The sequence below is a fragment of the Empidonax traillii genome, unplaced genomic scaffold, assembly GCF_003031625.1.
Source record: "Empidonax traillii isolate 1590-97213 ecotype Southwest subspecies unplaced genomic scaffold, ASM303162v1 scaffold153:size895095, whole genome shotgun sequence".
Lineage (NCBI taxonomy): Eukaryota > Metazoa > Chordata > Aves > Passeriformes > Tyrannidae > Empidonax > Empidonax traillii.
The window spans coordinates 44707-171345 of record NW_020955346.1 but is presented as its reverse complement, the minus strand read 5'-3'; the positions used below and the strand labels follow the sequence as shown (position 1 = coordinate 171345).

Below are 126639 nucleotides of genomic sequence, written 5' to 3'. Positions count from 1 at the left end.
GTCTTGGGTTCTTGGAATATTACAGATCTGCCGAAGGGGCTTGTGACTGCAAAACTTACTGGTAGACAAATGGATTCATATACCTGAATATAACTAGGCTACTTTTAGACTGTAAATTTACACAGCATTAAAGGTCACACGTTGTTCAAGAAGTGTTTGGACAATACTCTCAGGCACATGGTGTGACTCTTGGGGATGGTTCTGTGCAGAGCTAAGAGTTGGACTCAATGATCCTTGTGGGTCCCTTCCAACTCAGCATATTCTGTGATGTTTCACTGTGTCCTAAAAGATATCCAATATATTAAAAAAGACACTGTACAACTGAATTTTGTCACAGGACAGGAAGGCCATGAGTATTGTAAATAAGTTATAAGCCAGGTTCTGGGGTCATGATTCTCCAGACTGTCATGAGATAAATGGGGGAATTACTTATGCAAAGCACATAGCTGGAAATTATGTTTTAACTGTATAGCCAACTCAAGGCTTTCCAAGTGCAAGGAGATATTTAAAATTATACCAATAATGGCCAGTCTTCGCGAACAAAGAACCGGGGAAGGTCTTTACACCTTCCAGCCTGCGCATTGGATTTTTTAGGTGAGACACAGTGTGCGCGGAACTGAGCCCACCCTTTAATCCTGAGGTTCATCTGCTGGGGCCAAGCAAGCTTGGACGGTGGCAGCGAGGTCCTCAGGACGTAGATGGATTGCCTTATGGGCTAACGAGCTCCATCTGCCTGGGGAGGGGCCCCGACCAGGAATCGAACCCGGGCCTCGGCGGTGACAGCACCGCGCCCTTAACCACTAGACCACCAGGGGCTCCCAAAATTATACCAATATTAATAAACTGATTCACAGTCTCCAGATATGCCCCTTCTAGCCAGGAAGATAGTATATCCAGCAACAATATTTCTGTCTTTCCAAAGCTGAGGACAAGATATCCCTAATGCAGCCAAAAAGCAGCAACATTTAGACATTACTCCATGGCTTAGACTGAACTTGCAGTGTCCTTATGAAATACAAGATGAGTATTGTTAAGATACTCGAACTTATATTTTATAATGTTGTCCCCAGTTGGCTATACTTTAAAGAAGACAGACAGAAAAGCTGACCCATATGTCAGAGTCCTCAGTGAGGAGACCAAGCAGCCATTACCCAAAGTGTATTCCAGTATTCTGAAAGGGTGGGAACCACCAGACAGCAGCTTCAATTAAAGTAGCAATATCCCTGGCTGCTGAAGCAACTGTGCATGATCAGATATACCACTAGCTGCCAAGCAGTCCAACACAAACAAACTAGCTTGGAGACTTTTATCCTACATTAGCAGGAAACAATATACAGCTTCTCGTTAATGATACTGACTCCAAAGAAAGACAAAATGATGTAACAGCATCTGAATCAATATCCCTTGAGGTGGAAGAATTGCTGCATTTCTCCAAAACAGGAGATTTATTAGATGGGCTGCAGCTGGCAAACACTCCCCAGAAAGCAAGCAAGCACTTCACTCTGGAGGATTGAGTGAAATGTCCATGCATTTTAAAACAGCTGGTGGTTTGCCATAACTAAATAATGTGTTAATGGTGACTGTACCTTTGCACTTGCCTTAACAGTGATGAAGAGGAGAGAATTACAAATGGTTGTTCTCAGGGTATAAGAATGTGAGAGGTGGCCCCACCAGGAGCTGACCTGAACGCAAGCACATAGCAACAGCCCATGGAAACCCCAAGCTCCTAGTCAAAAGAAAAGGGAGAACTTGCTAAAAGCCAACTGACATTTTCCAAAATGAACATTAACAAAGTATTCATAGTACTTTGTAGATGGAAGCTATAGAAAGTGATATACCACATAATGCTACAGCTGCTTTTGTGTCCCAGCTTCAGTCATGTCCTCTGCTTCAATCCCCCAGATACCTGTGAAATCCAACAAATGATCAAATTCCAAGATGCTCATCAGCCATTTCCTCTGCAGGCTGTAATCCAAATGTTCCACATCCCCTTTAAACATCAGTGACTTCCCAGAAAGTGAGAGGCTACAGGGTATGGTATAGCATTCACAAGTAAAAAATTTCCCTTATTAATAGGTCACAGTTATTGATGAGCCATTTTCCTGGCTAAATGAATAAGCTACATCCCTTTCTCAGTAGAGTCAAGCATTGAAAGAAATTGCTCAGAGAAGCTGCAAAATACCCGTAGTTGAAGGTTTTCAAGACCCAACAGGACAAAGGCCAAATATCCAGGTCTGAACTAAGTGCTGACCCAGGTTTGAGCAAGAATTTGGAATAGGTGACTTGCTGAGGTCCCTTCCAATCTGAATTATTCAGTTCTGTGACTTGCACTGACATGTTCATTTCTAAAATAAAATGGATCTGTTATGCTATATAAGACCATGCTGAAAGACCTTGACAACAGCATTAAGAGCAAGGACAATATTTGCCATGTCATGAGTGAAGTGACATTTCAGGGAAGATCTCAGAATCAATGGCCTCCATACCATGGGCTAAAGCATCCTGGGCAGTCCCACAAATGCTCTCAAATAACATGGAGACAAAGATTGCAGGAAATCCACAGGACACTAGCTGCCACGTGGAGAATCTAAATTATGCTGAATTCCCCTAAGGACCACACTCTGTCACTAATACCAGCATCCTGGGATGTGAAGATCTGATCAGAGGATCTCACAGTTGTTTAAATGGTGAAACCGTCAGTTTTTAACAAAAGGAAACAAACCCCACAGCAATAACAACAACAAAAGCCAAACAGTGCTTGCCTTGAAGGCCAGCAAACTCTAAAAACTGTGAGTTCACTTACCTCCCCCATCCTCTGTGAAACTGCAAAATCACTAGTGGGGACAATGGGGACTGCTATGATGTTGTGAAGTAAAAGACAAGTCAAATGCAAATCCAAAAATATGCAGGTAAACTGCAGTGTTATTCATATAATACCAATAAAACTGTTTTTTATTTCAACAAGCTTACAGACTCAATGAGAAAATTTGAAAAGTCAATGGAAACAACAACAAAAAATGTTTCATCAAGATTCCTTGTCAAAAATTTAAGAAAAAACTCTGGACTTTGCTCAGTTTTTTAAACAGATTTTTCTTGAATTTTTTTGGCTTATAGACATAATTCTAATTTCAAAATATTTTACAATAAGCATGAAAAGCAGAAACATTTTTAAACAAATGCATTTTTTGTTAAAAAGCTATATGGAACAAGTGAAAATGCTGAGAAAAAATATTTTGACAAAGTACATTTTCCTGAGCACTTCCTTGGTGAGAATTTTTTGTGTCTGGAAGTTATTTCTGATATACATACTGTAGGAGAGGGAAGAATGAAGCTCTGGTGTGTATAGCACTGTCAGACGTATTGGAATAACCTCAAAGACCTCTGAATGAAAATCCCAGTCAGACTGTCTCTGCAGGAAACAGTCTATTCAAGTCTGGATCCCTTTCAGAGAATTTGCTAGCTATATATATATTAGCATTTATCCATAAGCGTTAAACAAGTCTTACAGGTATGTTACCAGCTCTCTGTTAATGACCGGTACGAGGCTTTTTCCAGGGTCACTGGCTCCTTGTTTGAATTTCATGAGTGCAGACCCAGTCAATCTCTGGGGCACAATAATGTTTCATCTCTTGCAAAAGATACAGATTTATCACTCAGCTCTCCAAGGGAGTTGCAGCACGCTTGGGTTGTGATGGCTACTTTCTGACATCTAGAATTTAATGTGTGATAAGTTACTGTTTGGATGTATTTTGCTTTTCTTACCTAAGTTAATCTTTGATTTATCACCTGAAGGCTGGTTTGTTTTCCAGCTTCATTTGGAAATATGTGGAGTTCAAAAATATTAAAGAATTCCTAAGTCTGGGTTCATCCCCCTAGGAATGCGCACTTCTAAAAGAACAAAAGCAAACAGGAGACTGGAAATCCATCCTGTCCTGCATGTAGGATTAGTGGCCAGGAACCCCTCAGCTCCAACTCTCATTCTCAAGTACCTTTGTGGTCTTGGATGAGTCACATCAGTACAAAAGAGTACTTGTAGACACTCAGGAGAGTAAGTGGGTAGAGACCCTTCTGACTCCTGATTACTGTGAGCAGCAATAGGATTGTTTTCCGTGGTCTTTAGGGTGAGCAGGTAGTGTCTTTGCTCCATTCTCACCTTCCCTTCAGTCTCCCTCAATATGCAAAGCTCAGATGACAGTGAATGACAACAGATTTCTTCAGTGCATCCTTCTCTGTGTCCTCAGCCACAGCCAAGAGCTGTAATTAAAGAAAATTCTTTGGCAATGTCCAAAAGTTCACACTGTCTATAGATCTTGTTCAGGTATCTATGCAGAAGAAAATCTGTCATTTTCCGTGATTTGAAATAAATTCTTTGAGTTATTGAATTATTGAGATGTCAGTGTCTGACTGGTATCAGTTATGACACTGCTGCTATAAACTAAAGAAAAGTCAGAATTTTAAGCCATGACCATTCCTCCACCCCTGCTCTGCATTTGTTGCTTAAGAGTAGGAGAACTGCTACAGTGCATCACACTGCTGAACACCTAACCTGGCAAAGGCCAGCAAAGGATACTTCGTGGCATCATAAGAAATGAAACCCCTGCAGTTCCAGGCAGTGTTTGAGGAACATCTTTATCTGCAGGTTTCATAGAACCATGGAATGGTTTGGGCGTGAAAGGACTTTTAAAGGTCATCTAGTCCAACTCCCCTGCTATGGTCAACAGCATCTTCAACTAGACAAGGCTGCACAGGGCCCTGTTCAACCTGACATTGAATGTCCATCTGGTCAGTCATTGTGGAGCAGCCATCAACACACTAACCCTGTTTTTAACCTACATACATATTCAGTTGCCATGATATCCTTGTGTCAGCACACTGCACAATTGTGGGAAGAGATGTATTTGGTTTAAGTCTTGTTCTGTCTGGATAGTTCATTGAAGGCCTCTTGGGTTTTGATATTTTTTTGAGATTTTTTTTTTTCACTACCCGCTAAAACCACTCAACAGGAAACTTTGTGTCTCTAAGAAAGGAAGGTGAGCACACAGAACACACTTTATTGAACATATCAGAGTTAATTTGCAGGCTTTTACTTTACAGCTCCTCTTACATTAACAAAATCATCCAAAGGAGCAGAATCAAACAGGAAGAACCATACAGCAGCCAGGCAGCACTGGATTGTATTTACCACAATGTGAGCAAAGCACACTTGCTGTGAAGCCTCAGAGAAGTTGAGTTGCATGTGGTCACCTTTGGGCCAAACCTGGCCTCTGTGGCACTTGCTGATGTATCTCATTCATCTTTTGTCTTCGGAAATTCTATTAATCCTTGAAGCACAGAAGGTACAAAAGGCTTTCAGTACAGATTGGTGAGTGTATTTCCTTAAGAAGGCTCTTGTCATCCTGCGGAAGTAAATGAATCACTGGCTACTCTGGCTGCTGCATAACTATTTATTGTTTTTTTGAAGTCACATAAAACCTTGCTTACTTTAAATGACCAGGATATAATTCAGATTCACCTATGTATGCATTAATTTGCACATTGGTCTTTTTGGAAAAAATGTCAACTGAATAAATATAGATTAGACGATTCCTTGAATCACAAATGACTTTTTTGGTTTTGTTTTTGTGTTAAATTCCACTCACCTTTTCTTGGCATGTTTTTCAAGTATAGAATGAAATCATTTGCTAACAGGGGAAAAGAGCACTAGGACTACAGAAAAAGCACATACCTTTTCCAAAGTCATTAAGAGCAACTTTTGGCACTTTCTATAAACGTGATATAAAGCTTTATGAACCTAATCCTTAATCTCTAGGTTCTCTAACTGATTTATATGTTTACTTATGGGATTGGATATTTTCTTCTTCTGAAGAGCACAGTCAAGTCTCTTAAAATTCTTACGCTGGAGACTTTTTTTACATCAACGGAATAGTGTGAATTTCAAGAAAGTACTACAAGTTCCTTAGTACTTCAACATCCCTGGAGCATTGGTTGCATATGTATTTTTTGGAAAAGCCCAATTTTAGTTTCTTTAACAGAAACTCATGTGTCCTACATCTTGTCATGGACTTTCCCAAAGTCTCTCCGAGGGCCTGATCCCCAGCAATCCAGCTGTGAGGTACTAGGTGCCTGCAGTGCCCATGGATATCTGTAAGTCACCACTGAGAAGTGCTGAATACCTGCAACTCCATCTGAAGTTGATGGAAATAGCAGGTGTTCCCAGCATTTCTCCAGAGGATGGTAAAGGGAGATGGGGAGTGCCCTGACACTGAAAAAACCTGCAAGCAGAGGGAGGCCCTGAATACAAGAAAATTTGCTGTGGTCTCCCTGCATATCATACTTCACAACTCCTACTCCTGTTGAAGGACCTGAGAGCCCTTGTGCTCTGGGAGGCTGCACACCTGAATCACCTGCTGTGCTACCCTCAGGACTGGCATTTAAAGGAAGGGAGGATAAAAAGGCAGAGAGGTGCCTACCAGGCGTCACCTCAGCAAGCAGGAACACCATCTGCACTTCATCCCTGCACACTGTGCATCTGCAGCTGTTGAGATCCTTCTGAAGGGTTGCACAGCACCCTGGGGTATGGGCCATTCCTCCCAGCTTTGTGTCGTTAGTGAACTTATTGCTGAGGAACCATCTGCCCCTTCATCCAAGCCATTGGTGAATAAGTTGAATACTGGGCTCAGTGGTAAACCTTGGAGGACACCACTGGTGGCAAGCCTCCAACTAGACCCTGTGCCACTGATTAGGACCCTCTGGGATCTGCTGTTCAGGCCAGTTCTCAATCCACCTCACTATCCACTCATCCAGTACACATTTTCCAGGTTTGTCTATAAGGATGCTGTGAGAGACAATGCTGAAAGCCTTGCTGAATTCGAGGTAGACAACATCCACTGCTGTCCCCTCATCCATCCAGGTAGTTGTTTCATTGTGGAAAGCAATCACAGAGGAAAAGCACGATTTACCTATAGTGAATCCATGCTGACTACTCCTGATCACCTTAAGGGGCAGCTTTACAACAGCACGAACAAAGTATATTTGGCTTATAGAAAGGCTTCTTATAAAGATGCAGTAAGAATCAGGCAGTAGTTGTGTGCCAGGATGTTCCTGGGTGGTAAGGTGTAACATAGATGATATACAATTGCATGAACAGCCTCTCTAGCTTATTCGCTGCTCCTATCCTACAAAAATGAAAAAGGCACATCTGTGCATTGTGCCCTTCCACATGTATGCCATAGACAGTTCTGCAATAGTGTTAAATTGGAAATGTAAATATATGGAGAGTGGGTGCAAGTAACCAACATAAAAGGAGCCATATATCCCAAAATTTACATAGGATCTTAACTGTAATGAAATGCTCAGAAGGTGCAACTGGGATAGCTGCTGGAGAGATTATTTGTTTTCATTAAAGAGTGGAAACATGTAGAGGTTAAGTCCAGAGAGATGCAGCTGAGGGTAGGGAGTGATTGGAAGGAGTGGCTATAGTTTTTATTGATAATATAAATGCTATTGTTTCCCTTCCCTCACAACAGAAAGAATGCCTCATCTGCAGGAATAATTCACTCCTTTTGATGAGCTAAATGACTCAGACTTCTTGCTCATGGTTCATTCCTCTGCAAATACAATTAATGACTCAGAATAGTTTGTTCCCTTACAAATACAATTATTGCCTTGTAAAACAGAGCATCTCCTCCCATTATCCCTTTAGTGACAGAGTAAGAATCACTATAAGTACAGAAAACTCATCTTAGTCCAGCTGAGTTCAGTTGGAGAACAACTGGCTTAGATCTGTTCCTACTATTAAGGGAGGAATGCCTTTATTTGTATTACACATGATGATTAGTTCCAATTATCTCTCAAAGCTTTAAATAAACAGGGACTTTTGTTTCTGATTAAAGAAATAATGAGTTCTGAAGTTTTTTTTTTAATGTGAATAGAATTTAGGGAATTTAGGGAAATTCTTGATATGAACCAAACTCCAAGAAGACATGTATGCAGTTTCTCCAAGATCTACTTAATCTTTCTCAAGTGGTGTAAAAGGACACAACATTTGTTGGCATCAGTGGAGCAAGGCCAGTTTCCACCAAGTGAGTTTCTGGCTCTGTTTTTCCTGCCTTCCTGTAGGAGTTGGGTTTGCAAATGGGCTGTTGCCTTGACTGTGCTTCTCAAAAAGGATGCAGCAATGCACCCACATGAATTTTGTTTCCACCCTGTGAAGTATTTTGCCTTCCTGAAGAAAAGTCTCCATGCTGAAGCTTCACTGTTTTGTTATACTGAAGAGTTGTTTTTGCACCTTTCATATTTTTTACCATTAGATGGTTTTCCCTGCAGTAAACCTGAGACATGCGTACACAGGCATTCAAAGCCAAGCTTCAGCCACATAAGGAATCAACAGCAGCCTTTTATGGACTTCCAAGATCTTTGTATGAGCAGAAACAGTTGGAGATTTCCTCTCCTGCTGACAGCCTACAACAGAAAGGAGGTATTCGGGGAAGTTTTGAAAGATTCTGGCACAGCAAAGGAGTAGCAAGCAGCACTATGCCTGCAATCTGGATGGATTTAATGGTAAGACTCAGGTTGCAGTGTTGACTGCCAGAGACACTTTACAGCACAAGGAACCAAAGAGGTATGATAGGTATTTCCCCAAAGATTAGCTACCCTTGTGTCTATTGTAAGAGAGGGAAGGAAACTTCAGGCTCTCTGACAAAACCTGAAGTAGATTACTGTAGCGAACCTCAGAAACCTTGACTTGCCTGAAAGACCAAGAATTTCCATGTGCAAGAGAATAATACATTAGGGGAATTTACCACTATGACTTCAGATTTCCTCAGAAATTCTTCAGGAAAAGGGAGCCTCAGTAGATAACTAAAAAGAGATAGTAAATCTCATATGAAATATTCAATGGGGAAAAAGGTGGAAGGAAGCTAGCACGTTAGCACATGGCCAAGACCTAGAAGAGAGAGACAAAACCCAGCCCCTCAGTTTGTCTGGGCTGAGGTGGTCCAGGTCAACATACCATTCTCCAGACGAAATTATCTTTGCTGTGTTCCGGAGGTTCCCCAGAACTGTAAAGGAGTTTAGAAAGGAGAAACTCTTCAGAGTCTTATCCCCTGAGCTATATCTTACAGCTGCTCTACAGGAGGTTGCAACTTGCCTAGCAGAGCCCGTGAATTAAATACACAAGCACTGCCCTGTGGATAGGGCCTGGTTCAACCTGCTGTCATTGCAGCATGAGGCGTATGAGGTATGTGTAAGAACAGCCAAACTCTAAGTCTTAGTCTCAAGGATGTTCAAATGTCTCACTGGAAATCAGAGGAACTCATCTCCTAAAGTCACTTTGAAAACTGGAGTTCACCTTTTTCCTCATGTGGACACTTTCCAAATGTTTATTCACATCTTTTTCTGAATCACATTTGGTATAAATAATTTGCACTCCAACTAGTGCTGTAGTTCTTGTCAAAGATTACAGACCTTACCACCATCTTTACCCTCTCTTGATGAAAGCCAACAGCAGTCCATTAGTTCTTCCTGTTTATATGATGGAATGAACGAGTGCACTTTGTACAGCAGCATAGATATGCCTCTGTGGCTACGCACCAAAAACTGACATACTACTCACATGAGCTGGAGCCTAGAAATCTAAGCTCATCTAATAGGTATTCTAGGCAGGAGCACATGTCCTTTCTTCTCATTTGTCCGTGAAGCACAGTGGTTTGGCATTCAAAATGTGGATATTGAAAGACAAATGAAAAGCCACAGTTTAGCATTAGCTTTCTTTTACCTTCCCAGGAGTAGATATTTGCTGCAGAGTTGACACCACTGTTCTGAGTAGTGACAGGGAAGGACAGCATAAGATACCCCTTCTCTTCACGCCCTAATCTGTAGACAGAGTTTGGCAGTCCTACTGCCCACAGGTTGGAAGAAAGCCTGTGCTACTTGGGTGGAAGGACCCACACAGTTTTTGTACGCTGGATGACTGAGGAATGTCTCAGTGCAGGAGCCAAGACATCTTTTCCCCCATGCCTCCCTCCTTCACTGAGAAGGAAGCATGAGACTGCAGTAGGGGTGAGAGGCTGAAGTGAGGACAGAAAGATGGGGAGGGGGAGAGAAGAAGGGAAGTGGCCTGGCAGAAGGAGTAGGATGAAAACCAGACAGAAATCAGAGAAAAGAAGGATTTCCATGTCTCCCTCTGACACAGCAGAACTGCTCATGAGAAAGGCAAGTTTTCAATAAGGAAAACACTTTATTCTCACTGTTAACTTAAACATTTGCAGAGCCCTGAGATCAGAGAAACACTTTGGGTGTCATCACATGTGCAGACAGCCATGACATTAAAGGCAGGAATAAACACAGCAATGTTACTCCAGTATTATTTTAGCCATGGACAAACAGAGGGCTGGGGGTTATAGACGGGATCAAGAGGTGGCTCATGAGACCATCTTGACCTTAAGAGTGGTTTCACACCCTGCAAAAGCTTGGGCGCATATGTGGGAAAGCAGCTCTTACAGACCTCACCACTATACCTCCACCAGATGTAAGGGCCTGTGGGCAGCATCTGGTGCTGCACAACTCCAAAACTGACTGCACACCAATGTTATATGAGAATCCACATCACACACTGCACACAGTAAGTGAAAGCAGAGTGCTGCAGGGAACACGCCACATCAAAAACTAGGCTGTTGAAAGTGTAATCTTCCTTCAGGAAGTTTATTCCTTAGAGGGCTTTGTGCTATTCCCATATAAAAATATTTGCTGCTGGTGGAGCCATGGGCCTGCTCCAGCTGCTCCTGGGTGCAGCGTGCAGGGTCAGGGTGCCAGAGCACCCTGCAGGTGGGCAGGGGCAAGGCTTTGCTTCTCCTGCGCCAGTGATCACAAGCACCTGCACACCTGCATGTGCAGATACCCACTGACACTGTGCCACCATTCCCACTACCCTGGTAGTCCTTTTCTTGCATTGGTTTTTCCTTAACACCTAGATGGATACTTCTCCATGGTGGGCCATCCCTGCAAAGTGGTACATGAACCTGTGTTTTGTGGCCATGGGTGGGCACAGAAGAGGGGTGTAACTGGGGGACTGATGGGACAAGCCCTTTGCTCTGTGTCCCAACAAACAAAAGGTGCTTGTCTGAGGAAAGGGAAAGTCAGCCCCTCCGCTCAGCTGGGGACCAACTCCAGGTGGCTCAGAAATGCAAACAACATATACATTTGCTTCTGTCTTTCTCATTTCTGTTTTTACTAACCTCCCTCTCTCTCTCTCTCTCTCTCTCTCTCTCTCTCTCTCACACACACACACACACACACACACACACAAATGCTATTTTTAACCTCCAAAATAAGTTAGTAGGGGTTTTTTTCCTATTGGCTAAAAACTGTGGTGAAATGACTTCATATATTGACTAGAGCTTGGCTCCAAACATGTTGAAATATTTGTGTGAGGCTTGTGTATTGGGACTCAGCAGAGTGCCAAACAGATTGATACAAGTGATACGCTGGTTGCCGCGATTCTGAAAATGTTGGGAACTTTTGACTGGCCCAAGCATGCCTCAGTGCACAAAGCATCTCTTATACCCAGCCCCGAGCAGCCCAGCCTCATACTAGTGAAGGCTGTGAGTTTATTTAGCTCATTACATTCTGCAGATTCACAGACAGTTTCCAGCAGACATGCAATCCCCTTCAGAAATGGCACATGCGTGGATGGCTGTGCAGAGTGTATGAACTTGCTTTGCTTCATCACTTTTAACATACTTCTTAGAAACCCTTGGCTCCCGGGCTTAAAAAAGACACATTTCAGTTGCCTGCAGCTTTTCAGCTTTTAAATAGCTCCTCTTTGCCTCACTGGCCATGGTCATCCATGAGGAAATGTAATTTGTACTTAGACAGAAAAGAGTTTCTTTGTTTGTCCTCCAGTTTCAGTTGACAGGGACATACCTACTGCACTACTGGCAGAGACTACTGAGGGTGTTGTATTAGCCTGAGATGTTTGGTCCTGACAGAGACAGCTTTGGGCTGTGAGAGGTGTCCAGCAGGCACAGCCAAGAATGTCTAATCTGTGGGACTTGAGGTTGCCCTGTGTGGCCAGACCTTTTGTCCCCAGTAGCCATGAGGTGACATGGGCCACCCTATGACAGCGTGATTCTTTGAAGACTGTGACATGTACAAGGCAGGGGAAGGTCAGGAAGCAGCTTTGGGAAGGTGGCTGCCTCCAGAGCCATTCCTTCTGTGTGTTGATGGAAAGGATTGGTTTTGGACAAATATGCCTTGACATCAGGTCTGTGTCCATCCCCTTGGCCAAGCCACCCAGGCTGTTGGCCTCAGGGCAGTCCACGGGTCTGTGCTTGCAATGGCATGGAGGCTGCTGGCCTCTAGACTGGTCTCCTTGTACTGCCGGGAGTGTGGGGCCAAGGCTGGGAGTAACCATGAATAATCCTTTTGTCCCCTTTTCCCCCTCCCCTTCCTCACACCAGCACATATATATCCTCAGGTGGCCAAGGACAAGGGTATAAATTTGCTTCTCCTTAGTCAAAACTTCCACTAATTTGATCATGGTTTTGCCAAGGAAGAAGTAAATATGGAGCAGAGGCTTTGGGGATTTGAGCTATAAAAGTGAGAGCTGGAGAAACCAAACTGAAGCAAATTTTTAAAGTAAGCGGTCAGATCCAGGCATCCTGGTTCTCTTCTAAATGTAATTCTGGCCAAGCCTCTACCCTTGGCCTCAACATCCACTCCTGTGCAGAGCACAGATTATCAATTGCCAGTGGGGCACCACAGGGCTGGGGTGCTTACAATATCCTGAGTTTTCTGAGGGTCAAGTCAGCTCCAGGTCAGGCCAAGCCACAAGGACTGAGAGCCAGCTTTCTGTACATCGGTGCTGTGCACAGCTCTTGGTACCTCTGCAACACACTTATCAAGCATACTCATGTTAAGGCAAGTAGGAGATTCCACACTTTTGAATACAAACTAGGTCACTCCATACAATTTCCCCATTTGTGCAGGTGTATTTTGTCTTGCTGCCAGCATACGGATATGCCAGCATCTGAAGGATGTCAAGAGGATGGATCCAGGCTGTTCTTGGTGGTGCCAAGCAATAGGACAAGAGGCAATGGGCAGAAACTGATGCCCAGGAAGTTCTACCTGAAGATGAGAAAGAACTTCTTTACTGTATGGATGACCATGCACAGGATCAGGTTGCCCAGAGAGGTTGTGGAGTCTCCCTCACTGGAGATACTCAAGAATCATCTGGACACAACGGGAGGTTGGACCTACTGTGGTTCCTTCCAACCTGACCCATTTTGTGATTCTTCGGTGCTGTCAGTCAGAGGGGGAGTTTCCCCCTGGGACCCTGCTCACAGGACCATCCCTCTGCCGGTACCTGCCATTGCCCGCTGGGCAGCTCAGCAGCTTGGGCTGGCACAGAATGGCTGTGAAACCACATGCCAGGGTTTAAACCACATGCTGCTCTGATGGTCTCTCCGTAGGCAGTTCAAAGAGTTAGGGTTTCTTGTATGAGAAGTAGATGATTTCTTTATAGCCAAATACAGGATGTGAACTACCCATTGGGTTTTGCATTCACATCCAGTAAGGCATTTTCAGGGGAGGCATCAGTGTTTCTCAGTGTAAATTCACATATTTGGTACACAGCAAGAGCAACCTAAGGGTCTTTTCAAATGCCCAATACAATTGTCTCTGCAGAAAAACTGGCTCTGTTTGGAGAAGCACAGATGATACCCTGAAGTATAATATGAAGGTGCTTCTTTATTACTTGTCAGTCATGATATGGATATTAAGAAAACAAGATGTGAAAATATCCTGACTCTGAATCATCATAGGAGATTGTTGCCTCTCAGCTATGTCAGCTTTTGATGCATGGAGTGACAGTCACCTAAGTTCACCTGCATGGTACCTGTATTGCTGAGGTGATTGAGTGTCCAGGTTATGTAGCCTGTGACTGGACCTTTGGGGAGACCTCTGCAAGGACAGGTCACTGCAAACAGAATATAGTTTCTTATGTTTTGTGAAAAAGGTTGCAAGAACACATCCTCTTTATGCTTGTCAGAAGTATCCACGGAGAATGACAGGAGAGACATGAAGGGCAGAATTTCAGCAGAATTTAGTTTTAGGTGAGAGCTGAGAAATAAGCTTTGGGAAGGATGCTTTGAGATTTAAATGCCTAGCAGAGTTAAGACAAAAAATTCATATTCAAGTGCTTTTGTGGATCCAATATGCAGAGCTTTGAAGGTGTAAATGCAGCACACTTGACAACTAGGCAATTAGTTTTGGTGCTGACAACCAGTTATATACAATAAAAAGGTCTATCATATTCTATGGATGATAGAGGTTTTATGTATCATTTATGTATCTTTGGGATAAGGTTTTAGCAAATGGAATCAGAAACCATGAGCATGAGGAAAACCAATGGCTATCTACTATGTCCTTTTCACAATACCATTCTGTCAAGTATAAATTGGTCAGACGTTTCAATTTACTGACTATCATTTCTCAGCTGTAAACATTCTAAATGGCTTCAAACACTCAAACCTTGCCATGGCATCTACAATAATAAAAAGTTAAAGTATTTTGCAAGCTGGCAGCATTTGGATTGTTCAACAGCTAAAAGATGCACAGCAGAAATTAAAATTTGATGAAATAACCTTTGAAGGACAACATACTCATTCTTTTGTTATTTATTGTTAACTCAGAGCTCCAGGTTAATTTAATTTGCTTCCAGCATATGAATCAACAGTTTGACTTTGCTAGATGCACAGTTCTGTTCCTCTGAATCCTAAAAAGCATATTGTTTACACAACATAATCAGCAAATGAAAATGATCTTGTTCATGGAGGATCTGGTTCCCACAAAATATCCACACCCTTCCTTGTTCATGAATTATGGATGTCTGGGGTCTTTGCTGTACTAGAAACTTGGCTGGGCTATGTAAAACTATTTTCTGGAGAGTGTGTTTTATTTTGAATGAAGCAAGCAGGCAAGAGGCCAGCAGGATTAAAATGGATTCTTTATTTAAAACAAGTCACAAAATACAGCAGCTCCCACCATTTTGTTAGTGTTCCTTATTTTTGTTCAGATTCCTTTTCCAGGCTTTAACTGGTGCTCTCAAGTACAGTCTGCATCTCTCCAGGCGCACCAGAGGGTAGCTGCTGCCCAAGGCCAGTCACCACTGGAGAGCCAGTGGACACGAGAACAAAGAGACTGTTAATGGAGCCCCAGCTTCTGAGTCACTGGATCCATTATCCCAACCCTAGCATGAGGAAGGGACATCCATCTTTCTGCTCCCTCAGCTTATGGGGAATAATTCTTCCAGGTATAATTCAGAAATACCGTGAAGCTTTAGTTCTCTGAAATCATAACAAAGAGCTCTCAGATTCCCTGATGAAAAAGGGAATGCTCTGTATCTATCTAATATTATGTTACATCCAAAACTCCTTGAATTTATTTGGACAGTATTAACAGAAGTTTACTGAATATAGGCAAAATACTGAATGGACCACATCCACAAAAGTTGGGATAATGTGAGCTACTCTGTCAGTGCCAGGAACTGTCCTGCTTGACCAAGCACAATGCAGTCACCGTCTCCACTCCCAGCAAAATCTACCTAAGTGGTCTCCTTTAAGTCACTACAAGATTTTTCTCCTGTTTGACTTTGATACAAAACAGAGGAAACAGCGAAACCTGAAACAAGACATATGAACTTCCTTTGCTGAAGAAGAGGTAATACCCTGGCAGCAACAAACAAACAAACAAAAAACATCTCCTGCAGTGAAAGATATTTGAGCATTGTACTAAATACTTCTTAGTGCTATGAAATTAAAAGCTGCCAAATCATTTAGCAATGACCTCTGAAAAGAGAAATGAAGTCTGTCTCTCAGACTCCCACCCGAATTACTGTTTAAATGTCAGTTGTCTGCCTGCTGTCAGACCTGGAGAGCACTGGATCCTGCCCTATGCATGTGTCAGCAGACCTGAAGTGTTGCTGAACTGAACCAACAGCCACCATAAATGCCCATGTAGGTACCTGCTCTTACCTGCTGCCCCCATGTCCTCACTGTACCAGACCCCTCCCAAGACTACTGCCCTGACAGATCATCCTCTTGCTGTTGGTCCTTCAGAGCGCCAAGAAATGTCCTCTCCCAGTCCGAAACATCTTCTTTTCCTCATGACACCCTCATAACAAAAGTGGCCCTTCTACCTCTTTAATCACTACTCCTTTCTTATTTTGTCTTGTCATGTTCTCTGCTTTTTAGTTTGCTCAGATAAAGGACTTCGAATTTCACATGTTGTCAGCACTGCAGGTACTAACTCTCACAGAGCACCAAGAGCCATGGGAACCACGTTCGCTGTCCCCTGCCATGCCAGGCCCCAACCCAAAACTCTCTTCCCTGTGCCACATCTCACTGCTGGGGCTGGGATGGGCAACCGCGAGCCCTTCAAGGCTGAGACAAATGATACTGAAAATGAGAGGGTGAAAAGGGTAAAAAAAGTACAAGAGCTCTGCTGGCTGTAATTGGCAGCTGTGTAGTTAGGAGGACTTAGCTCCAGAAAGCAAGCATTCCTCTGTGCACTTTCTAAGATTTGTTTTGAAAAGATGCCAGGCAGAGCTCTGCAGAGCTAAGTGCAAGAAGCAAGCACGATGGTGACATCTTTAAACCTGGCCAGATACCAGTGGGCTTTTGCAAGGCCAGAACGATAAGGCTGGTAGAAGATTATTTTCTTTGTTGTGAAATCATGACCTCCTTTTTTCTTATAGCTGTGTAGATATTTATCCAAGAACATATGTTAAGGAAATACCTATGTCATTGAGACAAGAGCAACTGCCATAATTTATTTGAGAAGGCTGACATTCCAGCATTAAGTAAAAAAAAATATTCTTGACACTTGCCATTTTTAAATCACCTCTGGGCAGGATATCCAGTTAGACATTGCCACAGTCTAATTAACCTGATAAGAGGAGGGACAACAGTTAACGTTGAAAAATACATAATTCTCTCCCCTTCCCTTGCCTGAAAATAAAAAGTAATTAGAGTAGGATTATACATTTTTTATCATGTCTATTAATAATCAGCCCAAGGGCATGAAGAGGAGACCTTTTGACAAAGAAGAAATTCATAAGAAATAGTTTAGGGAGATCTGCTTAGAGTAGATTAGAATTGTCTTTGAAAAAGTTTTCCCCTCCTCATAAGATGCTTGAAGTTGCAGTATCATCTGAGGGGAAAATATGGCAAAGGCTGCCCAAAAAGCATCAGAAGAAAATTAATAAAAGAGGAAAGACTGAGACAAGAGGGTGTGCCAAAGATTAGGGTCTTAAGGTTCAGAATTTCTCTTTGTCCTAGCAGCAAAATGTTCAGAGCTACAATAAAATATGTGTATTCTATTTCTACTTTCTGATACTACTGAATTGGATGTACTTTTTTGGCTTATAAGGGAACCAACACTGAGTGATCCACTGTATTGCAAAAAAAGCTGAATTTTGGTGTCCAAAAGGTCACATCTCTGACTTCTGCTATTCCTGATTCAAGGGACAATGAAAACTGCTTTTGTTTGCAGGACAGAAAGGCCATCTTGAAGCTTGTGGAAGTTAATTGTGCTTCAAATCAGAGGGAAGAAGGGAAGGACTCTTTCTGAAAATGAGTAAATGCAAAAAATACAAATGTACTAAAAATCATCACTAGAGTGAGAACAGGGACTCAGGTGTTCCATGCTTCAAACAAGTAAGAAATGGAGGCAGGGAGGGAGAACAAGATCAGGGAGATACTTCTCTTGGTGACAAAGTCCATCCTAGAGGTATATAAATATCCTGAGGGACATGGACGAGAGGAAAAAGATCTACCCAAGAAGATAAGCAATAGGACATGCTGATGAGTTTTTGTATTTTTCCAGTGTAGTGCCCCTTCTGCATATCCTGTTTCCTTCTGGTCAGTTAAGTATCTAAAAAACCAAACAAAACAAAGCAAAATTCACTAGTGCCTTTTGTACTTCAAAGTGGAAAGAGAGGAAACAGAGAAAGACAGTGCTGTTCCAAGGGCACACATTAAATCAAATTATGTAGGAAAATGGAGGCTTATAAGATTATATTAAAGAAATAAATTCTCTGTGTATGACAAAGCTTCCTAACCTAATGTTTTTCCTCAAACCTTCTCCCATGTACATTAAAGCCATCAGAAGCAGTTTTGCAGTCACATCATTTAAGTTACTGCTTCCTCCCCAAGCATGGTGTAATCAGGAGAGTGAAGTGCTCCTGCCCATAATAACCTAGAAGGAATTGTGGCATTATGTAAAAGAATGGCTCTCAAATGGTCTATGGAAAACATGTTTGAAGGACTATACCTGACAGTAAACACAAGTCTGCTCTTTTAGGGGGCAGAGAATAAGAAGGGATAAGCCATGCTGGAAAGATGAGAATAGAGAGCTCAAGGAACCTGGCAGAAATCCCTGGGGAACTGCACAGTGACTTACGACACAGTTCGTCCCTCTCTCTCCTCTGGAGAAAACCATACACACAGCAGGGACTGTATGCCCACTTTAGAGTACACTCTTAGCAGTAGAGACTGGGGCAAATGGGTTGTGTAGGCAGCCTGAACTTGAGCAGTGTGAAATTCTCTGTCTTTTTCTGTGTCTGTGGATTTTAACAAATATTACCATTCAAGCTGTGCCATATCTGTTTTAGCAAGGCGGTCAGGAAAGAGTTCCTCTTTCTATCTGCTCTCCAAGATACTGTGTGAAACAAACCATTCCTTTCTCCATCTGTCTGCATGGTTCCTCATTATTAATTGTATTTCTCAAGGTTCAGGAGCGTCTTCATTAACTTTGGGAAGTCTTGTTTTCAAACTCCAAATGTGGTTTCTTCCCTGATCCTTCATACATCCCCCCCTTTAAAATGAAAGGCTTCCATTCATAGTTACCCTTTCTTTCCTTCTCTTTTGCCAGTTTCCAGTCCAATATGCTCATTGTCCTTCTATTCCATGACTTCAGACCCTAGACATTTTAACCAACAGTGGAGAATGTTGTCAAATGCTTTCTGAAAAACGGAGTCTATAATATCCTTTCCCCTTCCTTACCAGGGCAGTAATTTCCTCAAGGAATTCCAACGAATTAGTTAGGCATGATCTCCTTTCCCTGAATTGATGTTAGCTGTCTTTAATCAGCTTTGCTTTTCCAAGTGTTCCCTATTTGATTCCTTAAAGGAGTTTCTGAGTCTTTCCCCTTCAGTGAAGTCAAACTGACAAGTCTGATTTTTCCCAGTGTTTGGGGAAGCTGTCTTCTTTTTTCCCTTCAGAAAAAATAATGAGGAAGAAGTTGCAAGTCATTTCAATAGCCTCCAACCTATAGACACTTATTCGCCTGGATTTTTAAACACAGTTTCTGCCATCAAGAAAAGGGATGCACACTAAGATAAGGATGAGTGTAAAGAAACAGAACATTACAGTGACAACTTTGTGTAATTGGTATATTTCAAAGCTGGAAACAAAAAAATAACAAGTATCTCTGATGAAGCCTAAGATTTGCATGGATTAAATTCATGTCCAGTTCCTCCTGCAGGCAAGCAACACTGGGACCCACACAAGTCTACAATGCTTCCCCATGGACTTCACTGGGGAACATCAGTTGGGATGTGGCATGGTTTGAGTTAAAGTGTTTGGTGTGTTTATGTATTTATGAGGCTTTGCAGGCTGCCACCCAAGCTAGTCCTTCACTTCAAGCACGAGTAAACGGGGAAGGGGAATGTGGGAGATTAGCCCATCTGCTGGCCTTAGCATTGCCAGTGTGTGTGTACTGCTGTACACACGTAGGAAAAACGTGACCTGGCCTCATGATGGAGGAAGACTCTCTTCACACAACTGCTGAGTGCAACTGCTTCTGTGTCGATGTCGCTTATTTGCCATGCGGTGCCATAGCCTATCTCTTGCTCTTGGTGGGCATTTGTTGGACATATCCAGTAACCTCTGAGTGCACTTGGGACAAGCCGTGAGGGGCAGGCAGACCACAGTGAGGTGGGAGGCTACAGCCCCTCGTTGGGGCCTTGTCTGCCCAGCCTTGCCTGCAGTGCTTCGGGTCAGAGCAGTCTGGGAGCCTGGCAGAGGGCGCTTACCATACCCTACCACTCTCAGGTCTGGGTTTTGCTTTTTTTGTGGGTGATTTCACCGTAATCTTTCCATAAATCACCTCTTTCTTCAGATGCAAGCTTTATTCCCACTGCCCCTTAAAAAAAGAAAGGAGATAGGTTGTTTACTCCTGTTACTCCTACACTAAAACTATTCAGAACCCCATCTCTCTGCTGTTCTGATTTTCCTTCTTCCTGTTTCCAGATTTCATGACCCAGCTTCTGTGAATTTTATTTAATTTCTGTGTTTCTTTAATGCAGCACTGAGCAGAACTGATGGTCTGAATAAGGCAGCAGACACTCATACCTTATGATGCAGCTCCTAGGGCTAGCACAGGATCTGGCATAACAAAAATGGTGAGGGTATTGATGTCCAGCATTCAACACCAACACTGAAAACTTGCTCTCACAGTCAGAGAAGAGGAAAAGCAGGGGAGTGGGAACCTCAGCTGCCAGCCCATGGGTTACACATGGTAACCTTCCCAGCCCTGTCTGGAGTGCTGAACACAGAAGGATGAGCAGGAGGAAGGGGGCAGCAGAAAATGAGTTTCATAGCATTATTTGAAAGGCCAAATCATATTAATCTTATTATTAATTCCTGCAGTGCTAATAAAGGATAGCCTTGCAAGACTGGTGATAGGACAGAATAAGGGCATTAAAAAAAAAAAAATATTTACAAACTAGTTGGAAAGTATATCATGCATGGTCCTGGTTTCAGGCAGCAGGTAACCTCGTTTTATAACCAGCAGCTTTTTACTGCAGTGTCTGCACTGTGCTCCAAGGACACAACAGAGGAGCAGACAAAGCAGACACACTTCATCTCTGACATTTCAGCCCCATGACAACCCAAACAAGCAGCAGTAACTCCATTACTAAATCTCAGCCCAACTCAGAGAGTGCTTCCAGATCATCAGCAAAAACAATAAAACACCGTTTTAAAAAGCCTAGGAATCATGGTGTTTTGTTGGGCCATTAAAGACACATTCTACTACCACAATTTTGTCATTTACCCATGTTTCTAAGCCCTACAGCAGCTTCTTCCTATTTTCAGGTTTGACATTTTTTGATAGATTGACCTGACATCACTGCACTGGAAAATGTATTCTTGCTACATATCTGGCATCTTATTAAGCTCCACGTAAAAACACTGTGACTCAGCTGATTTAAAACAGTTTGAGTTCGCCTTGAAAATAGGCCTTCAGTACCTCCTTTTCCAATTTCTTTTGGAAGCCCCATTTTTTTGGCTGGCTTTCCTATACTGACTGCTAGGCTGGCCCTCAGTAGGCCACCCCACCCCACCCCATCCACCCCTAAACCTTAGCAGGGTTCCACATGAATGCAGATGTGAGGACAGGGACCTGGTTTGTCTTTTCCATTCCCCCTGTGCCATTTGTCCTGACTCAGCATCTTGGTTAGAGCAACATGATTACTGCTACCATTGTCACTCATCCAGCTGGTGAGGTTCCTCCAGGGGTTATTTGCCTGTGGTAGCTTCAAAGAGCATTAGCATCACCTCCCTTGGGTCTACCAGATGCAGCTTAGCAGTTGCCTGCTTTGTACTACATGCCCATTGCAAAAGGACTTTTGAAAGAAAACCACAAAGAAATGAACTGTAAGTGCATCCCCTCATTTTCCTATGGTGGGCCCAGAAGTCACAGTGTTGTGAGCCTGTCTCAATGAAAAGTGATTTCTTAGCTGACATTTGGACATGTGGAAGGCTAATAAATGCACACATTGTTTTTCAGCCATCTAATCAAAATCAGTTGTGGTTTAAATCCAGCCTTTACCTCCATATGCACTGAGGAAAAAAGTCACTGGTACCGTCCACTGAAGTCATCCGCATTTTTTCCATGTCCAGTCAACTCCCAATGTTATTCTCAATAGACTAATACAGAACATATGTAAATTGGATCGTAAGAACATATTTAGTATATTTAGATTTGAAAAATGAAGTTATGATGAAGAATGAATACCAAGGAGGGGAGCGGGGGAGGGGGGGGGGATATGGCTGTGGATATTTCATCAAGGCACAGCTAATCTCCAGTCTGGATGCGCTGCTCCCAGGTGATCAAGAGCTGACTGAGTTTCAATCACAAATGTGGCTCCTTTCATTTCTGCTTTAAACCAAAGTGAGCTTGAATTCTCTGGGCTAATCTACATCTTTTTCTCATTGCAGGACTTGTCACTATTCAGTACAAACAGCATGCCTTGCTCAAGGAACTGCAAGAGTAATGAAGGTCAAGGCTTTTTGAATCATGCCTGAGATGCATTAATAAAACTGTGGGGCACTTCCTGCAACACCTGTCTGGGCTGTTCCTGGCAGTGCTGGGAGCTGATGCGTTTTCCCTTTCCTGACCTCCAGATGAAAATGACTTTTAAAGACGCAGCTCCCATTGCATGCCTAATTTTGGCAAGTAATGGCTGATGCTTAAGTGGGAAGAGAAATCATACATTCCTTTTCACCCTGACCTCATTACCTTAGCTTCACTCCACATCTGGTCCTCCTACCCCATGCCTCTGCCTATGATACACCCTTTCTCCTTTTGTAACTTATCCCCCTTTTACGCTACCACCTTTCAAAACCGTAACAGCCGAATGTGATGTTTCCTGCTATCATTCCCTCCTCACTCGTACCCTGGTTGCAGCCAGAAGCTCTTTGGGAAATGGATTTCTTCCGCCTCCTCTTTGCATCTGCTGCATGGGGGCCCAGCCCTGGTTGCTCTGTAGGCTAATAAACATGAATAAAAGTAGTGATAACAAGTAGCAACTTTGCTCCTCGGCTGATCAGTTCCTACTTAGGCTGAGTATTTTGCTTCTTTAGAACTTGCATATCCAAGAGCAGAAAACGGGAATTAATATTTTACGTGTTATCAATTCAAGGGACAGAAGTCGCCTCACCTGAGTTGGGCTGCTGACTTGACACAAAATGAACTTGGAATTTAAGTCATGGAAATACAATTTTTATGAACCATTTGATGATGGTATTCCTGAAGAAGTTAGTGAAAACTCTTGCAGAACAATCAGTAACAAAGAAGTCCCGAACTGCTTCATAAGAGTTCACAAGTCAAAAAAGTGCTGAACTTTATCCAGTAAATTATATATTTTGAACTGTTCACACAGCTGTGCTATACTTACAAGGGAAGTTCAGGGGGTCTAATAATCCCTTCTCATGCAGAATATTTTGTTACATGGGGAAAATAATAATTCAGAGGATTCTCAATTTTTATGTTCTTGTAATAAATTAAGAAACTGTTTGATTCTGGCATTTGAGAGGAAAATACTTTTTTTTCTTCACTGCTGTGAACTATCTCAGAAAAGGGTTTTTTAAAGGAAATTACTAGCATGGTTGCCATTAAAAAATCAGTGTTAGTCCAGTAATTACTACACAGTCCCAAATGATGTGGTACAGGAAAATATATTTATCCCAGAGACAGTGTGTGGTAACTTCCAGTAAAAGTTGCTTCTTTAGGAGCAGCCACCAAAACTCCATCTGTTTTAGCTAAAATAACTGTCCAAGTGACCCCAATTTCAACTTTATGAGGCTCATACTAATAGGGAATCTGAAGAAAATGAGCCAGAGTTTAGCTTCATGTCACTACTCACATTTTCAAGCTCTTTATCAAGTATCTCTTAAAAGTGTCCTGTATGCTAGAGCTCTGAATGTCTGTCTGTAAGTGATGGACTCATCTTTAAAGAAACAGATCCACTTAATGTGTCGAGCTACAAACATGAGCCTATTGGTGCATATGAACTAACATGTCATGCTGTGATTGATGTTTCCCTATTACTCTGCCAAAATACATTAAGTTAAGCTCCTTTTCATCTCACAAATAGTAGGGACTACAGATGGCCCTCATTTGTAATCCTCAGGAACTAGCATAACGAAGCAATGCAAGAGGGTGCCAGTACCCACTGCCTGCCTGAAAGAGATTGGGGAGATTTCTGTATGGAGCAGCGTTACAGGAGTAAAGTAACATAGCAAGTAATAATGAAAAGTAAATGGTGCTGACAGTGGCTGTGGGTATTAGCAAACTGTGCAGATGACAATACTCTCTGAGGAGACACAGAATCACAGAATCACAAAATCACAAAGTGGGTAAAGCTGGAAGGGACCTGGTCCAACCTCCCTGGTCATGCAGAGTCATCCTAGAGCACACTGCATAGAATTGTGTCCAGATAGTACTTGAGTATCTCCAGTGAGGGAGACTCCACAACCTCTCTGGGCAATCTTCCCGTGCGCAGTCACCCCACACACTAAAGAAGTTCTTCCTCATGTTCAAGAAGAACTTCCTGTGCATCAGTTTCTGCCCATTGCCTCATATCTTATTGCTGGGCACTGCTGAGGAGAGCCTGGCTCCATTCTCTTGACATCCTTCCTTCAGATATATGTGTTTATGTAGAGAGAGAGAGACAGAGAGAGATTGAGAGAGAGAGAGAGAGGATGTCTGCTCTCTGACACCTCCTTTCGAGCCTGAACAGGTCAAATTCCCTCAGCCTTGTAAGAGAGATGCTCCAGTCCCCTAACCATCTTTGCAGCCCTCTGCTGGACCCATGCCAGGAGCTCCATGTCTCCCTTGTACTGAGGAGCACAGAGCTGGACACAGCACTCCAGATGCGGCAACACTAGGGCTGAGTAGAGGTGTAGGATCACATCCCTTGACCTCCTGGCAATGCTTTTCCTAATGCAGCCCAGGATACCATTGACCTTCTTGGCCACATGAGCACACTGCTGGCTCATGGACAGCGTGCTGTCCACCAGGACCTCCAGGTCCTTCTCCACAGAGCTGCTTTCCAGCAGGTCATCCCCCAGCCTGTACTGGTACGTGATGTTATTTGTATTTGGTGATATTAGCAATGTGCACAACTCAAATTTGTGTTACCTTTGTAATTTCTGTCCTGCGTGCCATAAGCAAGATACACCATGAGGAGCCACCATCCACTGCCTTGGTGGAATCATGGTCCCACTGAAGCTCATGACTCACCTACTGACTTCAGCCACAGTTAGGATTTCATCATGGCCGGAGACTGTCAAGGTTCTGAGTGAGAGGCAGAAAAAGGGGGGGGGGGGTGGGGGGGTGAGGGAGCGTGTTTCTTTGTACTCTTTTGTCTAGTGAGCTTCTGTGACTGGGAGATGGCCTGACACCTGTTTTTTGAAATTATGCAAAACAATTCCCCTGAGGCATTGTGCTTAGACTGTTTGCTGGAGGCTCACTGTGTACATGTCTTGGCTGCAGCTGGTCAGAGAATCATGGAATGGTTGGAGTTGACAGGGACCTTAGAGATTGTCTAATTCTAATTCTCTTGCCATGGGCAGGGACACTTTCCATCAGGTTGCTCAAAGCCCCATCCAACCTGGCCTTGAACATTTCCAAGGATGGGGCATCCAGAGTTTCTCTGAGCAACCTGTTCCAGTGTCTCACCACCCTCACAGTAAAGAATATCTTCCCTATATCTAATCTAAATCTACTCATTTTCAGTTTGAAGCCATTCCCCCTTATCTTATCCCTATATGCCTTTGTAAAAAGTCCCTCTTTGGCTCCCTTGTAGTCCCCTTTAGGTATTGGAAGGCTGCTCAAAGATCTTGCCAAAGCCTTCTCTTCTCCAGGCTGAACAACTCCAGCTCTCTTGATCTGTCTTCAGAGGAGAGATACTCCAGCCTCTGATCATCTTCATGGCCCTCTTCTGGGCCCACTCCAGTAGATCCACAGTTCAAGGGGACTGTGGTCCAGCAAACCTGGGAAGTGGAGCTCTGACTGCCCAAGGCATGTTTTCTCCTAAGGCCATGTCTGCTATGTCAGCAGAGAGAGGAGACAGGCCTCGTATCACCTTCACCAGGAGCAGGGCCAGGGGCAGGCATGGCCCTGGCTGCCAGACTCTTCTCAGTGTTGTACACACTCTACCAATTGAAGCCGTTTTCAGACACAGCATATGTCTGTCTGCTCACCAGTAAAAATGTCCTCTTGCTGTCCTCAGAGCACAAATATACAGGCTCCACATCAATTAGCCCTTGGCTCTGAAGCCTGCCAGTCCTTCTGTGAGAAGAGGGGGCTGGGAGGGAGATGCGTGTCTCCCTCTCACATGGGTTTCATTTTACCTCGTGTCAAAATTATGCCCATCTCTCATGTGAAAGAGAGATTGTAACACAGATGGTCTTCACTTGATGCGTATTATGAGAGTGAATTTATGTCACCTCACTTTTCAGAAGAAAAGAAAAAAGTGAAAAAAGCAAATGTGGTGGTAATTTTGAGTCAGGGATTAGTGAGGCAGGAGATGGCAGACATGGCTGTGAGTATACAGTGCCAAGTACAGTTCAGAGGCCAGGAAGGAAAGGAGTCCTGGCCTCCAGACGGCACAGGAGATAATGAAGGTCTTTCCAGACACTGTTATCTGCTTCAGCAAAGTTCTGGGACTGGCCAAGGGACCTTCTTCAGGGAAAGATTCTTAAAATTCCTCAGAGGTCCACACTTAGCCAGGGGAATGAGGCTGGCATAGGTCTAGGCTTAGAAACTGCAGAGACAGGGATATCTATCTTCTGCAGGGTTGCTTCTCACAGCCACCCAGAAGTCTGTCTGAGCTAGATCCTGGACATGTGAGAGAGGAGCAGATACCATTCTTCCAAATTTTCACATGGTGTGGTCAGTCCTGACTGACTGAGGACAATAACAGAAAGGTCCTTCTGGAGTTGGTGCAAACCTCTGGCACTGTTTTGCTTTCCCATCTGTGCCACTCACTGCTTGCTCCGTCAGAGCAATGTGATGCTGCAGCTGGCTCCGAACACACATATCTGCCATGAAAGCCACCATCTGATATGAACTCTATATGAACTACCTGGCTGCTCATCCCAGGTACTGCTGTGGCAGTATCTTTCCAACATCTCTTCTTGCATCATGTTGACAGTCATCACCTTGCATGTTCCTCACTCCTTTCTTGACTCTGTGCAGAAAGAGCCGCACCAGTGCATGGGATAACCAAGAAATATCTCAGCTTTTCCTGCCCCATGTCTCACCCTGAGCAGGCCCACACATTCTCTCTCTGTGTCCCCAAGGACTGGCAGCATCTTCAAGGTGCATTTCTCCTCATTCTATATCTTCCCTGGGATGCCCAAGACCCTCACCATCATGTTCATGGTTGATAGGTTCCCACCACCCTTCACCATCCATGTTTCTCCCATTCCTTCTCTCATCACAAAAAGCCTGAAGACGAACTTTCAGGTGAGACAGGAGGGTTTGGGAGTTCCCTCTGGCCCCCAGCTAGAGAGACAGTGGAGGAAGAGGGAAAGGTGGGCAGCAGAGGGGGGGAAATATCATAGTAGGACAAGCACAGAGGCTGGAAACATGATCTAGGTTGAATGCAACCCTGAGGTAAAGAGCTCTTCCCCCTTCATGTTAAATTGTGAATAGCTTTTCATTTCCTTTAAATTGCAAACTTCATGAAATGGTATAAAATTTCTTGTCAGAGCTCTCGTCTTGGATGCTTCATTCAACTTACTGACAGATCTTTTCTTAATCCAGTTGAATTTAGATAGGATTGTTCTTATTATCTCTGCAGAACCGAGTGTCTCAAACCTGAGCCAACTGTGCTTTCCTTGAGAGTGCAACAGTTTATTTAATGTAATAAACTTTTTAACAATTTTCCAATTAGGATGAGGTTGAAAATAAGGATACAATGCAAAGCTAAATGCACTTGGGTGGTAACTAAGTACTGAATATCCAATATCAAATACACTAGTGTTGATGCAGGCATGTCATTATGTCATTATGCAAAGTATCCATATGCAAATTATTTACTGAATGTTATATTTGAGTGCATAAGAGCATGCTTCCTTCTCTTGTCTGAAAAGGTTATGCTTTGAACTTCTGCATCTGCTTTTAAAAACAAAAAGGAATCCTGAAATGGAACTCATTAGTGCAGGACAGTCTGTATTTCCAGGACAGCTGAAAAGGTAGTAAAAGCAGAATTATTCACTTATTTTAAAATTTAAGTTTTGCAAATACTTGGCTGTGTCATACCTACAGAAAGAATGTTTCCTTTTGGATACAAATAGCTTGATCCTGCAACCACACCAGAACCATATGGAATGAAATTGGAAACAAAAGCTATTTTCGTATCTGCTGTCAGTCTTCATTTAAAAGGTGTGGATGAGTGAACCTTCCTGTTAACTTTCTCTTGAACATTTCTGTGGATAAGATTTTGTTTGCAATGGAGTCAAACACTTGTGGGCTTTCATGTCGGGCACACTTGGTACTGGTGTGGCCATATTCACTCTGTGGGTTTTAAAGGCTTGGGAGGACAATCAAGTGTTTTAAGCTTGATTCCCCATCAGCAGAAACATATGTAGGTACCTTACTAAGGAGAAGGACAAGAATCTTGGAGGGGAACTATACAATATATTCCCAATGAGAAAACAAATCCCACGGTCTGTGTTAATGTGTGTACTAAAGGAACTTGAAGGAACCATGTGGGATAACCATTGTGAATATTCTAAAATCTTATTAAACAATTTCATTTATTGTATCTTCTAGGAGAAAAATGATGAGACTTTCCCCCAGTATTTCTTTGAGTTACACAGGAGATGCAATTCTGATTCTCTTAACAGAAGACTACCATACAAAAGGATCTGCTTTTTAGTATGTCTCCTCAGAGAGGTTAGCTCCCATGATGCAGCACAGCTGTTCACTGTCACGAGATCCAAGGGCATCCTGGAAGGTGGCTGGGTCAAGGAGTCCAAGCATGGTTAATTCCGGACACCGCAGGATGAAAACTCTTGCAAAGCACCAGAGGTATGCAGATGCTAATGTTATTGGACTGGCAAGTGGTTTGCCATAAATCAATCATAAGTCAAACTTTCCTCCTCACAATTTTTGTTCTGCTAAAACAACATTAAAAAAAAAAAAGTAAAATTATGTCTTTTCCAATGACATATAACTTCTACTATTTATGAGTCAGTAGGTAACCTGTGGAATGTTGTATGTTCACTGTGTGTTACTGTAGTAAAACAAACTTACCCTTGCAAATAATGGTTTTTAAAAAAGTGGACACAAGCAGTTTACTACAAACTTATTGTAGTACTGTTAAAGAGTTCAACTTGTCCCATATTTTTTCTCTTTATCTCTCTCCAGCAATCTGTTCTAGTTCAATGCATTTAAGTGGAGTCTGAATTTTTTTATCCTAAATCTCTGTTTATAAATCTCAAATGCTGACATAAATCCACAGTTTCTTCTCTTACCAAACCTGCCCTTTCTGTAGGATGCAGGGGTCTTTCCAGGGGCTAGCACAGGATTTCACACAAAAACCATCCAGCCTTCTGCATCCCAGTACCTTATTTAATTTCTAGATCATTTGCTCAGCAGCAGCATTTCAGCTGTTCATGTAGTTTTTCAGCATCCCGCAAGCTCCACTGGGTGTGTCGAGGCCTTTATTTCATTGTTGGTTTCCCTGCTATGCTGCCAATGACTGACAGCACACACATGCCCCCTGAGAGCCCGATGGGCTGTGTATAGTTCACCAGGGACATCCTGGCGGCTTGTGAACCGATGCAGGAAATATTGTCAACTACGTGTTAGTGATATATCCCAGCTCTTCTCATGACTCATATGTTTGAATGTTTGTGGGACTTTTTCTATTCCAGCAATTGATGATGACTGGAGCAAACCAAATCTGGTCATTAACCAATAAAAACTTAGTTTAAAATATCCTAAGGTAACTAACTAATTTAGTTTCAGAGAATCGACTGAGAAGTAATTTATTTAGTCCTTATGATCACATCCTAACCGGGTGCTTAATTTACAACTGATTCATCACTGTGCATCTTTAAAAAGGTGACTCCCAGGACTCCAGCTGAAAAACATGAGATGAAAATCAGCCACGAGGAGCTGTGAGATGTGGAGGAGAGGGCATGAATGGCAGCACCGCCTCTGGGAAGTGCTTTTCCTGCACCAAGGGGCAGCTTGGCCTCCCCATGCCCCCAGTCGCAGCCCTGAGCCTGGGCCCTGGCTGTGGCCACCAGCCCCACTGCAACCCTCCCCACTGCAGTGCATTCATGTTCACGTGCCTCTTGCAGACAAATGCATCTCACATACTTATGTGTACATGCCTTGCATCCACACACACATCGTGCTCACTCACATCTTGCACACACATCTCACAAGTTCACACACATCTTGCACATCTGTTCCCAGTCTCCTTCCTGATGTGGTATCAGGCCTTTCTTCAGCACCTCCAAGAGGAAAAAATAGTGAAATGTCTTCTGCAAATCTTCTCTTTGACATTTCAGCAGTGCAGTGGGACAAAGAAAACTAATTAATTTTTTTCAATTATTCAACCTCTTCTAATGAAACATAAATACAATACCTCTCCGTGCCACTAAGATAAAATTTTATTTAACTACAGCTGATTTTACTGTTGCTTTATGAGTCACAACAAAAAAATCAGGAAACTAGGTGTGATTGTTGAGCAGTTTTCCATTACCAGTGGGTGGGGAAACAAAAGCAAAAGCAGAAGCAGAAGCCATGGGTCTGGCCCAGGGCAGCATCACCTTCACCAATGATCCTTTGCTATGGATATAGCAGGGTGTAAGACTCCAGGCCTGGCAGGTGTCAGCTCAAGGACTCAGCTAGGAGTTTGACTTTAAAATATAGATATAGGGTTCTTTAATACCTCGAGATAGCGTCAAGAGAATAAGCCACTGGCTTGTTCCCAAGAGGTTTCTTTATTGATTTAGGAGAGAAAATAAGGAAACTTGGCCAAAGTTCAAAAGGACACTACACAAGCTGTTCCAACACAATACCAATTCAGCATATATACTATTAATCCACAACACTTAAGTCAAGATCCAACCAATCCACAACACTTAAGTCAAAATCCAATAAATCCACACCACTTAATTCAACATCAAATCCCTCCAGCTCCAAGCCCAACCCAAAAGCATCAAGAAAGGAGCAAAGAAACAGAAGCAGAGGGAGCAAAAAGAGGGAAGGAGAAAGAGGGAGAGGTCACTGAAACCTTGTGGAAGACTAGGAAGTGGACTGTGGAAGACATCCAAGTGGCAGGGCTGCAACACGAGGCAAACACATGCCTATAGTTTTATCTGCTCTGGTCCCTATGGCCAACCCCTCCAGGCAGTATCTCTGACCCACCAGCCACTCTGGGCTTCCAGGCCAGGGTGAGGGGCAGTGTTCTCACTGTCCCTGCCAATCTGAGGCTGGGTGAAGGGCTGCAGGAGGTGTGGTGTGTTATAGTTTTCCTGGGCTGTTTGAGACTGGCAGATACTCCGTGGCTTCCTAATGTAGGCTCCAGGGGCTGCCGTGAAGGATACAACGCCATCCCACCTCCATGATGTTCCCCCTCCCTTCCTCCATCCCCCCCCGCCCCCCCATAAGGGGCTTCTGAGCCAATAATCACTGATCTGTTATCTAACATTCTGCCCCGTTGGGTCAGAACAACCACTAGGACCGGGTCTAACCATCTCTCTTATTCTTGCAGCAGCAGCTGTGGTGCAAGCTGGCAGACAGAGGGAGAAAAAGGATAGAAGAAAGAGGAAAGTATACAAGAAAACACACAGTGGGAAATTGTTATATCAGTAACCATAAACTAGGAGTTTTATCAATATAGGAACTCCTGCTAAGCCTCACTGAACTGTGTCCCTAAGTTACACATCTACAGAGTTTTTAAATACCTCCAGGGATGGTGACTCAACCATTTGTGTAGACAGTAGGGAAGCATTTTTGTTCCTCTGTCTGGAGATGCCCAGGCTTTGTAGGCAGCCTCTGTTCCCTGCTGCAGATAGACATTTGGGATCAGAAAAGCACAACTTTTCTTAGAAATGGTACCAGGGAGTGTCCTGTGTAAGACTGGTCCCAGCAGGACCGAGTTTTCTTTTCTCTCCTCTCATACAAGTGTCTGAAGAGGAGAGGAAGTGCCAATAGAACTGTTTCCAGTGCCTGTGTCTACTTGCTCTTGGGAGATCTACAAGAATCCTAGAATAATAAAGTCAACTCCAGAAACAGAAGATAACTGCAACAGAATTAGAGACTGTAAAGGGAATGTGTCACCTTTTTGTGTTTACAAAAAGCAGTTTCTAGCATAAGATCATGATAATTTTGTGCCTTTAAGTTTTATTTTGCTGTAATGTTGTGTTTCTCTTCTAATAGAAATAGCAAGTGTAACAGCCTTGAATAACCAAGGTATCTGTGTACCCCTTCCTACCTTCTCAGAGTGGGTAGTCCCTGAAGGGAGGGAGAAAAGGGGTTAACACAAAACTGTTGATAGCAGCAGAAAGGTTTTCTCGAGCTGCAAACACGTGAAGATTTCGGGGCTGGTAACCACTGAAGTTTGGTAAGTTAGATTGAATTGATAGGAACGGTTTCCCCTGTGGCAACTAAATTATTGTATATTACTGAATACATCTCTTTCCCATGATACACCCTGACCTGCCCCCCAAAACCTGATTGTGGGAGGGATGAGAGTGGTGGGTTGGTGGTCTGAGATATGGGTATTTGTTTTGGGTTAATACTTAGTGTGTTGTTATTAAGTAAGCAAAGACTTTTTAAAGTGCTACACCTCACCGAAGGAAGATGCTGTCCATGGAGGAAAATGAAAGAACTGAAAGAACTGTTCCAGCCTCTGCAGTGGACAGAATAAGTCTGTGAACTCTCTCCCCACATTCTGATTTCCATCTTGTTTGCAGTTCAGGACCTGTGGGATGGGAGATGGTGATTTGCATGGAGCAAACCTCCAAGGGTTAAGGGTGGGCCTCGATGACCTTAGAAATCTCTTCCAACCTAAATGATCCATGATTCTGTAACTCTACTTCTGAAGCAGCCCATATCCTCAAGCCTAGATTGCCGAAAACATTTTGGTTGTATTTTAATTGACACTGGCTTGAGTGCAGTTAAGCAATCTGGAGGAATTTGATTCATCCCATCCTGACTATAAGATATCCTCCACTTTTTCACCAATCCATGCTGGGGTTGCAGCACACTCTGCCTGTGTGGGTAGCACAGGTCCTCAGGCTTTCTAGGGACTCCACCTGTACTTATAGTCCAGAGAAAGTAAGCTGTATCACTGTTCAAACACACTACTTTCAAAACAACTAGCTGCTCACTGACACCTACAGACAGCCACCAGGTCTTTGGCGTCAATGTGATGCATTTCCGATGTTTTAATTCAAATTATTAGTAAGTCAGAATGAACAGGACATGAAAAGGTATCTCCTACCCACTTGGTGGGGTGCTAAGGAGAAAAGGTTCTAATATTTAGGTGACTGATCACCTCTTTCTCACTCTCTTTCTAGCTTCTGGATAAGTTCTATTACCTGGACAAAACAGGTGAATTTGAGCTTTTGGCAGATATTAATACTCTATTCTGCAAAAAGAGTCATTTACCAGGACACCATAAATTTGGTACAATTGTTTGCTGGAATTCAAGCTAACAGGTTCTGTAGCTGGCTGCAACTTCCCAGCTAGGTGTTCAGTATCCTAGACCAAAGGAAAATCCACAAACTGTGGAGAAGCGGTTCAAGTTTTGATAATTGTTACAGTCCTGTATTTTCTACCCGAAATTAAATCAGTCTAAACCCCTGTATGTAAAGAATTATTCCATACCACTGTCCATTGTTCTGCATCATTACCAGGCAACAGGGTTATTACATAAGACTGGGATTCTTATGTTAACCCTAGAACAGAAGAGATACATTTTGTTTTTAAAACATATTAAAGAAAGAAGAAAGTATATCCTTTTTGATCTGGTAAATTGCTACTACACACATTCATCAAAAAAAGAAGTCAACTTTTTAAAGAATATTACAGATATAGCATGAACCAGGTAAAACCAAGAAAAATCCAAATTAAGGCAGGTGCTGTGTGTTCAGCTGAACCAGGGACAGATAGCACATTAAATCTTTTCAAGAACACCAGAGGTGAGTAGCTCTGCTGGGGAATAGCCACATTCATCATGGGCTGATAGTCAACAGCAAGGATAACCCCAGCCATGGCTCAGAGAGTTACTCTGCAGGTGTCCCCACGTTAGACCACTTGTTCCAGCTTTGGTGCTGACTCCAGCTCTGCATGTGCCATGAAGATGCCAAGTCAGCACCTGCACTGAAACACTGCCATAACTCAGCAAGAAAAGTTCCCTTCTGCAGCACACCTGCAGCTGGAGCTGGGGTCGATGTGGCTTTCCCAGCACGGGGTCAGGACCTGAAGTGGGCCACTGTGATACACTAAAATTTGGGGAGCCTGATTAATTTTTAGACTTTCAGGTAAATTATACCAGTAAATACCAATAAACACATACTGTAGATATTGCTGTAGTATTCACTCATATTTATATATTCTTTCTTGTATTATGAAAAATAAACAAGTCAGTCAGGGTGTTAGTCATTAAATATTTTTTATTTTATAGAAGTGAAAGGATGACATTAAAAGAACACAACAAATAGGTCATTTTCAGCATCATTACCTCCCTGTGTGACATTCTTGCTGGTGCAGGGGAGGAGATGGAACTGTTTTCAGGCTGTTCCATGTAATGCTTTTTTTATCTGCTCCAATAATTGTTTTCAGGTGCTTTTTCTGTTGTTGTTTACTTGAAAGGATGCAGATCTTCTCTCTCCTGCTACAAAGCCATAAATAGGAAAAAACTGTAAGATGAGCAGACAAAAGCTTCCAGTCTCTCTCCCCCAAGTGACTATTTGCTCATGTACCTTGTTTTTTCCTGCCTTCTGACATACCTTTTTCATTGCCTGGAGAGAAACCATGGAGCAAGGAGGGGCGATGCACACCAGATGACCAGAAATATGCTTCTCTTTCACTGCCTCAGCCCAAACCAGTCCCAGCCATGGCAGGATTGGGAAGTCAGGTCATCACACGGACAAACCTGCCCTCACTTGTGTGGGAGCAGGAGGAGGGGCAGCAGGTTCAGCTGTTGCCCACCCTCCCTGTGGATGAGTTCTGCAGGTAGGCTTCAGAGATGATGTGCTCAATCGCCCTTTCCTGGGACCCCTGCTGCTCCCCAGCCAAGTGGCATGGGCTGTCATCTGTGTAGCAGGGCGCATCCTGTCCATGTCTGTGCTAGGCCCCAGGGCATGCAGCAGGAATAGCAGGTTAGCCTGGGCAGTGGGAACACCCCCTCTGGGCACAGTACTCCACGAGTATGTCCCCCACCTGGCTAACATTCATCCAAATTTGCACTTGTGCACCCAGCAAACATGTTCTTTTAATACCTCCTTTTCCTCCACTCCCTTGCCACTCCCATTGTCTGTGACTTTCTGTAGTTCCTTGGACATTGAATTAGAAACATTTAAACATTCTCTTTGATCCTCCACTAGAAATGGTAGCCCAGCACATTTGGCTGTTGGCAGACTGTGGGGACTGTATTCACACGCCTGTAAAGAAAATATCTATGGTTTTGTATAGAAATCCAGCTGTGTTCACACACGTGCCATGGCACATGCTGCATTGATGTGTGATGACAATCACAACTGAAAACACAAGACGCTTTCAAGGCCCTGTAATTGAAGCAAAAGAAGGAAAGGCTGTGCTTAGAGCCCATAGTGATCAGTACCAGGCCATGCACTCCACAGAACGCTGCCTTGTAACTGGCAGCATTTGACAGACTTTCTAATCGGTTTCCAGGGCTGGTGGCTGTTGCTTGTACAGAACTGGAAATCAGAGCCATGTGGGGCCAACTGAGCAGCTGAGGTCTGTGCTGCCCGAGTTAACCTGCAGCCAAGTGGCAGCAGAGGTGATCCCTGAGGGAGGTGAAGCAGAGGAAGGAGGGCTGGAAAGGGCTGGCAAGCATCTGTGGCTACTTGGGAAGGTGCCTTGTTACATCAGTAACCTGCACTTCTGCCAAGGGATGGGTGTTTTTTACTGGCAGCAATGACTTCATCACATGCCAGTGCCTTCTTGGGGATGTGACTTTTACTGGAAGTCTGAAGGCAGTCTCACTGCTGAAGCTGCCTGCAAGCCCCTCCTCCAGGAGCCTTGGCAGGGATGGTGATTGTTGTGCCCCCAGCCATCATGAGCCTGTGTAATGGGGCTTTTGTATTTTTTATCTTGCCTTATTTGGCTTTCCACAGGTGTGTTTACACTTGCCTTCTCCCTCTTTCTCTCTTTAAATACATGCCTGTACATACCCTACAAGTGTATGCAGACCAAAGCACACCCATTTATGTACTGAACTTGTGATATCGTTGGGTTATTCCCCTGAATTAAAGGACTACATGCTAAAGATGCCCATATATTCTTGAATATTCATACAACTCTTTGATAATTATTTACTGTCAGTTTGATGGGTTGGGTTTGATTTTTTTCTGCAAGATTTCAGTGTCACCAACTTAAACTTGCTGTCCAGAGACCAAGAACCAAACGCCCCATGTCAAGCAGCAGAAAGGATTAACCTCTCTACTTATCAGAGTTTACCAGGGCTTAAATGAAAGAGCTTTACTAGAAGAGCTGAAACAGAGAAGGGAAAAACAATAAAGCATCGGCTTGGAAAATGTGGTGAATCTGCCCAGACTCAGAGAAAACTATGGAGAAAGTTGCTCTCCTGCACCTGAAATGCATGTGGATTCAGGGAAGATTACAGTATATTCCAAGAAAAGTACTCACACCCTTATAGCTTGGCAGAAAGGCCTGAGTTATCTATGTTGCTATTTTTATTAGATTCAGCCCAACACTATCTTGCCAGATACTTGCTGTCATTAGTCTTCTTTTTCTCCACCACTTCTTCTCCACCACCCCTTCACTGTCCAAAACTTCCCCAAAGTATTCCAGTTTTTTTAAATAAGGAGCAGAAACATGGCAGTGGCTTTTAGAGACATACCTGGTTGGTCAGATATTCCTTCCCAGAAACTTTCCTCATGCTCACTGGGCCCACATCTTACTATTCTCACCTCTGCTGGCTCCCGGGGTTTCCAGGACACAAGCATTCCATTTCTCCCAACTTTTAAATGAAAAGATTTTTTAAAAGAAGAATTCTCAAAATTGATTGTAAGGAGCAAAGGAATCCCAGCCTGTGCAGTCGGATTCTTCTGCTTCTCTGCTGCTGTCCTGTCAACAGACACAAGTGTTGAGCTCTTGCCCTTTTAAATCTCCCAGCCCCCGATTTGAGCATATGCATGTAAATATATATATACACATATGTTAGCAGGGAGACCATGGAAGAAGGGAAGGCAACAAAGAATCCTCCCACTGCCCTCCACTTTATGGGTACACTGAATTCAGGGAAGAGATTCCCTGTTGAAGGATGCTAGTAACAATTTTAAACAACTAAATGATGAACACTGCAGAGAGCCTGTATGTTTATCTAAGCTCACTTGCATTGTAAACTACCTGCTCCTATGCCTTGGAGTGTCTCTAGGGAATCTCCACATTGGGATGGGTCTTATTTTGAAGGTATGACCAATCTGTGCCATCTCTGCAGTTCAAGAGCTGTCCAGAGAAATGTTATCCGGCCCCAGGTTTGAAAATAACTGCTAGCCAGAGATCTGCTAAGCTGTGTCCTTGTTAGCTGGCTTTGGCAGAAACCACAAAGCTAAGACAATTATGATTCTGAATAACACAATAATTTTTTCCCTACATGTTTTCAGGATAGTTTGAGGTTATGTGCCCAGTTTCATTGTTTCCCTTAAAAATACTAATTCTATCAAACAATATCAGTCTTAACTCATCATGTTCATAGAGGTGTTAATTTTTTTTAATAATTAACAGGAACATTAAATCAAGAGAGCACTTGTTTAACATTTCAACACATTTTTGTCTCAAGTGATTCACTCAGCTTGTTTTCCTGGAAAAGGTGTTTTCTGGGCCTGTAATCCCCTAGGTATGTGTTTCTTTTTCCAATACTGAACTGGAATGGACATATGGAAAAAAATCTTAGATTGTTAAATAATACCTGATACCACTCCCAGAAAAAGCAATAATGATTTGGCACCTCTCCAGCTATTAATGCTTTATGAGTAACTAACCCCTCAATATGCAGAGTTTTCATCCTTCTTCAGTACAGGAACAAAAAGTCCCAGGGACATCAACCCATTTGCCAAGTTTCTCAAGCTCTGCATCATCGTGACTTCCATAGATGCTCATTGTAATAACAAAATTCATGGTGTATTCCTGGATATTTATGTGGATATTTCATGCAATTTCATAAGATTTCTTGCTCTTTCTCTCTTTCTTTGGATTTTTACTTCAATGACAGGTATGAACTCTATGCATAATACAGGGAATTTATTTAATACACAACAGTTGTTCTCTCCAATGCAAGTGGTTTCTATAAAGGAACCATCCATCACTGCTATATAATAAGCCACACCTTTTCCTGAATGGTCTGTCCTTCTGAACTGACATATGTGGGGATAAATAATATCCACTATAAAACAGGAATGTGCAAGTACTGAAGTTACTCCTGGAAGAGTTATTAATTTGAGATAAAACTATTAAAAGTGCCCAGATAACTTATGAGTCCAAACCTCATTTTCAAAAAGAGATGAGATCTAAACCAGTGAAAAGATGTAAATGGCTAACCAACATAAATAACTTAAACCCTAATGTGCTTACCCCAGACTGTTCTACCTCTTCAGCCCTTCTCCTTCTGCATACAAGTTGCACACCCATACTTCCATCAGTGACATTCCCTGGGCTTGTATATATATCCGTAGGGTCATCTCAGGACTTTTGAAGATCATTCTTACTTCCTGCAGAGGTTAGTCTCTTTGATATATCCCCCTTCTCCTACTGGCAACTCGTAGAAGAACGTCTATGACTGTCCAACACGCATAACCTGCTTCACTGCCCACGAAAGCTACATGATTCCTAACTAGTCAGGAAGTGGTGACTGATTAATATGTCGAAACCAAAATGTTTCATGATGATATTTTTGATTCTGGAAACTTTTGCCATACCCAAGCTGGAGCCTTCTTGTCAGTCTTGCAGGATCAAGCTGCTGTCCCCTGGCAGCAGCTGACAGATGTCTCCAGATCAGGAGCTGTAGCTCCCAGGCTCTGCAGCACAGCAGGACACATGGCTGGTCTGGAGGGCCAAGAAAGAATGGGAACAAGGGGTTTCTATGCCACACATCACATAAGTAGCCCAGGGAATGCTGCAGAGTCACCTCTGAGACCACTGCACTTCAGACTTGGCAGCCATCCGAAAAGAACTCCCCACCCCACCCCGTGAGCTGCATTTGATTTTAGAAAAGATGAAAAACAATTTTTTGAGCTTCCTAGAACAAAATATTTTCAGAATTTCATTTTCACAGGAAAGGTAAAACTTTTTCATGCCCTGCTCCAATTCAGAACAAAAACTGTCTGAAAATGTCAGGATTTCCCACAGAAACAAAATGCCAAGTTTTGACCTATGCTTTTTAAAAAAAAATCTCTTTTTAATTTGAGTGCCAGAGCGTGAATTGCTAAATATCCTGTGGAAACTGTAGTTTCAAAGTTCTTGCTCCTTATGAGGATATTTCAAATTTCTACACCCATATCCTTGATGTGGAAGTCACCTCATCCATGTGCCCCCCCTCCCCTTGATTGTGTACTACACTACTGTGTTGTAGAGTATTTCTGTCCAAATGTGGTGCTATGAATAGGAAATAGAATGGCAGACTACCTGTTTAAAGTAAAATTAAATGAAATTATGTGATGCAAAGTGAGCAATGTATGACATCATTGAGCAATGTAAAACATCATAATGTGCAAACAAAAAGGACCTAATGGTGTTTCTCTGATCACCACAGGGAACTGGCTACACTTTTCCTGACAATATAGAATGATGATGGATGGTCAGGTCCTTTTGTATGCATGGGTTTCTTAATTTCTCCTGCCATGGACTGTGGCTCTGTAGCAATTGGTGTGGGACCTGATCCTCTCTTGCTTGTTCGGGGACTCTCACTTACTCCTCATGACACCACTTAGGCTGTATGGGGATGTTCACTTGCTACCTCCATGCGCAAGTGAGCCTGCTGGCCTGCTGAGAGAAGAGTGGTGATGGGAAGTGAGAGTGAATTATTCATTTCTAATGCTCTGAGTTATTAATTTCTAATGCTCTGAAAAAACACCAATTTTAAAAGCATAGAAGGCTAGAAATAAACAAGACGTTACAAGCAAGCTACATACTTTCTATTTCAACGATGTTGCCTGAAATTTTGCACACTGTCCTTCTACGTGGCAACAAGCCCTGGCTTCCCTAGCCTTCAATCCCCAACAGAGGAAAAATGTCCTCTGCCCAGCCCTGCAAAGACTGTTCTAAGAAGTCAGTGAGCTGCTTTTTCTACTGGTCAGTGTGGACTCCAAACATTTCCTTTCTACCTCCTCCATTTTCTTCACACTCCTTGTTCTAAATTCTTGAGCTGTAGTCTGCAAGATAAGAACCTGGAGTCAAATGCAGAATAACTTCATCCCACCTGAAGCTACAAAATTTTTCTTTCTCCTTAACTCAGGGTATTCCAGTGGAGGACATGAGTCTCACCTATTCATTATTGTTGTCTGGACATAATCACATGCTTTCAGCAAAGAAGACCCGGATTCTTTTGTGGACCTTCCTAACAGGCCTTAATTCACAGCTCCTTGATACCTGCAAGTGAACTATTCTGCTTGCAATAAAAAATCTCCCAAGAGGACCTCTGATCTTAAAACAAATGCTGTTTAATTCACCACTCATTAGGAGTGTATCTGGATTGATTTATTAAGCACTTCTGACCCCAAATCTTTTGAACAGCATTCCTTCACGATTAAATAGGGAACGGATTTGGGCAACACTTCTGGCAGGCAGACTGGAAGAACGCAAATGATTCCTAAAAACATTACTATCGTGTAACTTAATGAAAATATACTACATGTTGGCATGCCCTCGGTCCAGACCCGAAAGGATATGATTTCCAGCCAAGGCACTGGTAACTTCCGTGGTAAATATGGCCAGAACAATTCATTAATTATACATTTGTGGTTGTTCCACCTTTGTGTATTTTACAAATATGCATTCACATTCAATTCATTTAAAAAAAAAGAAATAAAATAAAGGCAATATCTTTGGGTCCAAAGGAAATCAATGTTTATGGTAAGTACACAACAGTCTGTGGCAGCAGCATTATACTGTCTAGGGAATCAGTTTCTGCTTTCTGCTTAGTATTCAAAGAACAGAGAAATGGATAAAACTATTCTGAAAGTTTTTTATAAGTGACTGGCTACAGACAATTGCTTTCTAGCTCAGAGAAACAAACTTTCCTGCTAGTTGTACCCAGGTAATTACAAACATGAAGAGACTTGGCCTCTCTTCTTTGAGATTATAAACAAAACACTTTAAACCTTGTAATAAGAATCAAGAGAGAAAAATACAACCTCCTGCTATATACCTTGCCATCCTCATTTGTCTGCAAAAGGAGTATGAAACCATGGTTGCTGCATGGAATGGGCTGTTGGCTGCATGACTTGTTTGGCCAACAAAGGTATATGCAGCAAATCTGGTATGTGCCTTCCCTTCTCTTCTGGCTTCTGGTTAACAAGAGAGTGCAGTATCTGGCTTGTCTCTCCCTGCAGAGATACAAGAGCAGAGAATTTGCCAGAATATTTGCATCTACGTAAACTACTAAGAATGATTGTTGCTTTAGGTGCCACTAGAATGCTAAGCAATGCCATCAGGTCTCATGATTTCATCAGAAGATTCCTAAAAATGTAAGCTGTTATCTTCAGTCAGACATCCTGTTTGGAGGAGACTAAGCGATCTGACTTTAGGCACTTAACTGTCCAAATCAGATGTTTGTTTCTGGTGGGTTTTCTCTGTTCTTAGCAGAGAAGGGCTCTTTCAGACAGTGAACCAGATGACAGAAGAAGCCAATAGTGATGGATTAAGGTCCTGAAATTAGTTCCTGTTGCCTGAAATAATAAGAACTATGTAGAAAAGACCTACAATGTTGAACATTGTCAAATACAATATGGCAACAGTAAGGATCTGACAACAGGATTTTCTGTGGGGTGTAGGCAGGTTCCTGTGACCCAATTCCATTTGGAACATACAGAATCACAGCTGTTTCATCCAGTGTCAGAAGAGTTGAAGAGCAGCATACCTTGCTCCATAAGCACCCACACAAGTGGGAAGGGTGAGCTGGTGGGACAGGTATGTACATCTTGCCAGGCTTCCCTGCACACAGGCTCCTGAAATGGGGTCAGGTTGTCCTCATCAAAACATTGTTCCCAGAAGAGCTAACTCCTCCACAGGTGGTTTCCCAGAGCACCTTTGAGTTTCCCCCATATGTTGAAATTGGGCATGGTCCAAGCTGCTTGCTGAGGCGGGTGCTGTGAGAGCAGCCTGATCCAGTATGGTTGGCAGGCTCTCTCCTGAGATGTAAGTGGGAGCCTCAGCAGAGAGGAATGGAAACTGCCCATCTCCAGGCACTGTCTAACCCAGGGAACAGGACTTCTCTGCAGTGTAGGTGGGAGAGGAATCCTTCACTCAGTAGGACCAACACACCTGAAAGCAACATAAAGCCATTGATTACCTTGCATTGCTAACAACAGGAGACAGAAAAGGCTTTATATTTTACACTTCCTCACTGAAAATGCATGGAAAGTTTGTTCACTCTTCTGAGACCTTTCCAAGGGGCCACACAAGTGGCAAGCTGAATAAAGCCAGACACGGCCAGATCTGCCTTTCGCTCAGGCCTTCTAGATAAAAAAATATGTGGTACATGAAAGAGCTCTTTGAAGTGACTGATGTTGACGCTTTTGGATGAGCGCAGAGAATACCATGGCTGATGGTGTCAGGGGGGCTCTTCCTCTTCATGAAGGGAGAATATGAGGATATCTTAGAGCTCTTTCCAATATACTTTGTGTCTATATTTAAAGGATTGAGTAAATTTATATTCTGCTGAAAAAAGAGAAGAGTTCATGACATGGGAGTAAGGGTAGAACAGCATCTGCTGCTCTGTAGTGGCTCTACGTCCTGTCCCATAGTGCGGTTGTCTCATCAAGCCCACCTTTGCCTGGGTGGCTGCTACAAATTATTCTGATGGCAGAGGTAGTTTTTGACATTGGAAAATGTTCCCTGTAGATGGCAGAGAGCAGATTTATTTTTAACCAAAAGAAAATTGTGATCTAGGGTCTCCAGAATGAAACACACAAGCACTACAATAGGTGGTATTTTTACAGCAATTCAAAGAGCTGCTAAATGACTTTTCTTCTCTTGGTGATGAAACAATTCATTGTGTTTGAGGTGGGGTTTTCCATGTAGATTTGTTGTAAGGTAAATAGACAAAGGGAAAAAGAGCATCATGAAAAGCCAATAGAGAAAAACATCAGCTTTGTGTCATGTGCAGAACCACTGCAAAATCCACATCATAGAATAGGCTTAGAGTCTGTGAGTTGGTAGAATTTTCATTGTCTTAGGGTATAGTTTAAGCATTAATTAGAAAAGAAATGTTTAGTGTCTCATGCCAAAGGTGTAACAAAGAACAAAATCCAGTCCACCTGCTCCCATTAGACCAAGAGGCATCCCCAGATGAACCCCTCTGGGTGCTGCTCTGCTTTTTTTAGGTCAGTCAGGTAGAGGAGACCAGAAGCACTTTCTTCTAAGAGAACAAATGGCGCAGAGGATTGGAGCTGAGTGACCTGGCAAGGAAACAGAGTGGTGCTTGTGTGGGAAAATGAAGCAAAAAAGCTGAGGACTGAAGGAGTTATATGGGGTCATCTTTGAGCTCCTTATCCCTGTCATCTTCCTATCTTAAAAAGGAAAAACTTTAGGGCACAAAGCAACCCAAACATGAATCCAATCTGTTCACTTGGAAGCTTTTTCCTGTTCATAAAGTCATGAATAGTTCTCAAATATTCCTGTGTGATTAAAAAGAGGAAATGCAAATATTTTATAAGCTTTGGGTTATAGGATTAGGCTTTTAATAGTTTTACTTGGCTTTATAAGCCTGATCGTGTCCCAGTGAACATGATGGGAGGTCAGTTATCAAGCCACAGGGGGCAAGATAAAGCTCTATATGAGTTGCTATTTTTTACTCTTACTCTTATTGGGCCCAGCCCAACTTCAGCTGAAGTTAATGAAAAGACTCCTGCTGACTTTATTGGGAGTTGGATTGGCCCTATTGTCCTTTGCTGAGTAAAGTAATTTTAAAAGGTCAGGAGGTGAATTAAAAGAAAAAGAAACAACTACATTGAGAAGCTTTATTCAACATGCTCACCTTATAAAGCAGAAGTGTTGTCTTAGCTGGTGAAAGTAGTTCAAACTAGACCTTGTAGACTCTGCAAGGATAACAAAGTATGGTTTAACCCAAAAAAACAAGTGGAAATTTAAATTGCTAAGTTCCAACTTAATGATTTCTCAGTGGCTTCTATCTGCTCAATTTGAAAATAAAACAGACACCAAAGTTAGGCTCTAATCTCAATGAGCAACCTTCTGCTGGTGCAATTCCACTGACTTCAATGGATTTCTTGATGCTTCAGTGGATTTCTTCTTGACTGACATGGGAGAGAGAGCTAAAAAAAGATGTGTTTCTAATTGCTTTGGCTACACCTCGACTTGGACTATGAACATCTTGCTCTTTCTTCAGGACAGTCAATACTCCATCTACACCTGAAGCAACTTGGTAGTCAAAAGGACAGGGAAGATAAGGAGGATTAATCAATCTGTTGACTGTGTAAAAATGAGCACAGTTGCAGCTGATTTTCCAAATGCTGCCTTGGCTCTGAAGGACTAAGAAGACAAAAAAGAAAGAAAAATCTACAGTTTTGCTCTGTGAACCTTCTGGGTTTTGACTTGCAGTCTGGGTCCTCTCCACCTCTAAAAATGCAGTAAACAGGTTTTATTACCATATTCAGCAGACAAAACTATCAAATGAAAAGTTGCAATTTTTACACAATACCTTTTCAGAGTCCAGTGGCACTGTAAATCATAGACCCATCTCCCTCAGAACAATTCTCATGTACTCACTAGCTGTCAGAAGATGCTGTTGGCGATCAGCTTCACAAAATTTTTCTTTTCCTGATTACCCCATTAGCAGGACGTGCTTTAGGATCCAAAGGGCATAAAGCATGCTGAATTTCTTGGGAAATGGCTGAAGGAGTTTGGTTTTGAATCCTTTGCATTGTCCTTGCTAAATGTTTCATGCTGTAAATTCAGACTGTCTTCTCTGATACAGGCTGTAGCAATAGGAAAATTAAAGTGTACACTCCCTCCACCCCAATTTGGTGTGAACACCCCAGACCCCAATTTATTGCCATTTTATATATACAAAAATATCTCTACCAAGCTGAGATGAATCAGAGCCATCTTTCCAGCAGATGGCTAAAACTAAAGCGAGAGAAGGATAGCTTCATTGGGCTAATCCAAGAAAGGGAAAAGCCCTCTGAGCAGTTCCCTTTCCAGGCAGGTTAGCAGCCCCCCTCTCAGCAGGTTCTGACCATCAATGAACTAACCCTTTCCTCCAACCTCACCTCCCACTGGGTAGGAATTCAATGCATGAACAAAGGTCAGTGTTAATGCCATCCTGCTAAAGGCATCCAGCTTTCATTCACAAAACAAACCACTTTACGGGCTTCAGAGAGAAAAGGAAGTAACCCAGGAGAAAAAATGCTCAAAGATTTTCTATTAAGCAAGAATCAGTTTACAGTATAATACCAGTTGCAAAAGGGTCAAATCAAGCATTGATATAACATATCTTTAAAGCAGCTTCTTAAGTGAGAATCAATGAAAGATTATTTTGCCCATGTTTCAGCTTAATGGCACACTTACACAAATAAGATGAGAAACTACAGCTGCAGTGAACACTTGTGCTGCCTGCTGCAGTTTAGAGAACAAACATTTGGGATCTATCTGGCTAATCATGATATATTTTTCATGTGATCATCTGTTTATGCTTCTTTGGTTTATGTTTCTTGGGACTGGGCTGCATGCCAAGGGGCTGGGGGCTGGAGTCAGAAAATACCCCCCAGTCCCATGGGACCCTCAGTCACAGCTGTTCCACCCCCACATGGGAACAGCTACCCCCACACACACACTCCTTCTGCCTATTCCTGGGGATGCAGTGTGCTTGTAACTACACGGCTTTACTCCTCCTTTTCTTCCCTCAGCCCCTCTTGCACTGAAGTCACAGACTGGGCTCACATCTGCATATGTTGTTTTGTGCCCATTTTAGCTGAAAAGCAGCATGGTGGCCTGGGGTAGCTCAACTGGGCCAATGATGGAAACACGTATTTCTACACTCGTTTCCAAAAAATTCTTTTTTTTTCTTATGTGGCAGCATAAGGGACTTGCCATGGTTGGCCACTGAGCAGGGTGTGCTGGGGTGGCCACTGCTACCATGTCCCCAGAGGCTCTGTACTGTATTCCCTGCACCAGACCATCCTCTCTTTCCACACGTGACTCCCATGGCTGTTTTGCCAGGTAGAAACCTTCATCTTTCAGCCACGGGCATCCACGGAGACTGTGCTTTCCACCGCAGCTTGTGCCTCTCCATCCACAGCCCCACAGCCAGCTTGAGCCCCAGGGTACAGGGCTGATTTCTGCCCTTGCAGACCACACCCAGCAGGACCAGGGTGCCCCAGTCAGAGGCCAGCATAGATCAAGTCACCAGTGGTGCTGCTCATGCCCAGTGCAGCCCCCTTGGCCTCCACACACCAGACTCAGAGGGTGTTCCTCTGCAAAGCTTAGGCGCAGCAGCAACCCACTGCTACTTGACAGTCAGATCACCAAAGCTGAAGAAACAAAATCAGAGTGAAATTTGGGCTAAGCAGCTGTTTGCTGGGAAGAGGCTGGCAGCGTGAGAGATCTCCTGCTTCTCTCCCATGTAGGGAGCACAGCTTGTTCCGAAAATATTGAAGCAGATGCACTTCTGTTGCCATTGCAAAATACAGAGGTTAAAAGAACTGGAAAAAAAGCCAATGATGGCCTGTGCCTCCAGCTCAAGGCTAAGATAAATTTTAGAAGTGTTGATGCTGCTTGTGGTGATGCAGCAAAAACGGGGTCCTCTCAACATCACAGCACCTGTCAGGCATTGGCAGCAGGTGGGAGGGTTTGGAGCAGCACTTTCAGACAGTTCTAGTTTTGGCAAAGGAGTAAGTTTCTTTGAGCCCCCAGCCGGAGTGGCTGGGAAAAGTACAGTAAGGAGAAGGAAATGCAGAATGAACCTGGGAAGGCCATAAACATACAGCTCCACAACAGTGACCCATGATGTACCTGGTTACTTCTATGATGGTCACTGAAGTTACCTACTTTCCTGATTAACAGGCAAATAAATAACATCATGTCCCTTCTTTCTTCTCTATCAGTGGTCATGCAGCAGCTCTGCAGAGTACAGCAGGTTTGCTGCACAAGCAGCATGAGGCCCATTGTAGGGTTGTGCCTATGTCCTCCCGAAGTTCTTGCCCCATCTCAGCCAGGCTGAGGTCTCATGGGATTGCTGGCTCTCCCAAATGAAACTTTCAGCTGGACATTGCCCTTCACCACAACAGCACCTGTAGGCTCCATGGGTCCTTCTGCACACACAGACATTGTGCCTCTGAGGGTCTGGCATACAACAATGGGGGCTGTTATGTCCTGCCTGCTGTCCCAGCACTTTAGGATTTTGTGGGATGGATATCACCTCTGTGCTCAGAAGGCTGTAAGATGAAGTAGTTTCATCTACCCTGACTCCTGGAAGGATTTGAGCCATAGCAGAAAACAGCTCCTCCCAACATCCCACCGCTGGGAAGAAGGCAGTCAAACATAGCAGCCTGCTCATCTGGGGAGAAATGCATCTGTTCTTTTCAAATGCCTCAGAGCTGAAAACAGATCCCACGTGGCCAGGTGTGATAAAGGACGGGTGCCTGGGAGCCTGACTCCCAGGGCCCTGCAACCTCCATGGCTCCCAGCACAGTCTGAAAGAGCAACACTGCACGCCAGACTGTCATGCAAAGCCAAAGGATGTTAAACCCCTGGCTGAAAAGGGTGAGTGGGTGTTTCTCCGTGCTGTCTCTACCTCCCTGTAGATGTTTACCTTGCTCCTTGTGCTTTCCTTCTGTTTACTTCCTCTCCACTTCACATCACTAATAAATTAAGCACAGACTAGCAGTGAGACGGAAGAAATGAAAATGTAGTCTTGACAGCAATGACGAGGAAAAGATTAAGGTAGGATGGGTGGCTGAGGGAAGGGAGCAGTCCACTTGTCTGGCTGGTGGGTCCCCACAAGGAAACCCAAGAGCAACAGTCTTTTCCTTCTTTACGTCCCCATGGCATAGCACTTCAGTCCATGGGAATACCGTGCAGATGCAGAGGATCAATGCCATGCAATCAATCCTTCACAATCAACTGCCAGAAAAATTACCGGAATGTGTCCTTGCTATTACAAAGAATAAGATCAGGAGGCACACTGAGGGACACAGTGACGGGCATACTGGCTGTCAGAAGGAAGTCCCACTCTTAGGCTGGGATGTCCCAGTTCACACACTTCTGTCAAGAAATTCCTTTTCATCATGTTTGAAGTTGGTTACGCAGCGTAAGTCCTCTTTGTTGTTCGCTAGCATCACTGAGTCTTTCAGACAAAGTCTGGAGTGCTTTTGCCTATGTTGAACGTTATGTCACATGAAAAGGCTGAACAAGAAGAGTTGGCTGCCAAAGAGGCTGGTGGTTGCTGCAAAGGCAATTTTTCCTTTCATCATTCATTTTTAGGCAAACCAGGATGTTCCTTTCTCTCAAATCTGGATCTAAAAGTACAAGCCCCAGACTGCTTAATATTCTGGGTGTTGAAGAAATTTCACATTCCTGCAGTGGGACATATACAGAAACTCTTTGTAGTATTTGAGACTCTGTAATACTTGAGTGGGTTTACATTTTCTTTCTCTTTTTACAATAGCAACATGAGAAAGCACAAAACCTCACATATCTGATGATTGCGCAAGTGGGATATTTTTTTTTTTGTGGGGGGGGATAATTTCAGTCTGATCTTTCTCCATTATTTTTATTTAACTCTACATTCCTCAGTTCAGCTCTACTTAAAGCAAAGTAGAAATAATGAAGTGACCCTTGTGTGAGGAACAGCACTTGGAAAAGGCAGTTCCTTGGAGACCACAGGTGCTGGTGGCCTCGTTTTATAGGATGGTGACTGATATCCACCAGTGTCTGGAAACACCAAGTCTATTCACGTGAAAAATATATCTCATGTGAAATATGGGCTTTCATGGATCATCTAGTAAAGGTGAACGTTTTTTATATCAGATTGCACACTAGGAAATAAAAAGCAAACTGCACTGACAGGATGCATTGACAGAGCCCCTTCTATGGCAGATTTTTATGTGTTTTCCAGAGTCTTTAATTCTCTTACTTCAGAGTCCCTCTCACTGCGGATTTATGACATGTTTCCTGCCTCCCTTCTCCTCATCTGTTCCCCCACATCTCTTACTTGAACTACTTTAAAGAGACACACTGACGCATATCCCTGTGATGAAAGCGAGCACATAGCTATGGACCTGACAGAGTGTGTTTCTCTGCAGTGTGGTGACCCCAGACCCGCCAACACACAGAGTCAACAACGGAGTGCAAATGCAGCAGACAGAGAGACGTGTGCCTGGCAAGGAAAGGCCATGAACTGGGAGGTAGAAAGGCTTGGTCTGCATGGACCAGTCAAGATATTTCCCTATTGCAACCCTTTGGATGCCTACTTGGGGCTGCTGGGTGAAAAGTAAAACTCTTACTGCTCTTAAGTTGCAGCCCACGATGGCAGCAGTTTGACAGTCCCCTTTAGAATAGTTACCCTCTGATAGGTAACTTCTGATACCTGACATAGATGCACTCACCTTAAAAACTCAAAGCCACTGCACTACCCACAAGTGCTTTCACCAGTGACGTACATCATGCCCCCACAATCTCCCTCCTCGCACTTTCTCTAAGCCCAAGCAGCACATGCTTGCTCATCTTCAAGTAGTGGGGGAGGAAGGACAGCACCCAGAGTCAGGAGCCAAGGGTGTCCCCTGTGTGGTCATGCATGTCTGGGGACTAAAGCAAGGATGGTGAATTAAAGGTTCCCCTCTCTCAGCATTACTGTCTGACTGACCTCAGATGGCTCATAACTGCTTTGTGCCCTAGTTTTCTCCTACATAAACCACATGAGTCTACCTGTCCCCTGGGGTTTTAATTTTTTTCCTTTCTCTCTGTGTTTCTCCTCCATTGTAACAGATTCAGTTCAATGCCCATGAGCATCCGTATTTGCTAATGCTTTGAGATAAATTCATTTAAAACTTGTTTTGAAGTCCCTTAGCTTCTCAATGCACTGCATCTCCCAGAGGTGTGAGATCCCAGGTCCAGACCCATAATTGAAATATACCAAATGCTGTAAGAGATCACTGCCCTCTCCCCACTGGTGGCCACCCTTCTCCTGTCTAGCCCAGGGAATCTTTTTCCTTTTGTTCTCACTAGGAAATGTTTATCCTTAGGGCAGCCTCCCATCTCTCATCAAAAAGTGAAATGCTGAACCACTTTGCAAATACAGTGTTCATCAGTACCCCTTCCCGGGATGTCTGTTCCTGGGCAGCCTTTCCAATGGATGCCTTGAGCAGCAGTTGCCTTTGCCTTCTGCTGGGCAGAAGCTTTCAGAAGATGTGCAATTATAAGGGATGCGTTAATCTGCCTTTAAAATGATTTGGCTGCTTCCTGCAGCTTTAGAGGCTGCAGATAGTCTGGCTACATCATCATGAGAAAATTGCTTGTACTGATCAGTACAACCGTAAGTTAAATCCCAGCTGTGTTAATGTGTATGCCAACAATATGTAATGTTATAGCTATTAAGACCCTTTTCAAAACTGCTAGAGTAAAAAACAGTATTTTCACCATAACACTTTTAAAATAATTCTGTGAAATTACATAGATCTGCCTCTTGATCTGCTTATTAAATCCCCTACAAGAAGGTGTCTCTAAGGATACTAAAGTTTTTCCAATGTTAGATGACTCTTAGAGCTTACTATCTACTGAGATTAGCAAAGGGACTGTTTTTTAAAGAGGGCTATAGAAAATCATTACAAAAATTCAGACTTGTGAGGTCATGTTCTTCCACACCTTTGCAAAACATTATGCATTTGGATTAGTTCAAACATCTGTCACCTGGAATAAAAATATTAATTGATACAAATGGTTCAAAGCAAGGCTTGCACAGAGCTCACCAGCATTCCATAACATTCTGGCAGTACTGAATCCCACAAAGTAACTCAGTGTTTTACAGAAAGGTTCTGTCTCTTGCTTCCACTAAAACCTCCTGCCTGGAAATTTCACTGAGTCCCTCTAGTTTCTGTGCCATAAGAAAGAGAGAACCATTGTTCCCTCTTCTCAACATCATCTTACATCTTATCTGGTCATCTGCCAGGATACTTTGGATACAGACAAAGAAGTAAGGTTTGAGATGGAAACAGTTAAAATCTCACTTTGACAGCTGCATAAGCGGGAAGCAGCCTCTTAATCTGGAAGTATGAGAACGAAGCCCACTGTACTTAGAGAGGTGGGCATTTCTGCAACTTCCAGTTTATACACAGTCCCTCCCAAGGGCATTGTTTCCCACCATTGCACTGGTGTACCTTTGGAGTAGCTTTTTGGGAAGGTTCCTTTAGTTAACCTTGACCTAGAAAACAGCAGTCCAATACTATAGCTTTGCTCTCATCTCAGATCCGTGTGAATCGTGCTTGGAGTTGAGCATGTTAGAAAAACACAGAAACGAGAGGAGGCCAACCCCTAATTCCAAGGAAGTGTCACAAGGGTCTTGTCACCATTTAAAGTCACCTGCCTTCCGGCCCTCACCTTCAAGTTCACAGACATGCTGGGCGCATCCTCTCCTCCTCTCCCAACCCAGGCCTTTTTTTTTTGTGGTTTTTGGTTGGTTGGGTTCTTTCTTTCTTTCTTTCTTTCTTTCTTTCTTTCTTTCTTTCTTTCTTTCTTTCTTTCTTTCTTTCTTTCTTTCTTTTTTTTTTTTTTTTTTTTTTTTTTTTTTTTTTTTTTTTTTTTTTTTTTTTTTTTTTTTTTTTTTTTTTTGAGGTTTTGGTTTAGTTTTGAGTATTCTGCAGCTGAGCTTCAGTCTTTGTTTTCTCATCTTTTTCCATAGCATACTTACGCTATCAAAAGACCAACTATAAAGCTACTTTCAAAGGGATATTAAAATCCTAGAGACTGACAGTGTGCCTGAAATCTCTTAACTGCATCAAGGCAGTTGTCACAAAGGTCTCTTTGGGCAAAGGCCTCTTCTATACTTCTTGGCCAATTAAAGCTGGATACACACCTACTAAGTCTAAGGGACACATTTCTGAAGAGTTTTCTAATGTAGATAGCAGAATTTGTCGCAGGACAGCATGAAGAGCAGAGCGTAAGGTCGCAGAGCCCACAGCACTGCGAAGGGATTTGCAGGATATGGCCCTCAGGCATGAGAAGTGATCTTTTTGCCACATGCAGCTGAGCAGTCTCAAGCAAATTTGCTCTGCAATATTGCTCATACAAATGGCATAGGGCTGCAGAAACATGGAGGAACCATTTCTACAATATGCTGTCAGCTGGTGAGGAATTTTGCAGGAAAGAATGCATAGCAGCTCCCAGCTACCCTAGGCTAGAGGCATCAAACCTGCAGGCAGCCTTGCTGACACTGTAAAATTGTCCACAGGTAGGGTAGGCTGACTGACACCCTTTGAATCACAGAGTTTCACATCCTCGGCAAATGGAAAAGCAGGCATCGATAGATGATGAATATAGTGAGAATTGTATTCTAATTGGAAATAAGACATATATTACCTTGTACTGGATCAAATAACATGAAGGATTAAAATGGTTGTGCTGAATAATTGAGATCCCAGTTGTATCATTTTTCCAATCATTTTAAAGTTATGCCATGGAACCAGAAATATTCCACTAATAAAAAAAGGTCGCTCATAAAAGAGAAAAATATCAAAGAGCCATTAGTGGATAGGAACATTAGAAAGAGAAGCAGAATTTTCCCACTCCTCACCCTTTTGTATGTGCTTTGCCTACTTTGTAGGCTTTGATTCTTTTCTAAAATTATTTGATTTTTTTATAAACACAAAAAAATTCCTGGCAAGCAGCTAGTGTACTCATGCAAATGCATCAGATGTATGGTGATGCTGTCTTTACTTTTCCACCTCTCTGATTCTGCATGCATGTATGGTGCTGTGCGGTTAGAAAGAATTGCCAAGACTTAATCAGAATAACAACTACATTCAGTTGCAAACTGGAGGTTCAAAGCAGGAATATTCATGGGGTTTAAGCTAGCCCCATCTGAAGAATCATCTTCTAAATTTAGGCATGAGTAAACAAATTCCTTCCTACTGGGACTGTTTGTCCCCAGTGCCATACAAAGCAAGGATCTGTAACCACAGGCACATTCGAAGCCTCTGTGTCATATAACTAGTAGCTTGAAATTCAGACTACAGCCTCTTTGAAAAGATTGTATTTTTCCAGAAATGTTTATTTTACATTTAGAGCTGTTATTGTTATTTCTTCTCAGTGGTGTAGAAGTCCAGTTGGAAGAGTTTTCTTTCCTCTGCATTGAGGCTGAAAATTCCTGGAAAGTCATGACAATATTCAGCATTCATGATTACACAGACAGACATATTTCATGAAAATTGCATAGTCTTTTAATACAGGATTATGAATGAGCTCTAATGTTGAAATTATATTAGACTGGATTTCAGAATACATTTAACATATTTCCATACAGCAACCTTGGGATGTCTTTTCAATAACAGTGATTATTATGGGTAGGCTGTTTTTTATGAAAACATTAGTTCAAGGTGGACAAGGCCTCCTGAAAAATGTTGTACATCTTTATGGCTGATGTTTTAGTTGTTTTGAATTAACTTTTTTCACAGCCAGAATGAAATGTTTCACCATATAATTCTTCATGCATGTCTTCAAAGAAACCTGGAGACTTTGCTGTGAATTTTTGAAACTGTAAATACAATCTCAGGCATGAAAACTCCTTGTGAGCTGAAGGTGAGCATTTTGTCCCAAGTTATCTGCTACGCTCAAAATATAAATATTCTTAGCTAATGACTGTCTCTTAAAAACAGTGGTTGCCTCAAGTGATTCGAAGGCATTTCTAAGTACCATCCTGTGAACAATCCCAGGCTTACGCTTTCACAGGCTTCCAACAGCTGACTCCCCAGCCCACAGGTCTTGATAAGCCAAACTGTTGGATTGAGTGGAATGGAATTGGGATTTTTCTTTGTATAATGACAAACACATTGAAATTAAGAAATTGCTGAGGACAGCATATGCATTTGGAAGGCAGAAGTCAGTGACTCATCTTTGAGATCTGCCAATACTAGCAGTTTCTCTACCTGTCCTAATGGCACTGATCCCCTGGACCAATGGTTCAGCTCTGCCATTTCGCCCATCATCATTCATTACATAATGCAGCAGAGTTCATATTCCTTTTTTTCCCTGGTTTTAAATGTAGTTAGTTTGGATGTATCTACTAGATAAGGCCCAAGGTAACTGAGTGTGCCGTTGGTGATTCATGTGGTTGCCTCCTGGGGTTGCTGGACTTGTTCTTCCACATTCACTCACTGCCACTAGGAGCACACGGACTATTGTGGTACACTGAACCGTGCCTGCTATTTGCCTCTCTTTCACACTGGTGTCAATCGGAAGTAATGCTACAGAAAGCACTTAGGTTTTACCCGTGTGAGGCACTGAAAGGCTTTCCTTCAGTCATTAGCAAGTTTGATAGCTCTCATTAGTCTAGTTTAGTCACTGGAGAAAAGAGATGTGTGTTTCCTACACTGGTGGCATAAACACTCCCCTCACTTTTATACTGCTGGAAGAAGTGTATATTTTCAGAGCTAAAACAGTAATCCATTCACAGTGCACTTCTGAAACCAAGCCTATTTTATTCATCTTTCTTAAATGGTCAAAACTGTGAAACTGGATGCCACAGGCTCTATACTCCTAACACCTAATAGAGATTCTTTTAAAGGATGTTTTGAAGACATTTGAAATAGGAAGCTCTGTGCCCTATTCTCACTGCTGTTGTGAAACTCTAGACGAGTCCACACAGATGTGGATTTTTATTGCAGTTTAACATTTCTAAACACCACGCTGCTTAAGAATTGGCTGAATCATCCAAAATTGACTTTTCTTTTTGCCCTCTAACTTGACCCACAGAATGTATCTACTAATTAAATGTCAACAGGAAACAAATGTCTTCACAGAGGTAAAGCAGTTATCTATAGCAATTTTGGTTTGTGGTGTAAAAGCTGGGATGAAAAAATTAATCCACATACAGAAAGTCACATACATTTTTAAACAATATATATAAACTCATGCATGGCCACCCAGAGAGGGATGGAAATGCCTGGAGACACATGGTTTCTCCAGAAAGGATTCAATAAGGTCTAGGAGACCATGCCTTTTCAGCCAAGCTGTCCATAGACATGAGAAATCCCGTACTCTTAGGAAAAGTGGGTTTGGCCAGTTAGCAAGGAGAACAAAATCTGTGCCTCAGCTGATCGAGTAATTCAGAGGGAATGCACTGCAATTCAGAAGGAAAACAAAACTGTGTCTAAAGGTGTCTCCATTTGTACTAATAGTAGGAACCTATCACACTGGGGCTTCTTTTGCCACTCAAAATCAATTTCTCCAAGAATAATTTATTCTCTTTTTTCACTAAAGACCTAAAAGAAAATCTGACTTTCAGAAATCTACATCACCTGAATAGTTGACTCAACTGAAAGATGAAATAAAATATCCAAAGGGAAGAGGAAAACCTACCATCTCGCTTGGCATCTGGGTGTAGGAAAAGTGCTGCTCCACTATGACTAAAACGCTTTTAGATACAACCCACTATTGAGCACTGCCTCAGACCTTCAAGAAATCACCTTCCACTGTAAACACTGACTGCAGTCAATGCAAAATATTTATTCCTCTCACATGAGGACTTCCCACATGCTTTGAGGTATCTGAGTTCATAAGCGAGAATACCAAATATTATTCCTGCTGCATGTACGTCAGTCAGCTCTTGGATGCTCTCCCTCTATGTCATGGTGTCCATAAGGATGAGTGAAGGTGCCCTTTGGCCAGGCTGATATTTGGTTTAAAACGCCAGATTTGGGTGTTGCTAAAAGCACCTCCCACTATGGATGTCCTTGTTTTCCAAAGTAAACGGTCGCTGGCGTCTTGTGACCTGAACAGCTCAAAGTGTCTGATGTTGGAAAACAAAAAATATTTTATTTGAAAAGAAAAATCTGCAGTCTAAATTATTTGAGGCACTGCTTTCCTTCCTCAGCAGGATGCTGAAATGCCCAGACTGTGGCAGGAGTTGCTTATACACCACAGACACACACAGGAATGTATTTGCCCTCTAATGATATATTAGGCAATGGTTTTGAGTTGGCAGACTACTAAAAGCCCTAGCCAAACAAAGATAAAACTGTAATTTATCAACAGAGAATACTGAATTCATGGTCACTGGTGACTGCTGGGACTGGTGGTAGCCTACAAAGCTGAAGTTGACAATATAAAGGCAATAAATTCCAGATACTGTTTAGACTTTTCTCAGTTTGGGGGAAAAAAAAACAACGACCTTTTTGGATTTTTTTCCCTACAAATTGTTCAAACTAGGAACAAGACAAAATGGTCACCTTTTTCAAAATCCTGTACAACAGGGCTCATGCAGCAAAGGTGTATGAAAATACTGTGATTGCAACTACCTTCTGCAGCACGTAAAGGAAGGTATGAAAACAGAGCAGTAGAGATGCATGCAGAGAGGCAGCTGGGGTACTGGCTTAGTGATGAGTCAGCAGTGCTGTGCTTTAGCTGGTAAAGACCTCTCTTTTGAGAATTTGGTCCGTGGTCCTTAGGACTTACATTCTCTGAACTAGTTATTTGGAGGAGTAGGATTTTCCAAAAGCATCCTGTTCCTATCAAAGATTTTGAGGATATTTTATCTCAAGAATGTTGAGGAATCTTTCTCTGTAGTCCTTTCCATTCCTTCAGATTTATAGGAGCATTTTTCACAAAGGTCAATGGTGTTAGACAAATACCAGAATGAGGTTAAGAATTAGGACCAATTTTTACAGGGTTTCACAAGACTCTGTTATTTTAATTGTCCTGAGTTAAATGTGATCTTACAGTGCCATGACGGATATCCATGCAGTTTAAAGTGAACCAGAGGGGCAAACAGCATGGGGCAAAATGCAAATTCTTTTTTCCCCTTCCCCACCCTCCATCTACCCTTCCAGCTCCTGACTACTCTCTAAATGGAAACCAACTGTTCTTACAGAGAGGAATTCAATCTCCTCACCAGTTGCAGCATCACTGAGGGATACTGCCACAGTGATTTCTGTGAACTGGTACCAGCACAAACTAATTTCACAAAAAAACAGTGAACAGCTAACAAATCACCAGGGATGCTGGCTGTTGCAGACCCAAGGCAAATGTGAAGTGGTGCTCTGGAGGTGAAAGGTTCTCTACACCATTACAGACCTTCGAAGTTTGCCATCCCACGGGTGTACTTTCATGAGAAGAAAAAGCTGTTTCAGATCACGCCAGATATTTTCTGCAATACCCAGCAGTTATACCTGAGGATGTTCTCCAGATGTTCATGTTCGTATGAAACATGCAACAATGAATTTGTAAACTGGAGGAGACAATAACCAAAATGCAAGAAAAAGGGCTTTAGGATGGCCTGGAAAAACATGAACATTAACTAGTCCACACATAAAATCAACTTGTTCACTTTACCAGGCCAACAAAGATGTATTTTGTTTGCTTTTTCAAAGAACTGCTACTTTTCTCAACAAGTGGGCACACACAACTTGACAAGGTTCTTACATTGCCAGTAGTTGATTGCTTGTATTTGGGGGAACATATATTCCTTCCACTTTGGCATACAACAAGTGAAAAGTACAAGGTCTAAGACAAGATGAAGCCATAGTTCAGATAGCTTTTATTCTACAGTGAAAAGAAAATAATGAAATGGAGGTTTCTGAGTGCACTTTTCCTGCTTGATTTGGGCTGCTCAAGTGTATCCCTGTCCCAAAAACATGTGGACACAACTGAGACCTTTTTGCTTAATGCACTTACTACTACACTGGTGAGCTGTGTAAAAGGATTTCAGAGCATCATTTGCCTACACTGCTCGTAGTTTGACTATTCCAGTGATTTCATCAGGGCACCCTTAAGATGTATTATCTTACCTTTTTTTTTGGTAAGTGACTGCAAAAGCAATGCGGTTGTTGGCTGCTGTCACGGCTTTGATCTGAAAAGCCTAGTCAGGGCCTGTGATGTACAACTTCTCTTTATAACAAAGCAAGAGCAAGGCAGACTGGAATGCAGGTCTTCACATATGCAGGATTCAACATTTTTGCAGGTTTATTGTGGAACCTGTAGGTGGCCTTATTTTAATAGTCAATAAAAGAAGAACTATTAGTTCAGTTTGCCAATGAGCTAAGCAACATTTTTTCTTACTCTACTGAACTTGGAAGTTGACAAATTTGCTTCTGGTGCCACTGAATACTCTGCCATTTGTTCTACAAACAAGTGGATATAGAGCACACTGATTGCAACGGAGAAAGTGCTGACATCTGTTTTGTTTTCCTCCTCAAATTCCTTCAAGGATAGGAAGAGAGGGGAATGATTTTGAAACCTGAGTTAGGACTAAAAAAGTAGTCCGTATCAGGTATTTCCCATCCCCTCCCAGACCATGGGTGAAGGACAAGAGGATTGCTGGCCATACAGTGACATTTAACTGAAGACATTTTGTAACATGCTGACCAACAAGAAAAAATGAATATACACCAAAAATTCTGTTCGAGAAGGTGTAGCCTCATGGCTTAAAAAACTCAGTTGGGTAAATGGACTAGAAAACAAAACTAAATTAATAAAGACTGAGACCATTCAGTACCCCTGAGTACCAACATCCACATCCATACTTGGATATTTGTGGCAGTGCATTCTTTGCAGTCACCCAAACAGAAACGCTGACTAATGATTCTGTCTTAATCACATGCTGTAGTCACTGTAGTAAGGCCTCCATTTTAACCACTTCATATACACACACACTGGGGTTTTTTTTAGTGTATGAGACCTGATAGAATTTGTGAAGAAGGCTTACAATTAAGGTGCCTTTAATATATGGAAGCCATAAAGCTACAACGAGAGAATCTCAAAGCAGTTGGTTAATTGGCCTCATGTTGCTGCTCCTGCCACCACTGCTTCTCCCACCCTGTGGCCAGGGCACCCTGGTGAACAACGGGAGGAGCAGGGAGAGCGTCTCTTAATAGAAATTGCTCTAGTTTTGTAGTGGGATGTACACATGCCTAAGAATAACTGCATGCCATGCACTGAAAAACACAGCCTGTCTTGAGCTGAACTGGAGCACAGAGCAATCCCCTATGTCTACCGCCAGGCCAGCACCAGCAACAGGACTTCATGCCTCTGAAGATCTGCCTTAGCACAGCACCTCTGGGTGCTGATGGACTGTCTAGGTTATGCTGGGAGCACAGGGCAAAGCTGCCGTGGAGCATCCAGCCCTGCATCTCTTTTTAGTGGGTGCAAGTTAGTAGCTCATTTCAGACATATCAAGCTATTACAGTTCTGAGAGGGAACTACAGTGGAAGGGTGGGACACAGAATGCCACAAGGGATTAATTTATTTGAACTAAGAGGGCTCAAACTAAACTTGTGAAAAAAGTCTATAGTGTGTCATCTAGACACTCAGCAATGTTTCAGAACAATTAGCAAGGGAATTAATTTTGGTGTAACTCTGGTTCCCAGAAACACAAACATGGAAGCTGGTTTAAAACCAGCCTGCAACCTTTACCCCTCCCCCTTTTAAAATCCACTGCAGGGCTGATTTACTGAGTAGCCTTAACCTTCTGCCTGTGCAGTATTCCAAACCTGCATCCTTGGAGATGAAACTTTGGCAGAAACCAACTTGCTAGCTAAATTTCTCCACCTCAGACTGAATCTGGGCACTGTAGGGATTCTACAACATGCCTGCCTGCAACTCACCACGTCCCACACTGCATCTCTCACAAGTGGTTAAAACAGCTGCAAAGTTAAAGTTGAGCAAAGTAAAAGCAGTTCCCTAAGACATGCTGCAGCTAGGGGTGCAAAAACCTGACATAAACCCAGAAAAATAAGGAAGCAAAACAGAATTATTTATAAAGAAATTTATTTTATATTTGTGTACAACAAATATATGAAAACAAATTTAATTTGAAAAATGTATATTTGATTTCTTAAAAGTATTGAACCCTCTTAAGGAAAGGTTTTAGTTATTAAAAAGGTACAGAAGGCTAAAATTATACTTGAATAATATATGTGTGTGTACATATATATATATAAAAACATGTGCAATTTTATATATATATATAGTATATAAATAACATGTGTGACTTACATGATTTTTAAGGTATATTATTTAAACATCTGAGTAAAATAGAGATATCAGAAAATATAGTTTGCTATTTCTACACAGTTTGCATTTAGTTTTTATAAGCATCTAGACAGTGCAAAATTTAAACATACAGAAATATTCTCTTATTCTATACATTGTGCTCAGCTCCCAAGTTTCTCTGTCACGATCATCACCAGACTGAACCAAATTTGGAGGGTTCAATGTTAGCCCTTACTAGCATCTTTTAAGAGCAATAAAAGAAAATCTGTCTTACCTTGCACCGTGCTGTGGTATAGTTTGTGCATGAGAACAATGCATTTTCTATACTAAATGATCTAACTCCCAGAGATCACATACACCTCACCATATTGACTCATTTCATTGCATTCCATATCCTGCAAAAATAAATCTCTTGTAGGACAGCATACATTATTGTGTTCTGAAGTTTAAGTAATATATTTCTTTAACATAAGGCAGGAATATACTGAAATTTGATAACACTTAAATTGAACAGCAATCTGGAATTAAACTACATTTATGTACCACATTTTTATAGATGCTGCCTTTTTTATGTTTAGGTCAGAAAATGTGGTAGAGAAAAACTGCTTTTCTTTAAATAAAAGCAAGGAATAAAAGCAGTCCTCATAGAAGAAATTGCTAAAAAACAATGAGACTAGAAGAAATTTGACCGCCTTGTAACACCAAAGGTCAAACTGCACAGCCTTTCCTGCAGCCAATGAGCAATTCCTTGCATGACATCTGGGGAAATACTCATTTGGGTAGGTGCTTGCTACCGCAGAGCCAAGTGTTTCTGCTGTAAATATTTATCATCCTTATTTGCATCTTTTTAATGTTAAGGTACTGTATGTTTTTTTCATGTCTTTTCTATGTTGCTAAAAGAAAAGGCAGTTCTGACCATTCCATATGCTTTCACAGTAGCTATATTTTAACTGAAGGATGTTTGCACTTTAGATAATATGTTTATTATCCCCGATATAAAAACCTCAATCCTGCTTCCATAAAAATCAGTGGTTGCTTTGTTCCTTCTGCAAATAAAATTGGATCCAAACATGTTAGTCACAAAGTTTGCTAATAAAAGTAAATACCATATTAAGTCTCTTAGCATTTAAAGGCAAAGTGGTGTTAGCAAATATTGTGTAATACAGCTTAAAGAACAGTATTATGCAGAATTTTAGACAAACTATTATTGACAAAAATCTAAAAGCAGATGAGAAAAACAAGCTATGGGACAGCAAATTTTTCTACATGAAAATTTATGGAGCTCTTACAGGCTTTTTTCAAATTCGTTTCTTACACCATCCCCATCACTCATGTCCTATGCCACAATTGCACAAATTAAAGGCTGGGGTCTTGTAGACAGTATGCATCCAGATCAGATAATCTTTAAAACTGGATACTTCGGAAGGGTATCCCTTTTTCTACTGCGTTCATTCCTAAACTCCCTTCTAGCACTCTGTCATGTTTCTGAATCCTTGTAGAAAGACACGATAAAGAGCTACTGTCATCCCTCATCTACTTCACTTTGCAAGTTTATCTCTGCAGTTGTCCATATAATTACCCCCTGCAGCTTTCAGCTTTAATTCAGATTTGCTTTACACTTGTTGAACAGGCTTCACAAACATACAAAGCCTCATTAGTGCCCTGCAAAAGTGAGCCTTACTAGTTAAAACCGTGATTTAAATACCAAACAAAGGGGAAACACAGATGCTGAGACAATGTTTACATCCTTTCAACCATACCCTTGAAATTTTGGCAGTAAATTAGCCAAAGGATGGTCTTAACATCTTATTCACTCCTCTCAGTTGGAAAGGAACAGCCATAACTACAAGTTTTTGCAGGGTGTGGCTGATGCTGGGAGATGGCTGAATACATATGACCAAAGGCTGCATGCCTCACAAGTCAGAACAAAGCAGAGATGCACCAGGAATTCAGGATTTTCTTATACCCAGAAGATTCCTATAGACTGCAGATAAACATAAGTCCCATCTCCCACACAAAAACGAATAGTGTTCAAACCTAGAGTAACACAGCATTAAGAAGAAACTAATAACTAATGACATCAAAGCCTCTCAATTTAAAGATTCCCCAAAGAAATGTTAAAGAAAACAAAGGAAAAGAAAACCTGTGGACTCAGTAAACACATTTTTCATTGCAATTATATAGTAAATGCACTGGCAGGCAAGGCCTCAGTTCTGAAAAAGTGAGGAAGAAGAAGGATGGTGCAAAATGCTTTCATACATTTGAACATTCTTAGGATATAAGAGAGCAGGCAACTTAAAAAACATTCCTTGTGGGATCAGCGCAGTTTTCTGCAGGCTTTGCTTTGTCCTACAGCTCAGCTTTGCCTGTTTGGGCAGGACTGGCATTACCGCTGCCTTCTCCAACGTTGCTCTTGTCTGCTGGCTTGAAAGATAATGAAGCAGAGTTTGTGCAGTACCGTTTGCCAGTTGGGCGAGGTCCATCATCAAAAATATGCCCCAGGTGAGCACCACACTGAAACAAAATACAATAGAGTATCACTGTGTCTCTGTGCAGCTCCATGGCATCACTGTGGTATTAAGCAACAACTAACAGCCCCTTCCAAGGAAGTACATTGGTGCCTACATCACCCTTTCAAGTGCGATTTACAACCTACATTTATCTGTAACAGTGATCCAGGAAGATGATCATCTGAGATAACACAGGCGCCTAAGAATCCAAGCCCAAATTTCCTGGATGTTTCCTGCCATGCTGCTGAGTACGCTTGGTTGGATCACTATCCCTGAGGAGCCGCCTGTCTCTGGAATGATCTCATGGCAGGAGCTCAGTTAAAAAAAGGTGGTGAGGGCAGCACTGCTCACGTTTCACTTACTGCTATTAAGGATATCTCTGGAAGAAAGGGACAGCCTGAGCTCTGGGCTCTCCTCACCTGCTATGCTGAAAATGCTATGCCCCTTGGTGAAAGAAACCATTAAAACACTGGCGATCCTTGCGAGGACCTAAACCAGTGAAGATATTCTTCCAAGTGTTTTTTTTTTTTATTTTCCTTTCTACAGCCTGGTACTCTTCTGAGCATCAGGGTTCTTTTCTTGGGGCTCCACTGCTCCTTGCCCCTGGAGGGGATTTGAGCTCATCCTACTCATCTCTAACAATTTCTTGTAGTATATAGGAGATAGGGACAGGTGACTGAAAAAGACCTGTAGTGAAGATATGTATAATATTTCTAAATGAATAATCTTTAGTTGGGAGTAATTATAAATGGTGCTCAACTCTGCTTTTTGTAAGAAATATGAAACTACCTTTGCTCTGTATGAATAAGACCCAGACCCTTGCAGTGGTACCCAGGGTGAACACTGCTGCTCCTGTCTGTAAGAAAGGTAACAGTCCTTTGCTTTACAGAAGAGTACAATATTTTGAAGAAGCTAATCCTGTTGAAATTAAGATTACTTAATCCTCAGAAATTAAGATTACTATCACTGCACATTATGGCTGACAAATTAAATGGGTAATAAGAACTTCTTGTAATTAGTCACTTAAATTCCACAAGTTCATTTTTACAGCCTGCCATAAAAATAAAAAAAATTAAACCTTGCACTGGAGAAATATTTATCTTGAACAGGAAAGTCATGCTGCTTTACCAAAGAGCCTCAGCCTTTCAAGTCAATAGCTGATCTCAGTGAGAGCTGGAATGATGTAATTGAGATCACAGAGCTGCTCGTGGGTTCACAGTCAGACTGAAAAAATTAAAGACTGCAAATTATTCTTAACATTTAATTAATTCATAGTATTCCAAATACATAGAGGCAATAGTGATTATTCCAAACTGTGAATGAATTAGCAATGGCAAATCTCCACCCTGCAGTTAATGTGTTGCTAATGTTCTCCTGCTGTTACGGCCTTTAATTCACCAAAGCAGCAGGAAGGATGTCTGTAGAAGCAGGTAAAGTCTTGCCTTCAGGTTAAACTCTCTCAACAGACTGAAAGGCTGGGGAAGGCTCTCATACCAGCTAGGAGGGACAGAAACTCTTCTTATTTAATGACAGCTGAAACAATAATCGTCACTGCCTCCAGGAGCGGGACAGGTAAGCATATGAAGCTTCAGAGTTCCCACCTGTTGGTCCCACCTATACAGACACATTCCAGTGCAGACTCCCTGCTCCTGGAGAAGGGTCATTAAGACAGCCATGGCTGTCCTGCAAGGACCTCAATAACAACTGAGGGCTTCTAGCCTATGGTATCAGCTCCCAGAGGCAGTGGGAAATGGCACAGATGACTGGGTTAAGCAGCAGCTGCTCAGCTGTGTAAGGAAGGAAGACAAAACATGGCAAGTAAGGCAAAGGTAAAGGAAAATTGAACATGACCTAGAGAAGACAAAGCTTCAAGTCTTGTTCCTGAAAGACTGCTGTCTTGCTACTATTTCCTCCATTCTCCACTGCTTTTTTCTTTCTTTTTTTTTTTTTTAATTTTTTTTTCCTTTATATTGAAGTCCTTTTCTAGACAGTTTGGGATAAAAATTTGAGCTTTTTCTCAGAGTAGGATATCTAACAATGAGGCATTTCACCTGACTATAAAGCTTTTCCATACCTTGGGGGGGAAAAAAAAAAAAAGTGTCCCACAGAGAGTACTTTTCAAAATGCTCAGCATCCTAATTAAATCATCTCATTTCAACTAAGAATGCTTCAAAACCTCCTGGCTGGAAGTGTTAAACAGATCTTTTCCAGACTAACATTTAGCAAAAGATAAATCATTCCCTCTCTACTGAACAGAAACAGAACAAGAGAAACTGTAGAGAGAAATGGTCTGTAGGAGTAATATACTCACATACAGACTATAAAGACAATCTATCAAAAAGATTTTCCTCACAAAACCTGAGAAGTTGTGTGAGAGTCTGAGGTCTCATTACACCTTCATGTGATGGCAGAATCACACCAGGATTGGATTACTGCAAAATTTGTTACCTTTTGAGACTACTCCTGACCAAGAATTTATGTGGCAATCCTCTGTGTAGAGAGGATTCTATAACTCATCTGCCCTAAAGAGAAATGTAATTTAATCCTTCGTATCACAGTATAAGAAACCTGGCCCTCAGCTGAGAGTACAAAGGACAAATTGATTTTACTGTCCTTCCCACACATAATAGTTGCTGACCATTTTTCTAGGACATATATACATGCCTGGAAAGCCTCTGAAAAAGAAACAATCATCTGTTGCAGCCTTGCACATAAATATATTGGCCAGAATGCACTTGGATGGGGAAACAAACAGTTTAACCATTTGAAATATGTGCTTGGGAGCAGGAAAGAGGAGTCACTGCTAATTGTCAGTATGCTTGGATGTCCCAAGCCTCCTGGTTCTAATATGCTGCTGGGAGGCATGGAGAGCCACCTGCAGTCAGCTGCCATAGCTGAGCCCAAGCTACTGGTGTGCAAACAGTACTTCTGTGACTATGGAATTATACTGATTTGTACAGGCACAAATAGCAGCTAGGGACACCACGGGGGAAGGGACTCTTGAACAGGAAGGAGTTAAAAAAGAGAGATGCAACCAGTTTTACAGTATTCCTCAAATGCCTTTGTATTGACTTCTGCCTGTCACTACTCATTGACTTTTTAAATACACTCACTACTCATTGACTTTTTAAATACACTCAGTGTGATGTGTTTCTAAAAAACTGTGAAAATTATTTCTAGGATAATCCCATGGATGTATTTGATTAATATTATAGTGATTTTTCACCCAGTGTTTGCTTTCTATAATGGAGAACATTAAAAGAGATTTTTTTATTATTTTTTAAGGTGGAATGACTTTTTAAAAAAAATCAACTACTTTTTCATCATTAATATCGTTTGGAGTGTGGGAGAAGGTATTTCCCTTAATTTCTACCAAGGCCTGCCATATCAATCCCACTGCTTTTCAGGTTGCAGTAAAACTGCTTTTTTTTTTTTTTTTTTTTTTTTTTTTTTTTTTTTTTTTTTTTTTTTTTTTTTTTTTTTTTTTTTTTTTTTTTTGCAGCTGCATGTGTGATTCACACTCCTGGTGCTCAGAGCAGGGGAGGAAATGGTTTTGTTATACATATACAATGCAGCAGTATTAATTGTGCTGAGCACTGGCTGCAAAGATGCTCACCACTCCCCAGGCGATTTTCCTGTGTGACTTGATCATCTGTGGGGTTACTGCCCTGGGAAGTTGGAATAGCTGTCTGGAAGTTGCTATTGGATTATATAGCAACCTTGGTCATATTTTTTCCTTCAAATTCAGGTTTTGGTTTTGGTTTTGCTTTGATTTTATGGTGTCTGCATGTGACTGCTGCTAATATTGCTGATCTCAGGTTCTGCTAACACTATTTTGTTTGGCAGCAGGTAAATGACATTCCCAGATTCCTTGGCCTGACCACAGACTGCCTTGGGCTTCTCCAGGAGCTCTGGCCATCTCTTGAAGTGTGTCAACAGATACAGGCTCAGCAGTTGGCAGTAAGCTGATTTTAGCACTATTCAGGCCTACTAAGCAGAGCTAAACAGACTGGATTGCATTTTTGGTTATGCCAGTAACCACTGGTAAAGCATGAGCTTCCCAATCTGCTGTCCCATTGCTATCTTGCTGGGGAATTTAGGGAAATGGATGTTCCCATAAAGTGTTGAAAGGATCTTCTAATGCCTATAATCAATGTAAAAACTACAGAATTATGTAGTACACATGACACAGTAGCAGACACACTAATTTGACTAACATATTGGGCCAAGTGCTCAATGCACACTGAAGGTAATGGATACTCTTGAGAAGTTTCTTAACTCACTCTGAGCGTTATACATGAGGACTGACTGACTAGTAAGGATGCATATTGTCAGGTATGAAATCAGTCACCTCCTCAACAATACTGTCTGGAAGGAGAACAGCAAATTACCATTGCCGAAATGAAGCTGCTGCTTCTCTCAGGAGAAGTTTGAGCATGTGGAGCTAGAGGACTGCAAGTTGGTGGGTACATCTGCTGGACACCAGTGCAGCAGCTTCTTTCCTTTGCTAGGTAATGATTATACCATTCCCTTCATAAAAAGGAGAGCAGTACAAAGGATGAGAGAATGTAGAACGAGACAGATAACGGAAAATTTGGGCATCTTTTGAATGACTGCTGAGTTCATTATTCCGGCAGATGGGATTGTTTGAAGCAGCCATTAGGACTACGCTGGGAATGAGTGTTGGGAATGAGTTAGCACGGCTGCACAGTAATGTAGAGTGATGGAATCAGCACACAGACAGTCGCTCCATTGCTTTCAACTTCTCTCAACTACTCACGTGTGGAATCAGTCAGCCAGGCTCAGGCTCCTTTGAAGGGACCCTCTTCAGGAAGACTATTTTTGTAAACTCAGCACTGAGTCCAACCATTTACATCTGCTCTGTTAAATCTCACATGAGAGAACAATGTGCATTCCAACGAGCCCTTTGTGTCTTCAGCTCGTTCCACTCAGCTGTTATACCTACGACCCATTGTGCCCTCTCACAATGGTTACTATTTAATAGCACTGAAAGGTTTGCAAATCTCAAGGGAAGTACAGCACGCTGTAATGGTTTTTGCAGCCTTTGCCATCAGAATGGTCTGTATGTGCTATAAACTAACCTGACTGCAGGATATTTCAATCCGATGCATCCCATAGGAGAAATCATCATTGAAAGTAATTGCATCGGGACTGATCACATCATAAAAGGAAGGCCAACCTGGAAAAGAGGAACAAGATAGGTGAGAAAAGAGGGTGCCTTTGTGGCAGATAGCATTGTAAAAAGCAGGATAGAATCACACTTTGAAAAATGTTTATCTCGCTCCAGAGCCTGGAAATAAATGAAATGGAGATTTTTTTATCCTAAATCACTTAGGTAATTTGGAAAAACACCTTACCCCCTAAATACAAAGTTGTTTACAGGAAAGAACTAAGCTGCCACTAGCTGCCCATCTTCCATCTCCACAGGAATTCCTGCACTCCACCAAAAGCAGTGGTAGCATTTTAGCTCAGGAACAAAGGTGATTGCTCAGGTAAGCCTGATTCAGCCTCATCATCAGTTTAAAAAAAGCACAAATTCCACCCTAAAGATAAACAACAAGATCGTAGAAAACACAAGTGCTTTTGCTTTTGCAGTCTAAAGGTACTTTCAAAAAAGAGTTGGGAAATTGCAGTTTAGAGGCCCAAAACCTGTCTTAACCTTTGCCTTCACCAAGGCAAACCAATAAAGATGTGCTCAGACACCAACACATCACACATTAGAGGCAGTGAGATGACTACTATTGTGTCTCATTTTGGAACAGTAATGAGTGCTTCAGATCAGACATGGACAAGTGGAATCATACCTATGCCTATATTAGACACTAGTAGACGGTCTGCATGTGGTCCACAGCCAGGACAAAACAATTGCACTCGCTAATGCGCATATTCAGTGCAGCTGTTACCTGAGCACTGAGCTGCATGACCTGACACCAGATGATGAGGAGGTTTATACCTGACCTACCCAGTAATAGCCACTTACCTAAATAATGCCCTTCCATGCTCTAATGATTCCATGTAAAATCTCCCCCTCTCCACAACACAGGTAAAAACTAATCCATTACACAGATGTAACTTTTCAGTCACCCCTCAAAAACCATCATAATGCTCTGTTTCCTGAAGCAGGGTTCTCACATAAGAACCTGACAGGCTTTAAGGTCATGTGAACATCTACCAGTGCCCATGTGAAATCTCACCAGCTACCTGTTCTTCTCATTTGGTCTCTTGCCAAATAGAATAAGCACAGGCAGTTCTTGTTATCTCCACATGTTACACATATGCCTAAGAATACAGAACTTCCTTGTTTTTAATTCTAATATCTGTTAAGCATTTGCTACTAGTGATTTCATAAAATGACTTGCAATAAGCTATTAAGAAACACAGCAGAAGCTGCAAATCACTGCATGCAGATGAATACAGGATACATACAGCTTCCTGTAAGAAAAGTGAGTAAAATTTCCTATACAGTAAAAGAGAGATATGGAAGCTATCAAGTTTTCTGAATGTGCACAAAGAAAATATGTAAATTGGAAAAAAATCCATATGTCTTCAGTTGTATTTTAAATTATTAAATATGGAAGAACATTTACTAGGATATAAGCATAACAAATGTAAATTTTTTAACAAATAAGTGCTCAGAAATGTATTTCTCTTCCTTTTGGGAACACACACACACAGTGGCATTCCTAAGCTACCTGAAGACATCACAATCCCCAAGTCCTATGCTCCCAAGGTGCCTACTGCCATCACAAGAGTTTCCACCCCAGAACTCACTGCAGAAATAAGTAGTCATCTCCCTTTCAAATATTAAAAATAGAATTACAGACAGCAGACAGATTGAGGAGCAAGAACCCTGAACAAGGAAAATATCCTACAAGACAGGAACTCAAAACAATAAGAACAATGACAATCATAAAAAAAAAAATTATAAATTCTTCTTCTCATGCAAAATATTGCTGCCAAACAACTACCTTCACAAACAGAAAAGAAGTAAGCATGTGACAAGTTTTGTAAAAGGGGTTATCCTGTTGACAGAAAAATTGATGTCTCCTAATTGCTGGCTCCTTTCCAACTACATTCATCATCTTCTTAGCTGAGCCACTGTCTAATGAAAATTGAAGCCTTACATAGAGCCAGTCAGAATATTTTTAATGAAGCCTTTTTAGTTTTCTTAATTTAATAATTTTGCAAAACAGACATACCAGTTTACCCTTGTGTGATGGCAGAGAAGTTCCAAAGAGGAAGTTGTTTGGAGCAACCAACTATCTGATCACATGAAAGCCTTGGGAGGAGGCACATTTCAGGGCTGCAGAAATTCTCAGAGACAACCCTGCCTCCTCCATAACAGCAATAAGGGGGAAGCTTCAAAGACTGCTACAAAGAGATTGAAGCAATCTGTGTCTTGCTGAGAAGTCATCTTGTGAGAAGGCTTTGGAGGAGACGTGTTTATGTCAACTTTGACATTAAGAAAGATCATCCATTCTTCTCTCTCCAGATTTCTCCTTTCGCTTTTCCCATTCACCACAGCAAAATTATTTGCTTTAGATGCTCTCCATGCACTTTTAAAAACTGAAGTAATCTGAAACGAATACAAACAGGCAAGCTTCTCCTATAGGAGTCTTTGTACCCAACTGGAGTGACTTCAGATTAGGCTGTCAGTTCATGCTACATGTGACACATGTTCCACAGGCTCCACCACTGCAACATATGGTCCCCAAGAGAGGGAATAGGAAACAGGCTGTGCCTCCACAGTATGGAATTTTAACTCTCCGTCAAGTCCTCTCTTCTCGAGTAACACGGCAACCCAGGCACCAGCATTCCTGGGACAAACTCCATTAGGGTTGACAGAAAACTGAGCAAACCTTGGAACAGAAAAGGTCCTGAAGGGCACAGCGAGACACACTGTCACTCTCTTGACCTTCAAAGGAAGACGAGTGAATTGCTCATTGAGTTGATGAGCCAAACTGACCAGGAAAATCAATCCCTCTTTGCTGTCTCATTTCCTCTCCTGTGCTAGAGTGGAAAACCCATCTGATAGTTTGCTAAGCCTTCTCTTGCCATTTTGTCTACTTCAAAAGCTGCCAGGAGAAAGCTGTAGCGGTAACAGTCTTCTTGCCTGCATAACAGCCAACTCCTAGTGACATAGAAAGCCAACCAGAACCTTGTGGACCCTTCATATGATATGTCTTTATAAGTGGTAGATTACACAGCAGTGGCCTCCCTTTTTGCAAATGCCAAGCCGCTTCTCGTGCCACCCTGGCACGAGCCCCTGCTCCCCTTCCTGCGCCCCTACATCCTCCCAGCTGTACGGATGTGATAGAGTTGGCTCCCTCTACATTTTAGACTGCTCTTAGCTGTGCATTAAAGCTTCAGTCCACTTTGAAAGCTATCTGGCTACTTGTAAAGCACATCCTCCTGCAGGGAATGGTAGGGAGGAGGAAGGGAAAGACGATCACTTTGGATCTCCTCTGCTTCTGCTAAGCAGAGACAAACAGTAGCCCCTAGCACTGCAGAGGCTGGACGCTGGAGGAGACCTAATGCAAAACATGATTCCGAGAATCAACCCTCTCTGAGTGATGGCTTTCTGTCAGGTCTAGCTCACCACATATAATGGGCATCAGAAACGGGGTTGCTGTCTTTTGAAGGATGGTAAAACATAGCAGCTAGGAAGAAACAGTCTCTGAAGGAAAGGGCCAAAGGGTAATTGCAAGAGACAAGATGAGGGTGGGGGGGATTTTCCCAGCTGAGTGAACAACTTCAAATGACATTTGCACTTTCGTGTGTGTGAACAGCACTTAAGATTTGTGAATACATTTATCCCTGAAAGTAAAGTTTACTTTGAGGGACAGTATGACACAGTAATGGCCAGCAATTTTTATTGCATTCTAGACATCTAAAATGGGCTCATTCTTAGATTCACAACCACTTTGCACCACACTGGCAATATAAACAGGCTTTACAATAAGAATCTCTTATGTTTGTGCTCACTCCGACAACCTTTTGCGTGGGACTCAGGCTGGTATGTCCTAAAGGCCAGTTTCTGGTAAGTTAATAAGCAAGCCACAGAGATGAATAATTTTTCAGAGATATAGCAATTATCCTTTCTTGGACCTAAAATACACTAAATAAAGCAATGAAATTTTCCTCTGTCAAGTACAAGTGAAAAATATATGTAAACTGAACGTTACTGACAGATCTTTTCTGCTCCATCCTGCATGAGTAATAGAAAGAATCTTATGCTGCTGGGTGTTACACATACTGAGTCATGTCCCGTTCTTCCTCATTCTAGGACAAATATATTTAGAAAATATTAGGACAAATATTAGAATATTTTTTAAAACCTGCACAACATTTCTAAAATTCACTCCACACCCCCTCATCAAAACCAAATCTTTTGTTTTTCGTAATGGTCCCTATTCTGGCAAAGAGGGGACAGTGGTTTATCCTCTCCATCCAAGAATGCTTTCTTACCTCGTACTGCCTTGGGCAGCAGCACAGAAGAACAGGCAGGAAGCGAAATGTTGGGCATGGTAACCAGTGCCGGATGCTCCTTTTGCCACCATGGGCAGAGGGTTTCAAATCATTCAAAAGAGGCACCTTCTTTCTCACTCTCAGACTTCCTATTCTAGGTATGTGATTGAATCAATATTACTAATGAACCATCTCTGGTGGGCACTACACAAGCAGCTGGCACAAGGTGGGTATCAGGACAACACAGGCAGCCAGCACACAGCAGTCCAAGACAGCTGACAAACGGAAGAGTTTGTCTCCTTCTCAAATTGAGATGACGAAGTATTTGCAATGTCAAAGGAAGGCAGTGACAGCAAACGGTGTGCCCATAGCCCAGCCCATTTTGTGCACTCCTGGTAGAGATATGAAATCCAACAGGAGTAGATTGTTTCTTTCACCATTAGCCCAGGAAGCTCTAAAGCACTTTATCTCATAGGCTATTCCAGGACTCTTTATTGGGGCAATACTGACCACACAGAAAAAAAGAAAGACATTTTGTTCCCACAAGCTTTTGGAAAGCAGTCCAGAAGCTGATTGATTAACCAATTTTAGAAGCATCTCAAACCTCCTTCCAGTTTTGCATGTTTGCATACACTTTGCTCTAGTTAGATCTTCAACTTCCTAATAGATAGATGCAAGCACTTAGATATCTAATTGTTAAAATATGAGTCTATAATTATTTGCAGAAGTAAAACAGCAGGCTACTTCTGAAAATCAACCGTGCTAGGCTATTTTTTCCTCTCTCCTGATCTAATATGCCTTTTGACATTTTTTTGAACAGTACAATTGCAATCCCAAAACATGGAACACTCTGACATTATTCCCACTTCATACACCTGCCGACTGGAGACCACTGCAGTTTTTCAATAACTGCGATGTTTGTAGTTATGTTTTTCATTTTAGATCCCAAAGAGATTACCTCCAATCTGCATTTTATCATTCTTTGTTGTAATTATTCCAAGCATTTACTTCAGTGAGTTATTTACAGATGGAGAAGTAGGGGAAGATGGAAGATGTTAGAACTACCAAATGGCACCAGATGGAAAAGAGGACCTTGACCTGAAAAATACCTTGTTGCTCTGATGTGCTGTATTTTTAGAATTCCGATTCCCTTTTAACCTAATGCAGATTAAAGAAAACACAAAGGGTTTTTAAGGTAGAGTCTCATCATTTATCTTCACTGAGAAGCTATGCTATGTCTGTTTAAAAACGTAAAGTGTAGTAGGATTGAAAAAAAAAAAGGTAATAAAGCTTCTGCTTTGAAACTGCTGTAAAGCTGAAGGGCCTTCACTTTTTTCTCTCCCAAAGGTTTATTGAAACAGAATCTGAAAGACACAGGCATTCACAGCTGTAACTTCTCACATAAAAGTTTAATGTAGAACTACAAAGTGACATGTTGCTATTATGTAGCATGCCTGTGCAGATATAGGGGATTTTTTTGGCTAACACAGAACACCCTGGGTTATTTTTCATAATATCTCCATGATGATGAACGAATAATGAATATTCTTACTTACAACTGTTTTACCATCAGGTAACACTACTTTATGTGGAGGTTCATCTAATTTATCCAAATATAGCTAGAAACAGAATTGGCCACTGAAACATTCTTGTCCACTGAAACATTCTAGTTCACCAGTGAACAGCTTTACATCAGATACGTATTTCACACAGAAAAAAAGGCTGTTCCTTTCCGGCACCATTCAGATATAAGAAGGACAATGTGGTACTGTTTTTCAGCAGAACATGCCAAAAGAGCATCAGAGTGATAGCTAGGCTGTGGTCAAGGGGGGGAGGTAGACAACACAAAGACAAAACGAAGCCTAATTTTGGAAGAAAAAGTAAAAAGAGGGCTTATTTCTAACAGCAAAATTGGGCTACTGCAGCAGGCAAATACCACTCTGGCAGAACAGTGTGGGAAGGGAATGTTTCAAAACAACTGAACCTCCTAACAGCAGCTTTTATGAGACAATCGTCATCTGTTTTTTCCTTTATGTTTCTCACTGGGGAAATAAAGAAGTGAAAGTCATGAATAAAGGTGGTATTTGTTTTCTTCTACAGCACTCTGAGCATCAAAACAACTTACCATGAAACAGCATATGCAATCCAGATTTATTTCTTTGTAAGTGGGATGAGGTTATATTTGCTTAAAATGATTGTTAAGGGAGATCTGAAACTTTGCGTCTACGATTTCATTTGACATCTGAATTTTTCAGAACAAGAGTGCCCCTGATGTCTCTTGAGCAACAAAAGCAAGGGGTCTACTCTTTTTAGCAGTTAATAACTGTATCACAATATTGCTCTTGCCCTAGCTGCTTCCTTAGTGCTTTTGCTATGTTCTAAAATACTGATCAATACAAGCCCGCTCTTTTAGAGCCTTCCTCTGTAATACTCCTGACATCTTGAATGTACAGGCTGCTGCTAAAATCTACAGGTAGGCAGGAGTTGGGATCTTCCTCAAGTCTTCTTACAAAGATTGAGTTACTACTGATTTCTTTCTTGGTTCAGGTTCAACAAAACTACTGAACCTAACTCACTTCCTCCCAAAGGATGGATTTCTCCCCTCATCTGAACAGTGTCTCTTGTTACTTTAAATCATAGCTAATGTTTTAAAAAATATATCTTACACATAAGTCAGCTGTAGATCTTCAGCATCAAAGGAGCCAAACAGAACTGTGTGAAGCAGTGTAACCTTAAGCTATAATTTTAAAATTCCATCAAGAAATGTCTCAAATAGTTTTTAAAATTTACTGTTGACCTAATAACCTCAGTCCAAAGCATTCAACTTCGAATATATGTTTTTGTTTTCCTTCCAAAAGCAGCATTGGTAAAACAAATGTATATATTGCAAAATATCTTGCAATTGGTATACCTATGAGTTAAGTGTGCAACTCACTAAAATAGCTAAAGATTTCATACAGGATCAGTAAATCAGGATAGCAGTAGAACTGGCAGACCTTACGATGGAAGTGATTTGACAAAACTGAAATCCTAATGCAGTATGTTCACAGAGAAAGTTAAAAAAAAAACAGCAAATGCAACCTTGTAATAATCATCATCTGGCACTGAAATGAACAGCAGTCACAGATGAAGTACATATTTGAAAAATTTGTCATGGAGTGTTTCAAGTAATGAACATCCACAAGTTGTTTGTTGAAAGAATTTCCTTTCAGTATTGTCATGCATGTCTGGGAAATAAAGTTTGTAAAGAACAGCCAGAACTCAGTTGCACACTTAAACTGAAACTGCAGAGGTGGAATTCTGACTGAATTAATTTTAATTACATTAAAAAAAAAAAAAAAGAAAAAGTATGTACTCTCTTCCTTTATTGCAGTTATATTCCTTCCACTGCACTTCTTTCTACAGTGCCTCCAGCACTGCACTGGAGCATACAAGCATCCTCTTCATTTCAGCTGGACAAATAGGTTCTCATTACTGCTGTAAAGTTCTGAAACAAGGGAAAGAGTTATTACACTGATTAAAAAACCAACCAACCAACCACACAAGCAAAAAGAAGAGAAATACAAAGACCCCCTTTCTTCTGTTTACTTTAGATATTGAATAAGCTGTCTTGGTAAGGGAACTTGGTCACAAATAACTAAGAATGAACATAATTTTCTTGGACATCAAGGAAAGCTTTTGTCAGGATTTGGCCAAAAACTGGGGCAGTTAGCTGATGGCAATGTCTGCCAAAGGTTGACAGAACAGAGCACTGAAAGCAGAGTGAAGACAGAGCCTCAAATCACTAGTCTGCTGTAAGGGCCACTTGGCCACAGGACAAGACACTGAAGGAGGAGGGTATGGAGAGGTGCAGTATGGCTCCTTTCCATGCTCCCATGAAGTGGTGGAGACCAAAACTCTCCTCTTTGCCTATATTACACCTTATCCACTAAGCTAGTCCTTAAAATAGATACAATTCTAGAGCAGGATTTTTATCCCAGTGCAGGAACATCCCATCATGAACTACAGGCTGATTTCAAGCCCTGCAAGGAACCTAGCCCTGAATTCCTCCTTCACATGGGAAGTGCAAGATCTACTCCCTTCAGCTTCATGCAGAGACTTCTGAGGTGCTTCTGCCACCCTGGACTTGGTACCCAGGGTAACTTTACATTACCCTCTGCCTAAGAATTTGTCTCTACAATCCACAGTTGAACACTATGCTGTCATGCATAAAAGGATGCAAAAGCTACAGGCACAGAATAAAATCCTAAAAGAAGAAAAAAAAAGGAATTATTTAAAGGGGTTAGATTCTTTGGAGTTAGTGCTGGTTTGGAAGGAGGTTTAAATATTCTTAACAACCTCTTATGCAAACAAAAGGAGGTGGGTAATAATGCTGATTAGAAAATAAAGACCCTTCTTCACAGCAAACTCTGACAAAAACAATATACATGTGCACATGCACTCACATATACTCCTTTAAGTTCTCTGTGGAAAACTTTTTACTTTGAAAACTTCTGAAAACTACTGAATTGGAAAAGTTCGTATTTCTAACTGTAACGTTCACCTTCTGTTTTGCTTTCTGTTACAGTTTCTAAAGCAAAGCATGCCGTTTCTCCTAAAACATACATTTTCTTTCAAGAAGGTTTTCAAAGGAAACCTTTTCACAGCCATACGATGTAATCAGTGACACAGTTCATGTACATAAACAGCAAACTACTTAAAACTAATCTCATGAGGAGCTGTTCTCCCTTAATGCTCTCGTGGGGGAAGCTCAGCTTGCCTCTGAAATCTCCCAAAGACTGAGCAAGTGCTAACATGAACACGGCTGCTGCAGACATCAGCTCAGTATTGGTCTGTTATTTGCTTCTGTGCCTGTGCTATTTCTTCCATGATTGCGCCTCTGATGTCTTCTTTTTCTTCTGGTTTATTCTTCTATTGTATTTTTTACTCAAATATATAAACAAAACAAATGTACCATACAGAAAGTGTTCAAGACATGGAAGTCATTTTCAAGGTAAGCTACGATCATTTGTAATGAGACACAGTATGTGTAGTCACAGTGGAAGCCAATTACACTCCCTACATGCTTTTGCAGACAAATAATATTGGTTTGTAAACATCCAACTCACTTCAGGGTCTTGTTTTGTTTTATGCTACTGTAGGTAAAGACATATGTAAGAAGGAATAATTTGCTTGGAAAAGAAACCTGATGCAATAAGTGAGAGGAGAAATAAGATTGAAAGAGAATCAGCCAAAGGAAATGGGCCAATATGCAGGAGAAAACTGGAGACAGACAAGATGCTAAGACCTGAGATTAGCTCAGTTGGTTAGAGCATGGTGATAATAACACCAACGTTGCAGGTGTGATCCCTGTACAGGCCCTTCACTTGGGTTCTACTCAGTGATCCTTGTGGGTCCCTTCTAACTCAGAACATTCTGTGAGTGAGTATTAAGTCCTCTCATAGAGGCATTCAGGTATCTCAAGGAAAACTCTCTGTACTCATGGGGATTTGTCTCCATTACATGGTGCTTCCCACAGGACTAGGCTAGCTATAGTAGCTGCCATTCAACATCATCAGCTATGGCTGTTCTCTAACGCTGATGGCTGCTTTGTATTCGTATTTCCCTGGGCTTTCTCCTCTGGACCTCGGTGATGTCTCAGGGCCCCGGTGGTGCTGGCACCCCAGCTCCACTGCTGGGCACGGACCATCACCCAGGACGTGTACCGCTCCCCAGCGTTCTCCCTTTCCCCTGGCGCCGGGAGGCCACCGGGGGTCGGGAAAGGCAGGGCGGGCTGTGCGGGAGAAGCTCCTGTGTCGGGCCGCCCCCGGCCCGCCCGGCCGCCCCTCAGCGCCGCAGCCACTCCGGGCGGCGGGAGCGGCGGCGCAGTGCATGGCCTTGTTCTTGTCTCCACCTGCCGACTCCATGAGCAAATGTACTCGAGGGAAGCAACCTCCGGGATAGACAGACAGACCCGGGAGGGGAGACGAGACACCGACACCGACACCGCAAGGGGTGATCAGAGTCTTTCCCACTTTTTCCCCCCAGACTTTTGGAAGACAGGCAGGATGTCATTCCGCCGTCTGTTTCCTCCTTCAAAACCATCCAGAGGTGCCGCGGAGCCCCGGTGAGCCAGGGCAGGGAAGGGCCGTCATTCTGCACCGAGAGGGCGGTGAAGGCAGGCGGAGAGTCCCTGTGCAACAGGCGAGTTGGCACTGCAATCACTTGGTACATTTCTGGAGCTCACATGTCAAAAAGCATCACCTTCAATCCACTAAACCCTTCAAAGAAGCACACACCAGGGCTCCAGCCTAACCTGGCTCTCACCCTCCTCAGAAAGGACTAAAAAAAGACAGAGAAGGGATATACAAAGGCACTTCTCATCAACTGCTAAATGGTCCAATATACCCATAACCTCAGCTTTTCTGCTTTTAAAGCAGCGAAGTGATTGAAACCTGATGGGATGGCATGCAGGCTGCACTTTGAGCCACTGGGGTGCATTTTTGGAATTGGACAGAAATATTCTGAAGTGGATGCCTGGAAAGGGGATGAGCAGCAAGGGGAAATACTGTCAGGAAAGGAAGAGTTTAAAAAAACAAAATTTTTGATAAAAATTTTAAGAGGTGAAGTGCTAGCACAGATCAGTTTTCCAAAAAGCAGGAGTCAGGCTCTAGCTGGCTCCACAGATGCTGTTTGGTGACCTCAAAAACAGCAATTTAGAGAGCAACTTCTTCAAGGAGTCCAGGTGAAACTACAAAGATATAAAATTACAGTCAGACGTAGGAAATTCTTAGGGGAATTCAAGAATTTTATGAGTCAGAAGATAAAAATCCCTCTGAATACCTGACTAAACTAATCTAATGAAGTAGTCACCAGGAAAGGAGTGTGATGAATCCGCATGTCAGGAAGGACAAATTTAAACAAACAGGAAATTGAACAACTTGAAGCTGTTTTCATTTTTACTCCCTGTGCCCTGTTCTTTTTTTTTTCTTTTCTTTTAAGGTGTAAACCAAGTTGACAGCTGCAGAAGCTGCCTTGTCTGAGGCCTCTGAGGGGACTGTTTCATTTTAGAGGAAGTCTCAATTTAAAAGAAATTAATTGCCTGGCTTCCTTTCGCAAAGTTGGTAGGTTGTTTATTTATGATTCAGTATTTGCACTATTGCACTTCAGGGCCCAGTGTAATCAGCCACTGAGCATTGCAAAGGAATAAAGGGAAAGTTATTGATGTAAATTTCATAACCTAAAATTTAGCTTCCTCTCCAGCAAGCAGAAGTGAGGCTAAATGCTTCTATCAGATATTTTAGCCATGCTAGTAACTAGAGTGTTCAGTCCTAACTGATAGCTACTTCTGGTCCAACTTCAGACTGAGATGCATGCTTAGCTTTTGACATGGAAGAGTTGACAGGTTTCCAGAGAGATCCTCATGCCCACAAAGGTCTTGACTTTAGGTATACGGAATTTCAAGACCATCTGTGTGAAGCAATATTATATAGAATGTTACCTCCTCTGTGTTAGGGAACTATACATTGTCTAGACTCAAAAAAGAAGGGGTTTACAACTGAATAATATTACATCCCAAATTCCTTTTGTCAGGTATGAGAAGCTTTTTCAGTTTATAATATTTTTATTAAAAATTCTCTCATTTAGAAAATAAATTAGCACTTTGCAAAGACCACGTTAGAGCCCCTAAAACTACAAAGAATGATACTGTGCTCCCTATGTTGCTTCTGTACTAAAATTGAGTTTGCATTAAAGTCCTTCTGTTATTTCAGGTTTGCTTCATCTTCAAGGAAGTAAACCTACAGAGAAACCAGATTTTTTTTGTTTGTTTCAATGAGATCTGTGATTTCAAATCTCTTCATTTCAGGAAAGACAGAAAAAGAAAAATTCTCTTCAAACAAGCTTTCCTCCAACCTATATCCTAGGTCAACTAGAATTCTTCATTAGACAAATAATTCATTATATGAAAACAAAAATACCATATTGTAATTTTGATTTTCTCTTTCATTTTATATTACATACTAAAAATTTCAGATAAAAAGTTGTTCTGAAATAATTTTGAGATGAAAAATGAAACCTTCTTCCACAAAAGACAAGCCACTGGTCTCCCACCTTCCACAGTCTGATGTGCTGCAGTAGACAGTGTGTTAGGCCTAGGTTGAACTGACTGCAAACTACTTTTATATAAATTTAGAACACTGCTTAGTTTCCTATCTGAACTGCCTGTCTGGATCTTCCTATTTGGGGTTGATTCTGGACTCCACTTAAAATACTAATTGTTTATATTAAACGGACAAGAGAATGTGTGATGTATTTTAACTGTCAAACGTGTAGTGAACAGCAGCAGCTGGAAGAGGAATGTTTAATTCACTCCATTACCCTCAAGCCTTTTAGAATTCTCTATCAGCAGCTATAGTCTTGCAGGCAAGAAAAACAGTGTATGAAAGGGTGGTAGCACTGCAAAGCTCATTCTACAGGGAAAAAAAAGGGGTATTCAAAAGCTGTAACATTGTCAGTATTACATCAAAATAGAGCATCACTAAATCTACAACAGTATTGATGCATCACTGAAAGTACTGCACTTTTTTGTGTGTAATAGTTTGTATTTTGTGGCTCATTTCCTGTGCTGGTTTACTTATGCTTAGCTGATGTCAGACATGGTGGGAGATATCACTTGAACCATTCACTATGTGATACTCCTAAAGAAAGAATTTTGATACTATCAGTTATTGTAATACTCTTAAATCTTCTGGACAAGGGGTCAGCGGCTTGTGTGAAGCTGTGAGTAAGAATAAGTTTCTGTCCCAATTTATTCTCACAAGGCATCTCACATACATGCTCAGGACAGTTCCCCCATCATAATTGTTGCAAGATAAGCTTGTGCTGGGACCAGTGGAGCCCAAAACAGGCGTTTCACTCAAAAAGGCAACAAACTGGATGTTTACACTTCCTCTCAGGCAGTATGTACTTGGGAGTATGAAGTCAAGGAACTGTAGCCTTGATTTGCCTTTGGAAGCAGCTGTACAGAGACTTTGTTTGAGAGACGAGTTTGTGGTTCACTCTTAAAGGAAAGCAGTACAGATGCTTTCACCAGAGAAGGCAGAATACAAAATCTTGACAAGGTATCAGTAGGATATCTTCCATTTAAAAAACCAGGATTTTAAACAAAAGGAACATGACACACATTTTCATAGGATTGTCTTTCACCAAGACTCATTCAATGCAGAACAGCCTGGTCAGGAGGTACCATGGGAGATGTATGAGAGGCTTCTGTTTTAAACAACTTCTAACATTCTGTATGCAAAGTGGAGAAGCTTTAGCAAGGCAGACTTAAGGGGTGTCATGAGATGGCTGAAGCACTCCATCAGCTTCTTGCCCTTCTGTTGCCCCTGCTCTCAGTTATCTTCGTTCTGTTGCTTCCTCACTGTTCACCAGCTCTGGTGCTTATCCATTTGTGAGGAGACAATTTAATTCACTAAACCAGAAGAAAATTATTCAACTTTTTTTCCTGGGCTAGCAAGCTCAATAGTTAACTGAGAGGTTAAACAGCCACTGGAGGCAACACAACGTAGAAGGGCAAGGAGTGAGTGCAAAGATGACTTATTGTGATATCCCTGACAAATAAAAACTCTACTGTTAGAATAAGCTAAACCTCTGAACTCAGCGTTGACACTACATCTTTGCACTAATATCACAGAAACATGATTATAAGCTGACCACACAAAGAATAGACTTGAATAAAAGGCTGGTTGAGGCCAATGCCTTTATAATTCAAATAAGCCTGTAATCCTTCAGCTCCAAAGATCTCCTCTGTCTCAGCATTACATAAAGCAAACTATAAGAATTCAGAACTGAAATTATCTGGGCTATATATTTTCACAGCAAACAGGTAGCACAGGATGCACTTTCCTGGAAAGGGACTGAAATGTACTGTACTTTTCATTCTTTGAGCATGCTGTGAGCACTGAAAAAAAACAGATCAGTCAAGAAAAGCTAGAGTATGTCATTTCCCAACCGTGTCTTGGATATAACAAAATCTAACCTTTGACACCAAGCTACTCCAGTACTGATTCAACTCTCTTCAACAAACTCAGACCCTTTTTTAAAGACTACATAACTCCCCACAGCTACAATCTCTGTTTACTTAAGTTCTGAGTGGTCAAATTGGATTTAGCAGCATCACAACAATGAAAGTTGCCGGAACAGAGAAAGACTAGAATGCTGGAGATTGCTGCATCTTCCCTCTACCTTTCATATGTTCATCAGATTGCAACCAAAATAACGCGCATTCTGGTTGTAGAGCACTCAGCCTTAGCAAAAAAGATCTGCTTTCAGTTGCCTAAAAAGGACTGTTTTAAGCTCAAACTTCCATTGAAATGTAACGGGCATCTAGTACCCTGAGTGGTTTGCAGTCAGACCAAAAGATCTCTGTGCATTCCCTGACTTCTTCCCAACTCTCCAGGAAACTAAGGCATACCTGTGGTTTTAAATGCTCATGCTGTGAATGTATCACTCCAGGTGTTCTCAATAGTATTCCTTCCAATAAAGCAACTAAAGAGGTAAAATGCCATCCAAATCTCTGCAGGAAGAGAATGGAGCCAACAGCACTGTCAGTGTCTGACAAATGACTTGGTTCCCATACCACAAGCAACAGCCCATCAAGTAGCTCACTGAAAACCAAAACAAGCCTGGCATCTTCAGACTTTAGAGCAAGAACTAGAGGACCTGAGGACCTCTGTCCCACATTCCAAAATGGACCTTAAAAACGTACTTCCCTCTCTTGCAGGCAGTTTAATGACCTGTACAGGACATCAGCTTCAGAGCCTCACCTTCACCCCGATTAAAATGGTTGCACATTTTGGCATGAAACATGATGGTGTGTCATTTTCACAAGGCACCATCCTATTGACTTGCTGTATTTTTGAGGGAGGGAGCGGAGACGAGGAAGAATTCCTACTCTCTTGTATTCAAAGAAGCCCCAGTAGCAAAACTTCCGATGTTCAATCTTTGTTTTTCAGTGTCCAGTGCTGCTATCAATAGGTGTAATATTTGTTTCACACTGCTACTCTAACACATTTTTTAATCTACACCCTAAGAAATGTTAAGTCTAAAATACTTGCAGAAATGTGAATTGTTTTCTAGAAAGGCCTGAATCCCAGTGATCTCCCTTTGGAGAGAGCTGTGTGTGCAGTGACTGATCATCTGTTGTTGGTTTTCCCAGGGGTCACAGAGGGATTCAGCTGCATTGTACTGAGGCAGCCCTGAAAAGAAAGGTTGTCACAGATAGATGACTGTTCAATCTAAGAAACCAACCTGTGGGTGCCAGTTAGTAAGCATCCGTTAAATGGGGCCTGAGTTTTGAGTTGATGGCATTTTTAGGAATTTTAATTTCTTTCTACATAATAACATTGCCTTAAACCATAGTCTCTAGCTGTCTAGAATCTTTCTGTAAATTTCATAAAAAAATTTTACTGGAAAAATTAAAGAATTTGGATAAAATTCAAATAGCACAACTATTTTCCACCCTGCATTTTGCAAACATATAATGCAAGCATTTGTTTGAAAAGTTTCCTTTCCAATATCAATTTAATAAAAAAGTTCAGTTCAATACAAAGGAAAAAAACCCCAAAATCTTTTCCTTCTTTCTTTTCCTTCTTGACTTAAAGCAAACTTTCCTGGATACACAAGTCCCCAGGCTTGTTTCCATATAAAGGTTTGGTCCCAAAATGAAAAATCCTGTTGTCCTCACAATTCTAGCTGTGGCTACCCCACCCTCTGGGACTGATGTTAGCCTCCTCCATTTGAACATTTTACCTCTTTTTACAGCAAGAACATACAGCAAAGACTTTGAATCCATGCAAATACGTAAACTGAGTGAGCAGAGCAAACAATAATCTTATATGTAGCTTTGTACTAGCATATCTTTCTACTATCCCTGTGTTTAACAATTTACTTTCCTATGCCCATCCTGTGAGACTATTTCTCTCATTCGTCTTCACTGATCTTTATTAGATCATTTAAATATTTGCATGGCCTTCAGTAAGTATCAGTTTGTTTCCTGAGAGTGTAGCATTCTTCACTCTTGCTTTGAATGTTTTTTAAATACCTGCTATCACTGCTGTAACTCTCTAATTTGCCATCATTCATTAGTTTTAAAACAGACTTGCACAAATAAGCCATAACATTGAACTAATGAGATATGGGTGGTAAGTTTCTGTAAATACAGCCTGAATTTAATGTAGAATGTCTGCATAACTTAGATAATCTTATTCTTTAAATTGCAGTGAAGATGACACTGCATGCCCTTCGTCTCTTAATCTTCATGACTTTGATGAACATTCTGCCTTTTCTTTCAGCTTTATTAACAAAGCACCTTTTATTATTAAATAAGAAGTAACCCACTCCCATTCAAATGTTAAAGCAGAACTGCAGGCTAAAATACATTTGATTACTTAGGCATTTTAATGTTATTGTCCACCTCCATCTGTGTAACGTTTAACCCTGGCACTGGCCAAGATGGTTTATGAAAATTAAAAAAAATATGCAAGAGCTATTTGCAGAGGAACGAAAGAAATATACTGTTACTGCTAGTACAAATTATGAGAAACTCATTAAAGCTCAATCATTTTGTGGATAACTAGAAACATTCTCAGAGGCAAAGTGCCAGGGGAAATCTCATGAGTTTCAGCTTCTGAAGTTTCCCAATAACCCCGTTCACCGTGGGAAGGAGGGTAGAGGGGGGAGGGATGGACATAGTCTCTGTATGGCCCATCTTGTCATAAGACCACGGGCAATTAGATGATCTGTGTCCTCACTCCCACCCAAATACGTTCAAGCTGCCTTGCCATTCTGGGTGCCATACTAGCAGGTGCCCATGTAAGTGACGACATGGGGCCCAAACTTGGACTTGTGTATAGACTTCACAGGAGGTGGGGAGGGGGTCAGATACTCACTCCCTCCTCCCAGAAACAGGAGCCCAGGAGAGAGCATGTCCCACCAGGGAGTCTCAGTGGTGTGTTACGTGTCCTGGCCAGGAGTAGGTCCTTTGGGAACAGACCTTCCCGGTGTGAGAGAGCAAAGGGGAACATGAAAGCTTGTGTTAATGTATCATTAAAGAAATTACTTTTACAGAGTAAAGGAGTTAAGGGAGCAAGGGAGTTAAGATTACAGCTCTGCTCTGTACATTTCTTTGCTTTTTTAGGAGTGGGACTTAGTTTTTGTATGGTCTGTAGCGTGATCCCTGGAACCAAAGGAGTGAAAGCAGCTGCTGGCATAGATTTCAGCATCGTACTGATCTTCAACAGTAAAATGCAGCCGAGTTTAATCATACTGCCACAGTGATACAGATCCAGGAACATGTGGTCACTGTAGGGCAAGGGAAGAGTCTCTCACACACAGATAGTAAAGAAAATAGAATGATTTAAGAAGAGACCTCCTTTAATTTCCTTCTCCGGCAAAGCCAGTTAACAGGGTAAATGATGGCCAACATAAATTCAGTTTGCCACAGTCTAACACTAACTCATGACCTAAAGTCCAGTTCTGAGAGTCATCTTTCGATCAGGGGTTTCTTACTACACTTTAAAGCAGAGAGTGTTTTTATTTCAGTGAAATGCTATATCTTCTTCTCTTGCCTTTTCAAGTTGTTTCAAGAGCCCTAGTGCCCTCAACACAGTACTTAATGCAGCAGATCTTTTATTCACAAGCACATTTTTTTGCCACTCTTCAACCAAAATATGCCTTAATCAGTTTCCAGATACTCTATCAGTGCTGACAATTGACATTCCAAATCCCATTCCTCTATGAATCAATATTCCTGGGACTCCATTTAAATCTCTCATAGTGTCTGTAACAGGGAAAAAAAAATCACTGACTCAAAGGGAGATAATAGTGAGTATATAAGCACTTTCAAAATCCATAAGTCTTATGGGTAAACACTTTTTAAATGAGAATATAAACAGGAGAATTCTGTTCTCATGACCATCTCCTTAAAAAGTAAGAGGCAGAAACAGAATGCTTCGGTCTCTAAATGTTAATGTTTTAAAAAGACACCTTTCAGTGTTCATATCTACATTTATTGTGTCAGGAGTCCTTAACTTGGTTAGAGTGGTTAACAGAGAATAAAAAAGACTTTTGACTTTCCAAAAGCTCAAGAATAGTGGCATAAAATCAGCAAAATCTCTTCTACTAAGCTTCTGGAAAAGTTCACATGCTTTCTGAAATCTGCCAAAACCCAGTTTAATATTTGGGCCCTGACTGAAGCTGAATTGAGTATGTTTACAACCATTTTGATTCACTTGTTATCCTGAGGCCCTCTCTCTTTAAGTTACATATTTCTCTTCCTCCCCCTGAACAGATGAACCATGGTGAACATTCAATTTACAAAACATATTTTGTCAGCTTTTTCACATCTGACAATTCTTACTCATAATTCAAGAATAAGTGATAACAATTGCAGCAAATCTCTGGGGTAACAATAACTGAAACATAAGCAGATTTGGTTTTGTTTAAGAAAGGTAAGATAAGAAAAGGGAAATGAAAATTCATACAAGGAGAAACAAAACTAAAATAATCACAACTAAACTCATCTTTCCCATAAATACACTCCAGACAAGCTCTATGTACAAGAGGTTTACTGACCCCAGCAGAACTTTGGAGCAACTGTGTATTTCTCCTTTTTTTTTTTTTCCACTACACCTCCACAGCATCAGCCACAGAAAGTGACTTGGGATCACATCCCCTCATCCTCAGGCTCTCTGCACATCCATTCCAGTGGTAATCAATTCTGACTTTAACCATCAAAGCTTCGTGCCTAACTCTAAATTTGACGGGCACTCAAAAGGATGAATCAGTGCACCCAGAAACAGACTTCTCCAGCAGAAGGGATGAACTCATCTGAGGATGTTTATCTCTTCCAACTGACTCAGGATGAAGCTCAGAGGGCTGTGTTAAGGTAGATAGTTACAGTTAGTTAAGATGATTCCCCCATACAGTGATATCCCTCCAAATTAAATGCTACCATTTCTCCACAGACACAACAGGGACTGTGTGACAGCCAGACACAGAGATAACCTGAAAAGGATATTTGCTTATGTTATCTGGCTTAAGACCTGATCATGATGTACTTCCACACATAAAACTCAATGCGAATTGTGTCTAACTTAAACTTGCAGACCTCATTGGTGTTTTGACTTAGGATTTAATTCTAAGCAGATGCTGGCTCACATGTACAGTGGCATTTGCAGTGGTATGACACAAACTTGTCTATCATTACATCTTAAAGGCTGTGGTTGCCACTAAGTTAAGTCAACAAAAGACAAATTAATGTTCTTTGCTTCATACTCAGATCAACACTGTAAAGATTGTGATGGTGATCACTGAACATTCCAGTTTGATTAAAAGCAGCTTGCATTTTTCCCTTTACTTTTAGTGCTACAAAACGTGAAATCAGTTTTCATAAGAGACCAAAATGTGGAATAGTTAAAGCTGACAGATCTTTCATATGGTTTCTTAATGGTCATAAATTTACAGCACTGCATCAATGAAATAAAAATATTAAATATTTTAATCTTTATTGAATCTTCTGTCATTAATAATTATCACTTAGCTAGTTTGTACAGTCTAATTTTTTTGAAATAACAGATTTCTTCCAATTTCAACTAATACTCTATGATGTCATTCTTATCATCTTGTACAAACAAGATGTTAAGTTTCTTTTTTTCTCTGACAAATCCAGAGGGAAGAAACAAAACCAGCTTGCACCTCTTTCTTACTCAAATTCATAACCCCGCAAACCATGCTAATCAAAACAGATGTGCTGTTTTAGACAACATGCACGCAGCCACAAAAGATACTGTGCTTAATGAGACATTGCCTAGAACCAGAACAGGAAAATGCACTTTATGTTAAAGAGAAAATAACGAGAGAAAGAGCGGACACGTTGATCATAACCGGCCTGTCCTGTTAAATTTATCAAGGCACACCTCAGTCATCCTCTTTGCCTGGTGTGTGGCTGCAGCCTGTCCCACAGATAAGATGTCAAAGTCCAAAGAGGCATCTGATACGCAGTGTATGGGAGCTACAGTGGGGCATCCTCAGAATGCCACAGTCTCGCCCCCTCCTTTGTCCCAGAAGCTGATGAGGCTGCCAGTGTGGTGCTTGTCCCAGTAGCTTTACAATGAAGCTCAGTTCAGGTCACAGCAGAGCCAAGCACCTCCAGATTGTCACAAGTGATGTTATCGCTGTCTTAAGGTGTTGCTTATTGAAGGTGTGGACTCTTTCCAGAGTGGAAAGATAAGCCAGGGTGGCTGAAGGAAAGCATCCTAAGGAATTCTTCTCCCTCAGACAAACCCAGGGATTTGTGTTAGGTTAGATTTTATTTGGTTATGTTTAGTTTGGTTTGATTTGGTTTTACTGTGAAACTGGAAAGTGAACATGAAGCAGCTGCTAGACTCTCTGGATGAAAAAGTGGGACCATCCCTCAGCTGAGAAGACATGTTTTTCATCATCTTCCTCTGCTTTAATAAGGCATTATATGAATAGAAGAACTTCCCTTCTCAATAAGAAGCCAAGTAGGAACTGGATTTTAGTATCCCACAAAGGCTACTAACCTTGCCACCTTGCACTCTGCTCCCTCTTCCTTTGACCTCGTCTGTTTTCAAGAAGGCAGAAAATAAAAGGGCTGTGAGAAACAAGGGATGTCCTTTTCATAGGACAACTGATGTAGTGATCTACCCAAGAAAGGGTTTAGGAACTAGTGAGTCAGCATCTGATTTCCCAGAACAGCCTTAGTCACTACACAAATGAGGAATGCGCCACAACTCAACCTCCTCAGCTTGCTTTTTGCCAACCAAATAAAAGATGAAAAATTTTATTAGTCACCTAGAAAGAGAACAAGAATAATTTTCAATTGAGTGGGAGTGAATGAATGAAAAGGGAGTGGAAGTACTTAGGAACTTTTTGTTAATTTTACTGAAGGGTGCAGTGGAGACTCAACATGCATTTCTAGAATAAGCAAGGAACTTACTGATTCGGAGTGAATACAGGCATATTTGAGGGGCGATACAGCTTAAAGTGAGTACTTTTTAAGGAGGAAAAAACAATTTGTCTTGAGAATGCCTTGCATTGTACCAAATACAGTCTATATTAACAAACATCTTATAAGGATCTTTTCAGGGCACTATCTGATTTCACATCCCTTTCTCTTCAAAATCAACAGTATTTCCACCATAATGGAAAGCACCATAAAACTGATCCACAACAAGTCTAGAGCATCTTTAATTCTCATGGTCTGCAGAAGTGATCAGACTGCTTAGAATCTTGCAAGAGTCAAACTGATTTAATGAATGGGAATTGATCAGAATATTTAACATTCTCCAGGACCTACTACGTCAAGTATCTTATATGAGGTTTTGGTTGGGTTTTTTTTTCAGAAATAAATGCATGCATGAATGATACTATGGTAAACAGGTTCCTATCTCATTGATCAGAACATTAGTCTTCAAGAGCTTTTGGAAGTTTTATATTCTATAAATATTTTCTGTCCCATATGCCTAAGTCCTTAGACCATATTTACACATTACTTAAACTCCATTATTAATACATATTGTATTTTAACAAAGAAATTCAGGCCTTTATCTATAGCAATAGTCATGCATTCTGCTGCAGAAATCATGCTGTTCAATTAGGTGAGAAATTCTGGACCTGGGAAGACCATTTTCAGACCATTCTATTTCTTCTGCAGAGAACTGATACCCCCTTGGCACAAATTTTGTGGTGTGGGTGACTGTGTAGGCCAAGAAAAATACTCTTAATTCACATGAACACATTCACCATCCTGCCTTTTACATTGTTTTCCAGAGATTCTTTCTAACTCAACTTCATTTGCTTAACCTAGAAGACACTTTGTAAAGGCTGCCCATGATGTGATTTATGGTGATCTCAAATGAAAAAGTGTTTCCACTGCTCTAGGTCTGGGACATGCTCAATAGCAAGAGACAGCTCTTCCTCTGAAAATCCTTGCAAAGGATTTTGCAAAAATACCCCAAATTATAAAGGCAATGGACAGGAGCAAAAAAGTGTAGGAAAAAAGTACTTTGCCCAAGGTCACAGAGTTGTCAGATAATGCTGGAACATGGTACAGAATCAGCAGATGTCCATACAACACTGAAAATAGGAATCAGCCATCCAAATTATGCCCAAACCTGCACATTCCAGCTACCTATATACACCCAAATGGATGACTTGCTTCTGAACCAGAAGAAAGCTGAGATGTGAAGTATTCCTGTATCCTACCAAATTCTTCCTTCCTGGCACCATGCAGTGAGCTAAATAGTATCTTGCATTCCCATTCTGCAAAACCTCTGCAGAAGTATCTACATGATGCACAATCCCAGAACACTATACTTAAAAATGAATTATAGTTCATTTTTCAAATTACCAAGCAGACAGGAATTTTTATCCCCTGATTCATGTTTTAAATGAATAGAGCGGTACATGTGTAGGTAAGTTGCATTGGAGCTATATAACCATCTCAGTGGGCCACAGCTGTGACCAGAAACTGCCCTTGTGGCTTCTCTTGCATGTACTCCTTTTTTGGCTAATTCAATGGGACTATGGCAATGTTAATTATCACAGTTAGTCTGTAATAGGGTTAATTTGACTGAATGAATTTTCATGTAAAAGGACCAGGAAAACTCTTTATGAAGTTTTTCAGTGTAGGATAATTCAATAGTATCACCAAAACTCTTCTGCTTTGTCCACTGAACAAGACTGCAATGCAAAAAGCTCTTGGAAAGTAATTAGGTAACCTTGTTCAGTAAAAAACTGCACAACGATTAACAGGTCTAAGCAAGACTTTTGTATTTATAAAAAGTCATCCATCCAGAACAGTAAGGTTGTTACGCTGCTCAGTGTTGCTAACTGGAAAGAGCAATTTGCTGACTAACAATAGACCAAACCTATCTGAAGCAGCTATACTTAAATCTATTAAAAAATCCTCAACCAATCTGCTGTAGAGTTTGTAATTTAACTCAGATCCACAGTTTCCAATTCCATGAATAAAACCATGATTTATATATTATTCATGTCTTCTCAGACTACTTTTACCAATTGTTTCCTAAAGACAGTCTTTTTAGGTATTTACAGTAAAAAAAAGATAGAAAATATTGTCTTCAGCAGTTAGAAAGAAGGGTAACATTTTTTCCTAAATAAGTCTGATGAAGTTGCTTATGTTAATGGTAATAAAATGGAAAACCTAAATATAAATGTTTTCATTACAAGACCAATTTAAACACATTGTAAAATCCTTCTCACCAAGATCCTCAGAACAAGGCAAGAAAGAAGCAGCAATGACTATTAAAGTATATGTATGACAAAAATAGAAAATTGTATTTGTCTTTGTTGGTATTACATTCCTGGCTCCATGAGCAAGGCCCTCTAATGCACAGTTCCTCCCACATGCTGACAGGTGGTGCTTCGTGCCGTAGTGGCACTGGGATGTACCAGTGAGATGCCCCAGCCATCTAATATTCCAAGCCACATCACAGTATGGCCCTGAAAACATTCATCAGATGGTTCAGCTTGCACCTGACTCTAAATGCTCTGCTGAACAAATACGACAAGCCATGTGCTCCAGCCGTTGCATCCCCAACAATCTACTTGGAGAGTTGTTAATGCCAGGAACAAAATAGCACTGACAAGTAATGACAAGATAATCTGAGCTGCTGTTCTGTTTTTGCAGTAACTGCCTCCCACAATCTCTTTGTGCCAGCTCCTGTACCTTTTCAAGAATCCGTGTGCTGGTGGTGGCAAGAGAGAAGGAAATTATTCCTCGTAGTTGAAGGAGAACCTGGAGAGGTCATTTGCCTCATCCAAAAAAGTTCTGAAGCATTCCTGTTCTTCAATACCTTAGTTTATTTTTCCACTCTTCCCTGTTACAGATTCTGTAAGTGATCTTTTAATATTTTTTAATCAGTAGTGTGACTGTTGAACTTATCAGTGTGGTTATACTAAGAACACCAAATGTCACTTCTCTTCCCTGTTCCTCAAACTACTTAGCCTTTTTAAGAAGAAACTAGGAACTGCTCTATCACAACCTAGGTGAAGAAGCTGATATCAATAAAATTCAGAAATTGATTTCTTAATCTATATTTAGACCTTTGATGATTTAAATCAGTGGATGATATTATTAAGTACCTTGCTGCTTCAACAACCTAAGGTTTCAGGCAAGTTAAGTTTCTTTTGTGCTTCCCTAGTAGCAAGGGTCAGTGAAAGATACTTTCAAGATGCCTTTTGGTTTTCATTTCTCTCTTACTCGGGTGAAGAGTTCCTTATGCTTGTACTGATGACTTTCATACAATGGGACTGATGACAGGGCAGGGGAAGTCAGAGCTGATAGAGTTTGGAAAGCCTGTTGCTGAACATCTGGAAGCGTAGCCAAAAGGAATTTGTGAGAGGAAAACATCTGACCACCCCCAACCTTATAATTTTCTTCAACTGTTCTCTAGCACCTATGCTGAATCATGTAGCCTTGCAAATCAGTGCATTGTACAAGCCACATTAAAGGAAAGATACCAGTAAATACAAGAATTGAGACAGGAAAGGATGGGAACTTTGATGGGGATGGAGGTCTGGCAGCATTGTGCAGTGCTGAAGACACAGGGATACACTCATTCTGGTGGAAAATACAATGTGGAGGAGAGAAACGACCTGCAGAGTTACTGGTTGACACTGTGAGTCCAGACAGGGCAGGCGAAGGAAATTCCAGGAACTGTCAGGGGCTTCTTGACTTGTTTTGTATTTGACTGCTGGGGCAGCAGGAATACAACAAAAGCTGGTGTGTAGCTGTCCCTGAGGACAGCCTCTGGCTGCATGGGCAGCTATTATAGCTTAATTCCTGATACTAATTGGAATGTTTCCAAAGCATTGACACAAACGGTCATATAAATTCACAAACATTATCTCTACATTTCATTTGGTATGTAGAAGCAGGAAGACAGAAGAACAGCTTTTGGAGATACATCTGTTTTTGTGAAAGAAGTGGGAAGTTGGCAAAGCAAATGGTGAACACAGCTGAAGACACTGTGTGTCCTTGGGCACTCCTCTTTCTTCAGTGCACAGATAAGTTTCTACAGCGTGGTGCTTCCCCAGCTGTCCCTTATTGCACCCTGCACGCTCTGACTTCCTATATTCCATGGTCTAAGTGACACATATACAAAAAAGACTCCACTGGAGTCCTCGTATATTGTCTGAGTTTTCCCTTTCTTTTTAACGCAGAACAAAGCTGGTTTGTTTTTTTTTTACACTTCATGATTTCACTGCCAACACTATCACTTGAATATCACATCTCACCTTCACAGTGACATGCAGTATACCGAAAATTTTATAGGAGATGCCCCAAGAAAACTCCAGCCCTCTCAGTAGGCAGTAGGAAATTCACCATTACCATTCCCTGGTGACCACAGGGCATGCTGAGACACTTGGTTGCATTTTGTATGATTATTTTTGCTATTGCTAAAGTGGGATTGACAGTGTTTAGCAACAGCTTTTGAGACCTACAAATTCTTCCTGTCATGGAACAGCAATATGAAGACCTATTTTTCTCTAAATTAAAATAAACAAAACCTATACATTATTGATCAAATGAATCCCAATAATATTCCAATATAATTCTTACATTCTTAAATTACAAAACTTTCTAATCAAGCGCATAGCACAATAAGCAATTTAGACACAAACAAAACACTAATAACTAGAACAAAATTGTTTCAGCTGTGCTTTTTTTGTTTTTTTGTTTACCTTGTTCCCTAGCAAATTTTAGGGAAGAAAATATTTTTCCTACAACCTTTTTCACTTTCAGGTACTTTGTTAGAAAAAAATCTATTTTAAGTACTAGTGAAATTCATCATATTATGACAGAAAAGAAAAATTGTTTCATTTCATAAGATCTTCTAACAGCATGAAGCTAACCCCATGGTCTCTGAGACAAATTCCGCCAGCTATAGACTTATAAAGAATCAGCAGAGAAAAAGATGTTTCTCAGATGGAACTGTTAGTCATGATATGAAGAATGTGTGTCCCCTACAGATGTTATAGCTATTTGTATGATAAATCCTGATCATCGCTGTAGGAATTTTTCAGCCTTCTTTTAACTTAATGCTCAAGTTCAAATTAATCTTCTTTTGGCAATGTTTGCCTAATATTTCAGTGTTGAACATCATTTCCAGGGTTACATTTGCAGTGAGCCTACTGGGCACTTTAAAAGCTGTATTTCTGACTTTGTACTTGCTTCAGAAGGACTTCTTTTAATTCTTCAATGCTTCACAAATATTTCTAGGAAAGACAAGTATAAGCATTGATAACTGCTTAACAAGGGCACATCTAGACTTGCAAGTTAACTGGAATAAACATTAGGGTTAATTTAGAGCATGCAACAGTTGCAGAACAGCTCCTTGGGAAAAAATATGCATTCTAGAATAAAATAACCTCATTCTCATGTTCAACACTTGAACCATTTTGAGTAACATAAGATAAATGAGAACAAAGCATGTTTGTTCCACTTTGCGGGATCATTGCTTTACTCAGGAATGACAGTCTAGGGAATTCAAAATGAAATGAGGGATGTGAAAATACCTTAAGTTGTCTCCAAGGAACTCAAGGTTGTATAAATACAGAGTCATTGGTGTCAAATGGTAACAGCCCTTTTAAAACCAGTGCTACATTTACACTCTTCAAAGGCCTGTATAATACAGAACATGGTGCTACATAGGGCACTGCAGCCCCCATATGAAAGAAAGATGTTTTTTACGAGAATGCCATCACCAATGCATCCTTCCTCTCCCTGCCTACACCCTCCTGTTCAGCCAGAGGCAGCAGGAGGTCTGGGCTTATTGTCTGCTTGTGGAAAGTAATAGTAAACTTTCTGGTGGGGAAACAAAATAGTGCTGTTTTATTTGGATGATACATGTTGAGTTGGCCTCAGTATCTTCATTTCTCCTCTGCTCTTACATACTGGGAACAAAAGAGAAACTCCATCTGACTATCACAAATGATTTCTCAGTGGAAGAACTGAGTGCTGTCCCTATAAAGGGAAGGCTGCTGGACTTCTCACAAAGATGAAGGGTTTTTCAGCCTTGGCATTGCTGGCCATGAAATGCACATTGAGGTTATATAATTTCTGTGATTTCTGCCATTTTAATTGTGTGCTTAATCTGTTTTTTCTACTATTTTTTAACATTTACCCTTGGTTGTTAGCTGAAACCTGTGCCAAAAGGTGCAGCACTGATGAGACTGAAGCATTAAACCTCAGTAATTTTCAGTCCCAAGTACAATATTTGGGGTGTAATAAAATGGGACCAGGAGCTCTGGAGCAGAGAGACCTGGTGGCATGTACTGAGCAGGCACTCGCCATACCTGCAATAGTGCCAAACTATGCCAAACTTCTATCACTATGTTAGGTTCCCTGGGAAACACCATACCCCTGCCTTCACTGCCAAGGGCAGGCAAAATGGTGCATCTAACAGGAGAACTGCTTCAAAAGAGAAAGTCAGAAAAGTGTAGCTTAATCCACCAGGCAAACTGAAGCTCTGCAGAGAGCATTTTCCACTCAACAGAAAAGTGAGACGTGACATTCTGTTCCACTCCTTAGTTTTGGTGACTGTCCTAAAACAAAGGGGATAATGACGGACAACGTGTGAGGCTATCCTCCATGTAATCCCTCCACATTTTCTCATGATCCAAGACGCAATCTTAGCATAGAGTTCATTCAAGCACTGTTTAAAGCAGGTAACCTCAAACTCACAGACTAAAATCATAATAGAAGCAAGATGACTCAAGTATACAAGATGTAGGAATTAGCCATTTAAACGCTTCCTGCTGTAGATTTCACTCCCATATAGTTCCGAAGATAAAATCTAATGTGGAAAGAAAAAGCAACATAATGCTTCACATTTTAAACCCAAATCATGGTATAACTGGGATAAAAGGAAATATGCTATTACATAAACACTCTGATTAATATATATTGTAAAATTCGTAACACTATATGCAATTATAATCACTGCATTGAGCAAACCATATAGAAGATAACATTGGTCTAAAAACAAAACAGGCACAATAATATGTTTCCTATTTAAAACAGACTTTTTTCATCCTACCAAAAAATGTATTTTGAATGACCGTTTCAGGCAATGGACATTTATGCTAGTTTCAGGACAACAGCCTATTCTTAATTTGTTGTTGTTTAACTCCATAAAAACACCCAGGAATAGTTAACTGAATAAATAAGTCTGGTATTAGGATCTCTGTTTCTTTCTCACAACTGTTCCCCTGTTTGCTGTCCTGTGTTTTTTGTCTTATTAGATACACATTAACCTGTTAGACTGACCTTCACTTCTCTCCCAATCCCTATAACACATTACAATTCTTTAAAAAGACAACTTGAGAGAGACTGCCTTTTGGTAAATCTCCTCAACTGAGCTCTACAGACTGGTCTGGCATGTATTGTGTACATGCATCTGTCATGAAAATTTGATGACAAATCATCTGTTTCCTGACAGATAGGCTGCACTGACTTCAAATTCCCATGAAATGTCTTTGTCCACCAAGAAGAAAAACATTCTCCTCTATAGCAGGGATCATTCTCAAACTTCACTTCAATCCTCCATTTGCTTTAGTCTGTATTATCATTTATTTGTATTATAATTCTTCTGGATCAATTTAAGCCTGTTGCAAGATACATCTTCCTGATCATCTTTTGGGAAAATGTAAAGAGACAGCAACTGATGAAAGGAACGAAAGTAAATGTTTCACAGTAATAATGCTGTTTTCAGAGGGTGAGAAATGAAGATCCTTTTTAAGACTGACCTACCCCAGTTTGTTTAAAACTAAACTGAACTTGAACTGATAAACTATTCTTTTGAGATTAACCTGAATAGTGTACATTCAGTAAAACACTGTAAATCTAAACATACCTGAATTGGAGTCAAACTTTGTTTCTGACCTGCAAAAGAAAATAAAAAGATCGTAAGTCACAAGAGCTGCTTTATGCCATAAAAGCCATTTGTCAGACTGATTCCCCCAGCAAACATCATTTTTAACAAGACCAGTAACTAACTCTGTACATTAACGTTAAATGCATTCAAAGGCATTTGAACCCAAATAATTAGTATTATCTTTAATATTTTGCTGTTTTCTACAATGTAGAGTTACAAAAAAAGATATTATAAAAGTCAAATCACAGAATGAAGAAAATAAAAGTTTAAAACAGTATTAAATTCTATACTCTGAATCATAGCATACAATTGTTTGTATGAAATAAATAGTTTTCATTCATTTTCATTTTTGAAAAGTCATTAAGAGGATTTAATTTATTCATGAATGTTTCCAATTTATTTTTGAAGCAGATATCATTTCATTAATGTCATATGTATTATATCCAGTGATCTGTACTTAATTGTACAACATCCTAGGAGGTTTTTGTTTGTGTGTGTCTTCAATTTACTCGCTCTGCCCATAGGAGTAAGTGGTTTGATTTTCTTAAAAGTGGAAAGTGGGGGGTGGGAGAGAGGGAGAGAGGAAGGGAGCCAGACCTAAATTTTAACTTGTTTTAAAGTCTTTGCAAAAAGACAATAAAGTGTGCATTATGCACCATTAGCTTTGGTCATGCATTGCAGATTTTTCTTTCTCTAACAACTAGTGTTTTCTTCTAAGGGTTTAGCACTTAGCAAATGAACCCTATAACCTGTATATTTAATAAAAGGAAGAAAAAATTAGCCCTTGTGGGAACATCATGTTTCAGATATCGGTTAATAATACTTGTAAATGTAGAAGCCTTTGAAGATCTCAATTCAACTGTGGGAAAACTTAAGTTGGGTAATTACTCAAGATGCTGCTGATGTGCTGTCAAGCAGAATTAACCCTATGACTAGGTCTATCTACACAATCTGCTACAAGACAGCATTGTCTATATTGAGCTCTCAAACCAATTAACGGGCATGTTCCAATCAGATTTATATCACCCAGTAACAATCAGTTGTACACATGGTCATGGCTGTCACAGCAGGAAACAAGGTCTGCCCAGCAGGAGACCTGTTAAAGCATGTTACGTTGGCAGCAAAATGCATTTCCCCAGATATTCTAAGGAGGAAGTGTAAGGTTGGATCCTTTTACATTGCATAAAGGAGGGGATTTATTTTGGGAAGTTACAGTCCTTCTTGTTTCAGAAACAAATGACCAAAGCTCGAAAACTAATTGCAGATTTACTTTCTACTTTTATTTTATATGCTTGTACATGCAGGTACATGTAGATGTATTTTACGCGTACTCTATATATGTATATAACTGGTATTGTAATTCCATGCCAAGATCTATGCTACAGCAAAAAAATATCAAATCAGTTATAATTTAAAAAATGAGCAAGTTCACACTATTATTTGAAGTCATCAGAAAGGAAACAATTCTCTCCTCCCATCCTGCTCATTTGCCATCTTCTTCCAGTGCTCAGAGTATTTCATGTCTTAAAGATAATTCTCATGAGATGGTACCTATAAAATACCACCAAAAGTACTTAACAAAGAAAGTATGTTGGTGACGTGCCATCACAAATACCGCTACCAGTAACTGCCCACGGCACCAGCTCATGCTCAGTTAATTCAGTTGGCACTTACAGCCAGCAGGATGATGTCCCCACCCTGCGAAATGCGATAACCTAGGGGGAATTTCACTGAGTTCCAAGGAAAGCCACTCAGTCAGTGTTTTATTTACAATATTCTCCTCAAGCTGCTGTATACCTACCTACATCATTCTCTCTTGCTCATCACTGTATCAGCAACACTTCACTACCTACATAGTCAGACGCAACTTATGAATCTTACTCTCAGCTTCTGTTTATTTGTATGATTGACTTCTCGTTGCCTAAATTCTAGATACTTGCTATTAGCTGGTCAAACAAAGCTCTTGCTCCTCAGCTGCATGGCTTCGTATGGACATATGCACTGCAATTTGCAGCATCAACAAACTGGCCCAGGGGCCAAGGTGGCAGCAGAGAGTGCATGTGGAGGAGGGTCACAAGGGTCAGTGGGCACTGTAATGAGTACCAAAGCTCCAAACAGTCATAAAGTACTGGACAACGAATCAGAAAACTGATATGGGGGTGATAAATGAATAGAACTTTGTCTGGCAACAGCAGAATAGCTATGAAAGAAAACACAACAGGGGAGGTAGTACTGGGAGCCATCGAGAGCAGGAGGGTCACCTATGTTATGGTTATTGTTTCCCCTTGGGAAAACAATGCAAAATTTAGGACTCAGTATTACAGAACCTGTTACAGATCTTAGAAAGGCACAGGAAAAAAATAAGGAAAATAATAAAGTGTTTTTGGCATAAGTAGCAGATGTGAGAGAAGCATTCTGCAAGAACACAGTCATTTTGACACCTTGAAGGAATGACAAAGCTTCAGCACTTTCAATGAAAGCAGCACTTTTTTTATTATCTCTTCCACATCTTCTTCTTGACAGTACATTAGACAAAGGTATCAGAAACTCGTTGCACGTAGGTGTTAAAAATGTGCAACTAAAATATAGCCATCAAATAAGATAGAATTAAATACTGGAAGTACATTCCAAAGCAATGTACTGCTACACACAAAAATATTCACTCTGGCTCCTTTATACTTTTAAAACTACATCAACTGGAAGGCAAAAACTCCTAATTGTTTGTTATCACAGTACATACTCTGACATCCAACCTAAGCATCCTGCCAGACCAGATGCACCTTATGGTACCAGGTCCTAGCTGTACAAATTGTCTTCTATCATTTATTACAACAAGAGGGGGAAAAAACCCTGATGAACAGAGAATAGGTTTGTGTGTATTTTCTCTACTTTTTGCCTTATAGGAGTACTCTGAAAGTCAGGCAACCACTCATAAATACCTTTGGAAGCGAGTCTATATGCATAAAGAGATCAAGAAGGTATTTATACAGTGTATTTACAAGGGGTATTTCCAGTTGTGATTGATATGGCTCAAATACACGCAACACATGGCAATACAAATGCCAGGTAGGCTCAATCACCAACACACCGTATGCAAGGAAATAGTGAGCTACTGGAAAGGTTTAGCTAAGGACAAGGTGCTGCAATACTTTTAAAGATCCCAGAAATAATTAAGTCAAACACAAACAATAAAATATATGATGGTCATTTTATCTGTACTGCAAAGAGTTGCAGGGTTTCAACCTGTTTCTTTTAAAAGGCATCATATATCAGATGCTCAGACTGCCAGATAGAGAGATAGAAATGGAGTAACGATAATCACCATGTGTTCCTACAGTGTGAGTTTTAAACTACTGCCTTAAGTATGACTGAACTGCAGTTGTTCAGTGCCACATTGTGGCACAGTGTGACCACACATCCACAGCTGAAGCTAATGCAGATCTGCTGCTTGCCAGGGAAGCAGGCCTTTGGCAAGGAGAGAGGAAAAGGACTTACTGCAGAACATCTGCTGCTGCGTTACGACTGCGTTTTCTTTTACTCTTCATGATGAAGTATTTAACAGATTTATATAGGTTTTGCTGAAGGAACATGGAGAATAGCCTTTGAAAGTCCTGCAGTTCTCTCAGAAAGAACTCTGCAGTTCTAATCCTTTTGCTTTAACATGGAAGGAGTCATTTATTCCTCTTGGCTTTTTTACACCTTTGCATTAGCAGTTTTAAAGCAGGTTGTGCCTTTGCAAGGTTTTCCTTTAAGGATGCTAAACACAACATTGTTACGGGCAGACATTCACAATACTACTCCCCTCTGGAAAGAATTTTGATGGAATAAAGGTCTGTCACAGTCATAAAGATGATAGATGCAGTTTTGGTAAATCTTCATTTTCATATTGGCCTTGGCAGTTTGCTGAAGAGACAATGATTTAGCAGGCTCCTGATGTAATCTAAGCTAACTGATGTGTAAGCAGAACACAATCATTCCTCTCTCTTCTGTGTTTGCCCCCAGTGGTACAGAAAGTAGCAAACTGGAATATCAGTGTTCCTGGCTACAGCACTGCTAGCAAGCTAAAGAAGGTCAGGGAAAAAATGCTTAGTTGTGAGCATGTCCCTGGACACTGTGTTGGCCCATATCATGTTCATAAGAACTAGTCTCTCCTAGAGAGGACCTAGGCAAGCTGCAGGGGAGGCTCAAGCCAGGGACCATTCCCCATAGGCAGGATGAACCAGGATGCTCTATTTCAAAGGGGAGCAATTTAGGCTAAAAACTCAAGCCACTTGCCACTTGCCTTTAGGGCCAGAGAAGAGGCTTTTGTCAATTTGATTTACAAGTATGGACACAGCCGTTCTGGAATCGTAAACCATTACTTGGAAGCAGTCACTGATCTTATCAGTCCAACCTCCAAATAAAAAGTCAAGCTTCTAGAACCACCCCCCCCCCTCCCAGCAGTAATACAATGTCAAAATTAATACCTAATGTAACTATCTAGGAATTTCTGAGATTGGGAATTTGAGAAGTTCCCGAGTTTTAAGAACAGTGTAGTTCCTTGGGCAGCAGAAGGAGCAAAGCTGGGCTTGCTGCTGCACTGTAGACAGAGGACAGATCCTGTGGTGTCTCAGAACTACTCCAGGCACTTCCCAGAGCTGGACATTCCTAATGTCTCTCTATCTTCCACCCTCACATGGATTCTCTGTTGTAACACAGTAATACAGTAATACATATTATTCACAATAATATTATCTGCTATAATCTAATAATATACTTGAACTCTTGTTCAGGTCTCCCCTTAGAGAGGGCTTGAATGTGATCTCTCTCCTGATTTTCTTATAATTTTAAGAACTTAATATCTTTGAGGTTTAATAACTACTTCCCTGCCAAATTTGGCTGAAATTGGCAAGTAGATTAAATGATAGAGTTTTATTATTAGGAAAGGACTGACACGAAGTCAGAATAATGCTGTACATTTTACTTCCTTGGGAAGCCTGCTTAGAGGAAAAAAGTTTGATTCACTGTTGATGGATGCTGTGACAATATCTCTTCTGCATATTGATGAAAAGCCAAATTCAAAAAGAGCATTTTAACATCACAGAATTATTTAGATTGGAAAATATCTTTAAGATCATCAAGTCCAATCACTAACCTAGTGCTGTGAAGTCCACCACTAATCCATGTTTCTAAGCACCCCATCTACATGTCTTTTAAATACTTCCAGGGATGGTGATGAGTAGTCTCTGGCTGAGTTCTGTCCAGAGTTTATTTAAAATGTGAGAGCTATAAACAGATAAATATAGAAATCTACAGCTTCTGTAGTCATAATCCATAACAATGCACCCTACCTGATTTTACTTGAGATACATAAATGAACAAAGTCAAGCATAACGTTGATGAAGACCATCTGAAAATTAGTTCTTCCAAGCTGGGTGACTAAAGAACAGTCAATACAAAACAGTGTGAATTTCAAACAAGGGAAATAACACCAGACTTAAAAGTATACCAAGAATCCACTGACATTTTACACTGAAAATAGCAATTCCTAGTAGAATCAGTGGAAATTATCTATACAGGCAATCATCCCCTGTACTCAGCACTGGTAAGGCTGCACCTCCTGTGTTCAGTTTTGAGCCCCTTACTACAAGAACGACATTGAGGTGCTGGAGCCGGTCCAGAGAAGAGCAATGAAGCTGATGAAGGATCTGGAGCACAAGGCTGGTGGGGAGATGGGGATGTTTAGCCTGGAGAAAAGGAGGCTCAGGGGAGACCTTATCACTCTGTACAACCACTTGAAAGAAGGGTGTAGCCAGGTGGGTGTTGATCTCTTCTCCCAGGTAACAAGCGGCAGAATGAAAGGAAATGGCTTCAAGTTGCACCAGGGGAGGTTTAGATTGGACATTAGTAAAATTTCTTTATTGAAAGGGTTGCCAAGCACTGGAACAGACTACCGAGGGAAATGGATGAGTCACCATCCCTCCAGATATTTAAAAGACATGTAGATGGGGCACTTAGAAACATGGTTTAGTGGTGGACTTGGCAGTACTGGATTAACTCAGTGATCCTTAAAGGTCTTTTCCAACCTAAACAATTCTGATTCCTAAAATGGTGAGAACCAAGTTACTTCAAACAAATGTTATTAAATAGAAGCTGCTGGTTTTGACAAAGTTTTTGAGGAAACTAAGAGTAAGTCAGGACAGATGAAGTTGCTCAATTAGTTCTATTAGATCTTATTAGAGACATTATAGCAATGATTTCATATGGGCTCTCCTGGTCAGATAGCCAGTGCTGATTTGTCATTTGGCATGCTCAAATGATACAAAGATCATTAAGAAAGCTTAAAGACCATTAACTAAGCACTCAGCACTGGGGCAAGGAAATTCCTTGTAGAGATCTAGCCTAGCGACTGAAATCCTCCCTTGTGAAGGCAGGAGTGGTACAGTGTAAGTGGTACAATGTTAATGGTACAGTTATATTACCCAGCCATGCTTTCACTTTCTCATGATTGGATGGATGTCTGAGAGATGTTGAGAAGACCTGACTCAGCTCAACAAAAATCAAATGAAAATATAGCATGGATAAGGCTGCTGCCATGTCTCCTAGCACATGTTCAGAAGAGCCAACACCATTACCAAGAATTCCTTCCAGGAAGCAATAAAGGCAGCAGTGGGTGATTTATGAAGACTTGGCAATTCAGTCCTTGGCCCTAAAAATTGGAAACTGACAGAACAATAATATTTCTTTTTTTAAAAGGAAATCATTCTCCCAGGCTTCCCAGTTCCCATCTATAACACATCTTTCTCACAGTCCCGCACATGGTAAAGAACATGACTATGGTTTGTTAAATATGGAATAGCTTGTCTCCTGTGGCAATAGCATGAGTCATGGATTTCACTCAGGCCCATTCTGTGGACAGAATGGTATTTTTGCACAAGGTACAAGAAAATGCTTTGAAAAATTAAAGCAATTGCCATTAGCTGCAATCTTGCAAATACATTTGGCCCTTAGAAAACCCTGAGGATTTGGGTGGTATAGGTGGACCTCTGTGAACTCATACAGAAAAACACAACCTTGTGGCAGAGGCTGTCCAGCCATGATAAATGTGGCTCACAAAAAATAACCACAAGCAGGTATGGTTAATAAGTATGAGGGCTTTTTCTTTGGCTTATTAGTTTTCTATCAGATCAATGTTCTGCACTGAGACATGCTCCAGCCACACCATGTGAGGTCCAGTGAAGAGGAAGCCATGAAAAAAACACCCTAGTGAAAGGCAGGGGCAGCAGGGGTCCTTCTTTTAGCATAGGCCTACAGCTAGACTGGAGTAAGTGTAACACAAAACTACATAAGGGCTGGTTTGCAGAAAAGGAGGTCCTTGAGATTAGTTTATTGTCTTTCTCATTTATTGCTTTCTTTAGGGCAGCTGTACTGGGATGTAGGAGACTGTCTGGCGTGAAAGTTCAGAGATGGAATAATTAGATTCAATGGCATGATTATGGATTTTATGTGTGAGGTACCTTTGATTGTGGAAAAAGTTAAAGCATGTCCTCCATAAAGCTTGGGAGGTTTCTCATAACACTAGTACAAGTAGGTAGATGAAGAGATGTCAAATTCCTAGTTGTTTCTTTTATCTTTCCTGTGATAGAGACAGAGTTCTGTTTTAAAGACCTACCAAAAAACAAGTCTTTCATCTGTAGTGTAAAATTCATGTGTTCCCTGACCTTGTGTGTCACATGGTAATGAAACAACGTAAATCAGAAATGTTAAAAGTTGAAGTTTGTTAATATTACTGCTGAAGCTCCAGTCTCTTTCCTAGTTAAACTGACAGGTCTATAGTCCAAATATATATATTTACAGGTTACAAGGACATAAAGAAAAAAAAAATTAATGGACAGCCAATGAGAAACAAATGTAAATGCAAGTTTCAGATGACTATCTGGACATTACAAAACAAAAAAACCCGCTAACCTCCCCCCCCCCCATACCACCAAAAACCCTACTTTCATTTTAAATGGGCAATGGACTTTCTTTGTATTGTGCTACCACCTTACTCCTAATAAAATACTTCAGTCATAACCATTCTGTGGGGAAAAAGTAGTAAATAGCATACATTTTGCATTCTCCTATCTATGTTTCCTTATCCCTTTTTCAGCTGTCTGGGCTAAAATAGTGACCAAGATATCTTCCTTGGTTGAGGAAGACATTATATACTGATATTTTGGGGTCAGTAAACAAAAGAAGATGGACTCCTATTGGCTTCTCTATTTGTTCCCATCCTTGTCAGCCACTTCAGAATAACTGGCTGAATTTGATATAGACCAGAGGTGGCAAGAGTTCCCAAGGCAACACAAAGACTTTGGGGAGATTGGGCTAAGGCCAGTCCACTCTCAGGACACACTTTCAGGTGCCCAATGGCCTGGGATTTATTAAAAATAAAAAATAACTTCCCTCTTTCCCTCTCTCCTCCCATAAAATCCACGGAGAGTCTCAAGAGAATCCAAAACTAGGCACATTTCCATATAGCTCGTTTCACACAAAGAAATCTAACTCATTAACTCAAGCCTTTGCCGAAGCATATTACGCACTTGAGATAATCACAGGTAAGTCTCATACTGCATTTTTTTCCCATATTAAATCAATTGTGAATGCAACTGGAAACTGGTTCACATTCATTTATGTGAACTACTGCTGTCCAAATCTCATCTCACTAAAAATCCCCAACTCTTTCAGATGACAGAAAGGAAGTCAGTCCTGGAAGGTAGAAGGTGAGATCCTGGCTCCATTGTATATATTTACCAAAAATGAACTTACTTTGACAGAGCCAGGATCTCTCCAACAAAGATTTGGCTATTGTAAGCAGGAGAATGTCTAAATGGCAAAGTAGAAAACCAGGTTATGGAGACTTTGGATCCCCACTTTGCACCCCCAAGCTAAGCACCACAGTAACACATGACATGAGACTATTGTCTTGGCTGTGTTTCTAACCATCAGTTTTTCAACTCAGAAGATTCACATTATTACTCAAGTTTCTGCAGGTAATCTTCCCAACAGAGGAATCAAACATTACAGAGATTAAGTGCGTCTTTCATTTTACAGACAGTCTCTTGAGAACAACTATCACTACCCAATCAGGTGATTCTAGAGCTACATGGATTGTATTTTCCTTGGTAACCTATTACTGGACCAATTTTCTGTATTATTAGCACTGTCCTGACCATCCTGCTTCATGCTCTTGGAAAGGTACCTCCTCAAGAGAGAGGGACTGAGTCAGTGTGAACTGAGGGTGAAAAAAACCAAGAAAAAAATTAAATTCATCAGAATTAAAACCAGTAGCTAGAAATAAGAAAAAACACATAAGCAACAACTGAATCTCTGCAGAACAATGCGGTGATCAAGAGAATTCAATCAGCACTGCTTCTAGCATTAAACTTATGGCTATAATTCCCAGAACACTTCTAAAGAATATTTTTCATGCAAGACAAAGAAGTTAGTATTTCATTCGTAATCCTTGCTCCAGTTCCTAAATCAGCTCTCCACGTGTACTTTTTGGGATGGACGGAAATACAGTAAGCAATGCCACTTTCCCAGGTTTTGTTTTCTTAACTGCTTGAATTCTAAAAAAAAAAAGCATCTACTTTTTTCTCCATTATCAGATAAAAGGCTGTAGCATAGATCCAGCCTTGCCACCCAGTAGCTCTTAAAGCTACCTGTAAGTAATGCTAACAGTCAAACCTCAGTATCTGTCAAGGCAGTGAAAGACTGTGTTGTAATTATTTGGCATAGCTGCATATAAAAAAAATTTTAAACAACTGCTACTTGTTTTTCTGTTTTACCTGTTATATTTCCTGTTTTACCTGAATGTTATCTTACTCTCTTATTTATCATAATTTTTCATCTTTATTATGAGATTAATTTACCATAGCACCATTATTTACATTGCTTCTCATGTATCCCTTAACAGGCTGAATTACTTCCCCATTCTGTGAGTCTTTAAAATGACTTTATACAATTATGTATGGAATATACACAAGATTACACATAACCTAAGAGACAGACTTCTCAAAACTATATTTCGCATACTCACTTGAATAAAGGAGTCCCACAAACAACACATTTGTATATTCCTTGAGCTTTATGGTGTGTGTACTCCCCCTCAAAGGCACTGGGAAAACAACACAACATTTTAGAATTAAATAAAGGACTTTGGGGGGGGTAAATTATCAAAGTATCTAAGTCATTAGAAAACATTATAGAAAAAAACATAATTTCAAAGTTGGAAGTTGTTTTTCATTAAAGGCAGCAAATAAAGCAGGCACAGGAAAAGGGGAATGTCCTTGTTAGTATGCTTCAGGTGTTACACATCATGCAAAAGGAAGCAAACTGTCCCACAGTTCAAAGGCCAGAACTTCAACATCAACCAAAAGGCGTAAAACTGAAGTCTTCCCCTGTCTGGTGAGTGAAATGTCAAATTTTTGTAAACATGGATTGTTTAGCATGTAGCTCAATGTGCCACACCTGCCTGGGCCAGAGAATGGGCCATGCGTCTGTGGCAGGCTCAGCGGCCACATCGGAGCGAGGTGTGAGGTGCTGGGTCAGGCTGCCACTGATTGCTTGGGCAGCAGAGGCATTGTAGCTGAAAATGAAATAATTGGTGCATGATTTCAAGCTGTGTGTGCCTTATATTTTCAGTTGAAAAGCAATATTCCAGCTTTAAGGGAATATTTTTCTAAGTTAACAATCTAAAAGGCTAGGAGGTCATTCACCTAATACGAATCAGCTGTGCTAGCCCAACAAAAAGCCTATGTGCTCAGCAGCTTGTTTTTATTATCCTTTCACCCTTTTTATGAGGTCCAATTTTTTTTATAAACAGGATTTTTAAGAATGACCTAATCTCTGATTGTTTGTGTGCATTAAATCACATTGTTGGTTCCGTACACAAGAACGCAGAGGGCCAGGGGGGAAGGCAGCCCTCCCAGCAGAGGCCACCATCCCCCTGCCCTGTCAGGGCTGCAGGAGGACCGAGGGGGCTGGAGCAGAGAGAGGGATCATCCTTGCCAGTATCCCTGGTACATTCAGCCACCAAATTCAGCCCTGTCAGGAAAAGGTTTGCCTATTAACTGGGACCGCACATGCCGCAGGGAGCCCTTTCAGCTCACGAATGAAAACAAGCAGTTACATCATTAGTACATTTGGAGCAGAGGTAAAGCCAGGGCCTTAGGCCAAGTTCAGTGGTATAAATTGGACAACAAAAAATGGCTGGGCTTTGGCAAGTTACTTTTGTGCTGGAATCAGCTGAGAGAGAGACTTTATTCACTAAAAACAGTCTTGGAAGTGAGTCTTTTTTTCCCTCCAGGACTTGAGGAAGGCTTCCAGCGACTAAAGCCATGTGAGGGCAGTTATTGAAAATTTTTTACATTCCAACCACAAATGAGCCAATAAATACCTTCTCCACATGTGCTTCAAAAAGAAATTGGAGTGGGGTGGAAAAGAACTAAATTATGCTACCTTCTTTCTGCAGCCAAAACGTCTATACTTACAATGGCCACCTTCAAAACTCCAGCCTCCTGGCACAGGGCCATTTCCCTCGTGGTTCTGCTTACCACGATGTCTTCCAAAAAAAGTGTACCTAAACCACTATTACTTCCACACGTTTTGTAGTAAACTAAAAACAGACTCTAAACATAAGCCTGGTGACTTTATAAGACATGCAGCGTTCATTAAAAGTCACACAAGACCTTTGGCCCTGGCCCCCATGTTGCAGATGCTTGTGTTTGCAGTAGTGTTAATTTGTAGGGGTTAGTAAACAAGTGCAGAAATCCTGGGGGGGGAAAAAAAAAAAAAAAACACCAACAAAACTTGGTGGGGAAGGTGAGGAAACTGCAGTAAGAGGACGGGTAGAAAAGAAATAGACCTGTGTTTTGAGATCTGAGTTTCTTTTGCCCTACCTTACCTTTCAGTCCCTTTCTCCTGAGTGACATGGTACTGCAAGGGTGTCAGCCGCTTCCTCAGCTCCTCCTGGGAAAAGACCACCTTACAGTCCTTTTTATCCCTACATGACCCTGCAAAGGGAGAGGATATGGAAGAAGGAGACTTTTTAGCTTAAATCCTGAATAATTGCTTTGGCAGACAGCCACAGCATAGCTTCTGCATTCACTTGTCAATGACCAGACCGGTCCCTAATGCACAAAGAATAGCTCAGCTGTACCACAGCTGATTATTTCTTCAAGTTTAAAAAAGAATTTTTATAGAGAGCCAGGTGATTCCATTGGAGCAGTGACAATGTGCTACAGCCAAAGCCCTTCGATGTGTTATACACTAAACTGTTGCGCACACAATCATTCACAAGAAAGTACCATTTTTCCGACCATTAAAAAAAAAAATCTGCAAAAAAACCCAGCTACAGCTGAAGTATTCTTTACAAGACATCTATATTGGAGACTAATGGTAATGGGCATATGATGTTTAGCCACAACATCTAGCGATTTCATTACCCTTAAAAGTAGCTGAAAATCAGTTCTAAATCTTCAGAATTACAATAATGTTGATTTAAGTTCTAGTTGCATCATCATTCTTTATAACAGCAGCCATTTCGTTTTTTCACTGTTGAAGCACTAGGAGTCCTGAGGAGCAAGTAATTTCTTTATGCACAAAGCTGTACAAGGTTCAACAATAAACATATAAAATTTTAGGTTGCTATTGAAATTACTCTCCTTTGAAAATCTCAACTTCTGCTTTGCTCGGTTCACACACAAAATCCAAGGAGTAAAAAAGGATTGCTGTAAAAAACCACATTAGTATAGTGCAAAAATTCACATCAGGAAGAAAAAAACAACAACAATAAGGTTGCTTCTGGGAATGAAAACTCTCAAAGTAGTAGCAGAAAGTGCCAAATATTCAGGTAACTTTGATAATCATTGGCAAAAATTAGCTGACAAAATACAGCAGGGAAAAAGCACTCTAATTATGACAATAATTAAAATATGGTACAATTAGAAATAAACAGTGCTGACAAAAATATTTTTTTGCCAGTAACATACATACACTCATAAAAAGACCAATTGTGTTCCCAAAGTAGAGGCAACAGAGCTACCCATCTGTATGTCATTTAGTACAGGAGAGGCAATGGCAGGTTTAAATTACATGGTATTGGATTGCAATTTCCTAACATTGGATGCTTTTCTGCTTTTTTACCTTGAGTCATTACTAAGAAGTGTTCATAAAAAGTAGCTTAAAGCACAGATGCTTGCAAATCATTTAAGAAAAGATGTTTCTTTCTTCCTCCCCCTCTTCTTTTCTCAATTTTTTAATGTGTGGGGGTGGGTGAATAGGGGAGACAGAAAAAGAATAATGCTATTGGTCACTATCGACTAACCACTAACCATAGGAAGTATTTTCAGGAACAAAAAGTAAAATTGAAAACATCTGATTGAAGTAAATAGTGCAAACATAAAAAGCTTTACTGCTGAAAGAAAGGTATTGAAAAGCGATTTTATTTCATAGATTAGAAATTACTTTTCATCTAAACATTCTTAAAAACAGATTGTTTTCCACTCTGAGCCATCTCATTAGCTGTGCTGCAGAGCCCTCGTTTTAATGGCAAGCTTTGAAAGAGTGCTGCTGTATGCCTTTGTTAGCTTCAATCTTATTTGGGAGAGGGATAAAGATTTCATTCCAGGTCTCTTTGTTTGTCTTTCAAGAACCACTAAAGCAGTATTCACACAAATTTTGCAGGAATGTGCCCTGTGCCATAGCTTACAAATTATTTGGTTTTGGTGCACTTAAAGGTCACCTTCCAAATTAGCAAAATTTTCCTACATCCTGGCTTTTCAACCTTAAATGTAAATATTGTTTCCTAACTGTAAGTGAGGTTTGTTCTTTATAACATTTGGTTGCTTATTTAAAGATGTCAAACTTTGGAGGTTTTTATTCTCCAAACATGCAGGACTCCAGGACTAATAAGTCTTTCCAAGTAAAGCTAACAGGGAAAGGAAGCATATACATTATATAAATAGCTATTGTTATCCTGCATTACGCAGCTCAGAAAGAAACTGTTTGAAAGACAGTCTTTTATCTATAATTTCAGTCTTAAAAAGTAGTTTAGAGAGCAGAAAATCTTATAAACCAACATCACTTTTAAAAATATCTAGCCATAATTTTAAAAAAACATACTGTTTGCTACTTAGCTGTTGAAAAACAAAAAACAAATCCAAACAAAAACACACAACCAAACAAACCAACAAAGTAAACATAGCTTCACTTTGGAAAAAGAGAAAATATTGAGTGTTTTAAATTTGTCAGTATTCCCCCCTTACTCTCCTTAAATAATTTTTCATCTCTTTTAGAAATTTAATGTTCTTCAATCAATGGGCTTATTATGCGCACAAAAAAATTTCTAGATGCGACTTGATCCACAACATAGATCAAAAGTAGAAAGCACGTTAAAAAAAGGTTTCCCCCACTTGTTTTAATTATTAACTGCATATTCTATACTACAAACAAGTATTTTTGTCTACAGGGAAATTTTGCCAAAGTGCAGTGGGGTAAAATGCAACTGACCCCAGCAAAGGATTCTCCAGGTTTGTAATTTGAGTATGCATCAACAAAAAGTTGCACTACAGATCATACCGGAAATCTCTTGGTTCAGCCCTCAACATTCAAGAATGGCCCTATTCAACTACTTGCACTTATTATTTAACTGTACTTATTTAATTAATTGCACTTCTTATTTAACGGAATAATAGGTCAGTAAATGGATCACACTAGTTCCATATTGCCAAAGAGCCAAGGAGGTAAAGCAAGACTCACCCCTGACTGCAGAGGATGTAAGGATACATTACCTGAAACAAGGCTAGCGTACAAGCTTCTTTAAAGTACAATGAATCCTAGAAACCACTGCATGAAATTCTAGGAATACAGTCCTTTGATTAGGAAAAAAATTACATGGTAGAGGGACAAAAGAGCTCAGCTTTTAGTAAAAGAGGGTTGCGTCTGTTTCTGAAACTGTTCCAGGGGACAACACAAAACTACACAAAGATATGCCCAAAATGAGAAAAGCTGTTGCTAGTAATGGAGATGTTATCAAACTTGTTATTAAACCAGAGAATAAATGGACAGGCTGACCACCTTCCTCAGTCTGGTTCTTCATAGACAGGATGAGGTTTGGGCTGTGGAAAGAGTTCCCATATAGGCAACAAAATTCTTCAGCAACTCAGGCATAAAGGCAGGCTCACAGTTCATTGGCAAATTATACAGTTAGAGGCAGATGAGAAAAAAGGTCATCACTTCTACAAATAGCCTGACATCAGTGTGATTACATTAAAGGTGAGACTAAATCACATACAATATGAGAATAACAGAGTCTGGAATCATTGGATCTATTATTAGGACTCTGGAAAGGTTCTCACTTGTTCTTTGGAGGTGATGCTCTCAGCAACAACTTTTAGGAGAGACCAGGACAGCTATGTTCTGAACTCCCGTTAGATCCTTACTATTAGGAGAGGTGAACACTGGCCTGCAAGGGCAAACAAAATTCCCTTTACGTTCCGCTGCAGGATCGAAGGCCAGATTAAATCTCTCTAATCAGCACACCACGGTGCTTTCATTGGGGTGGGCACTCACGAGAAGAGCAGTGTGCAAGCAATTGTAACCAACAGACCAGCAGGCACTTGCCTTCAGCCTCCTGCCAGCAGTTACAGCAGCACGAAAAGCAGTGACAATCCTGGAGCAGGATGGAAGGCTTTGTGAGGAAAAGACCGGGCTCAGAAATCTTAATGTGTAAACATAAAAAACAAAACAAAACAAACAAAAAACCAACCAACCAACCAAACAAAACACTGGGAGGCTGGGAGGGGAAAACAAACACCAATAGAAACCCCTTCTTTGAGACTTCATGGTATTCCTGTGCTTAGGAAGATTTTTTTTCTGAAAAGCAAGGGAATACATGCTGCAATTTCCTATTCACCAATAGACTGTGGGCATTTCACAGTTCAGCTCTGGAGTCCTCTGTACGAATTAAGTGAACAGAAAGTATTTTCTGGGTGTTGACCTGATAATGAAGACATTAAGCATCTCACCTCACATATAAATTCCAACTGACCTTTTCAAATCCGTGATTTGTAACATTCCTTCCCTATAAGCAATCATAAGAAAACTAGCAACAAGATATATTCAGACAGACCAACACAAGTTAGCAGACCATTACTCCTCACCACTCAGCCCTTCACCTGTTCCAACATGCCAGAGGATGGCGATTAGTGTCTGACATGCCCTGAAATTTGGTGGCATTTTTCCTGATGGCTTTCCTACTTCAAATAGTCTTTTGAACCATTCAAACAGTTTTCTCTCAGGCTTTTTTGCTTCCTATCACTGAAATTAGCTCAATATTTCAACTATGCATGGAAGACACAGCATATATTTCCCCCCTTCTGTGTATGCTTATGTTCCACTAGAATTAATGGACATTACAGTCATGGGCTGAGCACATACCACTTAGACTTCCTGAATTAAATACAGCAAGATCAAAAGTTCCAGCAGAACAGAGCAACATAATAAATTGGGCTTCTAGTTTTCCGTACTACTTCTTTTAATATGCCCAAGCAGTTTTTTAGGGGCCTTCTAGCACATTTTATTACTCACATACCATCCCAACCCCAGTCCTGCAATGCGACCTATGTAGGCAGACCCTTTGGAATATGTAGAGCTACTTAAGGGTCTATGAATGTACTGCAGGATCTGGCTCTAAGTATACACCTCTTTGCTTTCCAAATTCTGTCCCCCTACAAGTTCATCAGACCACGGTAGACCAATGGTAAATTATCTCAAACCAACACTAAGAGGAATCCTGCAAAGCTAAAAAATATTTGCATACATTTTTTAAAATAAATATTCTTACGATGTTTTGCTAACGCTCAGAATTATTAAAAGTGGAATCTCTCATTTTTTATTATTTCAGATTTCATTTACACAGTTTATGTCTCTTGTTAACAGTTTTGCATCTCTCTCTGATTACAAAAAGGCAAATGCTCAACTCTCTCACTTTTGTTCGGTCTGTTCTGTGCAGTCTCTAGTCCACAGTCTTAGAAGAATGCTGCAGGTCCTCTCACTGCAAACAAGACAGAAACTGCTCATCTAGTTTAAAAAAGAACAACTCTTTAAAATGCAAATCATTGAAAACAGTTCTATTGCCTTCTAAGTTGGAAAACACAGCTTTATAAAACCTGTATATGACATTATAGTCCTTTTTATAATCCCCTCACAAGCCATTTTAAATTACCTAAGCCTGCTGGTGACTAGGATAGATGCTGCAAAAGAAACTCTGAAATGCTGGGAGGTCAAGTTTAAGTAAAATCCAAACTTCATCCTTAAAAAAACCCTATAAATGTTTTACACATTGAAAAACTGATCTGTGTTTCTCCTCTGAGGGATGGCCCCTTTGCTTTCTTGCTGTAGGTAGCTAACTCCCACCCGCTGTTGAAATACCATTTGCAGTTTCATGCAAGCATTAGGAGTAATGGGGCGAAGACCATTTCCACTATATTGTGCATTGAAAATCCTAAAGCCAGGTACCAGGACAGCAATTACAATTTTGGGTCAAATGCCAGATTCTGTCTTAAAAGACCACCACCCAAAAATTAACTGTGTTTAAAAAAATTATTTACTTAACACCCAGGAGGGTCAGATGGCCACAAGGGAAGGGCAAGCCCCTTCTTTGCAAATTTGCAAACTTCCCATGCAATCAAGTAACAGAGCTGTCACATTTATTTTTTCCACCTGGTCATCAGCATGGCTCATGTTTAATACAAACACATATATTCTGAGTCATCACCAGAAATCTCCCATATAAGGCAGCAAATTTCTAAAGCACCAAAAAAACCCCAACATTTAAAAAAAAAAAAAAAATCACCAAAAAAACCACCCCAAAACCAAAAAATAAAACCCCCCCAACCAAATCAAACCAAAAAAACCCCCAAACTGGTAAGTCATGCATCTCTTCTGTGCACTTGTTTTCTTTCCAAAGAAAATGGTACTGGAACCCCAGCAGTCCCATATAGGCAGCATCTACGGGAACAGGAGCTGCCCTGTTGTTTCCACCGGTCTGCAGGCGTGCTTGCAGCAGGTTACATGGCCATGCAAGCCAGAGAGACGTTCCCTGGAAAAGAAATCTGAACCCTGCAAATGTAAAAAACATTTAACAAAAGACTGAAGTGTTTTGCATAGTGGGAAAGGGGGAAAGAAAAGGGGTTCCTTTTGTCCTCTCCAGGCATGTCTACCTTACTTCCTTATCTGATGATAATGAAATAAATGTCACTACCAGTCACAATCTTGGCTGGTATTTCTATATCTTTCCAAATTATAACTACTGAGGAGTCCACTACCACCCTGTGCTAGCTGGTGGAGGTGAAAGCAGCTTCCTCTGGAGCTTTTTGAGCTGTCATCTTCACTAGTACCATAGCAATGACAGCATGTGGCTGCTCAGCAGAGGTTGTTGAATAGAATAACCTTCAATTAAGTGGAGCACAAGCTCATTACGTTATAAACTACAACATTTGTTATTGTTTCTGCTGAGACTGCCAAAGACAGAGTGCACAGGGCAGATGACCTATTTGCCTTACTCTTGGATGCAAACCAGGCAAGACAAGATCAAGGTATCTTGGTACAGCAGTGGAAGGGGGAACGTTTATAATGATGGATTTCTCTTCCACTCCCCCCTAATAGATAAAGAGACTTTTGTTTTGCTGATATGATCCTAGCACCTTTCAAAGGCAGTACATTTTTTTAAATTAAAAGGAAGAAAGTCAAGACACTGAGCACTCCGTATCTGGTCAGTAGATTTCTGTCAGAATCAATTAAAGGGTGCACAACATATGGAAAGACATTTTATTAACAGCAGAATTAAGATTAATTTAATAAGAGAGTTTTATGCTACCTTTTGCATTTAAAATATTTCAGTAAGCCATCAAAATAAGTTTATTCACACTGCTTTAATAAAGGTTTAACCTTGCATCAGAAACAATTAAAAAGTCAGCATTTGCCAGCAGTTACCGCAGTGGTGTGTAGCTTATTTTGGCATTCAGGCTGTTGCTAAATCCTCCTGCTGCTTCCTTAACAATAGCAATGTGTGGCCTGTGAAATGAGCACTGTATTTCAAGAGTCAAGGTGCCACAATCTGTACTTGGGATGGGGGTGAAGAAAGGAGAGGGGTGGGGGGGAAGGTCTTCCTTCTCCTCCAATTCCCCACAACAGCCCAGATCTAACCTGCAAAACTCGGTCTGTCTCCCACTGTGGAGGATAAGGAACCCTTTTAGTAAAGGCACAAGCAGGCACAGCCTGCTCTATGGCCTGTCATCCCATTTCTCCAAACACTGAGGGACATATCCAGCATGGAGACAGGAGCTGCCGGGACACTCTGTGCTCCAGCTGTTACTCTGCTATGACCAGAAGAACTACTACAGAAGACACTATGGCCCCTCTCAACCTGCTTCAGGACTAATAGCAGAGAAACAGCCAAAAAAGTTTGTAACTGCCAACCTCTTTCGCTAATGGGCCTTCTGGAATTCCCTACATTTCTTTAAAATTCAGCCATGCTTTATGGGTCAGGAAGATGGGATCAAGCTCTATAAAAGGGCTTTAAGAGGACTTAGTCAAGCCCTTTCCCGCTCTGCTCTCCTCGGTACTTCTTGACCTGGGTCAGAGCATTGAGGTGGGAGTTCCTGCATTCAGTGCATAAAGTTGTCAGTGTCGGACCTGGGCTGCCAGCACCTCCCAACCCACAAGAACCTCTCCTCCAGACAGAGCAGAGGGCACCTTTGTACCCTGGCCATGTGTCCTTCCCAAAACAGCTTCTTTTGAAGGAAATCACAGACTGAGCCCCATGTTTAGCTCGTAACTAAGAACAAACATTTTATGCTTCTTAGCATTCTCTAGTACACAACTACTCCCTACTTGTTTCCCCCCAAATCATGATCTGTGCTGTAGCAACCTGTGGTTAACCTAGCAGTTAAGTTATGGTAATGTTTGTGTCTCTAGTGCCTGACTCCCAGTCGACAGTCTAGACCCATTCCATATTCCATCAAATTCCAAGCTCACCCATTCCTTAAGTAGCCCATTAGATTATCTTCTCCATTGTTTCCCAACCTAGTCTTACAGACTTAAAGGCTCATATTCACTTCTTGCACCTTTTCTTGCTTGTACTCCATCAGCTTAGCAACATAAAAAAAAATCTTCCTTTTTGTTTGCTGTCATCTCTCCTTTACATCACATTCTTCTCTGAAACCTTCATCGCGTACTCCTCAGAGAAAGGAATTCTTAACGGACTTAAAGGACTTCTCAGACCCCCTGATAAATACTCCAAGAGTAAAAAAGTACCTTTACATGAGAAACTTTGAAACACAGAAACACCATTAGTGCTGAAACTTCATCTTTTCCATACCCAGCTCAGCAGAAAACACAGTAAGCCTGAGCTGCAGAGGGCATAGGAATAGAATGCAGAAAATTTATGAGCCCCCAGAATTAAAACATTCCTGCAAGAAGAGTGGAAGTGGTTTGTGGTGGATCCTTTATGGTAGCAGGAAGGGAACACAAACAGCCTTAAAAGATCCATCAGGAAACACATTAAGAAACTGGCTCTGTGTATGGCCTGGCAGCACAAGAGACCTCTGTCTCATCATTCTTGAGCTTCTCAGTGCAAGAGTCACTGAGGAGCCTCCACCCAGATGAGGCAGGGATGAGCACTTTCTGACTATTGAGCAGATGAGGAAGAGTGTGAAACTCCACCAGAACAAGTTGTTGAGAAGAGCAAAAAAACAGGGTACAAACTCTGGGGTACGTACAAAATGCTTCTAGTTTTCTTTATGATCCCAAGTTTTACGAGTATCAGGTACTCTTAAAGTATTAGTCCCAACGAGATATCCACAAATAAATTTCATTCTAAACAGCATTAAATAAGTCATTCTAGACTGAATACTATTGTACAAAAGAAATGTTTGTAAATACAGTAGAACACTGAATATACTCACATTAAGACAGCTATCCGTGAAGTTAATATTTAAAACTAATTTTAAAACCATTCCACAAATATGCTCTATTGCAATACTAGTGTTCTAGTTTCATATGACTACAAGGCAGACATATACACAAACATTTACATAATAATGAGACATGAAAGGCTTTACATGCTATTTACTATTGTGCTCACGTTGCATATACTTTCAAGACTCTTTCAAGCATTTATCAGATTCGTCATAACTGCTGGGAGGTAGTAAGCTAGGTATTTGTAAGACTATTTTAAATTTAAAAATCTATTTTTGCTCCAAATTAGTATTTGCTATTTTTTAAAAATTAGCTTGATACAAATGTGCTTTAATTTTTGCCCCCCAGCAAGTTCTGAGGAACAGATGCACTCATCTGAGACCTTGTATGACATATTCAAACACGGAACAAATTTTTACATTCAAGATATAAACCCCAGAAAATAGGGATTTATAATGAAAACACTGACAGGCATTTAACCAAAGCCATGTTGGTGGTTTATGCTATACAATATTAGTCTTTTATTTTCATTCGGACCATGTGAACAGACATCTGTAGTAGTACATCTCTGGTGATACACATTACAGTAAACTACGGGGAAGTTATAACATACATTATGGAAATGATATCTCTGAACATAGAAACATACAATATGAAACATTTAGATATATTCACATGAAGATGGACAGCAACTACCACACTTGAAACACACAAGACTAAGGTCTTCTCTAGACTTTTTGTTGTTAAAGGCATATCTGGCAAATACTATGCATACAGATAATTTCATTGACATGAGCCGTTTGAGAGTTCAGAGGAACACAATTTATTCATGTATGCAAATCTTTACAAGATCTGCTCCTAAAAGTAATCCTTTATGTTAAAAGATTACTAATAAAAGTCCAATTTTGAGATCCAGTAATTTTCTCTTCACTATTCATTTCAATTTTATGAGAAGATATTATATTGAAATTTAGTATTAAAAAAGATTTAATAAAACAAGTTATGAAAAACTATACCATAGATATTTATTTAATAAAGACTTACACCATATGCCCAGCACCATCTTCATACAGATGCATTGTAATTTCATCTAATCCTAGAAAAGTATGGTTTCCTACCAGTAGTTATTTTAGTAATTAAACACCTCACGAGAATTTAATATTACCTAGGACTTAATTATGCAAAAAACAAAACAAAACCCAACCCTAAGTCTATCCCCATAGTTTCATCATTACTTTTACTTAATTTTACAAGCGCCATAATTTTCTTTGATCTACAGGAGAGGAAAAGCCAAATTATCGCATGCAAAAATGTGATGTAAGCAGCACAACATTCAAAGTGTTAAAGAAATAAAAGATCTTTATAAGAAATGAGAACCCATAATAATTAAAAGACACAGCAAAGCAAAATAAGCTATCTTTTTACTTTATAGGTTGGTGGTCTGCTTCAGAAAACATATGTACATGGAGTCTGCATCATCATTATTTGTATCAGTTGCTTCTTGGTATGCATTAAAGCATCTGAAGTAGTTTTTACATTAAACGTTTAAAGGGGGTTGTTGTGGTTTTGAAGTGGTTTGTTGTTTTGTTGGGTTTTTTTAAGACTTAATTTCTGTAAACTAAATCCTGGCAGGTGCTGAGTGCATTCTACAGTTCCAAAGAAATTCAGAGCATTCAACTCCAACAAAGTGGGCTCAAGGAGCAACACTTCTACATCCACGACAGACACAATGGAGCTGTAAACATTACAGGCAATGAAGAAACCTTGAACCAACGTGATGGTAGGCTGTGTACAAGCACAGAGTGATGTGATTCTTCCCAGTGCTCACGCTTTTTCTTAAAATACCTGTAAATGTTCTTAAGGTCTCAGGGTGTACTTTCTGTATGAGTAACTCCTAAATGGGAAGCTTTTCATCTAGCCCTGGGCGTGCAGAACAGCAAATGCCTAGTGCCATCTACTGGGAGTGCCTGCTCCCGCTCGGACTTGCCATCTTGTCTATAAAAAAGGCTATGAGCAAACAGTGCACTAGGTTTGCACACACTGAAATGCTTAGTCCTAATTTCAGACAAAAAAGTATTTTTAAAATACAATTTGGAAGAACAGACCCGCACTCCAGGTGCTAATATACAAACAGAAAAAGAGCAAGTAAAAACACCTCACTAGCACAAGTGATCCCATGTAACTTACACATGCTTACAAAATAGTGGTTCAAAGAAGAGGCAGAAGGTCATCTCTGTTCTAAAATACTTCCCAATGGTATTTCATTAAATTAATTTTTTTTGGGGGGGGAAATGTCACTTATTTCTGATCTACAACTATATATTAAATATAAATTAAATACTGCATTGTGTTACTTTGTCTCTTACAGGAAGGACAGAGGTATCGTATCATTCCAAGCACAGAAATTGAAATGATACTTTCATTCAAGTCCTTGTCCTGCAAATATTTAACTGTTTAAAATGCTGAAAGCCCCATTCACTCCTCTGCTGGCACTTTGCTCCCTTATGCTGAGTGGGCAGGGGTTGCAGAAGGTTAAAAAGTCTCATTCCACATAGAATTTGCCACTGAACTAGAAGGCAGCCAAGCTCCACACCATCCCAGACTCAGTGGATACATGGCATGGTGGTATGGTTGAAGGACTGCAATTCACATAGATCTGGATGGTGGGAAAAAGTACTAACTCAAAGTGTTATGTTATAAAAAACTCATGAGAACTTGAATATTTTATGTATATTCAGAAGTTAAGTCATAAGGCATTGGGGCATTTAAGCAGATGTTGGCTCTACATCTCATTCCCATGTCTTATTCCATACATGCTATACCATGTACTTGCAACCCCCTAAATACACGACACACAAAAAACAAACCAAAGGCAAAACAAGCCTATATTAATATATAAGCATCTGGGGAATTTATATTACTCTTAAAATATGTGAGATATGTGATTGTATATTATTCCACTGTTAGCGGATGAATTTGAATTTATTATATATAAATATCTCTACATATGTCTATAAAGTAGTCTGTCAGCGGAACTCAATCTATTAATGGTTGCACAGTTAGGAATCAAAGGGAATGAACAGTAAACTTTTTAATTCCAAAATGCGACTACTGGATTATGACAGAAAAACAATTTGACAAAACAGATAATGCAATGCTTTGCAAATAGGTACACAATAGCAAAATCTCCCATTGGCTGCGTGTGTTTCTAGCTGACCAACTTGGGATCTCCTTTTCAAAGTGGGAATAAAATGGTCAGAAGACTGAGTTGTCCCTATTTTAAGGTAGACACTAGCAACATGAGCACACATCAAAAGGTGGACTAAGGAAATTTGCTTACCCTATATTTTTAGGATTTTAAATCTGGCTCAGCAGCAAATATAACAGGAAACCAAGGTCAAGTTGACACAATGTGGGTTATTCTCTCTCTTCCTCAATATGTGTTTGCAGCTCCTATCAAGGTTAACGGGAGTTTTGTGCACATGTGGGGGAAACAGAACACAAATGCTGCAAAAATTGGACTCAGATCTAGTTCAAATAAAGTGTAATCTGCTTTAGAAAAAAATCCATCAGCTTGAAAACTGATGTCTTATCACTGAAAAAAAATCTTTAAAACATCACCTCCATATGCTTGCTAAGTTCAGCTCTGGGAAAAAGTGCTCATAACATTCTGCAGCCCTTATGAACCAGTTGTGAGTGTAGCGTAACACCCAAGCTGGTTCTTTTTTTGAGGTTTCAAACACAGATCAGCCAGGACTGTATCTTTTTTATTTGGGTGTCACAAAAACCAGCTCAGTGCAGCTTTTATTTTCTCCCACATAACCATGTACACTGACATTACAGATACTGTTGAAGTGAAACACAAAATACTTAGGTTCAAGGTTTTCATGACATACGAACTCATGGAGATGAGGTCTTATGGCACCCCTTCCAGACCTAATGGACAAACCAGGACCTTACACAAAAAGTACAGCTGCATCTGAGCATTAAATTGCATGTTTCCATTAGTTATGTAGAGAAGTGTCACGTAACTAAAGAACGTGCTGTCAGAGGAATAAGAGAATTAACTTTTTAAATCTGCACACTTTTTGTACCTAATTTTTAGTACAACATATTTTGATTTGTAATAAAAGTGAAAAGAAACACATGGAGTGTAACTACAGTATACTGCTAAATATTTTGGGAAATGTTTTTAAGTCTTATGATTTAATAGCAATCAACATGTTAAATTCTTTTATGCATATTTTTAAAAGTAGATATGGCATTTAATAAAATATTTTTAGTTTAATTTCACCATTTTTGCCAAGAATGAGGAAAATATAAAATTTAAGAGACAATATTTTGTACATGGAAGTTGGCACTTCCAAACTTCTTGAAATCTCAGATATGAAACCCCTCACTCAAGCCAGTGACTTTTATCAAAAGAAAAAGCAAATAAACTTCTGGTTCAAAGGAAAATTTAAACAAACCACAGCAACTCATAGCACATTGTTTCCTGTAGCAGAGACACCCATTCCTACAAGGGCCTTCATTATGCATGACACAACAAGCAGCACCCATTCAACCTGAGGGAAGCCCACAGGCTCGCAGGGCCACTGGCTGGCTCTTTGTCACCAAATGCAGCAGGTTGAATGCAGACATCACTGTGATATCCTCACCAACAAAACCAGAGGCAAAGAACAGGGGCAAGAGCTGAGTAGGGAAGAAAAAAAAAAAAAAAAAAAGAAAAAAAAAGATGAGAACAAATTAAAACATCAAAAATGTTAAGATACAGTCACAGAAAAAACAATAATTGAAATTTTATATGACCGCCACATGGGAGCACAATTCTAAATGCACTTTTCTTGGTATGTTTAGCCCACTTCTGATACCCCACCCCCTACCATTTTGATATATATTACATAGTATTCAGTGAAAACATTTTATACGCTACAAAATGAGACGGAGGGGGCATTTTTATGAGAGGCATTCACAACTGTTTTAGATACCCAACTGAGAGCAACTTACGGTAGCAATCTAAGTGGTCTCAAGTACAAAGGCACTAAGGAAGAAACCTTAGGACCTCAACTAGACAGCAGAAATCCTGCCTGGAACACCCAGGAATGCTAGGCAGAACAAACATGTAGGCTTTTTCTATTTATTTTATTCAAAACAAAATCAGACTCTGCAACATTTCTGAATGGTGAATGCTGGAAACCAGTCATGGCTAAAAAATTGTTCTTTTGATGACTCGCTTGAGGAATGTGACATTTCATTGTAATAAACTTGTCAGATATTTTAAAACCATGACTTTTCAAGGGCAGGAAATAATTCATGTCGTAAACTGTCCATGAGATATATTTAAACAATCTTCCAGCCAGTTCAAATATAGCAAAGAGAGATTGCAGTCACAAGATTTTATTTCAGAAGGGTTTCACACACAAATACTAGTTGTTTTGTTCACCCCATGATGGGAAGGAGGAAATGCAGCTGCCTTATAGCCCAGCCATGTACAGTCACAGCTCACTTCAGAATTATGTGACGGGGGACCAGAGCCAACCGACACCAGAGTCAGTACGGAAATTCTTTGGGATACTCGTGGAAGCAGGATCGGGCCCCGTGTGGCTGAGGAGCGGCAGGGCAGGTCTCCCATCCTCCTCCCAGGCCCTTCTTTTTGGTGCGTGGCAGCTCCGGAGCCGCGGCAGGCAGCGCCCAGCCATGGCCCACAGAGGGCGCTATCCCAAGCATTTCCCCAGCGGTGAAGAAACTGCCCACGGTCTCATCCTGAAGACTATAAACCTCAGAGAGGACACCTGTAGAACACTCCAGAGAGCTGGTGGGAGCCTCATCTCTGGAAACATTCAAAGTCAGACTGGACGAGCGTCTGTGCAACCTGATATAGTTGAAGCTGTCCCTGCTCACTGCAGGGGGTTGGACTAGATGGCCTTTAAAGGTCCCTTCCGAGACAAACCGTCCTATGATGATTCCGTGACTGTAACAAGCACCCAGCCCCAGCCGTATCCATTACCAAACCGGTCTGGAGCGTCTCTGACAGAAACTTGTCCGCATCGATACACCTCAACTCGGGCGTACCCAAACCAAGCTCGCCGCGAAACCCTCGACCCCTCCGCGCTGCCCGACGGCGGAGGGCGGAGGGGCGCTGCGAGAAGGGCATCCCGCGAGCACCTTCACACCCTCACACACAGACACACAAACCCGTCAGGCGTAGCAGCGGAGCTGCGCGGAAACCTGCGCGAACCCCTCCAGAGCAGACGGGCGGGACGCCAGAGCTCTGCGGGCAGGCCGACACCGCTGCCCTCACCGCCGCCAGCCCTGCCCCGCCGCCCGGGCCGCACAACGAGGCCACGCTCCGAGCGCCCCCCGCCGGCGGGCGGTCCGCACCTCCTCCGCACCCCCTCCGCCCCGATCCCGCACCGGCCCCGGCCCCGGCCCCGATCCCGCACCGGCCCCGGCCCCGGCCCCGGCCCCGGCCCCGGCCCCGGCCCCGGCCCCGGCCCCGGCCCCAGCGAGGCGGCGCCGCCTGGCGGCCTCTGCCTGGCCCGCGCCTGCGAGGGGCCGGACTGACCGCCCAGACCAGCACCGCCTCCCTGCTCCCTCCTCCTCCGTCTCCCCCTCCTCCTTCTCCCCCTTCTCTTCCATCTACGTCTCCGTCTCCTTTTCCCTTTCCTTCTCCGTTTCTCTCTCCCTCTCTCAAGTGTAAACAGCTTGGAGGACATTATATGAAATTCGCGAGGACTATAAAGTAGATCCTGGCCTCTTGAAAATGTCAAGTATTTCAGTGCTCACCAAAATGTTGTTATTTACTCTCAAGTATTCATAAAGACTCGGAGTATATACAAGTCCTGAAAGCCCAATAAAATATCACTGAGCATCCATGAAAGTGCTTTACTGCAGTTAACATTTTACTCTTTTATTGCTGACGCTTTGATTGCTATTTCTATTTACTCTGTACATTAGAGCAATGCGCAGTAGTTCCAATAGGAGAGGACCTCCCAGTGCCAATTACTGTAGGCACACACACAAACCCTGCTGGGGAGTTTACAGACCCCAGTAAGAATGGCTTGTGAAGAATCAGTAAAGAGGAGCACAAAGTCAAACTCATTGCAGTTCACACATTTGTTTGGAGGTGCTTCACCCCTGCTTGCCAATTCCATGGGTACAAAGAAGAGGCCGAGGGAGAATGATAGTAATGTTGCTACAGGTTTGCATCTTCCCTCTGCTCTTTCTGTGACAAAATGCAAGCTTGGCCATAGCGTTCAGCAGGCTCCGCTGCTATGTTTATGCCTCTGACTTATTTAATAGGAACAGGCAGAGCACAATAAGAAACATGGAAAGAAGTCCTGAGAAGGGCAATGAAGCTGGTGAAGAGTCTGGAGCATGTCTTGTAGGGAGTGGCTTAGGAAGCTGAGGTTGATTAGCCTGGAAAAGGGGAGGCTCAGGAGTGACCTTATTCTCTACAACTACCTGGAAGGAGAGTGTAGCCAGGTGGGGATTGGTTTCTTTTCCCAGGCAGCTAGTGACAGGACAAGAGAGCACAGTCTTAAGCTGCACCAGGGAGGGTTTAGGCTGGACATTAGGAAGAAGTTCTACACAGAAGGGGTGATTGGGCATTGGAATAGGCTGCCCAGGGAGGTGGTGGAGTCACTGTCCCTAGAAGTGTTTAAGGAAAGACTGAACATGGCACTTGGTGCCATGGTCTAGCTGACAAAGTAGTGTTAGGTCACAGGTTGTACTCAATGATCCCAGAGGTCTCTTTCAAACTAGCTGATTCTGTGAAAACACCATCCTGGGAATAGCATTGCTGGTAGTTTAAACCACCATGCCACACATACCTGACCCTCTCCAGGTTAAGCAAAGCCCATGTGTCGGTGCTGGAGGCACCTGCCTGAGCCCCAAGGGAGCCCAGCTGACATGTATCCCATCTTGCCAGTGTCAAGGTTGGGTGGCCTGGGTACAGCCAGCTAATGCGACTGTCACATGCCTGAGCCACAGGCATGTGACAGTGCTGCACTTCCACCACACAGACTTGCCAGCCCCCACATCTTTATTGCAGCACTGCAGCGTGCCACTTTTCTGGAAGGACAGATGGTCCACAAAGAGGTCAGAGCAGACCTCACTGTCTGGGGAAGGGGATTATTCTTTTATGCATCACTTTTTGGTTTTGAGTGTCCCTGGTGGTGCAGTGGCTAAACCACAGCGTTGTCAACGCT

General features: G+C 41.2%; 1 protein-coding gene across 3 annotated transcripts; it reads right to left on the bottom strand.

Annotated features, from left to right (window-relative positions):
* Nucleotides 1-34475: 34475 nt before the first annotated feature.
* On the bottom strand, nt 34476-123121 carry MSRB3 (methionine sulfoxide reductase B3). Of its 3 annotated transcripts, none has more exons than XM_027884692.1 (6): nt 122995-123121; nt 109353-109461; nt 107487-107564; nt 97403-97431; nt 44279-44339; nt 34476-34714 (listed from the first exon to the last, which is right to left on the bottom strand). In XM_027884692.1, the coding sequence occupies exons 1-6, from the start codon at nt 123068-123070 to the stop codon at nt 34558-34560; spliced, it is 510 nt and encodes a 169-aa protein (XP_027740493.1). In that variant the 5' UTR covers nt 123071-123121; the 3' UTR covers nt 34476-34557. The 3 variants fall into 3 exon arrangements, with proteins under 3 accessions (XP_027740493.1, XP_027740494.1, XP_027740492.1); XM_027884693.1 differs by lacking the exon at nt 34476-34714 and adding an exon at nt 39003-39129; XM_027884691.1 differs by lacking the exons at nt 34476-34714; nt 44279-44339 and adding exons at nt 60338-62970; nt 68069-68166.
* Nucleotides 123122-126639: the final 3518 nt, after the last annotated feature.

Bases quoted from the DNA above. Each gene is read 5' to 3' on its own strand.
- MSRB3 (XM_027884691.1), bottom strand. From the start codon at position 123,070: ATGTCTGCATTCAACCTGCTGCATTTGGTGACAAAGAGCCAGCCAGTG. The intron at 109,462-122,994 runs GTTGAATGGGTG...CTCCCTTTGCAG, and splicing joins AGCCTGTGGGCTTCCCTCAG to GGTCATGTAGGGATAAAAAG. The intron at 68,167-97,402 runs GTATGTTTAGAT...CCTCTTTTCCAG, and splicing joins AAAGTTTGACTCCAATTCAG to GTTGGCCTTCCTTTTATGAT.